The sequence below is a fragment of the Rhinolophus sinicus genome, chromosome X, assembly GCF_036562045.2.
Source record: "Rhinolophus sinicus isolate RSC01 chromosome X, ASM3656204v1, whole genome shotgun sequence".
Lineage (NCBI taxonomy): Eukaryota > Metazoa > Chordata > Mammalia > Chiroptera > Rhinolophidae > Rhinolophus > Rhinolophus sinicus.
Genome location: NC_133768.1, coordinates 44,432,255 through 44,560,799, shown reverse-complemented (window position 1 = coordinate 44,560,799; position 128,545 = coordinate 44,432,255). Strand labels below are relative to the sequence as shown.

General features: G+C 39.1%; 1 protein-coding gene and 2 long non-coding RNA genes across 4 annotated transcripts; 1 reads left to right on the top strand and 2 right to left on the bottom strand.

Annotated features, from left to right (window-relative positions):
* Nucleotides 1-45,997: 45,997 nt before the first annotated feature.
* On the top strand, nucleotides 45,998-49,905 carry LOC109437967 (uncharacterized). Its single transcript, XR_002136320.2, has 3 exons — nucleotides 45,998-46,135; nucleotides 47,198-47,284; nucleotides 48,950-49,905. It is a non-coding gene; the product is annotated as an uncharacterized LOC109437967 (long non-coding RNA).
* A 1,985-nt stretch (nucleotides 49,906-51,890) lies between these two features.
* VSIG4 (V-set and immunoglobulin domain containing 4) lies at nucleotides 51,891-83,517 on the bottom strand. Of its 2 annotated transcripts, XM_019717507.2 has the most exons (8): nucleotides 83,365-83,517; nucleotides 77,269-77,625; nucleotides 76,232-76,513; nucleotides 59,545-59,607; nucleotides 57,786-57,851; nucleotides 55,239-55,343; nucleotides 53,001-53,022; nucleotides 51,891-52,652 (listed from the first exon to the last, which is right to left on the bottom strand). In XM_019717507.2, exons 1-8 carry the CDS (start codon nucleotides 83,417-83,419, stop codon nucleotides 52,544-52,546), a joined length of 1,059 nt encoding a protein of 352 aa, XP_019573066.2. In that variant the 5' UTR covers nucleotides 83,420-83,517; the 3' UTR covers nucleotides 51,891-52,543. The 2 variants fall into 2 exon arrangements, with proteins under 2 accessions (XP_019573066.2, XP_074179844.1); XM_074323743.1 differs by lacking the exons at nucleotides 51,891-52,652; nucleotides 76,232-76,513 and having other exon boundaries at nucleotides 52,997-53,022.
* Nucleotides 83,518-84,933: 1,416 nt separating this feature from the next.
* On the bottom strand, nucleotides 84,934-107,868 carry LOC141569727 (uncharacterized). The gene is made up of 6 exons (XR_012493485.1): nucleotides 107,684-107,868; nucleotides 104,272-104,350; nucleotides 102,716-102,874; nucleotides 92,568-92,667; nucleotides 86,207-86,551; nucleotides 84,934-85,106 (listed from the first exon to the last, which is right to left on the bottom strand). It is a non-coding gene; the product is annotated as an uncharacterized LOC141569727 (long non-coding RNA).
* Between the last annotated feature and the right edge of the window lie 20,677 nt (nucleotides 107,869-128,545).

Genomic DNA, 128,545 nt, shown 5'->3' with positions numbered 1-128,545 from the left:
TTTGAATATATTCTCTGTTCCCTTCTCTTTCTTCTCCTTCTGGTATGCCCATTATTCTTATATTGCTCTTTCTGATGGAGTCAGAAAGTTCTTGTAGAGTTCTTTCATTTCTTTTAAGTCTCAAGTCTCTTTCTTCTTCCATCTGTGTCATTTCCAGGTTTCTATCTTCGATGTCACTGATTCTTTCCTCCATCTGGTCAACTCTACTACCTAAGCTGGTTATTTCATTCTTAATTTCTTCTACTGAGTTCTTAATCTCCAGAAATTCTATTTGGTTCTTTTTTAAAATTTCAATCTCTTTCGTAAAATGCTCATGCTGTTGTTTGATTATGTTTCTGAGTTCATTTAACTGCCTTTTTGTGTTTTCTTGTATCTCGTTGAGTTTTCTCAGAACTGCAATCTTGAATTCTCTGTCATTTAAGTCACATATTTCTGTATCTTTAAGTGCCTTTTCTGGAGAGTTTTCACTTTCTTTCTGAGCTATCTTGTTGCCTTGGTTATTCCTAGCAATTACTGATTTCTTGTTTCTCTTCCTAGACATCTACAGGAGTGGTTTCTGCAACAGGTTGATAGGAAGCGGTCTTTAGTTTTCCAGTACTTGTTGGTAGAATGTTTTATTTTTTCTCCAACTGCAGCTTATTTTTCTTCTCCCAGACAGTATTGCTATGTTTTCTCTGCACTATTCCAGCTTCTCACACAATGGGGTATTCCCTGGGAGATGGGCTTCTCCTCTGTTAATAGTTTGTCTAGGTCACAGGGTGCAGTGTCCGTGAGGGTATGTGGAGAGCTTTTAATGTTCCAAAGCTCTTCCTGCACCAGATTCAGATCCCGTATATTTCAGCTGTTCTCTTTTTTCCTGCAGATATCAGCCCAGACAGGTGGGGCCAGGGGCACGGTTAGTTGCGAGATGTGGCCCAGAGCAATGGCGGCGACCACTACCACAGCCGATCCTGCTTCCACAGCTCTCTCCCCTTTGCCGGACTAGTTGGGCTGCGAATCTGTGTCTGTGGTCCACAATTCTCAGAACAGCAAGTATTCTGCCCTTTTGATCTTACACTGCTACTGTTCCACTTCTAGCACTGGGCAGGTGGGGGCGGGGCAAGCTCTTGGACGTCGGGAGGGGGCGGCTAGTCTCAGTGCCTAAGGCTTTTTTCTCTGCTGGGCAGTGAGGGCTCAAACCACCGTTTCCAGCCTTCTTCCCTCAGTCTTTTCTCCGAGGTCTCTGCTGTGAGCCTTGGGTTCAGTAGTGTTATATGCTGCCCCCTCAGCCCTATGGGCCATAAGCGGAGCCCTAGTAGTCCAAGTTTTCCCCTCTCCCGCAGCTGTGGTAGTTCCGGGATGCAGCGAGCTCGGAGCACTGAGCTAGGTCTGCGACCTTCTCCCGTGCGGCTCCGTCTCCGCACTTCCGCCTTCCCTCCTCCCCCGCTCGCTAGATTCGCCCACCTTTAGGTGAATTCAGTAGTGGGCCTCTTCTTCTTGCCTGTCTGCTGTGCAGGGAGTCCTTTGTGGAGTTACTGTTGTTCGATTAGTTGTAAATTCCAGGAGAGCTTTACAGAGGCTCACCTCACATTGCCATTTTTATCCATGTACTGTTTGAATTTATACTTTTAAAATTAGTCAATCCTCTCAAACCCTGCTGATGCTTTATGAACAGTTCATGTATTATTTTAAATCCTTTGCTTTCTTTTCAATACTCTTTACAGCATCTTTACCAGGAGTAGAGTTCATCTCAAGAAACTACTTTCTTTGCACATCCATGAGAAGTTAACTCCTCAGCAGTAAAGTTTTATAGTGAGATTAAAGCAATTCAGTCACATCTTCAGGCTACTTTTCTAACTGTCGTTCTTTTGCTATTTCCACATCTGCAGTTACTTTCTCCACTGAAGCGTTGGACCCCTCAAAGTCATCCATGATGGTTGGAATCAACTTATTGCAAACTTATGTTAATGTTGATGTCTGTGCCTTTTCCCATGAATCATTAATATTCTCAATGGCATCTATAATGGTGAATCCTTTCCAGAAGGTTTTTAATTTACTGTGCTCAGACCCATCAGAGGAATCACTATGGAAGCTATAGCCTTATGACATATATTTCTTAAATAAAAAGACTTGAAAGTTAAAATTACTGCTTGATTCATGGGCTGCAGAATGGACGTTGTGTTAGCAGGCATGAAAACAACATTAATCTCATGCATCACCATTAGAGCTCTTTGGTGACCAGGTACATTTTTCAATGAGCAGTAATATTTTGGCCCCTGAGGCGTAGGTCTCAACAGTGGGCTTAAAATGTTCAGTAAACCATGTTGTAAACAGATGTGCTGTCATCCAGTTGTTGTTCCATTTATAGAGCACAGGCAGAGTAGGTTTAGCATAATTCTTAAAGGTCCTATAATTTGCGGAATGGTAAATGTGCATTGGCTTTGACTTAATGTCACCAGCTGCATTAGCCCTTAACTAGAGTCAGCCTGTCCTTTGAAACTTTGAAGCCAGGCATTATCTTCTCTCTCTAGATGACATCTTTTTACAACATAAGGCTATTTTGTCTACATTGAAAATCTTTTTTTAAAAATTTAGTCACCTTCATTAATTATCTTGGCTAGATATTCTGGATAACATGCTGCAGATTCTACATTAGCACTTGTTGCTTCATTTTGCATTTTTATTTTATGGAGATGGCTTCTTTCCTTAAACTTCATGAACCAACCTCTGTTAGCTTCAAACTTTTCTTCTGCGGCTTCCTCACCTCTCTCAGCCTTCATAGAAATGAAGAGAGTTAAGGTCTTGCTCTGAATTAGTCTTTGGCTTAAGGGGATATTGTGGCTGGTTTGATCTATCCAGACCACTAAAACTTTCTTTAAATTAGCAGCATGTTTGTTTTGCTTCCTTCTCACTTGTGTGTTTACTGGAATAGCACTATTAATTTTGTTCAAGAATTTTTCATTTGCAACTTGACTAACTGGTACAAGAGGCCTAGCTTTTGGCCTATCTGAGCTATTGACATACCTTCCTCACTAAGCTTAATTATTTCTAACTTTTGATTTAAAGCCAGACATGCACTACCCTTCCTTTCACTTGAACACTCAAGAGGCCATTGTAGGGTTATTAATTGGCTTAGTTTTTATATTGTTGCTTCTCAGGGATTGGAGAGGCCTGAGGAGAAGAAGAGAGATGGAGGAATGGCTGGTCAGTGGAATAGTCCAAACACATGAAACCTTTACTAATTAAGTTCACCATCTTATATGAGTACACTTCATGGCACTCCAAAACAATTACAATAGTAACATCAAATATTGCTGATCACCATAACAAATATAATAATAATAATAATAATAATAATAATAAAAAGTTTGAAATATTATGAGTTTACCAAAATGTTATTCAGAGACATGAAATGAGCAAATAATGATGGAAAACTTGTGCTGACAGACTTGCTCAATGCAGGGTTGCCACAAAACTTCAATTTATAAAAAACGCAGTATCTGCAAAGTGCAATAAAATGAAGTGCTATAAAATGAGGGATGGCTGTAAAGGAAACTAGAAAGGAAATAAGTATGTAAAGTACAAAGATATAAAAGCAGATAAATGAGAAGAGTAGAGAACGTTGGTCTAAAGAATCAAATCCTAGTCACAGGTTAACTCAGTTGGTCCAACCTCTGGCTGTGGAGACCCTGCCCAGGTGGTGGAAATGGCCTAAATAACTTCTGATTCAGAGAAAACCAAGCATATATGACTGGGGACATGCTAGGCAATTTTACATACATTAAATAAAGTTCATCTGGTTTTTGGACTTCAGATTTGATTGTTCCTCCTGCACTCTTTGCCCCAACCTGGATGTCGGAACAAAAGCACTAGACCAAGAATCAGGAGGCCTTTGATCTATTCCTAGTTATTGCTCTTATCTACTGTGTGACTTTTGGCAATTCTTTTCCCTTCTCTGGACCCCAATTTTCCCATTAATACAAAGAAGAGTTTGAATCATCTCTAGTAATACTTCCTACTCTGTCGTGCAATTTATTGAATAACTAATATAGATTCTGTGCTACATAGATTCTGTGCTACACAGATTCTGAGCAGAGGGAATCTTATGGGCTAGAATGGTCAAGGAGGACTTCTTGGAGGAGGTGAAATATAAGCAGAATCTGGTAAAACCAGGTATGTCTTTCATATTTTCCCCTTTCCCTATTGTACTGAGAAGAGCTGAAGTGTAGGAACACTTATACTTAAATATATATTTATAGTAGAAAAAATATAGGTTTTGAAGTTGGCTGGGCCTGGAGAGCAATCCTAGCTCTGGCACTGTTGTATGAACTTTCAGATTCCTTGTCTGTAAAAGCAAGATAGTAATAACATCCTCTTCAGAAAATTAATGGGATAATAAATTTATAGAGGATAATGCTTAGAATAGATGTCTTATATGTGACTTTTCTCTCCCTTGTCCCTTTCCTGTGCCTCTGCTGTATGGTTTAGACTGACCCACGCCTGGACATTCAGTGAGCACTCCATCAATACTGGCTTATTCATAATTCAATTTGAAGGCTGAGGCTGCAGTCATGCCTGTGGAGGAACCCAAACTGTATTGAAATGGTAAGTAAGTATTTGTAGTTCAGAGTGTAAATATTCTCCCAGTACCATTACATTAATTCATCAAATTAATAATTTCATTGTATAAACAAGGCCCCTGCTGCTGCTCATGGCCTGGCAGAGACTGGGAATTCTTGTTGGCAGGGGGAGGGAGATTATCATAACAATAACTAATTGGAATTAATTGAATCTGGAACTTAAAATCATGACATTTTGTGATATTTTCTAAATAATAGTAACAATTTCACATAATCAGCACCACATTGAGAAAGAGGTCTTACTTCATGGCAATGTTTAGCTCCCTGAGCTGCCACATTCACAAGGAGGTTGTGCTGAAAACACAAATAACAACAGACAATAGTTCAACTCTTTGAATATAAATAGCTGGCAGGCTGGGGAACCATTGGCATTGTGGGGTGCTGTGGATGGTGAGAAGGAGTCCCATGTAACAGAAATGCCCATACTCACATATATGCGTAATCCCTCTATCTACATGTATGCATGTACATATATGTATTGCTCCATGTCCAAAAGAGCTAATGTGCACACAGATGTGGATGACAAGAGCAAGGATTTTTCACTACATGAAAGAAGAAAACTGATGGACTTAAATATCCCCATGATACCATTGATCTGTACCAACATGTCACTTCTTAAATCATATAAATCATATAAATGTCTAACCACTATGCTGTACACCTGAAATTAACATTAAGTAATACTGTAATGTCTAAATAAATAAAATGTAAAAAAATTAAATAAAATAATCTTGCATACCACAGATCTTGTACTTGTACTTTTTGAGAAATACTTGTGTGGTTATATATTGCAGCTGGGGATTGTGTTCTTCTTGTTCTGGCCCTATCACCAATTCTTTATGTGTCCCTGGCCAAGTTCATTGCCCTCTCTGGGCACCAGATGTACAATGACAGATTTGGAGTGAACCATTTAAGGGCGCTTTCAGGTCTGCCCTGTGTTCTTGGTCAGAGATAGCAATGAATATGGAAATCTGGAAGAAAAGGGAGGGAAACAGAACAAACAAGCTAAAGTAAGGTATCTCCAGACCCACAAGTGTCTCTCTCTACCCAGGAGGTTTAGGACTAAGGCAAGAATGTTGAACAGCATTTGGTGTTATGAAAGGACACTCAGCTTGGAATCAGAACCTGATTTTTAGTATCTTCTCTGCAACACAATAATGAGAGCTTGTGTACAGCTTGTCACTACTCTGACCCCCAGCTTCCTGCCTATAAAATGAAGCAGGACAACTGATTTCCAAGGTCCCTTATAAATGGACCTCGTGTGATTTTAGAAATATCATATCTATTATATAAGGAAGACCCTGCATATGAATTTTGCTCACCTTTTATTCACTTTTAGAGACCATAGAGAGCTTTCATTACCTTGGCTGGAATAATCCAGCGTCTGTGCTTGTGTCAAACTGTGGTGAGAATTCGTTTTGGGTTTGTTTATAAAACAAAACTGTATCTTCAGTTTTAGGACCTTGTATTGCACCTGGTGACTCCAATCCTGTTCTTCCAAACGTTCCATTTCTACTCCAACCTGATGACTAAACATCCAGGCCTGGGAGATCCTGGTGCCTAGTGGCTCTCCCTCTGCCCAGCTTAGCCTCAATACCCTCTGCTCCCACAACTCATGCAAGATAGCTTTTCAACTTCCACAAAGAAAACCACTGCCTGGAAATTATTACATATATTTTCTTTTCTTTTTCTCTTTGGCGGTACTAGGGAAGAAGAAGAGCCAAGCAGAGGGAGTGAGAAATTTTTTTCTCTGGGTAGTTACAAATTGTTTAGAGGTCTTAGAGAAGCTCAATGGTTATTATGCCTGTTGCTAGGGCAAAAGTTCCAGGCTATGAGAAGACTTTTGCAAAAGCATACATGCTCAAGATTAAGACTAAATGACAAATGATGTCAATTGGGAGCCTGTTTATTTTCTAAAGTGAAGGGTAATCACTTGTTAACTGATGCAAGACATGATACCTTGGTCACAAGGAATGTATTCAGTTCCACTCAACAAATATCTTATGAGTTCTGGCCCCAGATCTGGCTCAGATCTGTGATCTTGAGTCAGTCATTTCTCTTAGCGTCTCAATCACCTCATGTATACAATGGTATCTGAATCTCCCTTAGTGTTGCATCTGAAACAAACGTGCTGGAGATATATGTCAGATATTTACTGCTGGGGGTCTCAGCCACAATAAAGACTTGAAATTTTGAAATATGAGAAGCAGAGGAGTTAAAAGAGCACTGAATTTTGACTTCCTAGTCTTAACTTCTACACTAACAAACTGGATGACTCTGACCAAATCACTTCACTTCTTTTTTTTTTTTTAATTTTTTTTAAAATTTAATTTTATTGAATTTATTGGGGTGACAATTGTTAGTAAAATTACATAGATTTCAGGTGTACAATTCTGTATTACATCATCTATAAATCCCATTGTGTGTTCTACCCAAAAAATCTGAAAACATTTAGAGATAAAGACACGTGTGCTCCAATGTTCATTGCAGCTTTGTTTACGGTGGCCAAGACATGGAAACAACCAAAATGTCCTTCGATAGATGAATGGATGAAGAAGTTGTGGTATATATACACAATGGAATACTATTCGGCGGTAAGAAAAGATGATATAGGAACATTTGTGACAACATGGATGGATCTTGAGAGTGTAATGCTGAGCGAAATAAATCAGACAGAAAAAGCAGAGAACCATGTGATTTCACTGATATGTGGTATATAAACCAAAAGCAACAAAAGAACAAGACAAACAAATGAGAAACAGAAACTCATAGTCACTTCACTTCTTAGAGTTTCCTTTTCCTCATTTGTAGAACAAGGGATAGCTAATCCTTAACGTCCCTTCCAACTATGGAATTCTACAAATGCATAAATTTCCAATAACAAACACTTTATTTCAGGTGCTACAGGGCATAATTGGGTAAGGCACAATTCTTGTTCTCAAACAATTTCACATCTAGTAGGCAAAATGAATGTTTACTGTAACTCCTTTTCACCTCATCTGGAATCCTTGGCCTAATTCACAAATCTTCAGCCCTCTCTCCAATTTAAAAATTCCTTCAAGTGACCAATTTTATATTGGATTGAGTGATTCAACAAACACATGTTGACATGCTAAATATTTGAAGAACATTTATCCAAAGAAACAGTGTCTTCACATCCTTATTCTTTTTATCTGGCATTTCAGTCTGGCTGTAATCTAGTTTTCTCAATCCTTTTGTGTATCTATGCACCTCTATTATCACACAACATACACAACTTATATGGTATAATATATCTGTCATTTTCCATGTGGATACTTAGTTCCTGGAGGGCCATGGCAACAGGTTGGCCATTTCTGAGCTCTTTACATGGCACCTGGCACAGAATAAATGCCCGATTAATACATGGTAAGCAAAAGAATAATTGAATAAGAGAATGAATGAAGCAAATCTAATCTAAATGAGAAGTATATATAAACCACAGAGTAGTCTCTAGCTTCTAGTACTTGTGGCTAGTAGAATTAGGGAAGGTTCTATGAGAAAAAGTGTTATGTAACAGTGTCATTAAAGATTATTAGAGCTTCATCTTGAGGGAGATTCCAAAGGAGGGAGCCAAGTCAAACCAATAGAACTATGTGGGGAGAGGGTATGTTCAGAGACTAAGGAATAGTCCAGCTTGGCCATTCCCTGGGGGTTGATGAAAAGGTGAGGAAGGAGACAGGAAAAATTATTTGGGGGCAGATTATAATAAACCTAGAGCACCAGGCTAAGCTTTTAACTTTTTTTCTATAGGCAATGAAAAGCTACGGGTGGTTTCTCAGCAGGTAAGTGCTATAAAAGAAGGTGTGCTTGATGGAAGGATTATGGGAGTGGGGCTGAGGAGGGACCGAGTATTTGGGCAGTGATGTGAGACAGCCTCAGAGACAGAAGGACAAACCGTGGACCCTGCTGTGAGATTGCAGAACGGTGACATTCTAGCATGCTTGTGAGAACTCAAACACATCGTAATTTAGTGATAGGCACCAACAATCTCATAAAGGGTGGCCTTATTTCTAACAAATAAATAATGAATCATTCTTTCCAGCTGTGAACACTTGGCAGTTGTGACCCATATATGTAGTGTCAATCACCTGGGATATGACATACCAAACTTAACAGGGGACTTAAGTTCTGACTGAGCCTCCCGCAGTACTGGCTCCTATGTGACTTGGCCCATCCAGCTGTGGGCTGTTTCCTATGCCACTGGGGAAAATTTCCCTGCTGTAATGCTGCCCTCTAGTGGTCTTTGTTCTTCCTACAACCGGGGGTACACTTAAGACCTTAAATTGATCACCTTCCTCACAAATTTCAGTTTTGTTTTATGTCTCTCTTTGTTTTCTCTTTCATCTCTACCGTCTCTTTTCTCTCCCTTCCTTATGCTATGGTGGAGTAAGTGAGTGAAACAGACAAAATTAGAGACAATTAGCTCCATATTACAGATAAGGAAACTGAGGCTTAGAAATGTGAAGTAATTTGTTCTACATCAGTCAGTTACAAAGTGGGTATATTGGAATTGAAACCTTATCATTTGACTTGGAATTCTGGGTTCTTTCCAGGTGACTTTCCTTCCTCCTGCCCTTTCCAACCTCTCTCTTTCCCCCTTCTTTCCTTCTACAAATGCCAAGTGACTACTCTGTGCCAAAGACCAGTGTTAAGACCGGGAGATGAATAGATACTGTCTTAGAGGGTCCTCCCAGTCTCTCTCTCGGTACAGAAAAATATGTGATAATTATAACCCAGTGTGATTAGAGCACTGATAGAGTCAGGTTAAAGGTGCTGGATCACCAAGGATATAGGGTGATTTACCTGTCAAGAAAAGGGCAGAAAGGGAGATGGTTTCAAGCTAAGGGATCAGGAAGTATTAAGACACAGATTTGGGGAAAGGATATGGAGTTTTCAGAGAAATGGTAAGGTGGTGGAGGACAGAGTGGGACCTAAATCCAGATTGTGACAGCCTTTGTGTGCCAGGCAAAGTACTTTGGACTTTAACCTGTCTATCTATTTATACAATTCCTGAAGTTTATAAGCAAATACATTTTCTAGGCTATCATCACACCCCTCATCCTCCACATTAACTAAGTTGTTTAGTTTATTTGTCAGGCAGGGCAAAAAATATCAAAATACATTATTTTTAAGCTTGCCCAGAGGTGCAATGTGAACCCAGGCTAAACGGTGCCCAAACTTTGGTCTCCCGCCTTCTAGGTCTCCTGATGTTGATCAAATTGGAGGGGAGGAGGCTGATGTGGAGAAAGTAACTTAAAAATAATGACACATATTCCAGACATCTGGACCAGCCTTAGGTGTATCAATATGCAGACTATGTCCTCTTTGCTCTGGCTTTTACTTTACCTTCAGACCTAGAGGTTGGGTGGGAAAAAAATGTTTGTTCACCTAAGCATATTTATCCACTGACCTCCAGAATATTTTCAGGGATGGTTGCAATTCTGTTGAAAACATGCAGGCCACAACACATTAGCCTCAAACCACACAATAATTCTCATGTTTATTCCAGATAATACTTTCTCTGATCCCATGTTTTATCTGGGTGAATGTATTGACAATTATCAGCCTCCCAACTCTACTTCCTCACATGTATGGGGCTTCCCATGAAAAAAAGTCCTCTCACAACTATTGGGACCTTCAACAACTCAAGGAGGGAAGTTAAGGGGTGAACTCAGTTCCTTGTTTTGCAGAAGAGGAAACAAAGGTTCAGAGATGGACACCCCCACACACACACACACAGCTAAGGAAAGTAGGCAAAGCAGGTTTCCAACTTCAGTAGTGTTGCTACCCATCCAGTTCCTGTGAGGAAATGTAATCAAAGGAACACTAAAGCCTCCAGCTCATTGAAGACTCATTAACAACACTTCCATTAAAAATATCTCACAGATAATTTTAATTTTGGGGACATTTTCTCTAGACTTAGGGTTCTGAAACCCAGAAGAGCCACACTGAGGCATTGCTCAGACCAGTGTGACATTTACATTCTGAGCCAAAATGTCAACAAAGGTCATTCTTATTCAGCAATATAGGGCTCCTCAGGGGAAGAGAGGCCACTCAGAAGTACATGGTCATTTGAGCAGCATTTATGCCGAGGGCTTCAGGAACTGGAATTGTACCACAGAATTGATTTATTTCCCCCCACCAGATAAAATAGCCCTTCCAAGCCAGAGTTGTTCAGTGATAATAAGGCATTCTTCTGCCTTTATCTGCTTCTCTTTGATAACTGACTTTCTTTTTTTACCTCCTCACCTCAGTGGATGGGCCTCAAGGATCTGCCACTGTTCTCTAAATGCTCTTTCTCTGTGTGTCTTGCATTTCTATCACTCTATGTGTATATTTCTGTCTCTAAGAGATTTGTTCTGTGCTGAGACTCACATGTCCTTATGTGCTACCTAGAGCTATCTATCTATCTATCTATCTATCTATCTGTCTGTCTGTCTGTCTGTCTGTCTGTCTGTCTGTCTGTCTGTCTATCTAATCTATCTATCTATCTATCTATCTATCTATCTATCATCTATATGTATATATATATATATATATATATATATATATATATATGTATAGACACACGACGTCTGACAATTAAATTGCAAACTTGTTGCAATGATGTTGCTAACCTTTTTTTGATATCAGAGGGATTATTCATTATGAATATGTACCAACTGGACAAGTTTACTATTTGGAAGTGCTGAAAAGGCTGCATAAAAAAGTTAGACGACCTGAACTTTTTGCCTAACTATGATGCATTGTTTTGCATCCCGACAATGCACCAGCTCACAGGGCACTGTCTGTGAGGTAGTTTTTAGCCAGTAAACAAATAGCTGTATTGAAACACCCTCCCTACTCACCCTATCTGGCTCTCAAGGACTACTTTCTTTACCCGAAGATAAAGGAAATATTGAAAAGAAGACATTATGATGACATTCAGGACATTAAGGGTAATATGACAACAGCTCTGATGGCCATTCCAGAAAAAGAGTTCCAAAATTGCTTTGAAGGGTGGACTAGGTGCTGGCATCGGTGCATAGCTTCCCAAGGGGAGTACTTCAGAGGTGACCATAGTGATATTCAGCAATGAGGTATGTAGCACTTTTTCTAGGATGAGTTCGCAAACTTAATTGTCCAACCAGGATGTAAATAGTCACGGGATGTAAAGTACAGCATAGGGAATATAGTCAATAGTATTGTAACATCTATATACAACGTCAAAGGTGTAGTTAACAATACAACAGTATTGTAATAGCTATATACAACGTCAGTATGGAGGTATCTCAAAAAACTGGAAATGGAACTCAAAAAACTTGGGGGGTTATTAATTTGTGAGGGGTATAAATGTCTAATCATTATGTTATTTTGTACACCTGAAACTAATATAATAAAAAAAAGAATGTCAACAGCAGATTGAGGTAAGGTATTGAGTGGCTACTACATGCCAAGCACTGTGTAATATCACATACCTTTTTCATAAAACTCTCACAGCAGCCCTGAGAATGACTTCCCACCTACAGAATGAGCTAATCCTTATGACTTGCACGCAAAAGCATTGTTATTTGTCAGGCCACTTCCCATGGAGGAGTGTCTCACCAAGATTAAACCTTTTTTTTTTTTTTTTTACTTTCAGGTGTACAAAACAATGTAATAGTTAGACATTTACACCCCTCACAAAGTGACAACCCCCTACCCCAATCTCCCTCTGACATCGCACGTAGCCACCATAGTTCCACTAACCCCATTCCTTGTGCAGCACTCCACATCCCATGACTATACACACACACACACACACACACACACACACACACACACACATATCCACAGTCGACAGCTTTAGGTGCACACTGCAGCAGTCAGGCACCTATACCATCCATGAAGTGGTCTCCCCAATAAGACAAGTATCTATCAGATACCTTACAAAATATTACAGCATTACTGATTATACTCCCCAAATGAAACTGTAAAACTCCTAGAAGAAAATATAGGAAGAAAATTTGCAGACATTAACTTTAGTAATATTTTTACTGATATATCCCCTCAGGCAAGGGAAGTAAGAGAAAAAATAAACATATGGGATTACGTCAAACTAAATAGTTTTTCCATAGCAAAGGAAACCATCAATAAAACAAAAAGGCATCCTACTGACTGGGAGAAGATATTTGTCAGTGATGTATTTGATATGGGGTTAATATCCAAAATTTATAGAAAAACTCATTCAACTCAACACCAAAAAAACAACAACAAAAAACAAACAACCGAATTATAAAATGGGCAGAGGACATGAAGAGACATTTTTCTAAAGAGGACATGCAGATGGCAAACAGACATGTGAAAAAATGCTCAACCTCACTAATCATTAGAGAAATGCAAATAAAAAACACAATGAAATACCACCTCACCCCAGTCAGAATGGCTATTATCAATAAATCAACAAACAAGTGATGGCGAGGATGTGGAGAAAAGGGATACCTCATGCACTGCTGGTGGGATTGTAGATTTGTGAAGCCACTATGGAAATCAGTATGGAGGTATCTCAAAAAACTGGAAATGGAACTACCTTATGAGCCAGCAATTCCACTCTTAGGTATCTATCCAGAGAAATCAAAAACACAAATTCAAAAAATTTTATGCACTCCTATGTTTATTGCAGCGCTATTCACAATCACCAAGATCAATCTTTGATGCGAGCTCTCCAAATCAGGGCAGAATTGAATTCTCTCACTGTAGAACTGAAAGAGTTTTGACCCCATTTCTTCCTAAAAGGCTACAGAATAAGATGGTGCCTTATTATAAATTAGAACAAAGGCAGAACAGGGGCCTTAAGGAAATCCCTTTAATGGGAAACTAGCAAAAGGGCTTGAATTTTCAAAACAAGTTTTTGTCGTTGTTGTTGTTGTTGTTGTTTTAATAGCCTCCTAGCTAGCTAGCTAGCTATAAGGATATATATATACACCTGGATGAATAAGGATCCTTAAATAAGTTCATACCCTTTGACTCAATATTTCCACTTCTAGAAAGTTATCCTAAGGAAACAATCAGAGATTCTGACAAAGATACATATATGCAAGGATATTCATTGCCGCAGAGGTTATATTTTTGCCAATTTAGCAGGCTGGAAACTGGAAATAAAAATTGAGTTATAAAAACTAAAGTTATTTTTTCTGTACATACATATTTGTGGATTTACTGACATTTATATCTGATGTAAACAGATAGATAGATAAATAGAAATAGACAGATGGATATGGATATAAATAGGTATATAGATAGATATATGTAGATATAGATATTAATAATGGACCACATTAAATGTTCCAGGGAGTGGTTAAATAAATGTGGTATAACTATAAGAGATATCATGAAGTCATTAAAAGTTCTAATTTCAAGGAATATTTAGCAACATGGTGAAACATGCCAATTTTATGGTGCTATATGAATAAAGAAGGGCACAACACAACATCAAGAGTATGGTCCCAATTAAGAAAAACAAACAGAAACACACACACACACACACACACACACACACACACACACACACACACACACAATCAGAAAAGATACTGGAAAGAAATGCACCAAAAATGTTAACTGTGCTTGCCTCTTAGTTGTAGGATTATGGATTTTTTCCTTTACATGTATTTTGTTCCAGGTACTGTTAAAGTTTCTATTCTGAGCATGTTTTAATACAAAGGGAAAAAAGCATTTTACAAAAAGGAAGGTTTGTGTGTGTAGGTTTACTTGGGAGTGGGGGTAGAAGAACACAGATGGGAGATAAGGAAAATAAAATAGAGATAAGGAAAATAAAAGGAATGCAGCCAAGGTTAGAGTAGCAATTGAAAGAGGTAAGTAGTTATTTAGAAGAATTGGGGCATTTTGTTTGTTTGTTTGTTTTGCTTTTCAGAAGGAATTTAGAACCTAAAATGGGTATATTGGGAGTGAATTTTGTTTGTATATTCTGCAATGGTGGGGACTGGAGGAGATGGGGTGGTTTTTTGGGCAAGCTGGTAGCAGTGGGAAGTACAGTGACACGTACAGCAAAGGAGCCTCAAAATCAAGTTCAATCTTAGGGCAGGAATTTGGTTTTAGTTCTTCCACTCTCACCCCCACTCCCATGCCTTCAACAGGGAGTGACACAAAATAAAGTGCTCAGTGTTTTCAGTGTTTGTTGACTGGAGCTTTGAACGGCAAAAGACAGAGGACCTTCTACTTAAAGATTTTCATCTAGGTTTTTCCTCTGCTTCACTGAATTTTTTTAAATGGAGGCTATTTATGCTCAGTGGCTATTATACTTTATTTTTTGCTTGGTTGTGATTATATAAATATTATTATATTTATTATTGAAAAATGGAAAAATACAGGTAAGCAAATACAAAACAATAAAACTACCTAAAATTTCACCAACACCACCTAAAGATAACCCTGTAAATATATGGCGTACAACCCTCCAAACATTTTTCTGTGTGTATATTTATATTTGAAATGTGATTATATTGTTTTGTAACATATTTCTTTTCTCTTAGCAATTTAATATAAACATCTTTCTGGTTATTAAATGCTTTTTATTTTGGGATTTTTAAAAAGTTATTTTAGATACTCAAATAAAATTTTAATATATCCCTCTTGTAAAAATTGAAATACATAAAATGTACAGATAAGATTCATGTCTTCTTTAACCACCAGTCCCACCTCTACCCTAACCCACTCCCCTTCCCCATACTTAGAAATAACCACTATTATCATCTGGTGTGTAATCTTACAGGTGGAGGTAGTTCTATAAAGATTTTAATATATGAGTATATACATTTTTATAGAATATATTTTGGATGTTATGCATGATGTTTATTTTCTATACAAATGGTATACTGCAGATATTAGTCTACCACTTGCTTTTCTCACTCAAAAACGTGACTTGGGTATCTAAACATATCTCATTCTATTTAACGGATGCATGGTATTGTGTAGTACTGATGAACCATTGTTTATTCAACTATGTCATTATTGATGTAGATTTGTTTCCAAATTTCACCATTACAAACACCACCAAAAGTATGCTTGGCATGCTTCTTTGTGCATATGTTCCTTTAGGATAAATACCAGCAGAGAATTTAGTAGGTCATGGGATGCATAACACTTACCTTCAATAATTATCAACACATGTCCAACCTTGTTTTATCTATACTCCAATCTCCCCTATACACATTGGATTATTTTAAAGCAAATCATATCATTCGGATGCATATTTTAAAATTTAGTATATGCTGAAAAATTGCCTCCAATATGGCTGCACCAATTTATAGTCCCACCAGCAGTGTTTGAAATTACCTATACTTGGAATTATCAAACTCTAAAATGTTGCTAATCAGAAATAGTATTTTATTGTTCTTTTAATTTGCATTTCCCTGATTGGTAGTGAAATTGAGCATCTTTTCATATGTTTAACTACCATTTGTCTTTCTCCTTCTTGAAATGCCTGTTCAGACCCTTTGCCAATTTTTAAATTTTGTCTTTTTTGAATCACATTAGATGTTTATAAATGAAATGTCATGAAATAAATATGCACAACGTTAGCTTGTATTAGTGCTTTGAATTTTAAGAGGCAAGCGGACTTCTCTTAGCATCCATTGATTTTTTTTGTTCCTCTGTTTGTTGAACATCTGCTATCTTTCAGAATCCAGAATATATAATATTGAGCAAAAGAGAGATAATCCCTACCCTCATGAAAATTATCATCTAAGTGGGGGAGACCAACATTAATTAATGACCACACATATAAATATACAGTTGCAAATAATTATGTGTGATAAAGTATCTTGACTAAAAGGCTTGGGTAGGCTGAAATAGAAAAAGGGTGAGTAGTAGTTGCTCCCATTCAAAGGACAAGAACTATACATGCACAAATCTTCCTTTTTGTAAAATACTTTTTCCCCTTTGTATTAAGAACTAATAGAAAAGGATCTATCATCTCTTGAAGATACTTGCCTCCTAAGGCTACCTCTAATTAGCTTTAGGGTTACAATCTGCTTGAAAGGTATTCCTTTATGAAGTGAAGTTAGCTATAAGAGCACTGGCTGAATGGGTAATCTAGCATTTCAATATTAATCTTTAACCAACTATGAAACAGAGACTATCTTCTGTAACTCCCTCCCCCAACCCCCTCCCCATACAAGATCACTGCCAGAATCCTTCTAGGAAAGCCAGCAGAAACATGTGAAACATGTGAGGGGTAGATCAAGTGTCTTTTGAAGAAAACTGCAACTTCGGGAATTCCAGTAGGACTTTGCACTCCTTTATAGCAGTATCACCACCAGCAAGAGCAATCATATTAGCAACATCAAACTCAGAGCAATAACAAGGGTACCAATATTCATAAGAACAAGAGCAACAACATCCACAAGAGCAAGCATCACATCAACAGGCAATATAAAGAGAGCGATGACAAGGGCACGTCAGACTTTTTTGTGCCTACTCTTTTAAGAAGACAGTAACACCATGCTCAAGGATACTTGCCACCTCTGTCATTCTCTACAGTGAGAATCCACTTCTGGCCTAAAGACATGGAATGAAGAGTAAAGTGTGGTCCCCGGGTGTGATGCATCAAACCTCAATTCTCCACTGGAGGGACACCATCCACCATGGGGAAAACCACAATACTGAGCAAGAACTGCTCCAGTTATATGAGGACAAGTCCAAAGAATTTTGGGAAGTGGTCCATTTCGTCTATTGTATACATCTCCATTCTTTCCATGCTTGAATAAGAGAAACACACCTATGCTTGGGATTTAAGAAAGTCTTCTGAAGGCAGAAGACAGTTTGGGCTGTGGTGGGTAGAAGTGACCTAAATGGTTGCTATTTATGATGCTTTATAACAAAATAGAATGGTCTTCATTTGTATTGATTCATGATTTTAAAACCGTAAAGCTTGAGAGGCAGAAGAATATAAAATAACAAGTTTTCCAGGACTCATAGTTCTCTGGTTGATGAGAACTTCCCTGTATGGCTTGAGGCTAGGTTAGGGGCAGGGCTGGACTGCGGTGAACTTGGAGGCTAGGGCTGCTCTAGGGGGAGCTTTAAACCCACAGCCATTGTTAGGGAAATGTGGGGTTTGAGGCTGTCCCAGTTTATCAATATTCCTCTCAGAGTGTGATGCCCATAAGGGAAAACATTCTGTGGTCTGACCAGTGCTAAGTAGAGCAAGACTGTCACCTTCCTCATTCTAGACACTGCATTTTTGTCAACACAGCCAAAGACGGTTTTAGCTTTTGGCCACCACATCTCACAACTAACACATACTGAGCTTACTGTCCACCAATATCCTTAAGCTGTATTACACATGCTGCTTCTAAACCACATGTCTTCCATCGTGTGTGTGTGTGTGTGTGTGTGTGTGTGTGTGTGTGTGTGTTAAGCAAGTTTGGGGAGAAAAAGGGCAGAATTCAGAACCGGGTAAGAGCTTCTGATTCAAGAAGTCCCCATCAATTAATCAAGTGCTGCTTCCAAGAGAGACTGCTGACAGAGAGTGGGCCTCAGAGATGGGTCACCACGGGTTTAGCATGTGAATTTAGCTTGGAGAGGTTACAAACCTCATCCAGAGTTGATCAAGCACAGGGAAACTAATTTCCATTCTCCATAAAGAAAGCTGAATTACCCAGACCTGCTATTTATCCAAGTCGCTCTGATGTAGAGTGAGTCCAATTATGAGAGCAGACTTGAATACACAAGGGGATTTGAAGAACAAAGGATTAGGGCAAAAAGGCTTGGACAGCCTTCTGGTGCACATGCCTGGAGCCAGGGTAGTTAAATGAATTGGTCTCTCAAGATTTGGGGATATTTCTGTTTTTGTGGTATAGTTTGAGCCATAGACTCAGTGGCCTTTCTCCTTGGATAGTGTTGGTGCCACATCGACACATTCTTTTGTTTTTGTCTCCTTTTTCTTTAGCCTCCATGGAGACCATCGCACCCACCTTCTCTGTTATGACAACGCAACAGTAACTTCAGCCAAGTTAAAATGCAATTGAGTAGGTTACTGTTTTCTGTACACTAAATTCCATTCCTGCTATGTCTGCCTAAGGATTGAAATTGGGATACAACCTCGTCCCTTGATGGAAACTTGGGACACATCTGATTCCCGTCATATCAATAGTATGTGTCCAAATTCTTTTCTCAGGCACAACTCTTTCTGCAAAGTGCTGAGTTCATGTTTCTTGTTGATTCTGTTTGGGTCAGTTTCCAAACAGAATCAAGTTTGATCTAACTTGGCCTCTTCATGAGCCAGTAGAGGAGCTGGGGTTGGATGGAGAGTGTGCCCCTTGTGGGAGTTGGCACACGTTCATAATACCTGTCCAAGGTTTAACTCCTCCAAAATTTATAGTACAGTTTTACATATCATTTTATTTCGTCATTATAAGAGACCAGTCAGATACACATAGTCACCTGTTCATTGATGCAAAAGCCAAGGTTTAGAGAGACTAATAGCTTTGTTTAAGAGTTACACAACCGGTTACGAGTAGAGATGAACACAGGAGGTCTCTTGATTCCAAATCCAGGGTTCTTCTGCCTTTCCATTGGCTTTACCTAAAAGTTAGTGGGATCTCCCACCTACTGTACACCTGCCAGAGTTATACTGTCTTTGACCATTTCTGGGGACCTCAAAGAAGGGACAAAATATGCCAGTGACAAAATTACTTGGCACCTTGTCCAGACCTAAAGTAGAAGACGCAGGAAGCTGACCTCATTGCTTAGGCTCTGCTGACCATGAGGTGACCTGGTCATAGTGATTATAGGAAGAGAGATATCTTACCAGATTACTAAGAAGGCCTCCTTTTGCAAGGAACTCATGATATCTTGTGAGAGTGATCCATGGACAGTGGACTAAAAACATGGTGTCAGCCTATATTAGTTTTTTTAGGTCTGCCATAACAAAATACCACAGACTAGGTGGCTTAAAAAACATAAATTTATTTTCTTACAATTTTGGAGACTAGAACTCCAAGATTAAGGTGACAGCAAGCTTGGTCTCCTGGCTCCACTCCTGGCTTGTAGATGGGCATCTTCTCATTGTGTCCTCACATGGCCTTTCCTCTGTATCCCTGGTGTCTTTCAGCGTACAAATTGCCTCTTCTTATAAAGACACCAGTCAGATTAGATTAGGGCCCACCCTAATGGACACATTTTAATGTAATCACCTCTTTAAAAGCCCTATCGCCAAATACAATCACATTTTTAGCTATTGGGGTCTTCAATATATGAATTTGTGGGGGGGGGCACAGTTAAGTCCATAACACTGCTCTCTGTTCCTCGGGGCTTTGGCTGAAACTACTCCACATTTTAGGCTTAAATAAATATAAAACAGATGCATAAAGAGACATATAAATAAGACATTTGTTAGGTGAAGAATGTGGGGTGGTAGTGGTCAAGATAATAGTTGCAATCTAGTATCTGTACCTCTTCCCTCAAAGTTCCAGTTCCTTCACCCCAAGAAGATCTAGAATTTCAGGGTTGCTTGGCAACCTTGCTAGCAGAATCTTGTTTTTTTTTGCTGAACTGTCTCTTTTTCTCTTTCTGGTCAATATTTGATCCTTTGATAAAAGTTTGGACTCTTGACTTTCTAGAAACACATATACAAAATAAGAATTTGGTCTATATTTATATCTCCTTGATTCAGAAATGTACAATTGTATCTTTAGGCAGTGGCAATCCTAAATATGGTGGACATAGATTTCAGATTTTCCAACATAGCTTCAGTTTCAAAAATTTGGTCCTGTTGCTACCATAACTACACACTGTAAGACTGGTTGTTTGAATCTGGGTTTATTTTGAAAATATACTTTGTATATAAAGTATATCTGAGGATATATTTTGGGGAGGTGCTAAATGGACTTTAGTGTTCCCTTCAATAACTTTTCATTGTTTTGGGGACAAATTCTAAATTCAGCATGACATTCAAGGTCCTCAGAGATGTGGACATGTGCATCTATCCAGTTTCATCTCCTGCCATGCCTCAACACAAATCTTGCACTCAAACCATACAAAATTTTAGTCACCCAAATTTACCTATATGTTTCATATACCCATATATTTTCACATACCGTTTTGGGATACTTTTCTAGAATGACTATGATGCCCTTTATCCCACCCATACCTGTAAACTGCCTGCTTTTTTCTTATTTATCCTTCAAGTCTCGGTTCCAGTATTCTATGTGAAACTTTTCTTGCCCTCCCCAGAAAGTTGACCACTCCTGTTTTGCCCAGGTAGCTTATACATACTATATTATGTATTATACTTGAACACATCATAGTGATGAGCACATTGGGCTATTTGGAACACTCTGTTTATTTGGCTATATTCCCTAGACAGGGACCTGGCTTAGAATAAGCACTCATGTGTTTCTTAAACAAAAGAAATAATGGGAAAAGAACATTGCCAAGGACAAGTGTCTTTCTCTTCCCACCCTAGAACATGATCAACATTATTTCTGTGATTAAGATGATGAGATAAGAATGACGTAGAACTAGGTACAGCTCAGCCTAGGCTTCTAGCCTGTTTACCAGTTATGGGATCTGATCTGATCTAAGCTGAATTTGCAGTGCTGGGCCCTAAGAAGACCAATCTAAGTTGTCAAATTAACCTAAACCCTCAAAGGTATAAGTAGTTGAGATGAAGGCAGGATAGCCTGATAGACACCTTCCCAGAGAGACCAAGTGTCATGTTGAGGCGTCCAGAGAAGCTGGTTCTTCCCATTCCCATCACCAGTGCAGGGTCCCTGAGACTGGGAGACCAAAATATTGCCACAGTGGTGGTGAAATACTAGCCTGGAAATTGCCACACATAGGCTTTGGGGAGGCAGTATGTGGGGTGGGATGGGGTCAGAATGGTACAGAGGCACTGATGCAAAAGCTAACTGTCGTTCTTGTGCAACTGAGGAGGTATGGGCTACAAGTCCAGACTGTTGCTGCTGGGACTTCCCTTTCACAATGATTCTGCAGTCCAGAGGCTGGGGAGGCGGTTACAGAGACCATCTCAGGCTAAGGGTGGTGGCAGATAAGCCACCCACTCATGGGTTCCCTCCCCATCCTACTTTCGTCCTTCATATCTATTATTAAATAAGACCTGGCAATAGTCCTGTAATGTACGCAGGGCAAAGATTATGACCTCTGTTTTACATTTGAAGATATCAAGGCCCAGACAAGTAGGCCATAAAGCAGCTTTTTTGCATAATCAACGGTTCAACTTACCTCACCTAATGGTCTTTCCATGCCCAGAACCTGAGCTCTGCTCTTACTGGAGCCTCATGTCAAGCCAACCTAACAGCTCTTTGGTCTTTCCATACATTCAACTTCTCCATTTCAACCTAATCATACATAACATTGACCCCAGTCATGTCAACTCCTTTCACCCTGACTTATGTTGTGTCAGGAACACCAGTCCTTTACTCACTAAATATTATTTAATATCTCTTACCATGCGCCAGGTACCATGCTAAGCACTAGCTAATACATCAATGAATAAAACACAGTTTCTGTTTATTTCACAAAGCTCTCAATTACAAAATGCAGTGTCCAGAACCAGGAAGGTGAGCAGCAATAAACATGTAAATTGACCAAAAATAAATTATTCCAAATGATAGAAAGTACTATGGAGGATATCAATAGGATTCTGAGTGTGTGAGGGAAAGGGAATAAGGAGAGCTATGTTAGCTAGGATTCCAACCATAGAGAAGTCATTCCATGAAGAGGATATTTTAAGCTAAAAACTGAAGCATAAGAAGGGGTCAGCCATGGGTTGAAAGGAAATTCAAAGACTCTGAGGTAAGAAAGAGCCAGAGGTGTACAAAGATGAGCTAACTAAGATTGATTGCCATCTGGAGGAAGTGTAGTGTATAGGAATGACACTGGATGCAACCTTAGAAATCCCTTTGTTTTTAGCCCGTCTTCCTGAGAGTTCGTTAAATGGAGCAGAAAGGAACCGGCATTTACTGAGTATATGCTATGTGCCAGGAGCAAGCTTGTCCCTTTTCCACATGGGTTTTTTTTTCCCCCTTCAGTCTCAGTATTTTTATCTTTATAACAAAGAGGTGAGAATATTTGTTCTCTATGGGCCCTTATAGCTTAAAGAGATTAACTAGTTCAATTTACCACCCCGTCTTTCAGTTAGGAAGCTGAAGTCCTGGAAGATGAAGTGATTTTTTTCTCAGGTCGTCCAATGGATAGGTACATCCCTCTTCAACTCTTGGCCTAATTAATTAGGGTAGGGTTGAGACAGTTTCATCTAAAAACTAAATGGACACACCAGACTTTTAGCACTGCCCAGGAAGAAGATATGGATGAACGACTGCATCTTGGGTGCAGAGGGAGGAAGTCATCTTGTGAGCCTTTGACAGTATGGCTGTGCTTTGGATGCCAGCAAAACTTTTCTTAGCAGCAGATATTTCCAGGAAGAACAGAAACTGCACCACAGTGTTTTGGGTGGATAAGGCTTATCCTGGTTGGGGCAGAGGCCTTGGAAGGAGGTTAGATATAAAGTCCTAAAATTATGTGCTTTCCTTGAGGGGACCTGGGGTTTCAGATCCATTTCAATTTGCTTCCAATAGCCTTCTTTTTGCCTTGTTCTTGTTCTTCTTGTTCTTCTACTTCTCCCCTCCCACCTCCCCATTTTGTATTCTTCTGCTTCTCCTCTTCCTCCTTCTCCTTCTCCTTCTTCTTCTTCTTTCCTCTGCAAGTAAAGTGCTCATTGCAGCTACACACAGTTATAATCCCACACTCAGGTTTATTCCAACACGTATCCTAATGTCTATTCTACCTTGAAATAGAGAGTAAGACAAGGTAAAGGAGAGGGAGGGGGAAGAAAAACGACAGAGTAAAGGAGGAAGAGGATATGGGAGAGGAATGAGTAGAAGAAAAGCAGGTGGAAGAAAGGAGAGTAAGGGAAAGAACAAAAAGACAACCTCCTCTCTTAGATTAGCAGGCTCACCAATCCTGCCTCACCAAAGAAGCAACTTCTCTGTGGCCTAAGTCTTTTCCCATGAAATAGTATTTAACCTTGATAAGAAGCCAGCAGTTGGCCATCTGTACGTCCTCTTTGGAGAAATGTCTATTCAGGTTCTCCGCCCATTTGTTAACTGGATTGTTTTTTTGTGTGTGTTGAGTTGTATGATTTTTTTAATATAAATTTTGGATATTAACCTTTTATCAGATGTATCATTGGCAACTATCTTCTCCCATTCAGTAGGATGTCTTTTTGTTTTGTTGATGGTTTCCTTTGCTGTGAAAAAAAAATTTAGTTTGATATACTCCCATTTGTTTATTTTTTTCTTTTGTTTCCCGTGCCTGGGGAGATATATCAGTAAAAACATTACTAAGGGTAATGTCTGAGAGTTTACTTCCTATATTTTCTTCTATGAGTTTTATGGTTTCAGGTTTTACATTTGAGTTTTTAATCCATTTTGAGTTAATTCTGGTATATGGAGTAAGAATTTTCAATAGACAATTGGATAAAAAAATTGTGGTACATATATACAATGGAGTATTACTCTGCCATAAAAAGAATGAAATCTTACCATTTGCAGCAACGTGGATGGACCTAGAGGGTATTATGCTAAGTGAAATAAGTCAGACAAAGAGAAACAAATACCATAGGGTCTCACTTATATGTGGAATAAAAATAACAGAATAAACAAATAAAACAGAAATAGACATAGATACAGAGAACAAACTGATAGTTGCTAGATGGGGGGTGGTTGGGAGAATGGGTGAGAAAGGTGAAGGGATTAGGAAGTACAAATTGATAGTTACAAATAGTCATGGGGATGTGAAATACAGTGTTGGGAATATAGTCATAATATTGTAAAAATTATGTACAGTGTCAGATGGGTAATATAATAGATTAATTGGGGGGATCACTTCATAAATTACATAAATGTCTAACCACTATGCTGTACACCTGAAACTAATATAAAATAATATTGAATATCAACTATAATTTAAAAATATATAGTCATGGGATGTAAAGTACAGCACAAGGAATATAGTCAATGGTGTTGTAATAGCTATGTACAGTGTCAGATGGGTAGTAGACTTGTTGGGGTTATCACTTTGTAAGGGGTGTAAATGTCTAATCACCATGTTGTTTTGTACACCTCAAACTAGTAAAAATAATTTAAAAATAATCTATATAAATTTAATTGAAAAACGAAAAAAAGAGAAGCCAGCACTTTAGTCACCAGGTTCCTCAAATCAATAACTTTAACAGAAATAAAGTCTATCTTTATTTGAAATATAGTCAAATCCCCTGAATCTTCCAAAGTCCCTCAAGACCACTCCTATTTCTACCAGGGGAGAGAGAAGAGCTCTTAGCACTTAGTAGTTGGGGCAAAGTGAGACCCTCCTATTCCCTTCCCTCCACCCAAAGCAAAAGGTTCCTCTGAGTTTTCACCCAGTAAAATCAGCATATAATAGATTAGCCATCTGAAAATGTCCTTAAGGGAACTGGAACTCACACTAATAAACTAGGGAAAAACAGGGCCTCACAGAAATCAGAAATATAATTAAGGTGGCATCTTAAGAGGTCTGACTGAATGTTAAAGATGTTACAGAAACCTCATTAACAGGAGTAACTTATTTGCAGAAATGACTGCAGAAAGGCAGGTGTGGGTTCTGCCTTAACAGTAGAAGAAAAAGAGCACTAAGAGCTGAAAATGGCCATTGTTCATGGTAGTGTCTAAGAGACAGATAAAATAAATAGGTGACCCTGACCCTCCTTTTAACCCCATCTTAGTTGAGGAGGTTTGGGGAAGGGAAGAATTCATTAAGCTCATCTAATCTTTTTTGTCCTGTCTGTGTTCTCATCAAGCAACTTTCTGATTAATTTGCCTTCCAGAATAGATTTTTCCAAGTAAGAGAGAAATAGTTCAGCCAACATTAGAATTCCCAGGTGTTTGGGGGTTATATTTGCTCTGGAATGAAAACAAGCGAAACAAAACAAAACAAACCTTCTTTATTACATCTGCTTCCTATGAATTTGACTTGCATGAGTCAGTTCAATGCAATATGATCAGGTCAACTTCAGGTGTCTTCCCAAAAATGGAATGCATCCTAAGCTGGGAGATCTCTGCTTAAAGAGTAAGCCTGTATCCTTTTAAGGCATTTCTGTCTCACTCTGTAATGTCAAAGAGCCAGTCTCATTATTTTGCAGATGGGAACACTGAAGCCCAGAAACAAGAAGAAACATGCCCAGAGACAGGAAGAAACTTGTGGGTCAGTGGCAAAGCCAGGATCTAGGCCTAGGTCATAACCTTGTCCTACCCAGATTTTCGTCCTATACCATTTTCTGTCTGCATTCTGCAATCTGTCTCTTAGCTCCCAGTAATTCAGGATAAAGAGTTCTGCAAACCCTCAGAAACAGCCGTTAAATCATTTGAACCTAGTTACCGCCCAAGGGAATGAGGTCTATTCGCAGCTTTGCCTTTTGACTTAGGATGACAGATTTCCTCCCTCCAGTTCCTACCACTCAACATTTTCTCATTCTCTTTGATTTTCATTGCCTCCTCTTCCTTACCTAAAGTGACAGGAAGGTAGCCCTTACTGAAACTGTGTTTGTTTCTTTTCAAATTGCATCCTCGTATGTCCATGGGAAGAAAGTAAAGGTTTGGAAGATAATCCACTTGCTGTGTGTCGTGCGGGATGTCAGGTGGGGTCTCAGCTCCCGCTCCCCACATAAGAACGCAGGATATGGTGAGGCCAAAAAGGAACACCCATGGAGCCATAGACTGGGGAGCCATACCACTATACTCTCGCTGGCGGCCAGGTTGGAAATACAGGAAACAGGAGCCACACAATCCACAACCCGCCATCCACTTGTCTCTGCCAACCAACCTCACTTGCTAGCTGCAATCCTCCGTGCTAACTGCAATCTGCTCTTGCTATCTCAGCCACCATTTTCTTGCTAGCCCCCATTTTTTGCTAGCGCAGCCAGAGCAGTTATGTTAGTGGCCAATGGCTCACTGGTTACAACTCACGGCCAACTAGCCACAGCTGATGGGCATCCAATCACAATTGATGGCCATTTACTACCGGAGTGAGAACCTTTCCACATGAGGCCGAGAGCCTGGAAACTGCACTCCTGGCTCTGTCCCCACACTGTGCTATTCTATCTTCATTTCCAGTCGGATCCTGATTCTAGGTCTTTCACTGAGGGCCTACTATGTGCTAGGTATGAAGCCTAAAAAAAGAGATCCCTGTCATGAGAAGAGATTTGGACTGGAGTAGGATTGGAGTTAAGGGCTTAACATGTATGGAAAGGATTTTTCAATATGCATTTTAATTAGATTCAACAATAATTTATGGAAAGACTGCTTCATGCTCGAACTTACCCAAGGCTCTGGGAATCCAAAAACAAGTGATGTTGCCTTACAGCTGCCAAACCGTTTGTTCCCCCACGTTCTTCCCAGGATTTCACAAGGGAGTGCCTCAGCAAACTGAGGCCTGATGGAGAGATATCGGAAAAGCTCCTTTGAGGGGAAGTCTCAGCAAACTGAGACCCAATGGAATTATATCGGTCCCTCCCCTCCAATGGATTCCTTGGAGATGTGTGTGTGTGGGAAGGCAAAGTTCAGCTGGAACACAATGGGAACTTTCGGAAAGACAGCCAGCAGGCTACTAACACAAAGATCTTGAGATTAACAATCACTACCTCTTTAGAAGTTTACCAATAAAAACTACACGTTGGCCCAATTCAGGGTTCAGTCCCTGAGACTGTTCCCCTTGGCTCCTGCTTGCACTCTATTACTGGCTACTGTCTTTTCTTAACCCTGCGCTGCCCTTCTCCCTCCCCACAAACCATGTTATGCTGGACGCAACAAAGTGAGTCAAGGCAAGGCCCCTTCCTGGTAGAGCTCACCTTTTAGCCATGTAAACAGATAACCTAAATGCAATGTGATCAGGTCATAACTGAGGCACACACAAGTGCAGGACACTTCATCTAGGGAAGCCAGTAGAGGTTTTCCAGAGGAGATGATAACTGAGCTGAGCTTGAAGAACAAACACAAGGTCTTGTAGCAGGATAGATACAAGGGAGCCAAGAAACTTTCAAGGTCCACAGAGCGGCATGTGAAAAGATAAAAAATGAACTAGAGTATGGGCATATTATAGTTGGAATGTAGGATGGGTGGAGAAGGATGAAGATGTAGGTTGTGGATAGGTTGTAAAAGGTCTTGACCTCTTCGCTGAGGAATTCTGAACATTTAACTTCAGGCAATGGGGAGCCACTGATCCTTTGTAAGAAATGGAGTAACACCATCAGATGTGTGTTGTTAAAAGATCATCCTGGGAATAAATACCAAATTTTAAGGAAAAGACACTATTGACTGAAAATTGAACATCATGTTCATTTTTTTTTTAAATTTCATCTTACTGATTAGAAATAAGATTATCCTTTCCCTCAATACAGGCATTCTGGGAGCTGACCTTGTTACCCTTCATTTCCTAAACAATAAGTTACACTGTGTCAAAAACTGGGGATAAAGAAATTAATTTAGACAGAGACTCTTGTCCTTGAGGCAATTCCACGCTATAACAAGGAAAAGGCAGGGACATAAAATATCATGTTACAAAGTAGTAAGTGTTGTAATCAAAGGATTAATAAACATATATAATGGTGATCAAAGTCAACTGATCTTTCAACCTTGGATTGCCTACATAGAGTTATGGATTCCCTCTAGGATAATGAGCAGATTTGTGTGATGTACAGCGTTGGGGACATGAGGACTTAGAAATTCAGAAGGATATGTTCAATATTCAATTGATTTACTGATCTGAAGGTGGGGGACATAGAGACTGAGCAAGCATGCAGACACACACATACACAGAAAGAAAAATAGAGAGCTCTGGGAAACACTAACATGTAATAAGAAGCAGAAAACGAAAGAGGAGCCCATGAAGAAAACCAAGTAGAGTCATCTGTGGCAGACATTGAGGGAAATGAGGGCTAGTAGAGAGACTTTTGGCATTGTTGATTAGGAGTTCATGGTAATTTGGAGACACGAGATAGCAGGGCCAGTGCAGAAATGGAGATAGAGAGCAAATAAAAAGCTAAGCTATAGTGGATTGGGAAGTTAAATGGTGAGGCAACCTTTAGAAACTACTTTTTCAAGAAGGTCATATTGAGTTAATTGAAGAATGATGGTGTAGGCATTGGAAGTTAGTTGTGACTTGACTATGTTTGCAGGCTGAGAGATCAACAAATGAGAGACCAAATGGAATGACATCTGAGAAAGGTGCCATTGGGATGATGAGCTTTGTGAGAACAGAGCCAGTGGAGAAGTGGAAACAGGTGAGATGACAGTACCCCGATTTCAGTTTTGAAACCCCTTTGCTTGGCTCAGGGGGTCAAAGTGGGAGGTTCAAAAGAGGCACAAGAGGTTGGAGGCTGCAGATTGCAACTCAGAGGAGAATGTTTGGAGGAGAAGTAGGATAAGGGGAGAGGAAGTTGACTTAAACCCCAATAGGCATGGTTCAGATGAGATGAGAGGATCAACTTCCTGCCAGAGGAGCATAACTCATGGCAAGAGAAGTGAAAGAATCTCTATATTTGTAATCCTCTCAAAATTACAAATAATTATACCTCTGCTTTGGAATAAAAAATTGGTATGGTCCAGCCTGCAGGAAGTGGAATATACTAAAATGACTCTTCCAAGTGGCATGTGGTATAGAAGAAAGTAGGAAAGTTGGTTTGAACTTCTCAGCTCAGCTGCTTACTGAGTGACTTGAAGTAAATCATTTGAGCTTTACTCTGAATTTCATTTTTCCCATCTTTGCAAAGAGGAGCACAACTCACACCTCCTAGAATGGTTGTGAAGATTGCACGAGATGATGTGCATAGAGCACGAAGCACAGCGCCTGGGACATAGTAGCCATTAGTCAACGGCTGCTTTCCTTCCCCCAAATCTGTTCTCCTAGTCCCATCAACACAGTGTGCTGGAGTCTCCAGATTACCCCCACCCCCATTTCTTTCGTTGTTTATTCTTTTTTTTTTTAATTTATTGGGGTGACAATTGTTAGTAAAATTACATAGATTTCAGGTGTACAATTCTGTATTACAACATCTATAAATCCCATTGTGTGTTCATCACCCAGAGTCAGTTCTCCTTCCATCACCATATATTCGATCCCCCTTACCCTCTTCTCCCACCCCCCACACTCCTTACACTCTGGTAACCACTGAACTATTGTCTGTGTCTATGAGCTTTTGTTTCTCATTTGTTTGTCTCTTTTGTTGTTTATGGTTTATATACCACATATCAGTGAAATCATATGGTTCTCTGCGTATTCTCTCTGACTTATTTCACTTAGCATCACACTCTCAAGATCCATCCATGTTGTCACAAATGTTCCTATATCATGTTTTCTTACCGCCGAATAGTATTCCATTGTGTATATATACTACAACTTCTTTATCGATTCATCTATCGAAGGACATTTTGGTTGTTTCCATGACTTGGCCACCGTAAACAAAGCTGCAATGAACATTGGAGCACACATGTCTTTATGTATAAATGTTTTCAGATTTTTTAGGTAGATACCCAGGAGAGGGATTGCTGGGTCATATGGTAATTCTATTCATAATTTTTTGAGGAACCTCCACACTGCCTTCCATAACGGCTGCACCAGTCTGCATTCCCACCAACAGTGTATGAGGGTTCCTTTTTCTCCACAGCCTCTCCAACACTTGTTACTATTTGTCTTGTTGATGATAGCCATTCTGACTGGGGTGAGGTGATATCTCATTGTGGTTTTTATTTGCATTTCTCTGATGATTAGTGATGTTGAGCTAATGAGTGTCTATTTGCCATCTGTATGTCCTCTTTGGAGAAATGTCTCTTCAGGTCCTCTGCCCATTTTTCAATTGGGTTGTTTGATTTTTGGTGGTGAGTTGCATGAGTTCCTTGTATATTTTGGATATTAGCCCCTTATCGGAGGCACTGTTTGCAAAAATCTTCTCCCATTCAGTTGGTGGCCTCTTTATTTTGTCGATGGTTTCTTTTGCTGTGCAGAAGCTTTTAAGTTTCATATAGTCCCATTCGTCTATTTTAGCTTTTACTTCCATTGCCTTTGAGTCAAATTCATAAAATGCTCTTTGAACCCAAGGTCCATAAGTTTAGTACCTATGTTTTCTTCTATGCAGTTTATTGTGTCAGGTCTTATGCTTAAGTCTTTGATCCATTTTAAATTAATTGTGGTACATGGTGACAGATAGCAGTCCAGTTTCATTCTTTTGCACGAGGCTGTCCAATTCTCCCAGCACTATTTATTGAAGAGACTGCCTTTCCTCCATTGTATGTTTTTAGCTTCTTTGTCAAAACTTATCTGTCCATATTTATGTGGTTTTATTTCTGGGTTCTCAATTCTATTCCATTGGTCTATGTGTCTGATTTTCTGCCAATACCATGCTGTTTTGATTATTGTAGCCCTGTAGTACAAGCTAAAGTCAGGGAGTGTGATACCTCCAGTATTGTTCTTTTTTTTTAAAGATTGCTTTGGTTATTCGGGATCTTTTGTGGTTCTAAACAAATCTGATGATTCTGTGTTCTATTTCTTCAAAAAAAATGCCATTGGGATTTTGATGGGGATTGCATTAAATCTGTATATTGCTTTGGGTAATATGGCCATTTTAACTATGTTGATTCTTCCAATCCATGAGCATGGAATGTCTTTCCATTTCTTTGTGTCTTCTTCAATTTCTTTCAAAAATGTCTTATAGTTTTCAGCATATAGGTCCTTCACATCCTTGGTTAAGTTTATTCCTAGGTATTTTATTCTTTTGCTGCAATTGCAAAAGGAATTGTTTTTTGTATTTCTTTTTCTGAGATTTCATTGTTAGTATATAGGAATGCAATGGACTTTTGTACGTTGATTTTGTAGCCAGCAACTTTACTGTATTCGTTGATTGTTTCTAATAGCTTTTTGGTGGAGTCTTTAGGGTTTTCTATATATAGCATCATGTCATCTGCAAAGAGTGATAATTTAACTTCTTCATTCCCAATTTGGATGCCTTTTATTTCTTTCTCTTGCCTGATTGCTCTGGCAAGGACTTCCAACACTATGTTGAAAAGCAGAGGTGATAGGGGACAGCCCTGTCGTGTTCCTGAAAGTAGAGCAAAGGGCTTCAGTTTTCCACCATTAATTATGAGATTAGCCGAGGGCTTGTCATATATGGCCTTTATTATGTTAAGGTATTTTCCTTCTATACCTATTTTATTAAGTGTTTTAATCATAAATGGATGTTGTATCTTGTCAAATGCTTTTTCTGCATCAATTGATATAATCATATGATTTTTGTCCTTTATTTTGTTTATGTGATGTATCACATTGATGGATTTGCGGATGTTGAACCATCCTTGTGCCCTGGGATGAACCCCACTTGGTCGTGATGAATAATCTTTTAATGCATTGTTGTATTCGATTTGCTAGAATTTTATTTAGGATTTTTGCATCTGTATTCATCAGAGATATTGGTCTGTAGTTTTCTTTTTTGTGCTGTCCTTACCAGGTTTTGGTATCAGGGTAATGTTGGCCTCATAAAATGAGTTAGGGAGTACTGTCTCTTCTTCAATTTTTGGAAGAGTTTGAGCAGGATTGGTATTAGATCCTCTTTGAAGGTTTGGTAGAATTCACTAGTGAAGCCATCTGGTCCCGGACTTTTGCTTTTGGGAAGGTTTTGGATGACTGATTCAATTTCGTTACTGGTGATCGGTCTGTTTAGATTTTCCAGTTCTTCATGGTTCAGCCTTGGAAGGCTATATGTTTCTAAGAACTTGTCCATTTCTTCTAGGTTATTGAATTTGGTGGCATATAGTCCTTCATAGTATTCTTGGATGATCCTTTGTATTTCTGTGGTGTCCGTGATAACTTCCCCTTTTCCATTTCTGATTTTGTTAATTAGTGTCTTCTCTCTTTTTATGTTATGAGTCTAGCTGAGAGTTTGTCAATTTTGTTAATCTTTTCAAAGAACCAGCTCTTTGTCACATTAATTTTTTCTATTGTCTGTTTGTTCTCTATTTCATTTAGTTCTGCTCTGATTTTTGTTATTTCCTTTCTTCTGCTGACCTTGCGTTTCACTTGTTCTTCTTTTTCTAGTTCTTTAAGGTGTAACATGAGGTTATTTATTTGGGAGTTTTCTTGTTTCTTGAGATAGGCCTGTAATATTTAAATTTCTGTCTTAAAAATGTTTTTGCTGCATCTCAAAATTTTGGTTGGATGTATTTTCATTGTCATTTGTTTCTATATATCTTTTGATCTCTCCTCTAATTTCTTCTTTGACCCAGTCGTTCTTTAAAAGTATGTTGTTTAATCTCCATGTATTTGTGTTTTTTCCTGCTTTCTTTTTGCAGTTGATATCCAATTTCAAAGCCTTGTGATCAGAGAGAATGCTTGGTATGATTTCAATCTTCTTAAATTTGCTGAGGCTGATTTTATGTCCCAATATATGGTCTATCCTTGAGAATGTTCCATGTACACTAGAAAAGAATGTATAGTCTGAAGTTTTAGGATGAAGTGCTCTATAAATGTCAATTATGTCCATTTCATCTAATGTGTCATTTAGGGCTGCTATTTCGTTATTTATTTTCTGTTTGGATGATCTACCCATAGCTGTCAATGATGTATTTAAGTCCCCTAGTATAATTGTGTTTTGGTCAATTTCTCCCTTTAGTTCTGTTAGTAGTTGCTTGGTATATTTCGGTGCTCCCTGATTGGGGGCATAAATATTGATGACTGTTATGTCTTCTTGTTGTATAGTCCCCTTTACCATTATGAAATGTCCATCTTTGTCTCTTGTTATCTTTTTCACCCTGAAGTCTGTTTCATCTGATATCATTATGGCTACACCTGATTTTCTCTGGGTACCATTTGCTTGGAGTGTCAATTTCCACCCTTTCACTTTGAGTCTATGCTTGTCCTTGTAGCTGAGATGTGTCTCTTGGAGACAGCATATGGTTGGGTTTAGTTTTTGATCCAATCTGCTACTCTGTGTCTTTTTATTGGTGAGTTCAGTCCATTTACATTTAGGGTGATTATTGATATGTGAGGATTTCCTGTCATTCTATCTTTAGTTTTCTGGTAAGGCTGTGTCTCCATTGTTTCTTTGCCTTTTTGTTGTTGTCTATTATTTCTGTGTGGTGGTATTCTATGATGTTTTCATCTGTTTCTTTTTTTATTACAGTATATATTTCAGTTCTGGATTTATTTTTGAGTGGTTACCCTTAAGTTTATGTAAAAGAAAGTTTGATATTTAGAGTATTCCATTTTCTTCAGCACGCTTACTTTCTCCATTCCCATATTCCGGTTCAGGCCTTTACTCTCCCCCTTTTTATGTTTTGGTTGCCACAAATTGTCCCTGTTGATGGTCGTCGAATAGCCTCCTTTAGTATTTCTTGTAGTGCAGGTCGTGTATTAGAAAATTCCCTCAGCTTCTGTATCTCTGGAAAGGTCTTTATTCCTCCTTCACATCTAAAGGATATCCTTGCTGGATATATTATTCTTGGCTCATAATTTCTCTCTTTCAATAGTTTGAATATTTGGTTCCACTCCCTCCTGGCTTGTAGAGTTTCTGCTGAAAAAGCTGATGATAATCTAATGGGCTTTCCTTTGTAGGTTACCGTCTTCTTTTCCCTGGCTGCCTTGAGGATTCTTTCTTTGTCGTTGATTTTAGACAGCTTCAATACAATGTGCCTTGGAGAAGGCCTGTTGGGATTGAGGTAATTAGGTGTTCTATTCGCTTCTTGGATTCGAGGATCCAGTTCTGTCCACAAGTTTGGGAAGTTCTTATCAACAATTTGTTTGAATATACTCTCTGTTCCCTTCTCTCTTTCTTCTCCTTCTGGTATGCCCATTATTGTTATATTGCTCTTTCTGATGGAGTCAGAAAGTTCTTGTAGAGTTCTTTCATTTCTTTTAAGTCTCAAGTCTCTTTCTTCTTCCATCTGTGTCATTTCCAGGTTTCTATCTTCGATGTCACTGATTCTTTCCTCCATCTGGTCAACTCTACTACCTAAGCTGGTTATTTCATTCTTAATTTCTTCTATTGAGTTCTTAATCTCCAGAAATTCTATTTGGTTCTTTTTAAAATTTCAATCTCTTTTGTAAAATGCTCATGTTGTTCTTTGATTGTGTTTCTGAGTTCATTAAACTGCCTTTCTGTGTTTTCTTGCATCTCGTTGAGTTTTTTCAGAACTGCAATCTTGAATTCTCTGTCATTTAAGTCACATATTTCCATATCTTTAAGTTCCTTTTCTGGAGACTTTTCACTTTCTTTCTGAGCTGTCTTGTTGCCTTGGTTATTCATGGCAATTACTGATTTATTATTTCTCTTCCTAGACATCTACAGGAGTGGCTTCTGCAACAGGTTGATAGGAAGAGGTCTTTCTTTTGTTTTCCAGTACTTGTTGGTAGAATGTTTTATTTTCTCTCCGACTGCAGCCTTTTTTTCTCTCTCACATGGTAGTGCTATGTTTTCTCTGCACTATTCCAGCTTCTTACACAATGGGGGGATTCCCTGGGAGACGGGCTCCTCCTCTGTTACTAGTTCGCCTGGGTCACAGGGCACAGTGTCCTGGTGGGGATACGGAGAGCTTTTGAAGTTCCTATGCTCTTCCTGCACCAGATTCAGAGCCGGTATGTTTCAGCAATTCTGTTTACTCCTGCAGGGATCCGCCCAGATAGTTGGGGCCAGGGTCGGTGTGAATTGTGAGAGGTGGCCCAGAGCAGTGGTGGCATCCACCACCACAGCTGGTCCTGCTTTCACAGCTCTCTCCCCTTGCTGGAACTAGTTGGGCTGCGAATCTTTGTCTGCGGTGCACAGTTCTCAGAACAGCAAATGTTCTGTTCTTTTTATCTGACACTGCTACTGTTCTGCTTCTAGCACCAGGCAGGTGGGGGCCGGGCAATCTATGGGAGGGTAGGGAGGGGGTGGCTAGTCTCAGTGCCTAAGTCTTCCATTCTCTGTTCTGCACTGAGGGCTTAAACCACTGTTTTCAGCCTTCGTCCCTCAGTGTTTTCTCCAAGGTCTCTGCCGTGAGCGTTGTGTTCAGCCGTGTTATATGCTGCCCCCTAAGCCCTGTGGGCCTTAAGCGGAGCCCTAGCCGTCTGAGTTCTTCCTTCTTTTGCAGCTGCGGTAGTTCTGGCATGCAGCGAGCTCGGAGCACTGAGCTAGTTTTGCGTCCCGTGCCTGCGTGTCTCCGTCTCCGTACTTCTCCCTTCCCTCCTAACCCACTGGTGCGATTCACCCACCTTTAGTGAATTCAGTAGTGGGCTTCTTCTTCTTGCCTGTCTGCTGTGCAGGGAGTCCTTTGTGGAGTTATTGTTGTTCGATTAGTTGTAAATTCCAGGGGAGCTTTACAGAGGCTCACCTCATGCCGCTATTTTGATGAGCTTCTTTTCCCTGTTTATTCTTAATAGATAATATGAATATGGGAAAACCTGTGAATACTGGGAATCCATGCCACAGTGTCCAAGAGCTGATTATCTCCTGGATAAAGTAAAGCTGGCCAGAGAGGCCTGTAAAGTGCCCCTCCTATTACCTCCATTGCCAAGCATTGGGATAAGCCAGGGAGCTTCGTGGACATGTGATAGTATTAATGGGTCAGAGAAGTGGGCCTAATATGTAGTTAGAGACACTCTCAAGCTTTGAAGCATATCATTGCTTGCTCAAGACAGACAGAATCTGCTTCACACTGCTGAAAGCAGCAGATTCCCCTACAAGCCCCACAGAGACTCAGGTCTGGCCTCAAAGAATCCTGGAGAGAGGGCCATCCATGGTGTTCCAAAGTAGGTCCAGAAAAATGCCCGCCCACATGAAAAGAGTCATCCTTCACATTGGTATTACCATTTTACAGTTTAGAAAGCTTTTTTTCATACATTAGGTGAGGATTTTTATGTATTTATATATGTGTGTATGTCTGTTTAACATAAATAATGTTTATGATGAAGTTATAAATTATATATGACAAATATTATTTATTATTATAGTAAAATAAATAATAGATAATATAAATACACGTGATATAATATTAATCTAGAATATATATATATATATATATATACATATACATATGTGTCTGTGTATATATATGTATATATTATACATATATATATATATACACACACATATATGCAGAGGATGCCAAAAACATACACATTTTAAGGAAGGAAAACACTGTATTAAAATTTTAATACTCATATGGTTTTCGGTTTTACATCCCACATATCAGTGAAATCATATGGTTCTCGACTTTTTCTGTCTAACTTATTTCGCTTAGCATAACAATCTCAAGATCCAACCATATTATTTCACTGATATGTGGTATATAAAACTGAAAACAACAAAGGAACAAGATAAACAAATGAAGAAACAATAACTCATAGACACAGACAATAGTTTAGTGGTTACCAGAGGGTAAAGGGGGAGGGAAGTGATAGATTAGGGTAAAAGGGATCAAATAAATGGTGATGGAAGGAGAACTGACTCTGGGTGGTAAACACACAGTATAATATATAGATGATGTATTGCAGAATTGTACACTTGAAACTTATGTAACTTTACTAGCAATTGTCACCTCAATAAACTTTAATTTAATAAAAGTTGTAATACTCAATATGTACCAATAACAAAAGATGAATACAAGTCGCATTTGGCTTCTACATTTTTTTCCTTTCTTAAAATGTGTATGCATATTTTTGGCACCCCCAAAATACACACACACACACACACACACACACACACACACGGGGGTGCCAAAAAATGTATAATGTATACAAGTGGACACTTTGGTCAACATTGCTCAAGTTGTAGTTTGCCATAATCGGAAGTGTCTGGATGCTGATGGTAACCACTCTGAGCACCTCTTGTAATTGCAGAAGTCAAATGTGACTTGTATTCATCTTTTGTTATTGGTATATATTGAGTATTACAATTTTAATACAGTTTTCCTTTCTTAAAATATGTATACATTTTTGGCACCATATATATGTATATTCTATATTAACATTAACTATATCACATATATAGTTATATATAGTTAATATTATTATATAATTCTATATATATAATTCTATATATATTATAGAATTATATATATATACTATTCTATAATATTTATTATTCTATAATTATTATAGAATAATATATATATGAATCTCAGACCCAGAGAATTTTACTCAGTCTGGATTATCCTTCAGGTCTCAGTTTTAGACAGTTTTGATGAGAGACTTCTCTAAACTCTTATACCAGGTAAGATTTACTACTATTTTCTCTCATAACACCGTATATATTTATCCAACATAAAACTTATATTTTTACTGTGAGATTATTTGGTGAGTGCTTCTTTCTCTCATTAGAACATAAGTTCCAGGAGGGCAGGGTCCTGGTCAGTTGTATCTTTGGTGTCTCTATCACCCAGACCATTTGGCAAATTCGTGAATGGCAGGAGTGGACTCCTAAAGACCATCTAATTCAGCACATTTATAAAGAAGAGTGTTCTGCGGGATGTCATGCGGGTCTCTGGTCCCACTCCCCACATAGGAACGCAGGATATGGTGAGGCCAAAAAGGAACACCCACGGAGCCATAGATAGGGGAGTCATACCACTATATTCTCGCTGGCGGCCAGGCAAGACACACGCAGTAGTAGCCACACGATCTGCAGTCCTCCATTCACTTCTCTGCCACTGATGGCCAACCAATCACAGTTGATGGTCATTCACTACCAGAGCCAGCACCTCCCCACGGGAGGCCGAGAGCCTGGAAACTGCTCTCTGGGACTCTGTCCCCACAAAGAGTGAAGAAAGACATTTCCCAAGCTCATACTACAAGCCATGGTATAGGTGGGTCTGGCATTCATGTCTCCTGACACTTTGTCTAGGGCTTTTTACAAGGAATCTTCGATCTTGATTACTTCCATGTTCCAAGTCATCAGGAACCAGGGTAAAGGGAAGGCCAAGTCATTCAGTATTTAGATGTCACCTCATCTTTGGGCCTGCACAGCAGAAACGATTATTTTTCATCAACAAACATCTATTGAACACCCATTATAAGCAAGGCACGATTTTAGGCACTAGAGATATAGTTGTGAATAATAAAGATAAAATCACCATACTCATGGAGCTTGGTAGAGGACACAGACAATAAATAAAAATATAAAACACTAGAAGAAAAGGCTCCATCCAGAGTGAGTTCTCCTTCCATCACCATATATTTGACCCCATTTACCCTCTCTTGTGAAGCCTGGCAGAGTACTCAATAAACCTGCTGATTGATTAAAAAAAAGACAAGTGATAAACTAGTGGAAATATTTGCAATTCTTATTACATACAAAGGAAAAATCTCTCAAATATATAAAGAACTCCCAAAATCAATTTAAAAATTTATCAACTTAATAGAAAACTGGGTATAACTGACATGGCTCTTACCCTCATGGAACTTGTAATCTAGTGGAAGATCCTCTTTTTTCCCCCCAAGTCTAGGGGTAGTGGTTGGGCTGCAGGGCTATAGGGGATCAAAGGAGGTGGCAAATCTTGAGTGACCCCCTGACACCTTATTAAATGTACAGCTAATAATGGTCTGAATCTCAGCTCTACCACTTGCTAAATATATGACTTTGAGGGAAATTTCTGACTTTCTTTGAGCTTCAGTGTCCTCATTTGTGGAATGGGAATAATTCTCTTTCTACAAGGTTGCTGAGAGGAATAAGTGATATAATAGATGTGAGAGTATGTGGTACATGATAAGCACTCAACAAAACTATTTTTTCTTCTATTTTCCACTTCTCATCCTGCCTAAAACTTAGAATAGAGGAGCAGTGCCCCTTCCTGTGCCAAAATGTAACTTTTTTTGGTTTTTACTTTGTATTATCTGACCTTGCCAGGTGCTCTCGGGTATACCACTTTCCTGAAATCCCACGAAGTACCTTCTAACACTTCTAAAACCAGTTTGACAGTATTAGCTTGATTTTGAGATGGGGAAATTGATAGTAATAAATATTAGTAATTTACCCCAGGCCCCACAGCTGTAAAGTGACAAACTAGAATTCAAATCCAGGTCTTTGAACTTCAAGCTAATGCTCTTGTCACTATAGCACAGGCCTCACATGACAACATGCAATGCCTGTCACCAGTCAGGAGCCCACTTTGAGCATCTCTGATGTCTTTATTTCCCACTTATTCTAGTTGTTACACTCTTTACCTGTAAGAAACATTTGGCCATCCACATCATAGCATCTGTTTTGGTGTTAGAAAAGTTCAGGTTATACATTGGAAGTTCTGGATTATCTATTACTGCGCAAATTGTGATGGCTGACACTCTTCAGATGGGCCTGTGGAAACTGACATATGCATATATAAGGCAGGAATGTGGAGACGTATCCTGGTAACCAAACCTGGAGAGAAGTATGTAGGAATTGATTGCCACCTAAATCAGTGCTAAACCAAGTTCTAGAATCCTAGTTGTGGAAAATGTTTAGCTGTGGTATAAGCTCAAGTGTTCAGCTTAAATTCTCTGTTGTCCCCCAAAATGTACCATCCTTGCACTTCCTTTAGCCAGAGGAAACACTAGGAAGATGAAAATGGTTTGTGTGCACCAAACCAATGACACCAGGGGCATCCACTGCAGTCTGAATGAGAGAATATATATTTTAAAGAAATTCAGTTTTCTTCCTTCCAAATATATGCAATGAGCTATCATAAGTTGGTTCCCCCTTCCTCCCTCCTTTCCTTTTTTCCTTCCTTCCTTCCTTCCTTCCTTCCTTCCTTCCTTCCTTCCTTCCTTCCTTCCTTCCTTCCTTCCTTTCTTCCCCATGCATTCAAAACTGTTGCCTAGAGGGTTTTACGGTTAGGTGGACCATTGTAGGATACAGATAAGAATGGTTGATTAAGCTCATTTCAGTTATTTCTGTCATAGATGAAAGCTTCTGAAGGACTCTGACTGGGAATAAGGTATAGGGAGTGAAGAATGAAACCAGTTTGCTTTTCTTAGTTTTTAAACAACTCTCTAGAACTCCTATTTTATTTACATTGTTTATTTTTTTCATTCTAAGAAGATAGGCAAAGGTCAGCTTCAGTTCAGCCAGTCTAATGATAATTAATTGGAAATAACTTTTTCTGGATAAAACTAGTCTTGTAGACTGATTGAAATGATAACTGACTTGAATTTGATATTTCTTAGCCAGAGCCATTTTATATATTTTTGTAGATTGCTCCCAAATTTCTACCATTCATAAATTATTCCATGTTATTTGAATGCTGCCTCCGCCATTTATTGGCTGTTTAACTTTAGACAAGTGACACGACCTCCTTGAACCTCAGCTCATCTGTCAAATGGGGCTAATTATAATATCTCCCTCATAAGGTTATCGTGAGGATATTACATAAACTAATACATGTAAAGGGCTTGAGACAGTGCCTGGTACTTAGTAAGTTCACAATATTTGTTTATTATTACCATTTTTATGGTACGAAATGAATTTCTTGGTAGGTCCAAGGTCTTTGGTTTCTCTTGGAACATATTTAGTGTGCTGGAATACCTATAGATATTCAAAGATGTTCCTGGGCTTATATTTACCCTGTTGCATCAGTGGTCCCTCCATTCACACAATCTCACCATTTTTTACCCTACCTCTGTATTTTTACTCATGTTGTTCTTCCCTCTGCCTGGAATGCCTTTCTCTGATCTTATTATCCTTCAAAGGTCTTTTAAAATGCTACCTGCCCTGTGAAGTTTCTAGTTTAACCAGCTGGAATTAACTTTTCTTTCCATGGCCTAGACTCCAAAATTCTTTGGCTTAGAGATGGAAAGGCACTGCATTATCTGTACCTTCTCTGGTTTCTCATCTCTCATTGTATGTTTCAAACCTCAACCTAGTATACAAGGCCTTCCTCAGTTTGGCTCCCCTGTTTACCTCTCCTACCTTGCTTTGAGCTATTTTTACTTTGCTCACTCTATTACAGGCCACATTAGCCTCTTTATCTTCATAGAGTAGGTCGCATTCTTTTCCATCTCGGAGGCTTTACACATGCTGTTTCTTCTGTTTGGAATGCCTTTTTACCAATTATTCACTTGGTTCATTCTTCTCTTTCTTCAGTCTCACTTCAAATGTTATTTCCTCTGAGATGTTTCCTTGGCCATATCCAAGTCTGGTCGATTAGGTTCCCTTGCTATGTGTTCTTCCAGGTCTCTGTGCTTCCCCCCTTTCTTGTCATATTTACCTGGAATTATTTGTTTAAAACCTATTTTCCAGCACACTGCAAGTGTCAAGAAGGCAGGCATCTTATGTGCCTTGTTATGTGCTGGAGTGCCTTTCACCATGCCTAATGCTTGGAAAATACTTAGCACGTATTTGTTGACTGAATAAATCTAGTCCAGCCTCAATGTAGAGATGGAAATGGGGAGGCCCATTGAGGGAGAGGGATTTACTCAAAGTCACACAGAGAATCAGTGGTACAGAAAAGACTGTAACCTAGGTCTCCTGACTTTTGATGCAGTGTTCTTTTCCATACATGCACTTCCACGACAGTACTTGTTTCTTGTACATGCTTATGTATCAGTCTGGCTTCTGGACTAGGCTGTAAATCCCTTGAGGGCAGGGACATCTTATACTTGTGTTGTCCAATGTAGTAGCTACTAGCTACATGTGGCAATTGAACATTGGAAATATGGCTAGTTCATGTTTTGATGTACTGTAAGTGTAAAATACACACAATTCAAAACATGTAAAATATTAACAATTTTTAAGATTGCTAATAAGTTAACATAACATTTTGGATGCATTGGGTTAAATAAAATATATTATCAAAATTACTTTCTTTCACCTATTTATTTTTCAAAATTTTAATGTGGCTATTAGAAAATTTGTGGCTCACATTATAGTTCTATTAGATCTATATTACTGCTTTGTTGTATATTTGTTTTCCCCCTTGGTACCAAGCACAAAGTTTTGCAGCCAGTAAGTACTCCACACACTCTTGTTGAATGAAGTTGAGCTGTAGTTGGTAGGTTACTTGTCTTGCTGCCAACTATCTTGTCAATATCACAGGGTTTGTTGGGAACCTCACAGTGAACCTTCTGGTCCCAGGCCCAGATGTACATGAAGTTCTTCAGTCCTTGTCTGGGGGTGCCCTCTATGTTGCATCAGCCTTTGGGTTTCCTTTCAGAGGAAGCCCCAGTGCAATCATATGCGCAGCAATAACCAGGGTTGTGGTGGAGTATGTGGACACTGGCCTCTTGCACAGGAAGTGGCTTCCGCTTTGCAATTGTCCCTGGGGCCTTTTCTTTACAGGCTTCCGATGGAAGGTGGGGGTAGGTGAGCAGGGAGATGAACTATGAACTCAAAGTTGAGGGGGGCCTTCTCATTGCCTTCAGGGAGGTGAGGTAAGCTAAGGAATATGGGAAACTTGGACTAAGAGGTCTCCTTCATTTGGTTATGCACTGACATATTCATTTATTCAACTCAGAGTCTGGGGCAACTATTTCATTCCTGGCCCTGTAAAGAAAGGAAGTGATCAGACACAACCCTTACTTTGGGAAGATATTGGTCTCCTGTGAGAGACCAACACATAAGTCTTCAGAGTGGACAGGTTTTTAAGACTAGAAGTGGGCAAAGCAGGGAGCAACTAATTTAACTGGGAGAGGCATGGTCAGAGAATGCTTTCCAGAGACAGTGAGCATTGTGATTTTCTCTCTCCATCCTTTAAGATCTAGCTAAAATCCTACTTTTCTAAGAACCTTTTAAAACACCACCATCTCTTCACCTCCTGCCCTGGGAGAATCACTTCTTTCTTACCCATATTTCTGATAACATTCTGTACCTTTGTCAAATCACTTGTCTCACATTATAGAAAGACAGTTCCTTGGGTGCATGCCTGTGTCCCTCTCCCCTCTAGCCCAAGAATCCCTCAATATGATGTGATGGCTGAGGTTCAGATAGGCTGTCCATAATTTTTCAAGGGCATATGGTTAATGAGTCACAGAGCTGAGTGTAAAAGCCAGGGGCTATAACCTAGGGTCTAAGACACAGGGAATCTGACTCAAAATTCAGTGTTCTTTTCATTCCAGCACTGAGTTAATAGATGAATATGTTTACAGTGTGGGACCTCAGCACTGCTTGCCTGAGACCACATCCAACTCTCTTCTCCTTCATCCCTCTTTATAAGTATAGCCAACTCAAAGAGCATTCAAAATGTTAGACTCTGTGTCTTTTGGCTAGACAACAGACCTAAAGAAAAAGTCTCCTTTGTGCTATTGCTGCAAACTTGGCCCTTCCCAGCATGCTTTGTGTTTATGAAGTAAAGAGGAACTCCAAGGAGCCCAGTGCCCTTTGCTCTAATTCAGGCTTTTGGCATACACGGCATGATTTGAAGGTGCTCCTGGCTCCTAATGCTCTTTCATGGATCAACTGTGAGGCCTAAAGTAGCCACCATTACTTACTACATTAAGTGAAGACACTGTCTCCAGAAGGTCCCAGTTAAAAAGCCTTAACTGATAGATGAAAAAATAAAAAGCAGGTAGGTGAACTTAATGACTATGGTGTGAGTAGGGAGAAGGGGATCCTTCCGTAGGAAAGTGCCCACAGGACAAACCTGCCTCCAACTCAAGCTTTAGTCAGAAACCAGAAAGTAAAAGGAACTCAGTCTTTCTAGCAGCCACATCTAGGGAAACTTGTCTCGAGGACTAAGCCAATACATTATTCTGGTAGAAGGAAGTTTTCTGCAGAGTACTGTGAGTGCAAGTGAATCCGTATCCTAGACTGTCTCTAGAGACTTTAGGCCCTACAACCACAGGAAAGCCCACAGTGAGGTGGGGGTGGGCAGGGATGGAGGGGGTTATAAAGGAACTAGGGAATGTTTGAGTTAGAAAAGCCACGAAGATCATACAGTCCAACCTCTGTTGGTTAAATGGAAAACCAAGGCTAAGGGAGGGAACAGAGTTGGCAGATCTGGAACAAGGACCCAAAACTCCTGGCTCCCAGGATATGTTTTTTTCTCTTGAACCTAAATGTATAAGACTGTATGTAGCTTGGATAGATTATTCACTGGGATTTGAGTACTTCCCAGGATTCTACTTCTGCTATGTAGACCAAGGACTGGACTTGGGCACTGCAATTGTTGAAGGTGATCCCAAAAGTATACCCTGAAAGCATTGCAGCAGTTGCCTCTTTCATCTGCCACATCATTAGGATTCATGAAGTAGAGCACTGCATAAGGGGAATCCAGCATTTTCTTAGCTGTGAGTGGGGACTGCCCAAAGATTGCAAAAACAAAGTGCTAAGAAGCCATTTACTTTCTTCTCATAACTTTCATGTCCCTCATGAAGCCTGAAGGTCACAGTTAAGGGTCTGGCACCATTTTTTCCTTCTCAAGATCAACTGCTTTTCTCCCCCTCCCTGTAGTCAATGTGGGAGAGTAGAAAAAGCCTAACATGTGGAGCCAGAAAGACCTAAGTGCAGATATTCCCTTCTACATTATTTCCTAGGTTTTTTTTGTCCTTAGGCAAGGCCCTTTACTTCCATGTGCCTCAGTTTCCTCACGTATAAATAAGGATAATGAAAATACCATATCACAGGGTTGTTGATTATATGAGATAACAAATGTGAAGCACATACTAAGTTCTTTAATAAATGTGAATTTCCATCTTTTTTTCCTTTTGTAAGGCCCCTGGATGCCTGAATGTGACCTGTGGTCAGAGCTGTGCCAGCAGGGCCAGTTTCATAGACATGTGACCTGTAAAGTTTCATAGGGCCCCGTGCTTACAAAGATCCCACACTTGGCTTAATGTTCTGCTGTTGCCATCTTGAAATTCATATTTTTTTTTTACAAGGAGATCCTCATTTTCATTTTGGACTGGGCCTTGCAAATTATGTAGCTATGCCAGGGGAGGTAAAAAAGGATACTTCAGGACTAGGAGGCATTCTGACAGAGTGATAGGACATACAATTTGGAGTTGGGAGAAATGATTCAAATTCCAGCTATGCCACTAATTTGCTTTTTGCTCTCAGGCAATTTCTAACATCCTTCAGTGGGTCAGTTTCTCAATTTCGATAATGGGGATTTTCATTTGATAATGTCTCCGCTCTGACATTCCAGGAGTCCCTCATAGCTCAGGGGAAACCTCCCTGGCCCATACCCAGAGCCAGAGCACTCAGGGGCTTTTTGCTCTGACTCTGAATTTTGGGGAGCCAGTATCTGTTGGAGGTTGGCTGGGAGTGAGCGGGGGCATGGCAGCGGGAACTGTTGCTGCAGTAGCGGACCCTTTCACAACAGCACTGTTTTGTCATTTTGCACCCAGATTTCCGTTGGCTAACCTCAGCCTTATCTTCCTCATTTCTGTTTCCTCTTGAAGACACCAAGGGCCCTTCAAAACACACGACGTTCCTGCTCACAGCATAAAGCCCAGTTCCCTCTGGACTCTGAAGTTTAGCCCATCACCAGGGAACCTGTGCCTCCTCTGCGACCAAGGCATCACTTCAGTAATAGGTATAGTATCCATTTGCCCTCTCTGCTTGGATTCCCAACATGGGGCCGGTCCGTCTCATTTTCCTTTAACCTTCCTCAGGGATCCTGGGTCAAGGTGGGGGAAAAGAAGGTTCCCAATTGTCTTCTATCCTGGAACTTCTAATAGTGAGAAAGGAAGATGATATTTTCTCCCCAAATATGCTTTTTAGGAGATATACACATGGAAGTGGAACATTCTCTGGAACCAGGAGTCAGAAAATTTGAGTAGCAGTGCTGGTTTTGCCATTTACCTACTGTGTTTCTTTGAGGAAGTCTTTTCTCCATTCTATGACTTACTTTTTTGGTCTCTGCTGTGAAGAAGAGGAGGGGAAGGACTAGATGGATAGTGTCTGGAGACTCTTAGTTTTTATATCCCTTTTTGATGGTTGTCAGCCCTCTGTTGAGAAAGGGTGTGAAAGTGATGCTGAGTAAATATCTCTGGATGGGGCTGAAAAGGAGGCTGAACAATGCCTGATAAAACATCGAGACCGCCCCTAGTATGAGAAGGTCCAACTGACAAGTTGCAGGACAAGTCCAGGGTGAAGCAGAGGGCAAATGATGATATTTTATATAGTATGACAGACCAAGAGAAGACCTTTCAGAGTCTCTCACTATCACTTCATGTAGATATTCACTTCTTCTTCCTATGAATATGGCCAGCCTTTCTCAACCAAACTTGATTTTCTTATATACACTCTGTTGGAGAGGTATAAACTAGAATATCAAGAGTGGAAATGAAACAGTTTTAGCTCTGCCACTGACTCCTTCCATTAATACTGGGCTGGTATGGTTTATAAGGCTCCTCAACTTCTAGTGTACTAAGAAGGAATCTTTAGTCCCCTAAAAATATCTCTTCCTTTTTAATTAAGTCAGAAAGGGTGTTCAGGAGGCTGTGGACACCTCCAGTTTACCCAGGTCTTCTCACTAGGTCTGGTAGCCAATGAAGGTGATGATAGTAAAAAGGCACCAGTCCAGTTCTCTCTCCCCTGCCACCCTGAACTCAAAGTCTATTAATCAACTTCCTTTGCTGGCTTTCACTTACAGCTCCAGGGACTAAGCCAAGGTGCCTGTGGGCTCCTATATGGGAGGCTCTGGAAAGCTCATTGAACACTTTCCTAACAACTCTGCCAGGTAAGTCTTCTTATTCCTGTTTCCAGAGAAGAAAACCGAGGCCCAAAGAAAAATTTTCCCAATGCCATGGTTGGTTAGTTGGTGCCCAAAGCAGCATTAGAATGCAAGATTGTATGATTCATTCCACTCATCCATATCTGTTGACAATGATCAAAGAGCCGCACTTCTGGGCTGCTGGAGATGGATTGTGTAGGTAGAGGGGAAAATGAAAGAATGGGAAAGACATTTTAGAGCCTTAGGTTTGAAGTCACTCCCAGATCTCAAATTAGAGGGGCATATCACCCCCCTACCAACATACACTCAATTAAGAGTTAAGATAATCAGATAAAATCAGATAAAAACACTGATTTTTTTTCTTTTTCTGGAAAGAGAAGTCCTATGACTTGTTTTAGCTGGGACAGGGCCTTATGGTCTCATGGGGTAGTTTTCTATTCCTGGTAACCCTGGAATGTTTGCTGCTTTTCATGCCAGTATTTAATATAGGTCAGCTACTTTCTCACAGATCAACTGCCACAACTGGGAAGGAGGTAAATTTGGCAAAGACAACCTGGAATTTTTAACAACCTGGGTGTTGCCAAGGGAGTTCTCTCAGAAGTTCTAGGACTGACCATGCTCATGGCAGCTTCCTTATTTCCCTGATGGCTGTGGGTTGAAGGATCCCAATGCCTCACTATCAAGTCCACTGCTTATCTTTTGCCTTCCTTGTTTGCTGTGTCTCCCTTTCCCCAGAGAACAAGGAGGTAAAAGGACTGATGAGGAAAGCTGGATGGCACAATATGTTGATATAGGGCAGAACCCTGAACTGTGAACAGCTTGTAATACCTTTAGCAATTCTCTTCCCCAATGTGAACCTTTATTTCCTCATTTATAACATGAGTGGGTGAGACTAGATGCTAGTCCTTTTATAGCTGCCATTCTTGAATCCTAATGGTACAAAGGGACAATGTTAGGTAAGGCTGATGCTATCAGAAATTTCTGTTTTATCTGTCCTGACCTTGTTAAATCAATTGTCACTGGCCCTTGCCTTCCTTCTGGCAGAACAACCACCATTTTTGAGCATTTGTTATGTACTTAATGCTGAACTAAGGATTTCACATACATTATCTCATGCCATTTCACTATAACTTATTAGGCAGGTAGTATATTTATACCCATTTTGTGAATGTGGAAAACTGGAGCTCAGAGAGATGAAGTGATTTATCCAAAGTTTCTCAGTTAAATAATGGCAGACCTAGGATCCGAGCCCATGTTTAACCTCAAAGCTTAAGTTCATATCCACAACTCTGTAAGAACATTGTTTTAGAGGGTTGGGAAGTGGGGCCATGGACATTGACTCTGGGACCTGGTCCTTTCCTGAGGTCAGGGAGGCAGGATGATAACCAAATTACTCTCTCTATGCTACATAGAGGATCCCACTGAAGCTTGGGACCCTGAAAAATGTCATAACTATAAGACTCAGGCCTGAGGAACCCCCAGCTGAGTACTGGGGCCTCATCTACAGTCTCAACTGGGTGTTCCCTCCCTATCTTCAGGATCCCTTTTTTGGTTAGGAACCTTATGCCAATTTTGCTCACTTCCCTATTCCTGTGCTTTGGCTAGTTCTTATAGCCTGTGCAGTTTCCTTGGGATTCAGGGTATGATTTCTTTCTCTCTCTTTTCTTCCAGGGCCACATCTCCTAGGAAGATCTCTCCTCCCCACCGAAGCCCCTGGCCCGGCCTCCTGCAGTGCCACGCTCCGTGTATTTGACAAGCTGAGTTGGACACTCCATGTGGTAGAGTGTCAGTTTGTCAAATACCCCAAGTGCGGCACATGCCTAGCAGCTTCAGGCCAGGGCAATTGGGATACGACAAAAAGACTACCAACTGGATAAAAGAACACATGCCAAACATCAACTAAGCTCTCACAAGTTATTTTCGGTGACTTCGAGGGAATGGAAGCATTGTATCTGAGGGTACCAGTGGAAAAGTGAGACAGCACTGGGAGCCACAGCCCTGGGCAATGTCTATATATACTGGGAGCCTGAGAGGGGTACAATAGTCTTGAAAAGGTATTCAGTGCCCAGGGATTAAAGTGCTACTTGATTAATTATTTTCTTCCTTCATGTTCCCTTCCAGAGTCTCCCAGGAAGGACACTAGAATTCTTACACAAGCATCATGGCAGGGTTTAGAAACCCACTTTCCAGACACTCAGCCTTGGCTCCTAAATACGCTTTGACCTTAACCTATCTCTTTTTTTCCCTCATGCCTTTTCTCCTTCTGGGAATACTGTCTCAATTTTTTTTCTGCCTATCCAATTGTTTCCCACATGTCCTGGCCCAGCCAAAGTCCAGTCTTTCCAGGGACTTTTCAAAGTCAACCTACACTGTTTTCTTCTTTATTCTCAAAGCACATCTTGCCTGGGTCCTTGTATGTACCCTTTTATCTCCTACTGCTTAATGACAGCCCTTCAATTGTTAGTGAACTTTTCCAGAGGATGTTTTTTAATTGCCCACTAGATTGTGTGCTTCTAGAGGACAAGATTGTGTTTCCTTGATTGTTACCTCTCCATTCCATCCCTACCCCAGATCCCAGCATAATACTCTGGTTACAGAAAAAAAATTAATAAATGTTTACTGATTGATTGACTCTCCACTAGTCCATTTGCTTTGGGTCTTTGGGCCAAATGCCATCCAGGAATTTTGTGAGAAAAAAAAATTAAAGTGTAGTTGCTACAATGCTATAGGGTGTGCAAGGAAATAGCCAACAAGAAGGGTTTTTCTTCCCCAGAAATAGGGTCAACAGCTGGAGGAGGAGGGCAAAAAAGTGGCCAAATACATTTTGGAATTACTTGTTAACACAAAGTTATATAGGTGTTTTATCGCAGGGGTGTTCAGAGCCTTTAATATTCTAATGTTGCTTTGGAAATCTCTAAAAGGGAGCTACAGAATGAAGCATTTCCATGACTACGTGACTGTGATTTTTTTTTTCCTCTGTAGGCCATCTCCTGGGTCTACTGTTCCATGGAACACACTTTGGAAAACTGCTCTAGAGGAATTTCATTCTTTCTCTCTTCTGGAGATCTCCTCTTTTTACTCCTCTACTTTCCCCTGACCAGTCACTTGCCTAAGTCAGGTCCTATGTTATCATCCCATTTTTGTTTAGCTTATCCTGAAGTTTTGCAGGTAGCCCAATACCTAGGACTATTTACTGGCTTGTCTTAGACGGAAAAACAATCAGTTTTGAGGCACAGATGATCTCCAGAAGTTTCCTTTTGCAATGAATATATTCTCCTAGGAGTTCACAGACCTGACATCTGGTCTCTGTTCTACAACTGACTTCATATGTTTGACTTTAGGCAAGTCACTGTTTATATCTGGGCTTCATTTCCTTATCTGTAATATGTGAGAGTTAAAATCAGCAATCTCTAAACTCTCTAAGACAAGAAACTCTGAGATATCCCTGGGAACCCATAGCTTCTATGATGGAGGTTGTCCCTAGATTTGGGAGCTCCTTTTACCAATGGACATACAACTAGGATTCTTTTCTCAACCTCAGTAATTCCTTTCTCTAAGGGTAGTAGGAATAAATAATGACTTTTTTCAAAGACTGTAGGGTCTGGACACAGAGCTGTTTCATGAAGGAAGCTGAGGTTTCCACTGGGTGGGGGCCCTATTTCAGAGGATTGTAAGCATGATGGGGAAGAAGGAATTGTTTTTTTCATGAGCTATGTGAAGCTGGCATCTGGGTATAAGGGAAACGCTGAGGTTTTGACCATGGACTTGGCAGGTTGGTGGTGGTAAAGTGGAGGACTTCTTCTCATTCACTTTTGTGTACTATTTTGACTTCCATAATCATTTCAAAGGGGAGCAGCTCCTGGTGAAAGCTTAGCTGGCCTTGGGGCTGTATTGGAAACAAATGTGGCAACATGTTAGCTTCTATGAAGAATGAAGAAGTTGATTTAACATGAACTACCGGTACATGAAGGAGAAGAGCAGTGTTGGTTTGACCCAGGACAGGCCCTCACAGAAGAGACCAATTTAAAGGTGTATGCATGCACGCACACGCACACACACACACACACACACACACACACACACACACACACACACACTTCTATTCCCCATTCCTGCTTGAGGAGAAAGAATTCCTTGCTCTTAACTCCATCCTGTGTTTAAGAAGGGACAAGGAGATAGGGATGACCTATGGAGAATACAACTATTCCAAAGATTTTTGGATTCCAGGAGGTAAAAATCCTTGAGGGTGATGCACCCATACTTTGGAAAGAAGGGGATGGGACCTCTTTATCTCTGCATCTATCATCTTCTGAGATAGAAGAAGGGCTCCATTTCTTCGGTTTCCAATTGACCTGGGAAGCATCATCCAGGTGGAACTGGCAGGATGATTGGGAAGGGAATAAGGGAAGGCAGTTGAGGACTCTTTTACCAAAGATTTATTGTGTTCCAGCTGGGTCCACCTCCGAAGTAATGTAAAGGTGGTATGTGTGGGAAGGAGAAAGACCAAAAAAAGCAAAGGTGCTATCCATACTCCCAGGGCCCCAATCATCGCAACTAGTCTCACTTTAATCACTCCTGGTATGTCCTTGAGAGAAGACCAATACAAACAAGGTTGCTATTATGATTAGATATTTATTGAGCACTAAAAGAATATCAGAGCACTAGACTCACAGTATAGGAGCACAACTGAACCCGGGCCTGTTACATAATAATCTCAATTAAAAGCTATCTGACCCTGTAGAAAGGAAAATGATTCTGGATACAACTGATCCCCTGAGCTGGCAGAGTTGAGCCTTCCTCTGGTCTTCTGGTGACAAGAGACCAAAGTTAAGTGGTGTGTGGAGACATGATGACCAAGTCCTAGTGCTACGGGCACTTCCCTCTGGTGTTTGGAGAGAAGCAGCAGAAACCCCAGGCAGGGATAATAGAAAGTCTCAGGGCCTAACCTATAAGTAGGCTTGCTCAAGTGCATATGGCAACTTCTTAAGCAAAGCCAGTCACTCATAGGGATCCCACTACAGGCAGGGAAGACACGTTGGGCTATCCAGAAAGAGAGGTAATGGGGAAGAGGGCTATGTAGAAGGCAGGGACTAAAAAAGCAATTATGTCAGTAGACCCTGACTTAGTAGGGCAGTTTTAGCACACATTCTTGTCCTTGGTAGCCAGAAGCTCATAATCCACGGGCACTGTGTGCAGCAGGCGAGTGTAGTCACTGTTTATCTGGGCGATGATCTAGTATTCCTGGCCCAGGCAGGGTTCATTAGATTAGTCGTTGCTCAGAGTCCAGGAAGCTGGCTCTTCACTGGAGCAGCCACTTGCGAAGATGTCCACCCTCATGGTTTCACCAGAGTCATTGGTCTCCCTGGCATGCACACTGTGGCCCAAGAACACACCACCCATAGGAGGGACTTGAAGCTGGGACCCTGGTTTCCCACCCTTCTGCCCCAATCCTTGTTAACTGACCCTCAGGTTCTTGTCACTCAGAGATTCTGGGGAACAGAGGGCTGGTGGATCTGAACTACCCTATGTACCCTGTGTATTTGATGGGCTAGGACAGAACCTCAGGAGGTACTTAAGAGAGGGAAGAAAGCTGTACCCTGACCCTGAAAGCCTTTGGGCTTATGATTGTGCCTGTGCCAACCCCCCTTTCTTCCATGCCAGTGATCTACAGAATTGAGGGCAGGGAAACGGTCAGAAAATGGATGAGGAGAGGCTCTCTTACCTGGCCACTTCATAGACATTCTCTAGAAAAGAAGGAGAAATCAGGTCAGAAGTCTCCATGGGGAGTGGACAAGGGCCAAGTGTGGATCCTAAGTACCAGTCAAAAGGTGAGGGAAGGGCAAACATAAAAGGGGATCTCAATATATTCAAGTTTCCAACAACTGGGAAGTATTGGGAAGGTGAGTTGAAACACAGGGATGTAGAATTCTCAGGGAAAGGAAGAGGAAGCACACTTGGTAATTGTCCTCCTTAGCATATTCTGACTCCGGACACTGGGCTGGAGCAGTTGCTTAATGTGGTGAAGGGAGGAACACTGAAAGTGGATCCACGCCCAATTCAGGAATCTTGCCAAAGATCCCCAGGAAGTCCTTGTGGGAAACTTGGCAGCCAGGCCAGAGCCTAGGCAGAAGAGGCTGAATTTGTCTGATGTCAGGGACCATGGCCTAAGCCGTTCCCAAATGCACTCATCCCCACCCTGCACCCAGGAAAGGTCCTGGAATAAGTCACCATTGCCCCCTTGTGGAGCAGTATCTACATTCCATGCAGGCTTAAAGGCTTTATAGCCTGGTACAAAGATGAATGTCTCTTGGTACTGTCCTATAGGGGCTTATAATCTTTCAGGGATGCAACTGGGAATGCATATATTACACTACAAAAAAGCAAAAATTGCATGCTGCAGCAGGCCTTCTGCCTTGTTACAGAGTCTTGTATTTCCACATCTTATCTCTTCTATTGGCCTGGTAGCTTCCATACTTCAGGGATTGTGTCTTTTTCATTTTTATATGCCTAGCACCTGGCATGTAGTAGGCACTCAGTAACTACATGTTGAACTAAATTGATGCCCCAAGACTGCCTCCCTTATAGAGAGGTAGAAAACAGGAATTCTGGGAAGGGAATGCAGGAAGGGAAAAAGCATAAAGGTGTGAGGTATACAGCCTATTTGCCTGTGTGATTTCGGTGACTAGAAATTAAACTAGATATGAGGGAGTGGTGGAGTAGAGAAGATAAGTTAAAGCCAAGTCATAGAGGGCCTTTAATGGAATGCTACATTATGACCCCTATTCCCTGGGCCACGGGGAGACCTGGGAGGTTTTTGAGAGGGAAACAATCTAATATGGTTACAGTTTATACCCAGTTCCATTGAGACTATGATAAATGTTTTATTTTTAGTAGTCCTGGGATTTGTGGGTACTTGAGATATCTCCACTTGCAAGTTTAGCCTCATGGTTCATAGCCATGCTAACTGGTCAAGACCAGAGCTGATACTTGAGACCCAGAAAAAGGAGATATTCAAGACTTCCTTCTTTTCTTTGCTTGGAGAGACACATGTGGAAATCAGGCTATTTGGGAGTAAGAGCAGCTGCAAACGGCTAGTAAAACGGCTAGTAACAGACTTTGAAGTGTACTAGATTTTACTTAGAAATCAACACGTAATTTTTTTTTTCTCTGTTGGCTCACAGTTGTTAAATGGCCCTGATAGCTGCCCTTTCATCATGTCAATCCACTGCTTTAAAAAATTTGGTGTTTTTTAATGTCTTTGCAAGGCATAGAGAAGAAAAATCCAAATTCCTTAGCCTTTCATTCAAGACCTTCTATATCAGGAATTAACTTTCCTTTTCCCCTGTATTTCCTCATTGCTCTGTTACATGAATTTTCTTCATTGATGATCCCACTAACAGTCATCTTTTAAGTATTTACACCTTTACTCATACAGTTCCTCCTTTATGGAATACTACCTCTTTCCAAATTGTTTTCATCCTCCAAGTACTGGTCATAGTCCTACCTTCTTCTGAAAGCCCTTGCTAATTACTAACTTACTCCCCTTCCCTCTGGATCCTTTTAGCATTGATTGTTTCCTCCAGACTCTGAGTCCATAGCCTTTATTCCTATGTATCATTATTGATAAACTCCATGCATCTACATTGAATCCCCTGAATAAATTGTAAGCAGCTTGAGGCCAAGGACTGTGACTTCTCCTTCTCTTGCATCCTCATTAGACAACCCATTACAGAGATGGCTGTACTGGGTAGGGTATCAGAGATCTGTAAATTAAGTTTCGTAAGTTGTATTATCATTGTTGGCTTGCATGTCTGTCATCATGCACCCCTACCTTCACTCCCAAACTAGGCTGGGAGCTCTTTGAGGTGCTTAACACAGTTTCTGATACAGAGTTTATGCTCAACTATACTGCCAAAATGAATGAAAGAGCAAGAGTCACCCTGTCATACTCATCACTCACCCTGCTGTGATGTTTTCCGGCACAGCATGATATAAGCTATGGTGAAGACCACCATACAGCACAAGGAGATGATGAGAACGATGGCAAAGATAGGCAGGCCCTTTCCTAGAAGGCAAAACAAGGTCAAGTGGTATCTTGTTGAAAATTAGTCCAGCAACATAGACCCAAATGATCAGCCCAGACCAGCCCACAGCTCTTTCTTTTCCATTTTCTACCTTCTCCTAAATTTCTTAGCTATCCAGAGAGGCAAACAAAACCCCAGGCCCATGACAAAGACTCGAGAGAAGCTAGAGACTCCATGTATAAACAAGTTCTTCCGAGCACACTGGTTGATGGCTGATTGGCCTGGGCATTTGAACTAGTCCTCCGTGCTTTTCATGGGACCAAGACAAGAGATCTTTACCTCTTAGAAGAAAGTAGTACCCTGATTTCCCAGCTTCACAAAAATGTTACCTTGTTCAGATTCTGGTCAATTACTTCTAACCACAGGGCTCTTTTCTTCACATTCTATGTCCAAGTACCCAGGTTTCTTTTTTGTCAAAACATATTTCCTCTAAGTCTCCTGCATTATCTATTCCAATCATGTCTACAAGATGAAGGAAAGCACTAGACTCAGCCTCCAGTCCTGGATATGTTATTTACTTTTTGTATTGCTGTGGTAGGCAGAATAATGATCCTCCAAAGATGCTCATATCTAAGTTCCCAGAACCTGTATATTAGTTTACATTGTAAGGAGGAATTAAGGTTGCTGACAGATTTAAGGTTGCTAATTAGCTGACATTGAGATAGGGAGATTATATTGAATTATCTGAGGGGACTCAATGTAATCACAACGGTCCTTTGAAAGTGGAAGAGGGAAACAGAAGAGGAGGTAAGAGTCAGAGAAAGATTTAGGGATGCAGCATTGCTGGTATTTAAAATGGTGGGAGGGAGGGGGCCAAGAACCAAGGAATGTGGGTAGTCTTTAGAAGCTAGGGAGGGCAAAGAAACTGATTCTCCCCCAAAGTCTCCAGAAAGAATACAGCCCTGCTAACACTTGATTTTAAGCCAGTGTGTTAGACTTCTGATCTCCATAATTGTAGGATAATACATTTGTGTTATTTTAAGGCATTAAGGTTGGGGTAATTTTTATAGCACTCATAGAAAAATAAATACAGTGACCTTAGTCAAATTCTTGACTGGGCCTTAATTTCCCCATAATATCAATGAAAAGATTGGATGACGTTTAATGTTCTGTAAGTACAATATTCTAAATCCAGGAGGCAAAATCAGGAAATAAAGAGGGAAAGGAATTCCAGTGTCCTTAAGATTTGCTGCTGCAACTGGCTTTGTTTTCACAAGACCCCAAAATATTCTGTCTTAGAAATCTGGTATTTGTGGTCTTCAGAGCTCAGATTGGAGCTGAGATAACCCAAGCTATAAACTGATGCAGATCAAGAAAAGCTTCCCCCGTGAAGGAAGTCAAGTAGTGAAAAACTTGATAGAGGATGTAGGGCACAGACCCAACATCTGAGAATTTCCATTCCTCCCAGGGTGATCTTCTCATTTTCCCAAGCCAATTCTTCAAGATTTATCTTCTAATCTCAATTCTCCTATCAGATGTTGCTCTGGGAGAGGCACAGAGTTATAGAAACCTTTAAGCCAAAGGTGGCAAAGCAAAGGTGGCCCACAAAACAAATTTGGGGTATGTACAGAGACATCCATGAAGCAACCAGGAGGGGGAGAAGTACAAGAGTATTAATAAGTCCACCATCAATGATATACAGTACAGCCAGAGGAGGAGATAAGGAGTGATAATCATCAAACTATTTAGCACCAACAAATCAAAACAGATACCTACTACAGATCTGGAATTTTAGAGGTCTCCTGCAATACTAGGCATTAACATGTTTTGCTGAAGGACCACGGGGTGATTTGGAGAGTTCTGAAGGATAAACCAGGGCAGTCCAGGTGATAATGGGGACTTGGTGGATAAGGGAAGCATCTAATTATCAACTAATATAAGAGTATTTTATTTTAACAATCAATGAAGTCATACTAGTGCATACCAGCTGACTATCAGTTCCAGGTGAAACATAAAAGAGCTTCCCTTTGGGGTTTGGATCTCTGAGACCGTGACTTAGGAATCCTTGAAACTTTGGAGGAATCAGAAGTCAGTTGCAAGCTTGTTGGTGAGCCTTGGTAAAGAGCTCGAGTAATGAGGCCCTGCCATTACTCTTACCTAGCCAAATGCCCATCTTCTTTGGAGAGCTGGCTGAAGTCATGGTCCCATTCCTATTTTTGCTTAGAATGTTTGTGAAGTATATTACTATGGCAATAGAGAACCAGCTAAGAGCAGATCTGTAACTTCCCTTAACTTCACTCTGACTTTGCTCATCCCTGGATCTGTGTCTCTCTCTGTCTCCATTCCACCCACCCCACTCATCTCCAGTGCCTTTGTACATAGCAGTTAGTAGTTGCAGAGTTGAATGCTAGAAAAGTAGATATAGTGAGAAGTTTCAGTAGCAAAGTTTAGAGCCAAAAAGGAAGTTGTGACATTACTCTTACCTGGCCCAGCACTTGTCTCCCCAAGGTAGTCATCCACTTCAGCGGTCCAGCCCCAGGATGAATTCACTGTGGATGTTATGACAGCAGGGTATGAGGATTAGAGGCCCCTCTTCCAGCAAGGAGCTGTGATGTGGAGAGCGACTACAAAGTTTGGGATCATTCTCTGGGCATCTGTGCTGAGCTTTCCAGAATTCCTGGCCATGTCATTGACAACTAGTACTATGATGTGAACTATCTTAGTTTGTTACAGTTAGGTGTTGGAAGAAGGCCCACAAAGGGAGGCAACACACCCAAAGACCCACAGCAAGTCAGATTAGGAAGAATAGATGCCACAGTTCTCTTCTCCCATGGGAGTATTCTAACTCTCACCATCTTTTGCCTCAGAAACTTTTGTGAAGGAGGAAACACAAAACCCCCCCAAACTATATATATATATATATATATATATATATATATAATTTAAACATCCACTGCATTGTTTGATCACACCATGTACATATATATGTATATATACATACATATATATGCAGATATATATGTACATACATATGTACATATATATAAAGAATATGCAATGTGTGCTCAAAAATATGGTGAAAATCTAGATTTAAAACATTTATTACAGTAAAAGACACATTACCATTAATCTCCCTCAAAATACTCCCCCTCATTTCAAACACACTTATCCCATCATTCTTGCCACTTTCTGAAACAGTTCTGGAAGTCCTCATTCGTGAGTGTCTTTAGTTGCACTGTCGCAGCTGCCTCAATATACTGAATCTATTCGAAACATTTATCTTTCATTGTTATTTTGACTTTTGGAAAGAACCAGAAGTCGCACGATGCCAGATCTGGTGAATAAGGTGGATGAGGACACACCATAATGTTTTTATTAGACAGAAATTTCCGTACCATAAGTGATGTGTGACATGGAGCATTGTCATGATGGAGATTGAAACCATTTGCCCATTTCATATTAATGTGTTGTTCGTGATCCATGATTTACAGTAAACTTTAAAACACACCTTCTCTTAACCATAACTCACACCCGACTGACTGTACCAAACAAGTTGAAACTTGTCACACAGTTACTAAGGTGTGACATGCTACTTCCCATGTTGAAGATCCTTGCCTTTCCATTGGGTGGCACTCGGCAGCAGCATTCACCTTATTATTATTTTTTTAATCACAATGGAAAGGCTCTGTGTCACACATCGCTTCTGGTATGGCAATCTTTGTCAAATAAAAACATCACAGTGTGTCTGCATCCACCTTATTCACCAGATTTGGCACCATGTGACTTCTGGTTCTTTCCCAAAGTCAAAATGACCATGAAAGGCAAACATTTTGAATTGATTCAGGACGTCAAGGGAGCCATGAGAGCACAAGTGAAGACACTCATGAAAGAGGACTTCCAGAACTGCCTCAGAAAATGGCAAGAATGATGGGATAAATGTGGTTGAAGCAAGGGGGAGTATTTTGAGGGGAATTAATGGCAATGTGTCTTATTGTAATAATTTTTTTTATTTAAACATTCACTGCATTGTTTGATAACACCATATATATGCATGGTTCCACTTATTCATAACCCTTAAATATTTGCTATTTTTCTTTTATTTCCATCACTTTATTGCCATGTTTTCCCTGGGGAGCCCAGTGACCTCTTATTACTCATCAAATGACATTAGGTCTTCTCCCTTGGCTTCCATGACACCCTTTTAGACCTCTCCTACTCCAATATAACCCTAGTGAAACTTACCTTCCATGGGGGACTGCATGGTTGTAGGTGCCTCAGTCTTGTTTTCAAGTAATTTTGAGGAGTCTGTAAGGAAAAAAAGATCACTCAAGATTTTTGGCATCTTTGAGGGAAGAGTTGAATGCTCTAGGAAAACTGGGAAGTAAGTAAAGACCAGTAAGGTCCATACTTGGATCTGTCAACATTTCTTTCATGATTGTGGAAAGTTATGTGTTACCTGTTCATCCTTCAAATCATTCTAAGGCAGGATTATTAACCCAGGGTTCATAGACACCCCCCCCCCCCAAGGAATGTGTAGCTAGAATACAGAGGGTCTTTCAACTTGGATGGGAAAAAAACATATTTTGTTTCTACTAACTTCTAACTAATTTTTAGTTTTTCATTCTCTTCAGAGATACTTAGGAAGTATTACAAAGAAGGTGGCTGTGGGTGATATCAGTTGAAATGGTAGAATAATGACCTCTGAATATTCACCTCTTCACAAAAGCAATAAAATAACTAGCAACATTTTTCATAATAAACTTTTTTTTTCTCAGAATTTGGGAAATTAGCCAAAAGTTTACATAAATCCAGGGAGCATTTATGGAAGAAAATCACCCCAGTCTTATTAAGAACTGCAAATTTTGTGGCATTTTAACTTACCCTAGCCTCATCACCTCTCCAAAGGCCAGTAGTAGCCTTGAGAATAAACACAATTCCAGGTGCTGGAGTAAGGAGAACAGATTTAATTTCCAAACAATTGTCATTATGGCTTGTGTTGTGGTTCCCTGAAAGACCTGACTCAAAAGTCTTATCTTTATTGGTCTCCCAGTGCTAAAACTCTCCCTCAGGAGGGGAAAGAATTTGTCACACAGCTACTTAAGGCAATGAATAACAGTTTACATAAACAAGAGACTTACCAAAGAAAGGTTAAAAGAAAAATTTGAGGAATGAGATGTCCATAGGGACTTTGAAAAGCTCTGACACATTCCTACACATCTAGAAGGCATCAGACATATGTAGGCCTGTGTGTATACTCAAGAAATACATGAGAAGACCATAAGTTCTTACCTCTTGCTAGCCTTGAGGGTACAAACAACTCAATTGAAAAATGGGCAGAGGACATGAAGAGATATTTTCTGAAGAGGACGTACAGATGGCAAACAGACATATGAAAAAATGCTCAACATCACTAATCATTAGAGAAATGCAAATAAAACCCACAATGAGATACGACCTCACCCCAGTCAAAATGGCTATCATCAATAAATCAACAAACAACAAGCACTGGCACGGATGTGGAGAAAAGGGGACGCTTGTTTACTGTTGGTGGGATTGCAGATTGGTGCATCCACTATTGAAAACAGTATGGAGGTATCTCAAAATTCTGAAAATGGAACTACCTTAAGACCCAGCAATTCCACTCCTAGGTATCTATCCGGAGAAATCCAAAACTCTAATTCCAAATTTATGCATCCCTATGTTTATTGCAGCACTATACACAATAGCCAAGACATGGAAACAATAGAAATGCCCATCAGTAGACCACTGGATTAAGAAACTGTGGTACAATGAAGTATTACACAGCCATAAAGAAGAATGAAATCTTACCATTTGCAACAATAAGGATGAAACTGGAGAACATTATGCTAAGCGAAATAAGTCAGACAGAGAAAGACAAATACCATATGAACTCACTTATATGTGGAATCTAAAGAAAAGAAATAAATGAGCTAATCAGAAACAGTCTCAGAGATATCGAGGAAAAACTGAGGGTTGCTAGATGGGAGGGAGGGTGGGGATAAGGTGGAAGGTGAGGGGATTAGAAACCACAGTCAGTAACCACAAGATTGCCACAAGGATACAAAAGTCAATTTGGGGAATGCAATCAGTAAGGTTGTAAAGATTTTATAGGGTATCCGATGGACACTTGCCTCATGAGGGAGACCACCTCAGGGATGATGTAGATGCCTGATCACTGCACTGTACACCTGAAGCTAAAGCTGAACAATAATGAATGTAAACTACAATTATATACATATACATACATATATGTATATATGTATGTATATGTATATGTATATGAAGCACAATACAACATTAGGAATAAAGACAGTGGAAATGTAACGGTTGTGTATGATGTCAGAGGGGTAGTGGATGGGGGTATGGGGGTTGTCACTGTGTGAGGGATATAAATGATAAATGTCTAAATATTACATTGTTTCTTGCACCTTAAACTAATAAAAAAAAGTTAAGAAAAGAAAAAAGCAGAGGTTGGCAGAATAAATAAGAAAACATAATCCAACTACATTCCATGTATATTTAGGATTTAAAAACACAAATGGTTTGCAAATAAAAGGATGACTCTGGGTGGTGAACACACAATGGGATTTATAGATGATGTAATACAGAATTGTACACCTGAAATCTATGTAATTTTACTAACAATTGTCACCTCAATAAATTTAATAAAAAAAATATATCATAAAGGATGAAGGAGGTAAAAACATTTTAAAAAATAAGACAATAGCTACTGCAATTTAGAAATGAATGCACAGCATAGAAAGGGACAACTGTGACAACAAAAAGATAGCAGGGAAGGAGAAAAGAACTGACATTGCACAGGTGAATAGAGATCAAATGCAATCAGAAGAAAAAGGACTACTGTATATACAAAACATTCTTTTGCATAAAACTAATGGTAACTGCAAAAAAAAAATCTAGAACTTAGATACATAACATAACAAAAGAGGAAAAGGAGGGGAAATCATAGAATACCACCAAACTAAAATAACAGAAGACAAAGAGGGAAAGAAACAATGGAGACACAGAGCTACCAGAAAGCAAAAAATAAAATGGCTGTAAGAAATCCTCATACATCAATTTACCCCATAAATGTAAATAGACCAACTCAACAATTAAAAGGCATAGAGTAGTGGGATAGATCAAAAAACAAAACCCAACTATATTCTGCCTTCAGGAGACACATCTCAGCTACTATGACAAACATAGATTTAAAGTGAAGGGGTGGAAAATGATACTTCAAGCAAATGGCACCCAGAGAAAGTGGGTGTAGCTGTATTTATATCAAACAAAATAGATTACAAGATAAGAAGGTAACAAGAGACAAAGATGGATATTTTACAATGATAAAGGGGACAATACATCAAGATTACATAACACATTAATATATTTGTACTCAACGTGGTAGCACAAAAATATATAAAGAAATGTTAACAGAACTGAAGGGAGAAAATGACAAAAACACAATTATAGTAGGGGACTTAAAATACACCATTGACACAAATGGATGAATCATCCAAATAAAGTCAATAAGGAAATATTAACTTTAAGTTACACATTAGACCAAATGAACATAATGAATATTTATAGAGCTTACCATCCCAGAACACTAGAATATACATTCTTCTCTAATGTACATGGAACATTCTCAAGGATAGACCATATGTTGAGGCACAAAACTAGCCTCAACAAATTTAAGAAGACTGAAATCATATCAAGTATATTCTCCAACCACAATGCTTTGAAACTGAAAATCAACAGCAAAAAAGAAAGCAGGAAAAACCACAAATATGTGGAGATTAGACAACATGCCAGTAAACAATGAGTGGGTCAAAGAAGACAAAAGAAGAAATCAAAAGATACATAGAGAAAAATGGGAATGACAACATGACATAACATTTTTTGTATATAGCAAAAGTAGTAATAAGAGGGAAGTTCATAGCATTAGAGTCTTACCTCAAAAAACAAGAAAGATCTGAAATAAACACTCAATATTTCACCTTAAATAACTACAAAAAGAACAAAGCAAAAAGTAGAAGAAAATAGTAATAATTAGAGCAGAATTAAATAAAACAAAACACAATAGAAAAAATCAATGCAAGAAAGAGATGGTTTTGAAGATACTAATAAAATCAACAAACTTTTGGCTAGTCTCACTAAGGAAATAAACAAAATCAGAAATGAAAGAGAAATTACAAGTGACGCCATCAAAATGGCGGCATGAGGTGAGCCTCTGGACATCTCCCCTAGAATTTACAACAAATTAAATGACTATAATTCCACAAAGGACTCCCTGCACAGCAGACAGGAAAGACAAAGAGGCTCACTACTGAATTCACCTAAACGTGGGCAAATTGCGCGAGCAGGGGAGGTAGGAAGGGAGAAGTGGGGAGAAGGGGCTGCACACGCGGGCGCAGGACACAGTCCTAGCTCAGTGCTCTGAGCTCGCTGCATCCTGGAACTACCCCATCTGTGGGAGAAGGAAGAACTCGGACTGCTAGGGCTCTGTTTATGGACCACAGGGCTGAGGGGACAGCATATAACACGGCTGAACCCAATGCTCATGGCAGAGACCTCTAAGCAAAGACTGAGGGAAGAAGGCTGAAAATGGTGGTTTAAGCCCTCACTGCCAAGCAGAGAATAGAAACCTTAGGCACTGAGACTAGCCGTCCCCTACCTATCCTCCCAGAGCTCGCCCTGCCCCTACCTACCCAGTGCTAGAAGCAGAACAGCAGCAGTGTCAGATCAAAAGAACAGAATATTTGCTGTTCTGAGAACTGTGGCCTACAGACACAGATTCGCAGCCCAACTAGTTCCATCAAAGGGGAGAGAGCTGGCTGTAGTGGTGGACAGCGCCATTGCTCTGGGCCACCTCTCACAACTCACCCTGCCACTGGCCCCACCTATCTGGGCAGATCCCTGCAGGAGTAAAAAGAACTGCTGAAACACACGGGCTATGAATCTGGTGCAGGAAGAGCTTTGGAACTTCAAAAGCTCTCCGCATCCCCACAGGGACACGGCACCCTATGACCCAGACGAACTGTTAACAGAGGAGAAGCCCGCCTTCCAGGGAATCCCCCCATCGTGTAAAAAGCTGGAATACTATGGAGAAAACATAACACTACAGTGTGAGAGAAATAAAAAGGCTGCAGTCGGAGAGAAAATAAAACATTCTACCGACACGTACTGGAAAACAAAAGAAAGACCTCTTCCTATAAACCTGTTGCAGAACCCACTCCTGTAAATGTCTAGGAATAGAAATAATAAATCATTAATTGCCATGAATAACCAAGGCAACAACACAGCTCAGAAAGAAAGTGAAACGTCTCCAGAAAATGAACTTAAAGATATGGAAATATGTGACTTAAATGACAGAGAATTCAAGATTGCAGTTCTGAAAAAATTCAATGAGATGCAAGAAAACACAGATAGGCAGTTTAATGAACTCAGAAACACAATCAAAGAAAAACATGAGCATTTTACCAAAGAGATTGAAATTTTAAAAAAAGAACCAAGTATAATTTCTGGAGATTAAGAACTCAATAGAAGAAATTAAGAATGAAATAACCAGCTTAGGTAGTAGAGTTGACCAGATGGAGGAAAGAATCAGTGACATCGAAGACAGAAACTTGGAAATGACACGGATGGAAGAAGAAAGAGACTTGAGACTTAAAAGAAATGAAAGAAATGTACAAGAACTTTCTGACTCCATCAGAAAGAGCAATATAAGAATAATGGGCATACCAGAAGGAAAAGAAAGAGAGAAGGGAACAGAGAATATCTTCAAACAAACAGTCGATGAGAACTTCCCAAACTTGTGGACAGAACTGGATCCTCGAATCCAAGAAGCAAATAGAACACCTAATTACCTCAATCCCAACAGGCCTTCTCCAAGGCACATTGTATTGAAGCTGTCTAAAATCAACGACAAAGAAAGAATCCTCAAGGCAGCCAGGGAAAAAAGACGGTAACTTACAAAGGAAAGCCCATTAGATTATCATCAGATTTTTCAGCAGAAACTCTACAAGCCAGGAGGGAGTGGAACCAAATATTCAAACTATTGAAAGAGAGAAATCATGAGCCAAGAATAATATATCCAGCAAAGATATCCTTTAGATATGAAGGAGGAATAAAGACCTTTCCAGACATACAGAAGCTGAGGGAATTTTCTAATACACGACCTGCACTACAAGAAATACTAAAGGAGGCTATTCGACCACCATCAACAGGGACAATTTGTGGCAACCAAAACATAAAAAGGGGGAGAGTAAAGGCCTGAACCGGAATATGGGAATGGAGAAAGTAAGCATGATGAATAAAATGGAATACTCTAAATATCAAAATTTCTTTTACATAAAGTTAAGGGTAACAACTCAAAAACAATCAAAAACTGAAACATGTACTGTAACAAAAAACAAACAGAGGGAAACATCATAGAATACCACCACACAGAAATAAAAGACAACAACAAAAAGGCAAAGAAACAATGGAGACACAGCCTTACCAGAAAACTAAAGATAGAATGACAGGAAATCCTCACATATCAATAATCACCCTAAATGTAAATGGACTGAACTCACCAATAAAAAGGCACAGAGTAGCAGATTGGATCAAAAAACTAAACCCAACCATATGCTGTCTCCAAGAGACACATCTCAGCTACAAGGACAAGCATAGACTCAAAGTGAAAGGGTGGAAATTGACACTCCAAGCAAATGGTACCCAGAGAAAATCAGGTGTAGCCATAATGATATCAGATGAAACAGACTTCAAGGTGAAAAAGATAACAAGAGACAAAGATGGACATTTCATAATGGTGAAGGGGACTATACAACAAGAAGACATAACAGTCATCAATATTTATGCCCCCAATCAGGGAGCACCAAAATATACCAAGCAACTACTAACAGAACTAAAGGGAGAAATTGACCAAAACACAATTATACTAGGGGACTTAAATACATCATTGACAGCTATGGATAGATCATCCAAACAGAAAATAAATAACGAAATAGCAGCCCTAAATGACACATTAGATGAAATGGACATAATTGACATTTATAGAGCACTTCATCCTAAAACATCAGACTATACATTCTTTTCTAGTGTACACGGAACATTCTCAAGGATAGACCATATATTGGGACATAAAATCAGTCTCAACAAATTTAAGAAGATTGAAATCATACCATGCATATTCTCTGATCACAAGGCTTTGAAATTCGATATCAACTGCAAAAAGAAAGCAGGAAAAACACAAATACATGGAGATTAAACAACATACTTTTAAAGAAGGACTGGGTCAAAGAAGAAATTAGGGAGAGATCAAAAGATACATAGAAACAAATGACAATGAAAATACATCCTACCAAAATTTTTGGGATGCAGCGAAAGCAGTTTTAAGAGGGAAATTTATCTCATTACAGGCCTATCTCAAGAAACAAGAAAACTCCCAAATAAATAACCTCATGTTACACCTTAAAGAACTAGAAAAAGAAGAACAAGTAAAACCCAAGGTCAGCAGAAGAAAGGAAATAATAAAAATTAGAGCAGAACTAAATGAAATAGAGAACAAAAAGACAATAGAAAAATTAATGTGACAAAGAGCTGGTTCTTTGAAAAGATTAACAAAATTGACAAACCCTTGGCTAGACTTACTAAGATAAAAAGAGAGAAGACACTGATTAACAAAATCAGAAATGAAAAAGGGGAAGTTATCACGGACACCACAGAAATACAAAGGATCATCCAAGAATACTATGAAGGACTATATGCCACCAAATTCAACAACCTAGAAGAAATGGACAAGTTCTTAGAAACATATAGCCTTCCAAGGCTGAACCATGAAGAACTGGAAAATCTAAACAGACCGATCACCAGTAACGAAATTGAATCAGTCATCCAAAACCTTCCCAAAAGCAAAAGTCCAGGACCAGATTGCTTCACTAGTGAATTCTACCAAACCTTCAAAGAGGATCTAATACCAATTCTGCACAAACTCTTCCAAAAATTTGAAGAAGAGACAGTACTCCCCAACTCATTTTATGAGGCCAACATTACCCTGATACCAAAACCTGGTAAGGACAGCACAAAAAAGAAAACTACAGACCAATATCTCTGATGAATACCGATGCAAAAATCCTAAATAAAATTCTAGCAAATCGAATACAACAATGCATTAAAAAGATTATTCATCACGACCAAGTGGGGTTCATCCTCGGGCACAAGGATGGTTCAACATCCAAGAATCCATCAATGTGATACATCACATAAACAAAATAAAGGACAAAAATCATATGATTATATCAATTGATGCAGAAAAGCATTTGACAAGATACAACATCCATTTATGATTAAAACACTTAATAAAATGGGTATAGAAGGAAAATACCTTAACATAATAAAGGCCATATATGACAAGCCCTCTGCTAATCTCATAATTAATGGAGAAAACTGAAGCCCTTTGCTCTACGTTCAGGAACACGACAGGGCTGTCCCCTATCACCTCTGCTTTTCAACATAGTGTTAAAGTCCTTGCCAGAGCAATCAGGCAAGAGAAAGAAATAAAAGGCATCCAAATTGGGAATGAAGAAGTTAAATTATCACTCTTTGCAGATGACATGATGCTATATATAGAAAACCCTAAAGACTCCACCAAAAAGCTATTAGAAACAATCAACGAATACAGTAAAGTTGCTGGCTACAAAATCAATGCACAAAAGTCCATGGCCTTCCTATATACTAACAATGAAATCTCAGAAAAGAAATACAAAAACAATTCCTTTTGCAATTGCAGCAAAAAGAATAAAATACCTAGGAATAAACTTAACCAAGGATGTGAAAGACCTATATGCTGAAAACTATAAGACATTTTTGAAAGAAATTGAAGAAGACACAAAGAAATGGAAAGACATTCCGTGCTCATGGATTGGGAGAATCAACATAGTTAAAATGGCCATATTACCCAAAGCAATATACAGATTCAATGCAATCCCCATCAAAATCCCAATGGCATATTTTAAAGAAATAGAAAAAAAATCATCAGATTTGTTTGGAACCACAAAAGACCCCGAATAGCCAAAGCAATCTTAAGGAAAAAGAACAATAATGGAGGTATCATACTTCCTCATTTTGGCTTGTACTACAGGGCTACAATAATCAAAACAGCATGGTATTGGCAGAAAAACAGACACATAGACCAATGGAATAGAATTGAGAACCCAGAAATAAAACCACATAAATATGGACAGATAATTTTTGACAAAGAAGCTAAAAACATACAATGGAGCAAAGACAGCCTCTTCAATAAATGGTGCTGGGAGAATTGGATAGCCACGTGCAAAAGAATGAAACTGGACTGCTATTTGTCACCATGTACCAAAGTTAATTCAAAATGGATCAAAGACTTAAGCATAAGACCTGACACAATAAACTGCATAGAAGAAAACATAGGTACTAAACTTATGGACCTTGGGTTCAAAGAGCATTTTATGAACTTGACTCCAAAGGCAATGGAAGTAAAAGCTAAAATAAACGAATGGGACTATATGAAACTTAAAAGCTTCTGCACAGCAAAAGAAACCATTGACAAAATAAAGAGGCCACCAACTGAATGGGAGAAGATTTTTGCAAACAGTGCCTCCGATAACGGGCTAGTATCCAGAATATACAAGGAACTCATGCAACTCAACAACAAAAAACAAACAACCCAATTGAAAATGGGCAGAGGACTTGAAGAGACATTTCTCCAAAGAGGACATACAAATGGCAAATAGACATATGAAGAAATGCTCAACATCACTAATCATCAGAGAAATGCAAATCAAAACCACAATGAGATATCACCTCACCCCAGTCAGAATGGCTATCATCAACAAGACAAATAGTAACAAATGTTGGAGAGGCTGTGGAGAAAAAGGAACCCTCATACACTGTTGGTGGCAATGCAGACTGGTGCAGCCGTTATGGAAGGCAGTGTGGAGGTTCCTCAAAAAATTACGAATAGAATTGCTATATGACCCGGCAATCCTCTCCTGGGTATCTACCAAAAAAATCTGAAAACGTTTATAGATAAAGACACGTGTGCTCCAATGTTCATTGCAGCTTTGTTTACGGTGGCCAAGACATGGAAACAACCAAAATGTCCTTCGATAGATGAATGGATAAAGAAGTTGTGGTATATATACACAATGGAATACTATTCAGTAAGAAAAGATGATATAGGAACATTTGTGACAACATGGATGGATCTTGAGAGAGTAATGCTGAGCGAAATAAGTCAGACAGAAAAAGCAGAGAACCATGTGATTTCACTGATATGTGGTATATAAACCAAAAACAACAAAAGAACAAGACAAACAAATGAGAAACAGAAACTCATAGACACAGACAATAGTTTAGTGGTTGCCAGAGGGTAAGGGGGGGGTGGGGTGGGAGATGAGGTAAGGGGATCGAATATATGGTGATGGAAGGAGAACTGACTCTGGGTGATGAACACACAATGGGATTTATAGATGATGTAATACAGAATTGTACACCTGAAATCTATGTAATTTTACTAACAATTGTCACCCCAATAAATTTAATAAAATAAAAAAAAAAGAAAAGAAAAAAAAATTACGAATAGAATTACCATATGACCCAGCAATCCCTCTCCTGGGGATCTACTCAAAAAATCTGAAAACATTTATCCATAAAGCCAAGTGTGCACCAATGTTCATTGCAGCTTTATTTACAGTGGCTAAGACTTGGAAACAACCAAAATGTCCTTCGATAGATGAATGGATAAAGAAGTTGTGATATATATACACAATGGAATACTATTCGGCGGTAAGAAAAGATGATATAGGGACATTTGTGACAACATGGATGGATCTTGAGAGAGTAATGCTGAGCGAAATAAGTCAGACAGAAAAAGCAGAGAACCACGTGATTTCACTGATATGTGGTATATAAACCAAAAACAACAAAAGAACAAGACAAACAAATGAGAAACAGATACTCATAGACACAGACAATAGTTTAGTGGTTGCCAGAGTGTAAGGGGTAGTGGGGGGTGGCGGGTGGGAGATGAGGGTAAGGGGGATCGAATATATGGTGATGGAAGGAGAACTGACTCTGGGTGATGAACACACAATGGGATTTATAGATGATGTAATACAGAATTGTACACCTGAAATCTATGTAATTTTACTAACAATTGTCACCCCAATAAATTTAATTAAAAAAAAAAAAAAGAGATGCAGTAAACACAAAATGTATGAAGCTGCTGCCAGCATAACACAGCATCTATTTTACAGCAAGCTTTTTTATATAAGTAGAGAGTACACTCTAAAATAATGATAAAAAGTATAGTACACTATATACGTAGACCAGTAACATAGTCATTCATTATCATTATAAAGTATAACATGTTGTACATAATTGTGTGTGTTATACTTTTATACAACTGGCAGTGCAGTAGGTTGTTTGCAGCAGCATCACCAGAAATGTAAATAATGTGCTCTGCTATGACATCACTAGGCTATAGATATTTTTCAGTTCCATTATAATCTTATAGGCCCACCATCATATAAGCATTCAAATTATTATTGACCAAAATGTCATTATGCAGTATGTGACTGTATCTTTGGTCATTAATATCTGACAAGACTACCAAGATCATTCAGTGGGATAGCACAGTTTCTTTAACTAATGATGCTGAGACAAAAGAATGAAACTGGGTACCTACTTCCTTCCATATACAAAATTTAACTCAAAATGGATTAAAGATCTAAACATAAGAGCTAAAACTATAAAACTCTTAAAATAAAACATAGTAGTAAATCTTCATTACCTTGAGTTTGGTAATATAGTCTTACATATGACACCAAAAGCACAAACATCAAAAGAAAATTGATAAGTTGGACTTCACCAAAATTAAAAACGTTTTTGCATCAAAGGACACTATGAAGAAAGTGAAAGGAAACCTGTAGAATTGGATAAAATATTTGTGAATAATATATCTGAAAAGAACCTAGTATTCAGAATACATAAAGAACTCTAACAACTCAACAATAAAATAGCAAGTAACAAAATTTACAAATAGGTCAAGTATTTGAATGAGCAGTTCTCCAAAGAAGGTATACATACGGCCAATAAGCACATGAAAAGATACTGAACATTGTTAGTCATTAGGGACATGTAAATCATTGCCACAATAAGATACCACTTCACACCCACTAAGTGTGCTATAATTTAGAAAATAACAAGTTGGTGAGAATGTAAAGAAATTGCAACACACATACATTGCTGGTGGGAATGTAAAATAGTGCAGCCACTTTGGAAAAGAGTTTGGCTGCTACTCAAAAAGTTAAACATAAGGTGACTATATGACCCAGCCATTGCACTCTTAGTCATATATCTAGGGAAATTGAAAAAAATATGAATACATAAAAACTTTACATGACTGCTCATAGCAGCATTATTCATAATAGCCAAAAATAAGAAACAACCCTAATGCCCATCAACTGGTGAATGGATAATAACATGTGTTATATCCATGCAATGGAATATTATCTAGCAATAAAAATAATGAAGTACTGCTACATGCTATAGCAAGGATGAACTTTGAAACTATTATGTTAAATGAAAGAAACCAGACACAAAAATCCACACCTATTTTATGGTTCAATTTATATGAAATACGCAGAATAACTAAATTCATAGAGACAAATTTCTAGAGGCTGGGGGAGTGGGAAATGGGTGTGACTGCCTAGTGGGTACAGCGTTTTCTTTGGGGATGATTAAAATGTTCTGGATTAAGATAATGATGATGATAGTTGCATAACCATCTGAACCACTGAATTGCATATTTTTAAGTGTTCAATTTTATAGTATGTGAAGTAAATATTAAAAAGAAGATGCCAGTGAAAGGTTGATATAATTTTATTAGGCTCAGAAGAAGGAAGAACATTGCAAGCAGAGGGAAGAGCATTTTGTGTTTCAGACCTGGAGAGAGATGTTAGAAGATAAGGCTGGAAACCATAGTGTGGGGGTAGAGTTAAGGAGTATAAGGCTTTGTTCCTTGGTAGAGGTCATGTGGTGTAACAGGTGTTTGAGGAAAGAGTAAACATTGTCCAATCTATGTTTTGGGAAACTAATTCTGACAACAGTATGGTAGGGTTTTTGAAGTTGAGAAAGTGTTATACATTGCCCAGTCTTTCACAAATATTCATTAAGTGCAACCTATGTGCCAGGTACTTTGCTGGACTATGGAGAACAAGTAATGGATTTTATATCTAGTAACATAAAATAGATACTCAATAAATGCTGAATAAGTTGATGTTTTGGTGAGAATGAATAGACATGGGGAGACCATTGAAAAGGTTATTGAAATTATTCAGAAAATAAGATAATGAAACTACAAGGGTATGAGAAAAGAAAGGAGATTGATAAGAGAAGTGATTTAGTAATTGAATTCACAGCACTTGGTGATCCTGATGATTATTTGAGAGGTGAAGAAGAGGGAAGAGTCAAAGATATTGCTGAATCTTTCAACAGGTTTGAGGAACAGGCTTAGTGAGTAAAAGGTAAGCTCAATTTTAGACAAGAAAGATTAGAAGTGAAGCTGTCCAGAGGTAACTAGACATCGGGATCTAGCATGCAGGAGATAAATTAAGTATAAGATGATTGATTTGAGAGTCACCATCATAGAGGTGATATTTGAAGCCACAGAAGTGAATATAATCCTGATAAAATGCTATAGAGATAAAAAAGAAAGGAAGGAGAACTAAGTCTTTGCGAACACTTATAAGCAAGGGACGAATGAAGGAAAGGCCAGCAAAGGTGTTTGAGAAGGATCAGTCACATAGGTCTTAGGAGAACCAAGAGAGGGTAGTGGTGTTGATACTAGTGTTTGAAAGAGCTCTGTGAAAGAAAGGATGTTCAACAGAACTGCTACAGAGATGTTGAGGAGGATGGGTGTGAATGGAGAGGTCTTGGGATTTAGTGATATGGAGGTCAGTAATGACTCCAAATTACAAAGTTATGTTGTGTTAAATTTGGAGGGACTGTGAGTGGAAACTATGTTCTTTAGAAGGTTGGTAGTGGATATAGCAGAGAGATGGAGTGGAAGATGGAGAGAAAGCTTTTTAAAAATAACAAGTATACACCTGAAATCTATGTAATTTTACTAACAATTGTCACCCCAATAAATTTAATTAAAAAAAAAAAGTGGTGTTGGGGAAAACTGGACTGATAAATGTAAAAAAATGATACTACACCATCTTTTTACACCATATACAAGAATAAACTCAAAATGGATTAAAGATTTAAATGCAGGACTCCAAACCATAAAACTCCTAGAAGAAAACATAGGCAGTAAATTCTCTGACATTACTCTTAATAATACTTTTTTTTTTTTGCCATATCTTCTTGGGCAAGGGAAAAAAAAGAAAAACTAACAATTGTCACCCCAATAAACTTTAATTTAAAAAAAAGAAAAGAAAAAATAAACAAATGGGACTACATTAAACTAAATTTTTTTTTGCACAGCAATGGAAACCATTAATAAAATGAAAAGACAACCCACCAATTGGGAGAACATATTCACCAATGACACATCTGATAAGGGGTTAATAACCAAAACTTATAAAGAACTCATACAACTCAACACCAAACAACAATCCAACTGAAAATGAGCAGAAGACATTTCTCCAAAGAGGACATACAGATGGCCAATAGACATATGAAAAGATGCTCAATGTCACTAATCATCAGAGAAATTCAATTTAAAACCACAATGAGATATCACCTCACATCAGTCAGAATGGCGATCATCAATACATTGACAAGTGTTGGTGAGGATGTGGAGAAAAGGGAATCCTCATGCACTATTGGTGGGATTGCAAATTCCCTGTTTCCCAAAAATAAGACCTTGCCAGACAATCAGCTCTAATGTGTCTTTTGGAGCAAAAATTAATATAAGGCCTGGTCTTATTTTACTCTAAGACCGGGTCTTATATAATATAGTATAGTATGAGACCAGGTCTTATATTAATTTTTGCTCCAAAAGCACATTAGAGCTGATTCTCTGGCTAGGTCCTATTTTCAGGGAAACATGGTTGTTGTAGTCACAGTGGAAAGCAGAGTGGAGGTTCCTCAAAAAATTAAAAATAGAATTACCATATGACCCAGCAATTCCACTTCTGGGTATTTATTCAATGAAATTCAAAACACTAATTCGAAAAGATATATGCACTCCTATGTTCATTGCAGCATTATTTACAATAGCCATGATATGATAACAATCTAAGTGTCCATCAATGGACAATTAGATAGAGAATAAGTGGTACATACCTATATACAATGGAATATTACTTGGCTGTAAAAAGACTGAACTCTTACCGTTTGTGACAACATGGATGGACCTGGAGGGTATTATGCTAAGTGAAATAAGTCAGACAGAAACAGACAAATACCCTATAATTTCATATATAAGTGGAATCTAAAGAACAAAATAAACTAACAAAAAAACCATCAAACTAGCATCAGTCTCCTAAGACAATTGGTGAGAACTTTTTTCCCTTATTTAGAACTATCCTTAGAGGATAGTAATTTTCAGGTGGTTCTGGGGATAATTCCCTAAAAGCAGTTAGTTCCCAAAATGTTTTGAGCAATGGCAGCCTTGTTGGAATACATGTCTTCCCTTCCAAGGAGATCTCCTGCAAGATGACGAGACTCATTTAGACATATCACTGCTGGACTGTTTACTTAAACCTTTGCCTGTAGTCTTTATGCACATAATTTGTGTTGCTCCCAAGATAATGCTGTAATAATTAGCCAGACCTTGATGAAGCAGAGTCAGTCTTCACTGACACCTCAACTAGAACTTACATTTGGCTTTAGGAAGAAGGGAGGAAAATTTAAAGGAACTATGTAGAGATCTGGGCTTTATTTCATAATGAAAAACCAAACATACACAACAAAATGACAAAAAAAAAAAAAAAAAAAGAACCTCACTGCAAGCAACAAATGAACAAGGCAAATGAACAAACAAAAAATCATAGGCACAGGCAACAGTTTAGTGGTTACCAGAGGGTAAGGGGGAAGGGCGGAAGAATAGAGTAAAGGGGGTCAAATATATGGTGATGAAAGGAGAACCGACTCTTGGTGGTGAACACACAGTGCAATATATAGATGATGTATTATAGAAATGTACACTTGAAGCCTATATAATGTTACTAACCAATGTCACCCAGTAAATTTAATAAAGATAAAAAAGAAACACCTGAAACCTATGTAACTTTACTGACATTTGTCACCCCAATAAATTATAATTAAAAGAAAAGAAATTAAAAAAAATCTTTCCAAACCCAAAGAAGCAAACAAAATGAACAAAAAAAATTCCAAAGGGTGTCCAGGAGCTAGTATAGATTCAACCATGAGAGACAATCAGACATAGTGGAAAGCACATGAAATCTGAGTGCAAATCTGACTTGAACTTACTAGTTCTGAGCCTCTTGGTAAGTAGATTTACCTTTCTGACTCTCGGTTTCCTCTTCATTAAAATGAATGTAATAATAGCTATCTCATGAAATAGTGGTGGAATTCAGTGAGATAGTGGTTTTTTTTGTTTGTTTGTTTTGTTTTTTGACTTCTTGTGCATTGTATTTGGCAAATTTAGGTACAAGGTACCTAGTAAATGTCACTTTTCCATTTACCATCTTTATCTACTTAACCTACAACATGACAGCTATTGTCTCCAGCCCTGTTGTCCCCAGTCCTGAATTTTTGTGATTGTACAACCCAGGACCGCCCCCCCCCTGCAACATATCAAGGTCTTTTTTTGGAATAAGGACACTCTACTGAGGTATCTCTAGAACAAGGTGGTCTATTGAGGTGCTCACCAGGAGAGAGGGTTGCTCACCTTTCACCACAAATTTCACAATGTTGCTGCGCTGTTCGGAGCCTACCCGGCCTTTGGCAGTACAGAAATAGTTGCCTGAGTCAGCCACTAGTGCAGGCTTGAAGAGTAAAGTACTCAAGGTTGCTATTTTGGTTGGTTCTTGGTTGTTAGTCTGTTCCTTGTACCAAACATAACTGATTGGGGGAGAACCCCGAGCCTGGCATTGAAGGCTAATCCTCATTCCCTGGGGCACTGTGAAGCCATAGCCACTGCCAGTCGTCACTGTGGGCTTGGAAACAGAGACTGCAAGGGAAAACAAGAGAGGAAACTTTGGGAGGTTACAAGGATATGGGAACACAAGGCCAAGTTATCCCTTCTGGGCATAGGGGTGATGTATATATCTGCAAAGGGAACTGAAGGGGCCCCTGACTTGGGAGAGAAGAAGGGAACAGGACAATATAAATAAAAATAGCTTCCTTTGGAAGATTATGTACTGTTTTATATTATCTAGGGTTTTGGATTATCTGGAATTAAAAATCAACTGACTTTTAAAAAACTGTACAGTTTTTTTAAGCTCAAGTAGAGTTTTTGGATTATCTGCAGTTTTTGGATTACAAAGGCCAGATATTTGTAAAATTGTCAAGACAACAAGATTTATCTTGGCTAAGTCAAGCATTCTTTTCCCCAGGGTTTCTCTGTCAGGAGCGGCCAATCCACTCTCCAATATTCTGATAAGCTATACTCATTTTTATGAGTTTTGAGACTTAAACCCGAAGGAGGGAAACAAGGTTATGGATGCTGAACTTTCTAGGACACTTGAAGGGGTAGAGATTTGAAGGCCAGGAACCCTTCCCAACACTTTTAAAATTATTCCGTGAGAGTGATGACCCTGAGGATCATCTGTCTGTCCATTTCCTCTGATTAACACATATAACTGAAGGGAGACCATGTACAGATTAACAAATGTCTATGGGTTTCTCAGGGTTTTCTAGGATTATAGTCTTCTATTCGGTCTTTGCCTATCCTATCAGTGTTTTCCTACCCTCACAGTGATTCACCTTTCTGGACACGGAGATCAATGATCTTATCTCTCACTACTTGGTTGCCATTGGGGGTCTGCCAAGTGACTTCACAAGTGTAGTGGTTCCGGTCATCCATCTCCAGTGTATTCAGTTGGAAGGACACATCTCCTAGGATCTCGTGGTTCACGCGCAGGCGACCCCGGTACTTTGCTTGCTGGATATGGTCTCCAGAGGAGTCACGTAAGAAGATGGTGACTGGATCTGAGCCACGTTGTACCAGCCACTTTACCAAGACTTGGGTGTAGCCTTTCAGAGGACCGTAGGTGCAGGGAATGTTAATATTCCCTTTCCAAATCCCTGTCACACTCTCAGGTGCTTCCAGGATGGGATGGCCTAAAGATGGGGAACAGAGGAAGAATGCAGACATGAATGGCACAACCACCTGGGAGTTAGGGTGGCAGTGGCAGGCCTCAAGAGGCTTCAGAGAAACACCCTTCAACTTTTCTTCCATCACACTTTCATATTCCCTGTGCCCTTTTGTTCTCTGCCAGCTTTTTCATCAACTAGAACCAGTCCTCAGAAGGAAAGCCCTTAACATTTTTTTAGTTCTTGTGAGTTTCAAGTTCTTTTCTGTCACTTTCTTTCTGTGAGGTAACCCTGGGTAAGTCACTTCCTGCCACAAAGGACCCATTTTGTTCATTTATAATGTAGAGAGTTTGGATCAAATAATCTCTAAGTTTTCTGCAAACTGACATTCTGTAAATCCGTGAAAAAAAACTTCTTTCATTTTCCAAAAGAAGTGTGAGAGCAAATGCTGAGCAATTGGGTCTGGGCTATTTTATTGTATATAACTGTGTACCTGAAGAAATGTGGGGACTGTGAGGTAAGAAAAAAGTGTAATCTACGCTGCTTATCCCCTATTGCTCCCTTGGAAGGGCTCAGTAATTGGGTACCTAACCTTAACCTGTTCACTGGAAGGGAGGAAGGAGGCAGGTAAAGGGCAATTCTGAGGGTTGAAACTTCTGTGAGATGCATTCCTGTTTAACAAAATCATTAGCTATTGTTAAGTTTGAAACTTGCATTTTGTAGGCCTGACTTTTCTGCCTGATTTTTCTCCTATCTTTGTTGATTTCCCTTTTGGTTTCTCTTAGTTCTCAGCAAAGGTACGTTTGAAAATCCCATCCTGAGGGGAAATGGAGAGGAAAAGTTCTGGAGAGGAAAAGGGTCTGAATAAAATCCTAGATCTGGCTGTGGTGGGAATCGTGGTGAAACGAAAGGGAGATTGCTTCTTGGTGTGCTGGGGAGGAAAACCCAGGGGGTAAAAGTTGGGGGTGTTGAAAGAGCCATCACCTCCCATCAGAAATTCCCATCCATAAACTTATATTTTGAGGATTTTGTGTTTTATTTAACTAGGGCCAGGAGTGAGGGATTGTATTTAGAAAATGTCTTTATGTCACTTGTAGGAGAGTTAGTTTCACAGTGTGAGCTATTACTGAACAACAGCCTTTTATGTAGCCCAGGATTCCCAGGCTTCAGTAAAGCAGATGGAAGATGGGTGGGTGCATGCTTTTTAGCTCCCAGAATGTATTGCCAACTACCAGGGCTTCTGTCAGTGGGGAGGCTAATGTCAAGCCTCTAGCCTGTGCCCTCATCAGGGACTCTCAGGATATCCCTAGAATATTTTGGCCAACATAAAAGCCTTGTGTAGAAAATAATACACAAATATGAGTCCATGTTGCTAGATCCACCACACACTCTGGGACATGTAAGATTAGTCAAGGAACAGAACTCACACTGATGAATGGGAGCACAATAGGGGCAGGTTTTGGTTTACTCTAAAAATAAACTTTATAATTAATCAGAGCTGTCTGTTGATGGACCTAGCTGTCTAGGGGAAGTTCTGAGCTATGTTTAGGTCTTGGACAAAATACTCTTTAAGGTCCCTTCCAATCCTAGATGATTCAATGCTAATAGACTGTAATGGAAACAAAAGTTAAATTATTACATATTCTAGTTGGTGGTGAACTTTCACCGGGTGGTGGGTTTCACTGTGCTATTCATAGTTCATGCCTCCATGTGCATACAGATACAGCTTACCATCATCACGGACATACATGCCCATACATATTTTCAGTCACTTGCAAGCACAAACCTACCACCAGGCTTAAGCCCCATAAAGACCTTTCAGTTTGATGTGTTCTTCGCCACTAATCTTCCTCTACCCCTCCCAAATCTCCCTCCCCTTGTCTGAAAAGCATTCTCACATTCCCCTCCTGAGCAACAAAGCAGCATTCTGCTGTGAGGACATATGGAACAGCTGAAAATGCCTTTGTCTATGCCTACATATGTCTTCCCCCTGACCTTGGGGGAGCTGCAAGGCCTGGCTCACATTACCCTCTCGGGGAACTTGCTGGGGATTCTCACATTGCCTATCTACACTGGTCTGTCAAGAATATGGACAGCCAGTCTCAATTTCTCAATCTTGAAAGTTACTTTTAGAAGTAGGTCAGACGTGACTTTTCCATCCCAGAATAGGGGCGTGGGACAAAGTTGGTAAGCAGACTTCCAAGAATGGCATGTTTTTTCCCTTTTTACTTTTTTCTTCTCCTCTCTCTTCCTCCACCCATTCTTTCATTTATCCTCTTCCTCCTCCTCCTTTTTCTTGTTCTTTTCTCCTCTTCCTCCCCTTTCTTCATTAGCACCATAAAGAGAGAGTGTATCGCAGGCACAGGGCATCACAAGAAAGGGGATATTATACTATTCCTCATGTACTATGATCTTCAAAGTGAAGGCAACCTCAATAGCATTGACTTATACCTTCTAACTATTTCTGTGGTTCTCAGGTAACCTAAAGAAACATTGAGTAGGAGCACCTAGAGAGATCAGGAGGGTAGTGAAGGACTTCATGATGTAGTAAGAATAATAAAACTGGTCTATGTCCAAGGTCTGCCCTACCATATATCTCTTTGTGTGACTTTAGGTAAATTACTAAACTTGTCTGAGCTTTAGGTTATTATCAATAAAACAGAGGTACTAATAAACCTTACATGGAGGGTTATTGTGAAGATAAAACGAGTCATAGGTGTGAAAGCACTTAGAATAGTGGCTGGCATTCAGTAGCTGTTGGATAAATGCCAGTCCTGTCCCATGCCTCAGAAGAAACTTCTCATATTTGTCTTGATTCTTCTTATCCTATAGAAGTCCTCAACATGTCTTCCCCGGGATGGACATATTCATTATATTTGATCATTGTCAGCTTTAATAGTGACCTGAATGAGCAGTTAGCCCATGAGTAGGTAAGGAGTTACTCTTCCCAGCCTGATGGAACCTACCAAGTTATAGGCAGGTAATAGGCCATCCCTTGGTTTTAGGGTAGCCAGAGAAGACAGTAGCCTATACTTCCAACAACAGGGCTGGCATGACAGCCAATGTGAAATGTTGGTGAAATTAAGCAATACTTTTTACTTTCCTGGAAGATGGGTAGGGAAAATCCATTTCAGGAAAACCCCACCTCCTGGGGGGATGCTCTGCCCATAATGGATCCATGATAACCACAAAATGGTTAGTTACTTGGTATAGCAATGCTTGAGGTACCCAACAGGATAGAATTTGGAGACTTCTAGAATGGCATAGCTGAGAGTGCTTTTTTGAAACCACTTAGTGGCATTATATCATGGTACATATGGGCAAGCTGAGGCCTAGAGAGAGAAAGATGCTTATCCAAAGTCACAGAGATAACAGGGACAGAGCTGGGCCTGGAGGCCAAGAATAAAGACTTTCAGGTGCTACACTGCCTTCTTACATTCTTAACTTATTAAACCACCAGCCACAACTGAAGCCGGGAAACCCTTACCTGGGTCTACTTGACATGGTTTAAAGGGATGTTATCCTAGAGCTGGATAATATCCCCCTGTATGCCTGAAAAAAGAATTCACCCATCTGCTGCTGCTTTCTAAAAAGCCTTTCCTAGAACTTCAGAGCCTTGCTCTCCTCCCTCATGGAAGGATTGAATTTCCTTCAAATATTGTCCCCGCTCAGGAGAAAGACCAGAGCTAGGCATTGACTCAAGGGGCTTCATTTTAAAAGGGTTGAATTTGAGAAAGAGAAACAGTACTGGATGCCACTCTGGTCCTGGGACCTAGACTTAGGAAAGTAAATGACTGGGGACTGTGTGATGGTCCTAAGGAAAGGGAAGACCTAGTTTTCTGGGTGTGGGCCCCTTTATAGAACCCAGTCTGGGTCCCTTTTAGAATACTGTTCTTCCCACCATTAAACAGAGGGTGAGATCTTCCCATGACTTCATACCCCTGTGTCTGACCTCTCTCTCTCTTTTGGGTTTCCTCCTAGACAGAGGATTAACCTAGATAATAGATGCTTATAAAATGTTTATAAAATTCAAATATTAGGACTTACTTTTATTATGATTATTTCAACATATGTCTTAGACTTAGCAGCTGGTTTTGGCCCCTGGAGGCTTTTTAGAAGTGAAGCCACAGTTCTAAAGAGCTGTCCACCTGGCAGGGTCCTTTGAGGCCAGCTAAACTGATCTCTTCTCTGTAAAGATGGGTTAGGGACATTGAGATCTAGGGAGAGGTGAAGCATTGTTGGCATTCAGTATGTCCTGAGCCTCAGGTCTATAGTGTAAGACCCTCAACACAAATGGAAGCCTTGCTTCCAGGTCTAGAGGATCTCCTAGGCTGGGGAGGGAACGATACACATGTGAGCGCACACATGGATGCCCACACATGATTTAAATTTAACATTTACAAAATGTTTCTGTGAGCCCCAACTCTGCCTCTATGAATCCTAGCTCAAACCAACAAATTTGGAGAAGATAGGGAGATACATTCTAATATGTGTTAGAAAATTAAAATATTGTAGTTGTAGAAATAACACTATTTTTAAAAGAGTATTAACTCTGCCACTAATGCTCTGCGGCCTGGACCAAATTATTTTCCCTCTTAGGTGACTTAATTTAGTATCTCTTCGAGCTTGAGGTTCTAGAATTTGATGGATCAGAGCCCCAGGATAGGATAACCTATACTGAGTCATCTATGGAAAGCTGGATTCTTTCTGACCATACAAGGGACACCAAGCTAACACCATCCAGCCTCTTCCCTTTAAGGGTATGGAAAAAGCAGGGTGCAGCAAGAACTCCTTTGACCTATCTTGGGTATCACTTAGCTATTAGTCAAGTTTAGTTTCTTAAAATGCTATCTCAATGTTCAGGAGTATAGATAAAATTAGAGGAAGACCCAAGGAAATAATGCTATTATGGGATAGTCAGACCTCATTTGGGATATGTGTCCAGCATTAAGCTCCTACAATTATCCCAGACAAACTGGGACATGTCCACAGGGAAGTGAGTTACCCCAGAAGGTGGTAGGAAACCAAGTCCTGTGAAGACCAGTTGAAGGAGCTGGGGTTGTTTAGCTTGGAGAAGAGATGAGTCAAGGGGATATAATGTCTGTTCTCAGAACTGTAAGTGGCTATGTGTGTCTCCAAGAAACAGAACTGGGACCTTTGGATAGAAGCCACAGAGAAGTAGATTGAGTTCAACACAAGGAAGAATTTTTAACAGTTGGAAATGTCTCCGGATAGACTCGATGGTCTGGGGCAGTAGTAAATTATCAGTCACTAGAAGTATGTGAACAGGTATTCTGAGCCGTTGTTCATAACAGTGAAGAGTGGATCTAGGTTACTTTTAAGGTCCCATCTAACTCTTCAACAGCATTCCTTCTTTGGTAGATATGTGTCTTAACAGGGATCAAAGCCTGGAAGCAGAGGGGTTAAAGTGTAATAGAATTTCAGGTGAAAATCAGAAGATGGAGGAGGGATTTGGGTGGCATTGGGCACTTTCTTAATGTCCCTGAAATAAGAAGAGTGCTATAAAATCATGTGGATATTTTCCAAAAGATGATCCTTTCCAATTTCTACCCAAACTTACCTCCTGCATTCTTCAGCAGCCTTCAACTACCTCCCTCTCTTCTGCCCAAAGATGAGTCTATAGCGTTGGCTGAGAAACTCACCTGCTCAGCAGAAATAAACTTTCCTCAGTAGGTATTCAACCTCAGCCCCCCAGCCATTTGCCTGTGTCAGTAGTAGCATCCAGGCCGTAATTTGCTGCCTTACCATAGGTGACCGCTGCTAGGTGGCCCAGGAGCAGCAGGCCCAGTAAGAACCCCATCACAGCCAGAACCACTTCTCTCCTTTCTTCCAGCCTCTTGCTGTCAAAGAGGCTTGAACTCCTGATTGCTGCCAGTGTCTGTGCCTGCTCACTTCCCTTCCTTCCCTATATCTCTCACTCGGACTCCCAGTCCCATTTCACATTTCCCTTCCTTCCCTATTTCAGTACAAGTCACATGAGCATCCTTCTCCCTCCCCTGCCTGGGGTTAGAGGTTTGAGGGTGAGTGAAGCAATTCCTCCTCTTGCTAGGACATTGACTTGACTTTCGCTGGAGCCAGTGGAGATCTATGGACTTTGATCTCCCAGATAGTGTTTATTTTGGGTTTCCTCCACAAGACTTAGAGGTTGTGGAGGGCGACATTTGGGATGAGTCTGCTCCCTCCAGTGTGGGGGTATTTTCCCCTCTATTGGGCCAGGGAGAAGTGATCAACTTTGCTGGCCTATGCAATATTCAGCAGTCATATTGTTAATCACTGCCTGCTCAGTTTATGCAAATGAACAGTGTTGGAGGTGAGTGCCTATGGGCTGCAGAGTACAAGAGATTAAATGTGTGAAAGAGCTTTCTACACATCAGTGCTTAAATAATTGACAAGCCCATGGATAAGGCTGTTATGGGGGAATATACCCCCAAATATCATACTGGAAAAGCTCTTTGAATCACTTTCTCCTATAGGTCTACCACTTTGGTAGAAAGGGTTCCCATTAGTGCTTATAAGGGATCTTTATTTATTTGTAAGGGAAAGTTAAGTCTAGCATCCAGTGTACTCGCTGAGGGACCTGATAGTGGTATGCTCTATTAGGTTGAACTTTTCAATGACTTTCAATTGGTACAAACCCCTGACCTGCAAGAGAGTGACATTAAGCCTCCTAGGAAGTTTAATTGCTTTTCTTCACAGGCACCAGAGTGACTGTAAGTCTACCAGCAGTCTACCTCTAGGTTTGGCACTGCCCACAGTCTACTAAACTTTGAAAATATAAACACTTCCAAAAGGAGAAACGCATCCAATAAATTCACACTGACGTGTAAGTAACATCTAATCTTAACTTTCTTTTTGATTAGAGGGATAAGAGAGACCTTGTTTCGGGGAGGGGTGAGCTTCACAGATAGGGGGAGTGAGACTCCGAAAAGAGACATTTTCTCCTCCATATGCTTGCCAAGAGGTGGTTACATACAGAGGATCTGAGGCTGTGCAAAGGCTAAGAGGAGACTCTAGCATTTTCGGCCTTGCTATTGTCGTGTGGAATTCTGTCAAGCCTTTCTGCCTCACGGATTCAATCCCCCTTGTCTGATTGTCCCTTGCTTTTTGGTTACTTCATTCAGTCCACCTCACTGGCACTTCTAGTCATTCTTTTACATTGGGTCATCATTCATGGAGCCCTGAACTTTGGAGAACCCTTTTTGTATTTTCCAACCAACACCCTGCCACCACTATCACCATATATCTACACATACATACACCCACACCCCCCCCCCAAACACATACCTTCCTCTATACATAATGAAGATCTGGAAGACCATGACCCATTAGACTGGTGTCAATTTCTCTCTGCTCTGGTGACTGTATTTTTTGAACTGCCTTTTGACTCTTGATAGAAAGAACCTCTCTGAAGATAAATAAATGTCCTGGAGAATGTGTACAGTATTTCTCTGGTGAAGACTTCCAGTCCTGTAATGGGCTCAGTAGCACTGTTGAACAAGAAGAGCATTGAAAGGAAAGTCAGGAAGCCCAGAGACAGACGTGGCCCTGCATTCACTTCATTCTGAGACTTTGGGCAAGTTACGTCTCTCTGAATCTCAGCTTTTCCAGTTTTAACATGAGCACTGTTAGGGTCGATGTTTATATCTTTTCAGATATTTTATTGAAGTGAAACTACACTATATATACAATAAAAACTATAGTAATGATAATTACCATTTCTTAATCTCTTCTAGGCACAGTACTAAGCACTTTGTGTAAATTATTTCACTTGAAACTTATAGACCCTCAGTTGGGTATTATTGTACTTACTCTTGTGTCTCTTCTGGCACTTTTAACTCCTTTTCACTGATTTTCTTTTTATTTGTAGAATTCACCATACTTGGCATAGTGTACATTTACCGGTTTACTTGTTTGTTGTTTTCTCCTACTCTCGAATATAAGCCCCATGAAAGCAGGACCTTTTGCATTTCATGTTCACTGCTATATGCCCTATGATTAAAACAATGCCTGGCATATAATAGACAATATTTTTTAATGGATTAATTGAATAAATCACCACTTTACAAATGAGGCTGAGGCCCAGAATAGTGAAATCACTTATCTGTATAGAAACTGCCTAGACAAGCTCCAATCCCATATCTGTGTGTCTCCAAAAATGATACTGTTAAGCACCACACTATTCTGTTTCCTTCCTATCTTTAATGACCACTTATAAAACTTTTCTAGACCTTCTCTGGATGATGTAAAGGAAAGAGAAGAAATGTTAGACATGATTCCTGGCTTGGTGATATTTTAGTATATATAGAGTCAAGATGCATATGGATACACCAATGGGAACACACACACATACACATTGATACAAGGAGGATTATTGAGCTTTAAACCTTGCAGTTCAGACAACATCTAGTGAGTAGTGTGAAAAGACTTCCCAGGGGAAGTGATATGTAAATTACCTTTATAAAAACTACTGCTGGATATATTATCCCTAGGCCTCACCTTACTTGGAAGATATTATTAACTCCCCCTTCCCCCCACTTTTTTTGGTTAAGGAAAACTGAGGTCTAAAGATTCCAAGGGACATACTCACAGTCACACAGTTAGTAAGTATCAGAAGGGAGATTTTCAATTCAAGTTGGTCTGTTTCCAGAGCCTGTGCCTTTCTTCTGCATTCCCTAGGGCTATATATGAGCTGAGCCAAGAAAAATGAGGTGGTAGAAGAGGAGAGGAGATGGAGATGAATAGTTGCTTTAATCCGGAGAGTTCACATTTTCTTTATCTTCAAACCCAGTGCTCCCTGGGATGATGGTATACATGTGGTAAGAGCACACATATTGTGGGTGAATAGCAGAGAAAACAACTCATATCTTATGAGGTCCAGTATCCAGAGGTCACTGTGACTCTGTGTGTACTTCCATTTCCATAGCGCACCTTCCTAGAAAAAGGTTGAAAGGGCATATTGGAGCAATTCAGTAGTGTGCAAACTTTAGTGAAGACCTTCTTGTATGCCTGTGCACCTTGTGTTTGACTGAGTTGGAAGACAGCAATGGTGCAAAGAGGAAATCCACACAGGTCTTATTCCAGAACACACATACACACACAAACCCACAAACACCACATATAAACATAGATGCACAGATACATATGGACACATATAAACATAAATGTAGGTATACATATGTGTATAAAATGGCCACGGGCATAAATATTAGCACATTGATGCAAAATACACAAAATATGCATGCAGAGATATACAGCACACAACACACATAAAACAGTCACACAGACACACAGATATACACAGACATGCACATGCACATAGACACACAAAAACAAACATTGAAACACAGATCCATACACCCAAGTAGAAAATAAGCAGACAATATATGCATATAAGCACATAAACACTCATTTAAACACACAGATACATACATATAAACTGTAACCCAAAGACACATAAGAGATAGGCAGATGTGTTTAAAAGCAAAATAACAATAGCAAGCCTCACATACTAAGGGGCAGGGGAATGGCAGAAGCTTATTTATACAATGGGAACACAGAGGTGGTGAAAAATCCCATGGACTGCAGTGGTCTAAGAAAGCTTCCCAGAGTGTGGGCTGGGACATGAGACTTAGTTAGCACTGGATAGACAAAGAGGATGGGAAGGGAATTCCAGGGAGGAAGGAGGGAGGGAGGGAGGAAAAGAGGGAAGGAGGGGGGAGGGAGGGAGAGAGAGAGAGAGAATAGAAGAAGGAGAAGGAGAAGGAGAAAAATGAGGAGGAGGAGGAGGAGGAGGAGGAGGAGGAGGAGGAGGAGGAGGAGGAGACAAAGAGGAGAGGAAACGCCAAAGCCCAGAGGCAGCAAGGGCGAAAAGAATCCTGGTGAAGAGGGAGAAAATCAATTAGACTTTAACTTGGTATATATATAAAAAGGTAGGGAAAAGCTTGTGCAAATTGTGGAGAGTATTAAAGACCATGCCAAGATTCCTAAATTTGACCTTATAGGCTTCCATGGGAACCATAGAAGGTTTTAAAGCGGAGCTGGGACATGCTACTGCTGAAAGTATTTTAGAGCCAAATTTGTTGGCAGCATACCAGTGGAATAGGGTGGGGAAATTGGAGGCAGGGGAATGGGAGATTAATCAGGCTATTGGCAGTATAATACAATGGAAAAAAACACTGAAATGGGCATTAGGAAACCTGGGTTCATCCCCTTTTCTGGACCTCAGTGTTCCCATCTGTACCCTAAAGATGTCACATTCACCCACAGATTTTTAATCTATGTTCTGGGGATCCTTAGGGATCCTTTAGGAGGAAATTGGGAGGGAACCATATTTGCAGATGGAATTTAGGGGGCAATGGGGAAAGGAAGGAGTAGGTGACTATTTCAACGATTGGGGTGCTGGAACCATCTTGAATCTCAAGAGCTGACTGTGCATACTTCTTTCCAAATTCACGTTTAGTAACATCATGTTGGTAGCTTGAAATTGGCAAATGCCATAAGCCAAGGCTTCTTTTTGTTGTTGTTGTTTTTCTTCAGAGATCTGGATTTTAAACATGAAACTACATACTACTGGTTTCAACAGTAACCAGAACAACTCTGATTTTATCTGCTAGATATACTGTATATAACATGTCAGGTGGTGATGAGAACCATGAAGTTAAAATGAAGCAGTGCTATGGGACAGAGGGTATAGTAGGCAGAATACTGGACCCCTCGAAATGTCCACATGCTATTTCCCAGAATGTGTGAATGTGTTAGTTTACATGGCAAAGGAGAATTATATTTTCAGAAGGAATTAAGGTTGCTAATCAATTAGCCTTAACATAGAGATTAGTTTGTATTAGATAGGTGGTGTCAATGTAATCACAAAGCTTCTTATAAGTGGAAGAGGGAGGCAGAAGAGTCAGAGTTAGAAAAAAACGTAACTATGATAAAAAGCACAGAGAGGTACAATTTTGCTGGCTTTGAAGATGGAAGAAAGGAGCCATGAGCCATGGAATTTGGGTGGCCTCTAGAAGCTGAGGAGGGCAGAAAATGGATTATCTCCCAGAGCCTCCAGAAAGGAATATAGCCTGCCGATATCTTGATTTTAGCTCAATAAGATCTGTGGCAGACTCCTGACCTCTAGCACTGCGAGATAGTAAATTTGTGTTGTTTTAAGCCACTAAATTTGTGATAATTTGTTATGGCAATTATATAAAACTAATATGAAGATTAATAAGGTGGCATGTACTCTCAGAGGAAGGCATAATTTGAACAGAGACTTGAATGAATTGAGGGAGCAGGCTTGGCAGATATCTGGCGAAAGATAATTCCAGGAACAGAGGACCACAAGTGGAAAAGTCCTGAGGAAAGAACATGCCTGGCAGAGTAAGTGAAGTGGGGAATTGGTAGAGGATATGATGGAAAAGGGGATGGTTAAAGGGTAATATATCATGTAGGGTCTTGTAGGTCATTTAAAGGATTTTTAGCTTTTACTCTGAGATAAGGAATCTGAACATGGGGATGGTATATACCAAAAAAATCTGAAAACATTTATACATAAAGACACGTGTGCTCCAATGTTCATTGCAGCTTTGTTTACGGTGGCCAAGACATGGAAACAACCAAAATGTCCTTCGATAGATGAATGGATAAAGAAGTTGTGGTATATATACACAATGGAATACTATTCGGCGGTAAGAAAAGATGATATAGGAACATTTGTGACAACATGGATGGATCTTGAGAGTGTAATGCTGAGCGAAATATGTCAGACAGAAAAAGCAGAGAACCATGTGATTTAACTGATATGTGGTATATGAACCAAAAACAACAAAAGAACAAGACAAACAAATGAGAAACAGAAATTCATAGACACAGACAATAGTTTAGTGGTTACCAGAGGGTAAGGGGGGTGGGGGGTGGGAGATGAGGGTAAGGGGGATCAAATATATGGTGATGGAAGGAGAACTGACTCTGGGTGGTGAACACACAATGGGATTTATAGATGATGTAATACAGAATTGTATACCTGAAATCTATGTAATTTTACTAACAATTGTCACCCCAATAAATTTAATTTAAAAAAAAAAGAAAGAATACACTGGCTTCTCTATGGTAGATGCTAGAGAGCCAAGAGTAGAAGCACGGAGACCAGTCTGGATGCTTTTGCAACAAATGGATAAATATAAGATGATGGCGATTAAATCAGAGTAGAAGAAGTAAATGCCAGAGACTGGGGGAAGAAGAGTGGCTAGGATTTGTCTATGTGTCAGAGTGAATCATGGCTAAATGAAGAGCACAGACACTGCTCATGTGGTAGATCTGGACAGCTTGGGCAACAATAAGGCCACAAATAGAACTCAAGAAATGTTGAAGGGGAGAGGCTGTTTTCAGCAAAAGATAATTTTGGACCAGCCACGTGGGAATAGAAATGATGGGGTTTCCGCGCTGGAATATCCTCCTAAGAGAATATGGTAGGACTGGAGCTTAGAAAAGAGCCATAGGAGCTTGTCATACCACTGAGGAGAGGAGAGAAAAAAGCAGAGAGCCCAGGGTGGAGAAGCGGAGTTTCTACAGGACACCCAACTCCCCCTTTTGCCATGAATTCCAGACCCATACTTAGAATAACAGAAAATAATAGCCTAGAGAACCTTTTGAGATTACCATGGGTCATACTTTGCTTCAGTTGTGCAAGGGGAAAAACTAGCCTTTGTTCAAGGCTGCACAGTGAAGGTCAGGGTCAGAAGCAGAACTCAGACAACTTTTAAATATGTTACTCTGCCACTCATGCTGCTACATCCTTTAATACTACATATTCTGCTCAATCACCCTCAAAAACGTATTTGGAAGAAGCCCCTTCTAGTCTAGGCAGAGTGGAGATGCTTTGTCCTACTGGGCCACGGTTTCTCTCTCTAAAATATAAAGCCAATATAATTGATCAGTCTACTGGAACAGCAAAGAACATAATTGAAAATCAAGACTGGATCCATTGGCTACATGAATATACACAGAATGGGAGACAAAACAAACAAACAACAACCACAACAAAAAACAAGTGTATGCCACCAGGTCTTGTTTTGACTGAAAAATAAAATAAAAAACAAAGTTTCTTGAGCTCTGGTTCTTAAGGTGATAGAAAAAAAGGAAGTGAGACAGTTGTGGTGACTGAGTGGGTGGATGTAATATACACATGCTGTCCAAAGTTCATGAGTTTCCTATTCCCAAACACTCTACCCACTGACTTGGAGAATTAAGCAAGAGGCACTGATATTCTAATACCTAAGAAGATCCCTGGCAGGCTGGGCCTGCCAGCCTGTTCCCTGGCCCCCTCCTGAATGGACTTTCAATTTAATTCCAATTGATTTAATGATTTAATCAAAAAGTTTTATTACTGACTTGTGTCAGGTTACTTAAAGGGACTGTCTCCTTTACTTAATCCTTATAACAAGGCTATGAGGAAGGCACTGATTTTATTCACACTTTACAGATCACAAGGGTATGGCTCAGGGAATGTAGATAACTTTCCTCAGGCTCCATAGCTAATTTAAAGCAGAGTAAGGAATTGAACCTATGCAGTCTGTACTAGAGTCCATGTTCTGGCTACCACTATCCAATACTGCTTCTTGTACTATAGAGTCTCATCTCTATAATTCTGTGCCCAGCCCAGGGTCTGGTATGTGTTTAGGTTTAACCAAATTGAATGTGGAATGTGCTATAACTAGGAGTTTAAAATACTATAAAAACTACAGGACAATAAAGGATTAAACCCGCAAAGGGTCGGGAAAGGCATTGAGGAGGAGGTGATAGCATTTGAAATGGACTTTGAAGACTTGATAAGTCTTCTATAGGAAGAATTGGGACAAATGAGGGGTTTACTTCAAGCAGAAGTTCAGGATGAAGTAAGACCACATTTGTGTGGATGAATGACTTTCTCTTACATACCTCTAGCCTTGATTAATATGCTAGAGTTCAGCCTCCAGACATAAACAGATATTTTGCCTCAGGACAGTATTTGACTTTTGGTATACCCAAAGCTATGTAATTGCACACCATGTAGTAAAATGTCTACCTTATTAAGTAAGCATAAGTTTACATTTCTTGAGCACATACCATCTGGAGGACTTCAAGAAGGTGTCTGTGCCCATATTGGTAGGTAGAAACAAATAAGCAAGCATTTGAAGTTCATTTTTAAAAAGGCAATTTTATAGTCATAAAATAGATTAGTTGTTGCTTAGGGCTAGGAGATGGGGGGAATGATGAGTGATTGCTAATAGGTACAAGGTTTCTTTTGGGGGTTATGAAAATATTTTAAAATTGATTGTGGTGATAGTTGAACTACTCTGTGAATATACTAAAAATCATTCAATTGTACACTTTAAATAGGTATACTTTATGATCTGCAAATTTTATCTCAATAAAGCTGTTAAAAATTCATTACAGTTTTGGAAGAATTTTTAATGGCCTGGGGAAAGTTTTCAATACATTGGTAAGCAATAAAGTAGAATATGAAACTGCACATAAATCATTAACCCAATTAGGTTAAGATATGATGGACTTACCTATAGTGTTTAATTTTTTCCTATATTTTCCCCAATGATACTATGTTTTCTTTCTATAATTATATATGTGGAAAATAAGCATCAAATATTAATGCTTGTTTTTAATTAGTTAAAACAATTTTAAAATAAATTTTCTTTTGTACTTGTTGGTTTCATCATTTTACAGTTTTTCTACAATCAAAATTCATTATTTTAATAATCAGCAAAACTAAAGCATTTGAAAATACCACAAAATATTCATTGTATATTATAACATCTACAAATAAATAAAAATAATTTAACCAGTTAAAAAATGAACAATAATTAGGAGACAATTTGCACAAGAAATAATACCTTTAGCTAGTAAACACATGGGAATATGTTAAACTTCACTTATAATAGATGAAAGGTGAAAACAGTACATACCGCCCATTGTTGGTAGAGATGTGGGGAAATGGGCATGCTCCCACGGGAATGGCCAGAGTGTAGACTGGTGCCACCACTTTGGAAAGCAATTTGGCAATATCTATCAAGATAAACAGATTTACTGTGCTATTAAAGTTTTAGAATATATTCTACAGAAACATTTAGACAAGTGTACAATGAAATACAAACGAGGATGTTTGTTGCATCATTGATTATAATAGAGAGAAATTAGAAGCAACTTAAATGTCCATTAATGTGGAAGTGAATATATCCATTGACATGAACTGTAATTTAGAATTGTTTAAATAAATTATAGTTCATCAAAATAATGAAGAATATTATGAAGCTATTTTTTAAAATGGGTTGAAACTGGAAGAGGCAAAGCAAGAAGATAAAAAACTATTGCACTGTCCAGCACTTGAAAAGAAAGCTGGATTTTTAATTTGTTTTTAAAATGTTTAATGTTTTAATTTCAGACAGAATTATGCAGAATTCCAAATGTAGAAAATTATCAGTAATAAAAAGGTACATTACTTCAAAAAATGAGGGTAAATATATATGTATAGATACAGAAAGATGTCTACAACATATTCTGAATTGAATAAATCACATTTTAAAAGAAAATGTATAATATGAGCCCACTTTCTAAAAACAAACTAGATTGATATATACATAGTACAATCCTGTGCAGGACAAATGACAAACTGTAATCTGTGGGGTGAATTTATGGGTTACTTTCACTTTCTACTAAGGAGGAGGATTAAATTTTAATCATAGATCTGATACTTATTAAGGCATGGGACCCTATATAAGTTATTTCATTTCTCTAAGTTCATTTTTCATATGTAACAGAGAGCTAAAATTGTACATATTTCATAGGGCTATCTTGACAATAAAATGGAAAAGGCATGTAGTGCTCAATTAATATTAGTTATTCTGCTTTGTATTGTTCTAATTTTTTATAATTTTCATACATTGTTTCTGAAGTCATAAAAATGGTAAAGCAAAAAAATAGACAATCCACATTCAGATAATGGTTTCATGACTTTGTCAGAATAGCAAACAAGGTCAGCAGAAACTGTATAAAACCTCCCTATGGGGAGCAGAATATCTGGTAACCTGCAAAGGATCTCCCTTGAACGGGGAATGCTTTAGATCTGTGTTGTTAAAGATTACTGGGGTCCGGCCCGGTGGCTCAGGCAGTTAGAGCTCCATGCTCCTAACTCCGAAGGCTGCCAGTTCGATTCCCAGTGGCCATCGGCCAGTGGGCTCTCAACCACAAGGTTGCCAGTTCAATTCCTCAAGTCCCGTAAGGAATGGTGGGCTGTGCCCCCTGCAACTAGCAACGGCAACTGGACCTGGAGCTGAGCTGCGCCTTCCACAAGTAAGATTGAAAGGACAACAACTTGAAGCTGAACGGCGCCCTCCACAACTAAGATTGAAAGGACAACAACTTGACTTGGAAAAAAGTCCTGGAAGTACACACTGTTCCCCAATAAAGTCCTGTTCCCCTTCCCCAATAAAATCTTTAAAAAAAAAAAAAGATTACTGGAAACTGAAGATTTTCACATGCATTATCCCAACTCTGTCAGTTATCATCATCACCCTATAGATGAAACAGAAGCTCTGAAGTTACTGGCTCAGGGTCATACATAATGAAACCAGGAATCTTACCCTGTTCTCTGTGACTCCAAGTTTATGCTCCTTCATGTTGCACAACACTGTCCAGATTAATTCAAGTGGAGAATGAACAAACTTTCTCTGGTGCATTCCTTTAGCTCTTTGCACAGCCATCACCTTTTACACACCTAAATTGTTTCATTACTTTAGGGACTAGAAAGCAGAAATGGAATGCCCTATGTTCTGTTCTGGGATATTTCTGGGACATAGCCAAGAGTAGCTATGTGTCCTATTAGATCATGGGCTTTCACTTACCACAGAGATTGAGAACACTTGAGCAAACCAAATTCTTCTATGGTATCTCACTGGTTTGGGGGCAAAACAGAAGTGGCAAAAGCTGACAAAGCCCAGCTGGAGGAGGGATATTGAAATGGACACAAATAATATTCCCTCATGAACATGACCAATATAAATGTCCTAAACTTAATTCTGCTCCTTTGCTTACACTCTCTTCTATCTTATCCTTAATCTGAGAGGTTCTAGGTACTCTTCCTTTCTCTTGTCTGCCCTCTTTCAGGTGCCTCATTATGCTGCTCTAACTTCTTTACCCTTGTAGTTAAATTTCTTTGTTGAGGTTCTATGTAGTTTATAGCTGGACTATTAAAAGCTTCTCCTCATGGACCCAGCTATCTCAGATTTATCTTTATATTTACACTACACACTGTGTTGACCATCTTTTCTCAGTCCTCAAAACTTCCAACTCTTCCTCCTTATCTGGCTTTATCATCCAAGTCCATAAATCTGGACTTAAATATCCCAGATATTCTAGAAGAGGGCAAGTAAGAGTGAGGAACACAAATATAACTTAGTTTTTATTTTTATTGTCTGCTAGAATGTGAGCTACATAGGTGATTTTATATATTATGTTTATTGATACGTTACAAGTGCCTAGAACAGTGCTTAGTAGCTATTGGGACCTCAGTAAACATTGGTTGAATGAATGAGGGAACATTCTAAGATCTTGTAGTTCATTCTCTCCCTTTCTAATGCTCAAAGAAGAATTAAACCTGCCCCTAATGCTTAGAGGTCATAAATTCTAAGAAGACTACAATTTTTCTCAAAAAATCTTTCTAGTTTCTAAAACTACTCACTGCTAGAATTTCTTCTTTTGTTCATGTATGCATTCATTCAGTAGCTGAGTGCCTACTATGTGCTTGACCCTGAGCTGGTGCCAGAAGTGCAAAAATGAGTACAAAATATTCCTGCTTTCAGGAAACCCAGAATCCAGAGTGGGACATAAACACAAAGCAACTAACTAGACTTCTAGGCTGCATATAATAAGCGCCATGTTTCACACACTAATTAGTCCAGAAGCAGAAAGGGGACAGATCAACTTTAATTCTGCCTTCTTTTTTTTTTTTTTTAAATGAAGTTTATTGGGGTGACAGCTGTTAGTAAAGTTACATAGGTTTCAGGTGTACAGTTCTGTAATACCTCATCTATATATCACATTGTGTGTTCACCACCCAGAGTCAGTTCTCCTTCCATCACCATATATTTGATCCCTTTTACCCTCTTACCCTCTGGTAACCCCTAAACTATTGTCTGTGTCTATGAGTTGTTTATGTTCTGTTTCACGTGTACAAAACAATGCAATAATTAGACATTTCACCCCTCACAAAGTGACAACCTCCCTCCCCCAATCTATTGCCCCGCTGACATCGTATGCATCTGTTACAATTCCATTGACTCTACTCCCTATGCTATACTCCATATCCCGTGACTATATATATTAAATTATAGTTGGCATAAAATATTATTCAACTTCAGCTTTAGGTGTACAGTGCAATGGTGAAGCATCTACACCATCCATGAAGTGGTCTCCCTTATAAGACAAGTGCCCATCTGACACCCTACAAAATCTTAACAACATTATTGATTATATTCCCCAAACCACCTTTCATATGCCCATGACAATATTGTAGTTACCAATTTATGCTGTCTAATTCCTTCCCCTTCCTCCACATCCCCAACCCCCTCCCTTCTAGCAACCATCAGTTTTTCCTCTATATCTCTGAGACTACTTCTGTTTACTTTGCTCATTTATTCAAATCTTTAGATTCCACATATAAGTGAGATCATATGGTATTTGTCTTTTCTGACTGACTTATTTCACTTAGCATAATGTTCTCTAGGTCCATCGATATCGTTGCAAATGGTAAGATTTCATTCTTCTTTATAGCCAAGTAATACTCCATTGTATAAATGTACCAGAGTTTCTTAATCCAGTTGTCTACTGATGGGCAATTCAGTTGTTTCCAAGTTTTGGTTATTGTAAATAGCGCTACAATAGACATAGGGTTGCATACACTTTTAAATTAGCATCTTGGATTTCTCTGGATTGATACCTGAGAGTGGAATTGCTGGGTCATAAGGTACCGTGTTTCCCCGGAAACAAGATCTAGCTGGACAATCAGCTCTAATGCATCTTTTGGAGCAAAAATTAATATAAGACCTGGTATTATATTATATTATATTATATTATATTATATTATATTATATTATATTATATTATATTATATTATATTATATTAAGATCCAGTCTTATAGTAAAAGAAGACCGAGTCTTATAGTAAAATAAGACTGGGTCTTATATTAACTTTTGCTCCAAAAGATGTGTTAGAGCTGATTGTCTGACTAGGTCTTATTTTCGGGGAAACACGGTAGTTCCATTTCCAGTTTTTTGAGATACCTCTATACTGATTTTCATAGTGGCTGCACCAATCTGCAATCCTACCAACAGTGCACCAGGGTTCCCTTTTCTCCACAACCTTGCCAGCACTTGTTGTTTGTTAATTTATTGATGATAGCCATTCTAACTGGAGTGAAGTGGTAGCTCATTGTGGTTTTCATTTGCATTTCTCTAATGATTAGTGAGGTTGAGCAGTTTTTCATGCCTTTTGGCCATCTGAATGTCCTCTTTAGAGAAATGTCTCTTCATGTCCTCTGCCCATTTTTTAATTGGGTTCCTTGATTTTTGGTGTTGAGCTGAATGAGTGTTTTATAAATTTTGGATATTAAGCCCTTATCAGATGTATCATTGACAATTACTTTCTCCCATTCAGTAGGCTGCCTTTTTGTTTTATTGATGGTTTCCTTTGCTGTGAAAAAACTTTTTAGTTTGATGTAATCCCACATGTTTATTTTTTCTCTTACTTCCCTGATTGTCAGGGAATCAGCTTGAGGGGATATATCAGTAAAAATCTTACTCCGGGTAATGTCTGTAAAGTTTCTTCCTATATTTTCTTCTAAGAATTTTATGGTTTCAGATCTTACATTTAAGTCTTTAATCCATTTTGAATTTGTTCTCATATATGGTGTAAGGAGGTGGTCCAGTTTCATTTTTTTGCATGTGTCAGTCCAGTATTCCCAGCATCATTTATTAAATAGACTATCTTTACCCCAATGTAAATTCTTGCTTTCATTGTCGTCTATGAGCTTTGGTTTCTTCATTTGTTTGTCTTGTTCATTTGTTGTTTTCATTTTTACATACCACATATCAGTGAAATTATATGGTTCTCGACTTTTTTGTCTGACTTATTTCACTTAGCATAATAATATCAAGATCCATCCATGTTGTCACAAATGGCACTATTTCATCTTTTCTTATGGAAGAATAGTATTCCATTGTGTATATATATATTGCATCTTCTTTATCCAATCATCTATTGAAGGACACTTTGGTTGTTTTCATGTCGTGGCCACCATAAAAAAAGCTGCAATGAACATTGGAGCACATATATCTTTACGGATAAACCAAAAACATAAAATGGAGAAAAGACAGCCTCTTCAATAAATGGTGCTGGGAGAATTGGAAAGCCACGTGCAAAAGAATGAAACTAGATTGCTATCTGTCACCGTGTACCAAAATTAACTTAAAATGGATCAAAAACCTAAATATCAGACCTGAAACAATAAACTGCATAGAAGTAAACATAGGTACTAAACTTATGGACCTTGGGTTCAAAGAAGATTTTACGAATTTGACTTCAAAGGCAAGGGAAGTAAAAGCTAAAATAAGTGATCGGGAGTATATCAAACTAGAAAGCTTCTGCACAGCAAAAGAAACCATCAACAAAGTAAAGAGGTAACCAGCCAAATGGGAGAAGATTTTTACAATTTTGTCTTCTAATATCACCTTTAGTATAACCTTTAAATCCCAATACAGGATATATTTCCTGTGACAGCCCTAAGCCCATTAAAGTATTAGCAGACAATAGTCAGGTGCTGTCTAGCTTAGCTTCCACGACTGCTAGCAAGGATGCCTCCTTCACATAATACTCCTTCTCCCAGCCTTTTGTTCTCTATAATACTATAATATATAACCCCAGTTCCATTAGCCTGCTTCACAGGTCAGGGTCTCATGACCCTGAGTACTTCCTGAGAGTCCTTATTAGGTTTTCTTCCTAATGACTATTCTAGTAAGCTGTGATACTCAACCTCATGACTGGGAAGTTGGGAAATTAAAGCACTCTCAGAGGGTGTGCCCACTGAGATGGAGAAATGCCCTTGATGACCTAATAGTGAAATTAACCCTCCACAGAGCATGGAACAACTAGGAATATGTAGCAATAGAGTGAAGTTGGGAGACACATAGCAGTTGAAAGAAACAACCAAGACAGATTTAAAAGGAGTCACCAGAACACCTAGAGCTGCAGAAGGCACTTCCTTGATAGGTTTGGTCACTGTCACCTAGATGTAGAGTGGTAATATTAAATTTATCACTACACTATTTTATAAGGCTGTTCCTGGCTGGCACTACTGAGGATGAATCATGGACAGGTATATGTAAAGTTCCACCTACCTGTAGTAAAAGTGGCTCAATGGAACTGTACTAGTGCTGCGACATGTGAGGGGATACCAACTGCCCAATAGTAGATGCTGCTTTCTTCAATATACCATACATGAACTACATAACATGAACACAGGTGTTACCCATTTCTACTTTAGAATCTATTCCAAGGAAGTCTCTCAGAGACTTGCAGTTAATGATACTTCTATCTGTTTGTTTCCATTTAATTGTTATAATCTCTCAAAGTGAGAGTTATACATTACTGAAATGAAAAAGAAAGCCATTTTCAAGAGCACTTATTTTTCCAAAGGCTTGATAAACATTTTGTATCTTTTAGGTACTAGGAAGAAACGTGTACTTCTCAAACTTATCTTGGGACACATATCTATTACGTGGCTGGTTGAGGGATCTTCAAGGATTGGTTTGATTACAATTAGTTCAGGATAAGTTCCTAACTTCATGGATCCAGGAAGTCACTATTATCAACTCTGGTGAATGGTGTCAAATTATTCAAATATATGAAGCAGTGTTTATCAGTCTTGATTATAGTTTAGAATCATCTGGAAGACTTTAAAAAGTCCCCAGGCCCAGATGTTACCTCAGACACATTAAATTGGAATCTTAAGGAATGGGTTCCAGATTTTACAAAGCTCCTCAACTGATTTCAATATGTAGCCAAGGTTGAGAACCACTGCATTAGAGTAATCACTGTGTAAATCCAAATGTCATTTGAGTTACTGTGATGACAGATATAACTAGCAAGATTTCCAGGGATTACCATTTCTTGTTTCTTCCCCCTTTTTAGTATGGGTACACATAAGAAATACTATCCTGGGACATCAACCTAAGTACTACCCTTGGTGAGTATGTCACCACAGTGTAGAGTCAGGGACTTAGCAGGCATGGGAGGGATTCTTATGATTTGGGAAAGTCCATAAATAGAACAAAGGGTAAGGGGAGATTGTGGAATTAAATAACAGGGAGAGTATGCCAAATACCCTTCCAGTTCAGTTGGCCCTAATATTACTATCACGTAATACTATCCTGTATGTAAAGGGATACAACTATATTAATCAATTCTTGGAAAGTTTCCTACTCTATTATTTCCTTCTGTAATTTGTTTCTTTATGGAAACCAATGTTATTTAAAATTTTATTTTAAGGAATTTATTTCCTAGTCAACTTTGTTGGAATATATATGTCATAACACAAGCAATAACTGTACTTATCATGCTAAGATAACAAACATTAGAATAGGAACCTTCAACAAACACATAGACCAATGGAATAGAATTGAGAACCCAGAAATAAAACCACATAAATATGGACAGATAATTTTTGACAAAGAAGCTAAAAACATACAATGGAGGAAAGACAGCCTCTTCAATAACTGGTGCTGGGAGAATTGGATAACCACATGCAAAAGAATGAAACTGGACTGCTATTTGTTACCATGTACCAAAATTAATTCAAAATGGATCAAAGACTTAAGCATAAGACCTGACACAATAAACTGCATAGAAGAAAACCTAGGTACTAAACTTATGGACCCCAACTGAGTTCAAAGAATATTTTATGAATTTGACTCCAAAGTCAATGGAAGTAAAAGCTAAAATAAACGAATGAGACTATAAACTTAAAAGCTTCTGCACAGCAAAAGAAACCATCGACTATAGATTCTACAGATTTCACACAAAGTGGTCATTAGAAATGTGAAATATTTTTTTATTTTTTTTCCTCTTTTCAGTCTAATATTGTTTTTTAATTAAAATTTATCGAGGTGACAATGGTTAGTAAAATTACATGGGTTTCAAGTGTACAATTCTGTAATATGTCATCTGTATATCACATTGTGTGTTCACCACCCAGCAAGTGTTGGATAGGCTATGGAGAAAAATGAACCCTCATACACTATTGGTGGGAATGTAGATTGGTGCAGCCACTATGGAAGGCAGTGTGGAAGTTCCTCAATAAATTAAGAACAGAATTACCATATGACCCAGCAATCCTTCTCCTGGGTATCTACCCCAAAAATCTGAAAACATTCATCCATAAAGATAAATGTGCTCCAGTGTTCATTGCAGCTTTATTTATGGTGGCCACGACATGGAAACAACTAAAATGCCCTTCGATAGATGATTGGATAAAGAAGATGTGGTATATATACACAATGGAATACAACTCTGCCATAAGAAAAGATGAAATAGTGCCATTTGTAACAACATGGATGGAAATTGAGATTATTATGCTAAGTAAAATAAGCCCCACAGAAAAAGTCGAGAATCATATAATTTCATTGATATGTGGAATATAAACCTGAAAGCAACAAAGGAACAAGACAAAGAAAGAAACCAAAACTCATAGACATAGACAATAGTTTAGTGGTTACCAGAGGGTAAGGGGGTTTGGAGGTGGTAGATAAGGGTAAAGGGGGTCCAATATATGGTGATGGAAAGAGAACTGACTCTGGGTGAAATCTGTTTTCAAAGTCACTTATTGGCTCCTCATCAAATAGTGAAAGCTGGGGACTTTCCACATATTGTACCATCTGCTTGTTTGTAGAACGACAGTGCTTTGCTATACATAATGTGGGAGAAGCAGTGGTAAAACAAAGTATAATTCATAAGGCATACTTCTAAATGCATCACAGCACAGGATTAGGGTTATTCTCTCACTTTTCTGAGTCATAGTCCTTAAACTGGCTATTGGAGGGGCATCTCACCCATGAACAACATACTTTCATATCTGTTCTTAGAAGCTAGTATCAGCCTTTCCTAATATATAAACTATTTCAATCTTCTTGATGCTTCTATAGGAGAAGAATAAAGATATTTCATGTAGTTACATCAACATTCGTTAAAGAATAGCACTAACCACTAAAATATAGATCTCTGAAGGATGTACTGCCCATGAAATCTAAGTCAGACTGTGGAGGACTAGGTTCAGTAAACATCAAAAGGGTTACTTTCTAATAAACAACTTTGGATGTCATGTGCAAAACCCAAACTTATTACAGCACATCCCTTTGGTAATTTTTTTCATGATTTGTCTTAAAGTCAGAGACATTGTAATATACTCTCTCTTAAGCATACATAGTAGTTTTCAGGGCTATTTCATATATAATATTGCATTTGATATTCACAAGAACTTATGAAGCAAGAAAAGCAGTTATTATTACACTTAGTTTGCACAAGAGTAAACTTAGATTCAGAGTCATGTAGATAATAAGTGGTGGAGCTAGGACTAGTACATAAATCTTCTGATCCCTCTTCCAGTATGCTTTTATACCCTTTTTTTCCCCATTGGCTTCAAGTGGACTTACCTCTTCTTCAATTTTCATTAAACTTAGATTCCACAAAGAAAGAGAAAGCACTGGTATCTTTGTCAACCAACTTTTAGAGATGAAGCTAGGTACTTTGGGAAAAACCTATCTCTTGATAAATTTAAAAAAAACTGAGGGAAGAATATTTCCATTTACTTTATTTTTAAAAGATTGTAGTTTCCTTTATTAACTGTCCTTTAGATAGGATGCAGAAAATCGACTGTGCAGCAAGAACCAACTGTGGGATGTAGGCCCAGTTGTCATGTAGCTTGAACTAATATTGACCAATATTTAACTGACAAGACAAAAGCAAACATAATAAATATTGGATTTGAACCTAAGTGATAAGACTCACCAAACATGCCTAAGTCTGTCCGGCAGAAAGAAAATAACACTTCTTTTAAATCATCTTAGTTAAGTATCATAGCAAGATCCAATTCATATCAGGGTTTAGTTCCATTACTTATTCATCAGTGACAGAAAAAAAAAAAAGTTCCATCTAGATCTTCTATACCTGGAGAAAACAATTATGGGAAAGTAGAGGATTTTATATTATTTTGATGTTTTTGTCTCAAAATAGCAACAACAATAATACCTTAGTAAGGTAAGAGAAAGAATCCTGTAAGTACAGTATTAAAGACTATTATCTGCCAGGAATTAAGTTTCCTTGCTATTCACAGGAAGATGAGGAAGAGCTTAATAAAGGCAATTTTAAAAAGGAGATGCCCTGCTCTTTTTGGTCCTCTTATAATTTCTATCATAATTATAGTCATTTACTACCGGCTTCCAGCAAAACGCATCATTTCTTTGGATAGCTTAAATTTGGTTACCTATCCAATATTTACACAGCAGTACATTTACTATTCAGACACTTAATCATGTCACAGTCTAAAATGCACAGATTCTTCCTTATCAAACGTGCTCCTTAAAATGTCACCCATGGTCTCAAACTTATGGTATAAAAGATGGAATGAATATCCTAGGGCATGAAGTAATGTTAAAGAAAACAAACACAAAAATGGTGAAAAAGCCATGTTAAGGATTCAAATATTTTTGAATCCCAGAATTAATATTATACTCAGTGTCAATTGTTATATATCATCCTCTTTTTTGTTGAATAACCCGCAGAAATGCAGTAAAGTTTCAAAAATGAATTGATAGGCTTACCTCACTGACACGATCAGGCTCATAAATCATTTTCTTCCTGGATAGCAAACACTTTTGCTCTATCAGATGGGTAATGTGGTAATGATAGTGATTAAAATGCATATATATATATATATATATATATATATATATATATATATATATTTCTGACTGACAAAAAACTCCATTACATACTCTTCACAGTCCCCTTGGCCACAAAAAAGCAAGTACTCAAGAAAGTTTTGTTATTCAACATGGTAACTAGAGTAAAATTCCATTGAATTACATATTTTCCAGTGTGTGATAAGATATACATAGAACAAAATTCCTCGTTGTGTAATTTATAAATGAAGTAATTGCCAGGAAAAGTAACAGTTTACTTAAGAGAAGAATTTGTCAATTATTTTTGTCAGTAGCCATTTGCAAATGTGTGAACAAAGAATTTATACTTCACTATGCTGGTTCTTGATGTATCTTGTATATACAAGTACACCAAAGTAATAAAGTATTTAAAAAATTACTAATTTAGACTCAATTTTTTTGTAATTAGTCAATGTTAATGTAGAGGAGAAAAAGCTTGAGTAAGGCAGTGGGAGGATATAGATGGCATGCCTTAAGCCATCCTGCTTCATTCACTTAACTGAAAAGTTTTCCTGCTAACAAACTATTACCAGGGCAGTCTTCATTGGGATGAATGAAATACAAGTCCTTATAGCTGGGTGGTATACAAAAAGCAATATAGAGAAGTAAATAAATGGACTTTACATGTATTTCTGCAATGACATCCATATTGAGTAGTTTCAGTTTCACTTGTTATCAAAGTACGAAGTTCAGAACTGAATGGCTGAAAAGAAAAAAAAGAATTATAAACAAGGTCCTCTAAATAGAATAACTTAAATTATAAACTTGTAGTTACTATGGATAAAAAATGTTTTACACAACTGTGAAGGATAATGTGACAAGAAGAGAAACTTTGGATACATGAAAAACTATTACTAAAACATCACAATTCTACACGATAGCTACTTTAATATAGACTACTTTTAAGTTATTAGAGCAAATAAAAACACCACACGCCAAATAATAAGAAATAAATGGTGGTATCACTATGGGGAAGGGAGGCTATAATAGATTCTTTATTTTCCAGTTCACAAAAACAAAACATAAAGACCTTATACACTAAATTGGTGGAAAAGCTAAGGTTAGAATTAAAATATTTTTGAATCCCAGGCCTAATATTATTCTCAGGGTCAGCTGTCATATACCATCTTCTTTTTTTGTTGAATAACCCACAGGAATGCAGTAATGTCTCAAAAATGAACTAATGGGCTTACCTCACTGACACGATCAGAGTCATAATTCACTTTCTTCCTAAATAGCAATGACTTTTGCTTCACCAGGTTAGCTTCAATATATTGTATATGCGTCTCATCTCTTACATGATAAATGGAGGGGTGGGGAATTAATAAGCTCTGCTGCTAAGCAGGGTGGAAAAAAATGATAATCTAACTGCCGGGAGACACACAAACCTGAGACTAATACAAGATTCAATCTTTAAGAAAAACCCCAAACATCATAAATTTCACAGATTGTGGCAGGTCCTAGACCAAGAAACCACAAACCATATGGTATTTTTCAGTTACAGATATTTCACTTCCAGACAATAAAGCCTACTATTGTTCATAAGATTTAAGTATATAATTCATTGGTTATAATTCAGCCAGAGTGACCCTCTTCCAGGTAACATGCCAGAGTTTGTAACCTGAAGAGGCCCAAAAGGGAAGGATGGAAGAAAAAACACATTAGTTCTAGATAGGATCCTAGGAATTCTGAATAAGAAGTACTTTTTAACCCAAGAAAGCTCTTAGATGAAAGGATGTATATTTGTTCATGTGGTGACAGGTGAAGACAATAAATCACTTCACTGCCTCCATTAGAACAGAGTGAGGTGCAAGGCACTGCAACAATGTAGCTGCCTACGCCAAATTACCTCTAGGGTATTCCTACCTATAAAATTCTATACATGTGCAATTTAGGCTTTAAGATGGCTGTAGTTCCTCCCAGTGAACAGCATTCAATCTGAATAAAAGTTGCATATTTTGACTTTATTCTAGGGCACAGCTATTGACTTCATTTTATGGCAACTGTGATGCGGGAGACCCTGCTCGCTGCGCCATTTGTCATACAGGGCAGCCTGCAGGGTCTCTAGTCCTGCTCCCCACATAAGAATGCAGGATATGGCTAGGCCAAAAAGGAACACCCACGAAACCATAGGTAGGGGAGTCATACCACTATATTCTCTCTGGCGGCAGTGAGAGACACACACAGTAGTAGCCACACGATCGGCAGTCCACCATTCACTTCTCTGCCTGCCAACCAACAAACCAATCAACGCAGCCCCGCAGTTACATCAGTAGCCAATTAGCTAACCGGTTACAGCTGATGGCCAACCAATCACAGCCGATGGCCATTCACTACCCCAGCCCCACATCCCCATGCGCCACCCAAGAGCCTAGAAACTGCTCTCTGGCACTCTGTCCCCACAGCAACATTCATTAGGAAAATCAGGTATTCTTAGGACCATTTGTGATATTACTGTCAACCACTACAATTTTAAAAATAAAATAAAATAAAAAAACATTACAATTTAACCTGATTTCAAGAGGCCCAGATGCCACTAGATTCTTATAACCCATAACATTCTCAAACTAGCAGAACTTGAACTCAGTTTTGGTGGCCAACTCAGGCATTTAGTGTTAAAGCAATCCAGAATAATTATCAACTGACGGAGTTGCTATGATCAGTTAAGGTTCTGAGGAGCTCCAGTGCCCTGAAGGTTGAAGATTATTTCATTGTCTAGATTAGTTCCTTTTGGTACAAGTCCAAGGGTATGGTCTACAGTGAACTTTAGGATCAGGCTGAGAAATCTCACAGAGCCCCTTTTGGGTGTGTTTCTCAGAAAACTATTTCTGTAAAAAGATCTATCAAGGCCCACATCTCACCTTTTACTCCTTGGGGTTGGGCAATAAAGGAGGATCAGTAGCCGGGAACAGAATAAATATAAAAATGATAAAGCATGTAAACAGAAAAATGTAAGTACTGCTGATGAAGGTGAAACTTAAGCAGACACCCCTCCTCCACATGCCACTCAGGGTTTTCATGGGCAGAGATTTGCTGATGATAGTGCCTTTGTGGCTCCAACTTAGTAGGATTTCTGCTGAAGCACACACAACCTCCTAGTTTCAGGAAATGAAGACATCTTTTTTCCCCCTACAGTTCTATGCCAAGCAGGAAGTTTCACACTACTTAAAGAAATAATTTTAAATATAAGATGAAGGGTGGATTCACATTACCGATGTTTGGCTCTCGTTTTCAGAAGAACACAGGGGGTGAGGGAAAAGCAAAGAGAAAATCTGTGGTATTATGGGAAACAATGATAATGTTTGGGAGTGGAGATGCAAGGTAAATGTTTCCTTAATCACAGCTCGCTACTCTCACCATAATATTACCCTTTGCGCTAACAGGTAATTTTCTAACCCTAGAAGAATACATGTCTGGCAATCAACATCCATATTTCCTCAGAAACACAAGTCATCCATTGGAGCTAAGTCCTGGTATAAGTTGTTGACCATAATTTAGTTTTTCCCTAAACAGAAAAACCTGATTGGTAAGGGTTTCAAAGTGAGTGAAGATTCAATATTCAACTGTACAAACATAAGTATAGCAGAAAATTTTGCTACTTTACAGTTAGATTTGGGAGTCACTAGTTATATACTTCGATTTTCAAGTCCCGCTCACCGTTCTAAATAATTATCTTGGACTTTCCAGAAAGGAAAGGGAAAGAGTGGGCAGAAGTAATCCTAAAAGACCAAAACTTATTGCTGATACAGATTCACCTTTTTTCATCCCTATCCAAAGTAATTTTAAGACTACAAAAAATGGAAAAAAAGAGAACAGATCAAAATGGCAGTGTGAGGTCAGCCTCTGTAAATCTCCCCTGGAATTTACAACTAATCGAACAACTCTCACTCCACAAAGGACTCCATGCACACCAGACAGGTAAGACGAAGTGGCTCACTACTGAATTCACCTAAAGGTGGCCGAATCGCGACAGTGGGGGAGAAGGGAAGGGAGAAGTGCACAGACGGGGCCACGTGGGCAGAGGACAAAGACCTACCTCAGTGCTCTGAGATCGCTGTATCCTGGAACTACCACAACTGCGGGAGAGGGAAGAACTCAGACTGCTAGGGCTCCGTTTATAGCCCACAGGGCTGAGGGGACAGCACATTACATGGCTGAACCGAACACTCACAGCAGAGACCTCCAAGCAAAGACTGAGGGAAGAAGGCTGAAAACGGTGGTTTAAGCCCTCACTGCCGAGTAGAGAACAGAAGCCTTAGGTACTGAGAATAGCCACCCCATCCCCACCCTCCCAGAGCTTGCCCTGCCCCCAGCTGCCGGGTGCTAGAAGTGGAACAGTAGCAGAGTCAGATCAAAAGAACGGAATATTTGCTGTTCTGAGAACTGTGGAACGCAGACACAGATTTGCAGCCCAACTAGTCCGGCAAAGGGGAGAGAGCTCTGGAAGCAGGACCAGCTGTGGTGGTGGTCGCTGCCATTGCTCTGGGCCACCTCTCACAACTCACCCTGCCCGTGGCCTGACATATCTATGCGGATCCCTGCAGGAGTCAAGAGAACTGCTGAAACACACGGGCTCTGAATCTTGTGCAGGAAGAGCTTTGGAACTTCAAAAACTCTCAGCATACCCACAGGGACACTGCACCCTGTGACTTAGGTCAACTATTAACAGAGGAGACGCCCATCTGCCAGGGAATTCCCCCATTGTGTGAAAAGCTGGAATAGTGCAGAGAAAACATAGCACTACAGTGCGTGAGAGAAAAAAAGGCTGCAGTGGGAGAGAAAACAAAACATTCTACCAACAAGTACTGGAAAACAAAAGAAAGACCTCTTCCTATCAACTTGTTGCAGAAGCCACTCCTGTAGATGTCTTGGAAGAGAAATAATAAATCATTAATTGCCATGAATAACCAAGGCAACAAGACAGCTAAGAAAGGAAGTGAAAAGTCTCCAGAAAATGAACTTAAAGATATGAAAATATGTGACTTAAGTGACAGAAAACTCAAGATTGCAGTTCTGAAAAAATTCAATGAGATGAAAGAAAACACAGAAAGGCAGTTAAATGAACTCAGAAACTCAATCAAAGAACAGCATGAGCATTTTACGAAAGAGATTGAAATTTTAAAAAAGAACCAAATAGAATTTCTGGAGATTAAGAACTCAATAGAAGAAATTAAGAATGAAATAACCAGCTTAGGTAGTAGAGTTGACCAGATGGAGGAAAGAATCAGTGACATCGAAGATAGAAACCTGGAAATGACATGATGGAAGAAGAGACTTGAGACTTAAAAGAAATGAAAGAACTCTACAAGAACTTCCTGACTCCATCAGAAAGAGCAATATAAGAATAATGGGCATACCAGAAGGAGAAGAAAGAGAGAAGGGAACAGAGAATATATTCAAACAAATTGTCGATGAGAACTTTCCATACTTATGGACAGAACTGGATCCTCGAATCCAAGAAGCAAATAGAACACCTAATTACCTCAAGCCCAACAGGCCTTCTCCAAGGCACATTGTATTGAAGCTGTCAAAAATCAATGACAAAAAAGAATCCTCAAGGCAGCCAGGGAAAAGAAGACGTAATCTACAAGGAAAGCCTATTAGAATATCATCAGATTTTCAGCAGAAACTCTACAAGCCAGGCAAGAGTTGCAACAAATATTCAAACTATTGAAAGAGAGAAATTATGAGCCAAGAATAATATATCCAGCAAAGATATCGTTTAGAGATGAAGGAAGAATAAAGACTTTTCCTGACATATGGTAGCTGAGGGAATTTTTTTAACACTACGAACTGCACTACAAGAAATACTGAAGGAACCTATTTGACCAACATCGATAGGGATAATTTGTGGCAACCAAAACATAAAAAAGGGGAGAGTAAATGCCTGAACTGGAATATGGAAATGGGGAAAGTAAGCATGCTGAAGAAAATGGAATACTCTAAATATCAAACTTTCTTTTACATAAACTTAATGGTAACCACTCAAAAAAATCCAGAACTGAAATATATACTAATAAAAGAAGAAACAGAGGGAAACATCATAGAATACCACCACACAGAAATAATAAGCAACAACAAAAGGCAAAGAAACAATGGGGACATAGCCTTACCAGAAAACTAAAGATAGAATGACAGGAAATCCTCACATATCAATAATCACCCTAAATGTAAATGGACTGAACTCACCAATAAAAAGGCACAGAGTAGCAGATTGGATCAAAAAACTAAACCCAACCATATGCTGTCTCCAAGAGACACATCTCAGCTACAAGGACAAGCATAGACTCAAAGTGAAAGGGTGGAAATTGACACTCCAAGCAAATGGTACCCAGAGAAAATCAGGTGTAGCCATAATGATATCAGATGAAACAGACTTCAGGGTGAAAAGATAACAAGAGACAAAGATGGACATTTCATAATGGTAAAGGGGACTATACAACAAGAAGACATAACAGTCATCAATATTTATGCCCCCAATCAGGGAGCACTGAAATATACCAAGCAACTACTAACAGAACTAAAGGGAGAAATTGACCAAAACACAATTATACTAGGGGACTTAAATACATCATTGACAGCTATGGATAGATCATCCAAACAGAAAATAAATAATGAAATAGCAGCTCTAAATGACACATTAGATGAAATGGACATAATTGACATTTATAGAGCACTTCATCCTAAAACATCAGACTATACATTCTTTTCTAGTGTACATGGAACATTCTCAAGGATAGACCATATATTGGGACATAAAATCAGCCTCAGCAAATTTAAGAAGATTGAAATCATACCAAGCATATTCTCTGATCACAAGGCTTTGAAATTGGATATCAACTGCAAAAAGAAAGCAGGGAAAAACACAAACACATGGAGATTAAACAACATACTTTTAAAGAATGACCAGGTCAAAGAAGAAATTAGAGGAGAGATCAAAAGATACATAGAAACCAATGACAATGAAAATCCATCCTACCAAAATTTTGGGGATGCAGCGAAAGCAGTTCTAAGAGGGAAATGTATATCATTACAGGCCTATCTCAAGAAACAAGAAAACTCCCAAATAAATAACCTCATGTTACACCTTAAAGAACTAGTAAAAGAAAAAATGAAACCGAAGGTCAGCAGAAGAAAGGAAATAACAAAAATCAGGGCAGAACTAAATGAAATAGAGAACAAAAAGACAATAGAAAAAATTAATGTGACAAAGAGCTGGTTCTTTGAAAAGATTAACAAAATTGACAAACTCTTGGGTAGACTCACTAAGATAAAAAGAGACAAGACACTAATTAACAACGACAGAAATGACAAAAGGGAAGTTAAAAGCTAAAATAAATGAATGGGACTATATGAAACTTAAAACCTTCTGCACAGCAAAAGAAACCATCGACAAAACAAAGAGGCAACCAACTGAATGGGAGAAGATTTTTGCAAACAGTGCCTCCGATAAGGGGCTAATATCCAAAATATACAAGAAACTCATGCAACTCAACAACAAAAAAACAAACAACCCAATTGAAAAATGGGCAGAGAGCCTGAAGAGACATTTCTCCAAAGAGGACATGCAAATGGCAAATAGACATGAAAAAATGCTCAACATTACTAATCATCAGAGAAATGCAAAATACAACCACAATGAGATATCACCTCACCCCAGTCAGAATGGCTATCATCAAAAACACAAATAGTAACAAGTGTTGGAGAGGCTGTGGAGAAAAGGAACCCTCATATACTGTTGGTGGGAATGCAGACTGGTGCAGCCGTTATGGAAGGCAGTGTGTAGGTTCCTCAAAAAATTACGAATAGAATTGCCATATGACCCAGGAATCCCTTTCCTGGGTGTCTACCAAAAAAATCTGAAAAGTTTATACATAAAGACACATGTGCTCCAATGTTCATTGCAGCTTTACTTACGGTGGCCAAGACATGGAAAGAACCAAAATGTCCTTCGATAGGTGAATGGGTAAAGAAGTTGTGGTACGTATACACAATGGAATACTATTCAGTGGTAAGAAAAGATGATATAGGAACATTAGTGACAACATGGATGCATCTTGAGAATATAATGCTAAGTGAAATAAGTCAGACAGAAAAAGCAGAGAACCGTATGATTTCACTGATATGTGGTATAGAAATCAAAAACAACATAAGAAGACAAACAAATGAGAAACAAAAACTCACAGACACAGACTATAGTTTAGTGGTTACCAGAGGGTAAGTGGGGGGTGGGTGGTGGGAGATGAGAGTAAGGGGGATCAAATATATGGTGATGGAAGGATAACTGACTCTGGGTGGTGAACACACAATGGGATTTATAGATGATGTATTACAGAATTGCACATTTGAAATCTATGTAATTTTACTAACAATTGTCAACCCAATAAATAAAAAAGGGGGGGGGAGTTATCAAGGACGCCACAGAAATACAAAGGATCATCCAAGAATACTATGAAGGACTATATGCCATCAAATTCAATAACCTAGAAGAAACGGACAAGTTCTTAAAAACATTTAGCCTCCAAGGCTGAACCATGAAGAACTGAAAAATCTAAACAGACCGATCACCAGTAACGAAATTGAATCAGTTATCCAAAACCTTCCCAAAAGCAAAACTCCGGGACCAGACGGCTTCACTAGTGAATTCTACCAAACCTTCAAAGAGGATCTAATACCAATCCTGTTCATACTCTTCCAAAAAATTGAAGAAGAGACAGTACTCCCTAACTGATTTTATGAGGCCAGCATTACCCTGATACCAAAACCTGGTAAGGACAACACACAAAAAAGAAAAATACAGACCAATATTGCTGATGAACACCGATGCAAAAATCCTAAATAAAATTCTAGAAAATTGAATACAACAATGCATTAAAAAGATTATTCATCATGACCAAATGGGGTTCATCCCCGGGGCACAAGGATGGTTCAACATCCACAAATCCATCAATATGATACATCACATAAACAAAATAAAGGACAAAAATAATATGATTATATCAATTGATGCAGAAAAAGCATTTGACAACATACAACATCCATTTATGATTAAAACACTTAATAAAATAGGTATAGAAGGAAAATAATTTAACATAATAAATGCCATATATGACAAGCTCTCTGCTAGTCTCATACTTAATGGTGAAAACTGAAGCCCTTTGCTCTACATTCAGGAACACGACAGGGCTGTCCACTATCATCTCTGCTTTTCAACAGAGATGGTGTTCAAATATATGGTGATGGAAGGAGAACTGACTCTGGGTGATGAACACACAATGGGATTTATAGATGAGGTAATACAGAATTGTACTCCTGAAATCTATGTAATTTTACTAACAATTGTTACCCCAATAAATTTAATTTAAAAAAATTAATTAAAAAAAAAAGGAAAAAAACATTTGCTGTGGCTGATTTTATGTCCCAATATATGGTCTGTCCTTGAGAATGTTCCATGTACACTAGCAAAGAATGTATAGCCTGTTGTTTTAGGATGAAGTGCTCTATAAATGTCAATTATATCCATTTCATCTAATTTGTCATTTAGGGCTGCTATTTCCTTATTTATTTTCTGTTTGGATGACCTATTCATAGCTGTCAATGATTTATTTAAGTCCCCTAGTATAATTGTGTTTTGGTCAATTTTTCCTTTTAGTTCTGTTAGTAGTTGCTTGGTATATTTCGGTGCTCCGTGATTGGGGGCACGAATATTTATGACTGTTATATCTTCTTGTTGTATAGTCCCCTTTACCATTATGATATGTCCATTTTTGTCTCTTGTTATCTTTTTCATCGTGAAGTCTGTTTCATCTGATATCATTATGGCTACACCTGAATTTTTCTGGGTACCATTTGTTTGAAGAGTCAATTTCCACCCTTTCACTTTGAGTCTATGCTTGTCCTTGTATCTGAGATGTGTCTCTTGGAGACAGCATATGGTTGGGTTTAGTTTTTTGATCCAATCTGCTACTCTATGCCTTTTTATTGGTTAGTTTCATCCATTTACACTTAGGGTGATTATTGATTTGTGAAGATTTCCTGTCATTCTAACTTTAGTTTTCTGGTAAGGCTGTGTCTCCATTGTTTCTTTGCCTTTTTGTTGTTGTCTATTATTTCTATGTGGTGGTATTCTATGATGTTTCCCTCTGTTTCTTCTTTTATTATAGTATATATTTCAGTTCTGGATATTTTTGACAGGTTACCATTAAGTTTATGTAAAAGAAAGTTTGATATTTAGAGTATTTCTTTTACTTTAGCACGCTTAGTTTCTCCATTCCCATATTCCGGTTACGGCGTTTCCTCTCCTCTTTTTTCTGTTTTGGTTGCCAAAAAGTTGTCCCTGTTGATGGTGGTCGAATAGGCTCCTTTAGTGTTTCTTGTAGTGCAGGTCGTGTATTAGAAAGTTCCCTCGGCTTCTGTATGTCTGGAAAGGTCTTTTTTCCTCCTTCATATCTAAAGGATATCTTTGCTGGATATGTTATTCTTGGCTCATAATTTCTCTCTTTCAGTATCCTGAATATTTGGTACTACTCCCTCCTGGATTATAGAGTTTCTGCTGAAAAATCTGATGAAAATCTAATGGGCTTTCCTTTGTAGGTTACCATCTTCTTTTCCCTGGCTGCCTTGAAGATTCTTTCTTTGTCGTTGATTTTAGAGAGCTTCAATACAATGTGCCTTGGGGAAGGCCTGTTCGGATTGAGGTAATTAGGTGTTGTATTTTCTTCTTGGATTCGCGGATCTAGTTCTGTCCACAAGTTTGGGAAGTTTTCATCAATAATTTGTTTGAATATATTCTCCATTCCCTTCTCTCTTTCTTCTCCTTCTGGTATGCCCATTATTCTTATATTGCTCTTTCTGATGGAGTCAGAAAGTTCTTGTAGAATTCTTTCATTTCTTTAAGTCTCAAGTCTCTTTCTTCTTCCATCTGTGTAATTTCCAGGTTTCTATCTTCGATGTCACTGATTCTTTCCTCCAGCTGGTCAACTCTACTACCTAAACTGGTTATTTCGTTCTTAATTTCTTCTGTTGAGTTCTTAATCTCTAGAAATTCTATTTGGTTCTTTTTTAAAATTTCAATCTCTTTTGTAAAATGCTCATGCTGTTCTTTGTTGTTGTTTCTGAGTTCATTAAACTGCATTTCTGTGTTTTCTTGCATCTCGTTGAGTTTTCTCAGAACTGCAATCTTGAATTCTCTGTCATTTAAGTCACATATTTCCGTGTCTTTAAGTTCCTTTTCTGGAGACTTTTCACTTTCTTTCTGAGCTGTCTTGTTGCCTTGGTTATTCATAGCAAGTACTGATTTATTATTTCTCTTCCTAGACATCTACAGGAGTGACTTTTGTAACAGGTTGATAGGAAGAGGTGTTTCTTTTGTTTTCCAGTACTTGTTGGTAGAATGTTTTATTTTCTCTCTCACTGCAGCCTGTTTTTCTCTCTCACACTCTAGTGCTATGTTTTCTCTGCACTATTCCAGCTTCTCACACAATGGGGGATTTCCCTGGGAGACGGGCTTCTCCTCTGTTAATAGTTGGCCTAGGTCACAGGGCGCAGTGTCCGTGTGGGTATGCAGAGAGCTTTTGAAGTTCCAAAGCTCTTCCTGCACCAGATTGAGAGCCCGTATGTTTCAGCAGTTCTGTTTAGTCCTCCAGGGATCCACCCAGATATGTGGGGCCAGGGGCGGGATGAGTTGTGAGAGGTAGCCCAGAGCAATAGCGGCGACCACCACCAAAACTGGTACTGCTTCCACAGCTCCCTCCCCTTTGCCGGATCTAGTTGGGCTGCGAATCTGTGTTTGCAGTCCACAGTTCTCAGAACAGCAAATATTCCGTTCTTTTGATCTGACATGCTACTGTTGCACTTCTATCACCGGGCAGGTGGGGGTGGGGTGAGCTCTGGGAGGGTAGGGATGAGGCGGCTAGTCTCTAAGGCTTCTGTTCTCTGCTCAGCAGTGAGGGCTTAAACCACTGTTTTTAGCCTTCTTCCCTCATCTTTTCTCTGAGGTCTCTGCCATGAGCGGTGGGTTCAGCCATGTTATATGCTGCCCCCTCAGCCGTGTGGGCCATAAGCGGAGCCCCAGCAGTCCGAGTTCTGCCCTCTCCCGCAGCTGCAGTAGTTCTGGGATGCAGCGAACTCAAAGCACTGAGCTAGGTCTGCGTCCTGCGCCCGCATGGCTCTATCTCTGCACTTCTCCCTTCCCTCCTCCCCCCTCGTGCGATTTGCCAGCCTTTAGGTGAATTCAGTAGTGGGCCTCTTCTTCTTGCCTGTCTGCTCTGCAGGGAGTTCTTTGTGGAGTTATTGTTGTTCGATTAGTTATAAATTCCAGGGAAGCATACAGAGGCTCTCCTCATATTGCCATTTTGATTATTTTGTGTATATTTTTGTAAGAGTTTTTCCTTGTGGTTAATATGCGGTTCATATATATATCCATCTATTTCTGTATTAGTCTGTTTTAAGCTGTTAGGCATTTAAGGTCACACACTTTCTAAAAACAGTACATTTTTACCCCTCTTCTATGCTAAATATTTTTGACTTCACGTTTTATGTCTTTTTGTTTCGTGTACTCCCTGACTATTTACTGTAGTTATAGTTAATTTTGCTTCTTTTGTCTTTTAACCTTATGAGCTCTTCAAGTGTTGATTCTCTGTGTTTACTACACATTTGCCTTTACCAGTGAGGTTTTTTTTTAAAAAAATTTTCTGTATTTTCTTATTTCTGTTTGTGGCCTTTTCATTTCTGCATAAAGAAGACCTTTAACATTTCTTGTGAAGCTGGTTTAGTGTTGGTGAACTCCTTTAGTTTTTGGTTGTCTGGGAAACTTTTTATTTCTCCTTCAATTCATAATGACAACCTCACTAGGTATAATATTCTAGGTTGTACTTTCCTTTCTGTCACCACTTTAAATGTTTCCTGCCACTCTCTTCTGGCCAGTAAAGTTGCTGCTGAAAAATCAGCTGATAGCCTCATGGGGTTTCCCTGTATGTGACTCATTTTTTCTTGTTGCCTTTGTAATTACGAGCAGGCAAAAGAAAACTGTGTGTGGGGGACCCATGCTAGAGTTGGGCTAATGAGTTACTTAGGAATATCTAATCAATTTATTTAGCAATATGCAATAGCAAAAGACAAAGGCAATTAATAGAATGTGCTAATGACAGAAAGTAAAGGTGGTTAAGACTAAACTATATACATTGATAACAATGTCTTGTCAAAGGAGTACACATACATATAAGTTTAAGAGATCCAAACACATGTTTACTGTTGATCAAAAATCACTTGGCTAAATACACAAATAATATCAGTAAGGAGTATCCAAAAGCAGTAATAAGCTTTATAGGATAGTAACTATTACAGTAGATGCCCAAAGCTCACCAAACTAGGGGGGAACAGCACTGGAAAAGTCATAAATCAAACCTTGCCAGGTCTGTAGCTGAGAGAAACTCAGGTGTCTCTCACACCACTGCTTGCTAGTTCCCAAGAATGCTGCTGCTGCTGTTGTTGTTGATGTTGTTGTTAGAAGTAAGGAAGTCTTCTGATACTGCAAGCTGCATACAAGTTCCCAAAGACGCTAGAATGATGACAATTCACCAACAAAAGAAATCTCTACTGTCCATTCAGGCAAGTTCCAATCTTTTACTCTGAAACATTCTGTCATGCGGAGAGACCTGCGGGGTCTCTGGTCCCGCTCCCCACATAAGAACGCAGGATATGGTGAGGCCAAAAAGGAACACCCACAGAGCCATAGATGGGGGAGTCATACCACTATATTCTCTCTGGCGGCACTATACTCTCACTGGAGGCTGGATCCACACTGTCCGCAAACCGCCAATCACGCTTGCCAGCCCAGCCACCATCTTCTTGCTAGCCCCCATTTTCTGCTAGCGTAGCCACAGTAGTTATATTAGTGGCCAATGGCTCACTGGTTACAGCTGACGGCCAACTTGCCACAGCTGATGGCCATCCAATCACAGTTGATGGCCATTTACTACCTGAGCCAGCACCTGTCTATGTGAGGCCGAGAGCCTGGAAACTACTTTCTGGGGCTCTGCCCCCACACATTCCAATCCTGAAAAAGCAGTTCTGAAACAACAAATCTTCTGAATAGCAATCTCTTGAAACAGCAATCAATCAATATCCAATCCACCTGAGGTCTGTCTTATATATCTCTTTTGATGCACCCCAGAGCCAAAGTTTGTATTCCTGCCTCCCCTCTCCAGTAATAGCCAATTCTGGGAGGGCCAAGCAGTCAATGATATGAATGTTGCCCATCCAGCTGAAGGGCTAGTTCATCCGGGTAAGCAACAATGCCTGGCGATGTGCCTGTTACCTCATCCTGCTACAATTTAGCTACTTTTTCACTTCATCTGCTGATGCAAGCAAAAAAAAAACAGAAAGCAACATCATCTCATATCTCCCCTGCCAGGAGTGAGACAGAAGAGGGAATTGTAACCTCATCACATGTCTCCCCTGCCCAGGAGAATGAGACCAAAGGGGGAATTTACTCAACCCCTGATCACAGCACAGAAATCACCTCATATACAGGAACAGGCAAAAGCTAATAGACAGAAGTTAACACCAGCCAATGAAGGCCAATTCTCCTCAACATCTTCCCTACAGCCTTCAAAATTATCTCTTTAAGTTTTGCCGTTTTAATTACAATCTGTCTTGGTGTGGGCCTCTTTGGGTTTGTCTTGTTTGGAACTCTCCATGCTTCCTCGACCTGGATGTCTGTTTACCTCCCCAGATTAGGAAATTTTTCAGTCATTATTTCTTCAAATATATTTTTTACCCCTTCTCTCTCTGTTCTCCTTCTGGAAACCCTATAATGTGGACATTAGAGTGTTTACTGTTGTCCCAGAGGTCCCTTATACTACCTAATTTTTAAAAAATTTCTTTTTTGTTTTGATGTTCTGATTGGGTGGTTTCCACTATCCTGTCTTCAGGTTGCTAATTCATCCATGTGTATTCAACTAATCTTCTCTATCGACACCTTCTAATGCATTTGTCATTTCAATTATTGCATTCTTCATCTCTGATTCGATCTTTTTTTATACATTCTGTTTGTTGAGGGTCTTTCTGAACTCCTCTATGCTAATCTCAAGTTTGTTTAGCACCTGGATGATTGTTTCTTTGACTTCTTTATCATGCAAATTACTCATCTCTGTTTCATTAGAATTTTTCTCCAGGTTTTTCATTTGTTTATTTGTTTGTCCTCTCATTTGGGGCATATTTTTCTGTCTCCTCATTTTGATTGACTCTGTTGTTGTTCCTATGAGTTAGATGAAATAGCTGTCTTTCTCAATCTTGACAAACTGGTTTTGTGTAGAAGTGGCCTCTGTGTAGACTGTGTGCCAGATGGTTTATGACAGGCCAATTTGAGTTGGTGCAAGCATGTGTGGTGCCTGATGTGTCATCTGGCCAGAAGGGGTGAGTTCTGGGCGTGTCAGTCCAGTGTACGTGACTGTGTGGTAGCTCCCTGTTGTTTTCTCTGTTCATAGCCAGAGTGGAATTGGGGTGGGGCAGCATGATGTGTGCATGCTTCCTTGCCCTTCTGATCTGCCTGGGGTTGCCTCTTGTGTATGCAGTGTGCCCTTTTTCTTTAATTGTTTATTGCCTGAGCTAGGTCTGAGTGGGGCTGCCCTGTGTGTGTGCACTGCAGCACCTTGCTATTTCTTCATTTTCTCTGCATGGGGCAACATGTGTGCATATGCAGCAGTTCCCTACTAGTTCCACACTTTCTCCAGATGGGGAAGCCTTGTATGTGGGCATTATAGCTTCTTGCAAGTTCTGCACTTTCTCTGGGCCAGGCCTATGTGCACATGCAGCTCAGTGGGTGTGCACAAAAGCACTCATCTTTTACCCCAGTCCTAGAAAGTTCTTCAGCTACCAGAGAGCCCTTTCAGTTCCCCAACCGTCTCTCTGTAGTCTATCTCTCTTGTTTGTTGTGCAGAAGCTGTTCGATTCACTCTCAGTTTTCTCTCAGGAGGAATTGCTCTAAATATGTGTATACATTTGCTATTTTTAGGAAGGGGCAAGCTAAGCATCCTACTATACCACAATCTTACACCTGCTTCCACTTTTTACTTTCTTTATGATATCCTTTGAAAAACACAAAATGTTTTTAGTTTGAGGAAGTCAAATTTATCGGGCTGTTTTTTTTGTCTTTTATCACCTTAGTGTCATCTACAAGAAATGATTGACTAATCTGACTATATTTTCTTCTAAGGGTTTAATAATTTGTACTGTCAGATTTAGTTCTTTGATTAATTTGGGGTTAATTTTTGTATATGATGCAAAGTAGGGGTCCAGATTCATTAGTTTGCTTTTGACTATCCAGTTGCCCCAGCACCTTTCATTGTAAATATTATTCTTTCCGCGTTGAGTCTTCTTGGCACCTAGTTGAAAATCAACTGGCCATATATATGGTTTTTATCTCTGGATTCTCAATTCTATTTCATTGATCTATATTTCTATCTTTACACCAATACCTCACAGTCTTAACTATTATAACTTTGTAATAAATTTTAAAGTGGGTAAGGGTGAGTTCATCAACTTTGTTCTCTTTAAAGAGTGTTTTGGGTTTTCTGGGACCTTTAAATTTTCATATGCATTTTAGAATCAGCTGTCAGTTACTGCAAAGAAGCCAGCTCAGATTTTGATAGGGGTTATGTTGAATCTATAGATAAAGTTGGGGGAGTATTGCCATTTTAAAATATTAAATATTGTGATCCATGAGCATGAGATGTCTTTCCACTTAATTAGGCCTTCTTAATTTTTTCAATAGAGTTTTGTTTCAGAATATGTTTGCACTTCTTCTTTTAAATTCATTATTAAGTATTTTTTATTATATTATAAATAGAATTATTTTCTAATTTTATTTTTAGCTTATTTATTGCTACCCAACCAACACTTCTCCACCTCATTCTGCCTCCATGAGGTTGTGCAGGGGTGCAGATTCAGCTCCACACTGGGCTTCCCTGATAACAGGGTTGGGAGGAAAGAAAGGGTGTTTCTTAGTCCTGATTTATACTTCTTTGTTCTTTCTTCTTTATGTTGGGAGGGTATGGAGACTCAACTCCCAAACTGTGGGGAGAGGTTCAGAGTAAAGCTGAATGGTGACCTCATTAAGTCTTATTGCTGCTGGGTAGAGGTGGAAGTTCACTTCATGACTGCATGTTCCCACTTGGTTGACTTAGTTTCTGGCTAGATCGACTGACACTACCCTGATGGAAGAATCAGAGGACTTCCTGTTTGCTTGTTTCAAACAGGGGTGAAAAATCAGTTCCTTCCTGGGCCTCACTGGCACAACCATGTGAGAGAATCCCAGCATCTCTGCCTCTGCCAGATGAGAGATGGAACATTAGCTCCCTACTTAGAGGATAGAATACTGGCTACCCACTTGGCCCTGCTGACATCACCCAGTGGAGAAAGTCCACTAGCTTCTTTGGGATAGAAGTGAAGGGAGTGAATTGGGTGTGAAGATCAGTTGGGGGATATAGCTGTGGTTTTCTTTTCATTGGTGTTTGGCTAGAGTAAGGTTGGAATTGCCAGAAAGATTTTCTGTTGGTAGTCCAGTCTTTCGCAGGTCTTTGGCTGTGGGAAGCAGAATTTTCTTGGAGTTGTGTTTCTTTTTTTTATTTATTTTTGTCTCCCTTTTGATGGTTTTATGTAGAAGTCTTCTCAAGGCCTTTTGTAGGATATATGGGGGGGGGCAATTAGCCAAGTCAGGGAATTCACCATCATGCCCTGTGATGTTCTTCAAGTCCCATGGTCCTTAAGCCTACTTTCTTTACGCCTTTCACACCCTTTCTATACTTGTTTGTTACATCCAGGATTTTTCAGTTGTCAGCTGGAGTACCTAGGAGGAGTGGTATTCCTCCATCTCAGCAGAAAAGGAAGTTATCTGAACCATTTTCTAGGAAAAAACATTCCATTACAATTTGAATATTGATAGGCATGAGGACCTAAAAGAAAAAATGTAATATATGTACATATACCTCTGGTGTTCATTGAAGCTTTCTTTATGGTGGCCAAGACATGGACACAAGCAATGTGTCATTTGATAGATGATTGGATAAAGAAGATGTGGTATATAGACACAGTGGAATACTACTCTGCCATGAGAAAATATGAAACAGTGCCATTTGCAACAACAAGGGTGGATCATAAGATTATTAGGCTAAGTTAAATAAGTTGGACAGAAAAAGTTGAGAACGATATGGCTTCACTGATATGTGAGATATAAAACTGAAAACAACAAAGGAACAAGAGAAACAAATAAAGAAACAAAAACTCATAGACACAGACAATAGTTCAGTGGTTACCAGAGTGTAAGGGGGGGAGGAGGGAGAATAGAAGAGGGTAAAAGGGGTCAAATATATGGTGCTGGAAGGAGAACTGACTCTGGGTGGTGAACACACAATGGGATATATAGATGAAGTATTACAGAATTGTACACTTGAAACCTATGTGATTTTACTACCATTGTCATCCCCCAAAATTTAATAAATAAAAAATTCAGTTTAACATGCTTCATATGATCACTGCCTCACAGAACTCTAGCACTAAAGGGTTTCTTAGATAGTATATTCTCACTCCTTCATTTTATAGTGGGGAAACTAAAGGCTCAGAAAGATGATAGGACATTCTCAATCACAAATTAAATCAGGAATCATACCAAAACTAGAAACTAGACATCAGAACTCATACATCTTTTCACTAAGCTACTTTTCCTCTTTCATCAATGTTCCTTATTATCTTTGATTGTGAAAAATAACCCTTATTTCGGTTGTATCTCTAAGGTTGTAAGTGATCAGAGGGCACTTTCATTTATACCAGGTTTGACATGACAGCAGGAAGCAGAAGGTGGATTATCATTGCTGTTTTGATGATATTTACAGAGACACCCATTCAGGGGAAAGGAACAAAAAGAGAGTAAAGGCTTATTTCCTTTTTAATATCAGTATAAGAAAGTCATTTTCTAACTATCAGTCTATTCATAAAAGTCAAAGTCATCAGGTAGAATTTCAGGATTCCAGTCTTAGATGTGGATTCAGGCTTGGAAATATGTTTAACTCAGAGTTCACTATTGGCCTCATTTCAAAACCCTATCATTCATTCTCTATGATGGTGAATCTTCCGTTTTGAGGTAAGAATTCTAGAGTCTTTCTCAGATGAGTGAACCACCAGAAATCATAAGAAACTTAGAGACATCATCAAAATGGCAGCATGAGGTGAGCCTCTGGAAATCTACCCTGGAATTTACAACAAATTGAACAACTAGAGCTCTACAAATGACTCCCTGCACAGCAGACAGGCAAGACAAAGAGGCTCACTACTGAATTCACCTAAAGTTGGGCAAATTGTGCCAGCAGGGGAGAAGGAAAGGGAGAAGTGTGGAGACCGGGCCGCGCGGACGCAAGACATAGACATAGCTCAGTGCTCCGAGCTCACTGCATCCCGGAACTACCGCAGGTATGGGAGAGGGAAGAACTCGGACTGCTAGTGCTCCACCTATGGCCAACAGGGCTGAGGGGGCAGCATATAAAACAGCTGAAGAGAACGCTCACAGCAGAGACCTCAGAGCAAAGACTGAGGGTGAAAGGCTGAAAACGGTGGTTTAAGCACTCACTGCCAAGCAGAGAACAGAAGCCTTAGGCACTGAGATTAGCTGACCCCTCGCTATCCTTCCAGAACTCGCCCCGCCTGCATTTACCCAGTGCTAGAAGTGGAACAGTAGCAGTGTCAGATCAAAAGAACAGAATATTTGCAGTTCCAAGACATGTCGTCCGCAGACAGAGATGCGCATCACAACTAATTCTGGCAAAGGGGAGGGAGCTTTGGAAGCAGGACCGGCTGTGGTGGTGGTCGCCGCCATTGCTCTGGGCCACCTTGCACAACCCACCCCACCCCTGTCCGCACCTATCTGGTCGGATCCCTGCAGGAGTAAACAGAACTGCTGAAATATACGGGCTCTAAATCTGGTGCAGGTAGAGCTTTGGAACTTCAAAAACTCTCTGGATCCCCACAAGGATGCGGCACCCTATGACCCAGGTGAACTGTTAATAGAGGAGAAGCCCACCTTCCAGGGAATCCCCCCATTGTGTGAGAAGCTGGAATACTGAAGAGAAAACATAAACTTAACACAACAGTGTGAGAGAGAAAAAAAGGCTGCAGTGGGACAGAAAATAAAATATTCTACCAACATGTAATAGAAAACAAAAGAAAGACCACTTTCTATCAACCTGTTGTAGAACCCACTCCTGTAGATGTCTAGGAAGAGAAATAATAAATCAGTACTGGCCATGAATAACTAAGGCAACAAGACAGCTCAAAAAGAAAGTGAAAAGTCTCCAGAAAATGAACTTAAAGATATGGAAATATGTGACTTAAATGACAGAGAATTCAAGATTGCAGTTCTGAAAAAACTCAACGAGATGCAAGAAAACACAGTTTAATGAACACAAACGCAATCAAAGAACAACATGAACATTTTACCAGAGATTGAAATTATAAGAGAACCAAATAGAATTTCTGCATATAAAGAACTCAATAGAAGAAATTAAGAAAGAAATAGCCAGCTTAGGGAGTAGAGTTGACCAGATGGAGGAATCAGTGACATCGAAGATAAAAACCTGGAAATGACATGGATGGAAGAAGGAAGAGACTTGAGACTTAAATTCTACAAGAACTTTCTGACTCCATCAGGAAGAGTAATATAAGAATAATGGGCATACCAGAAGGAGAAGAAAGTGAGAGGAAACAGAGAGTATATTCAAACATATAGTCGATGAGAATTACCAAACTTGTGGAAAAAAGCGGATCTTCGAATCCAAGAAGCAATATAACACATAATTACCTCAACCCCAACAGGCCTTCTCCAAGGCACATTGTATTGAAGCTGTCAAAAATCAACAACAAAGAAAGAATCCTCAAGACAGCCAGGGAAAAGAAGACGGTAACTTACAAAGGAAAGCACATTAGATTATCGACAGATTTCTCAACAGAAACTCTACAAGCCAGGAAGGAGTGGAACCAAATATTGAAACTATTGAAAGAGAGAAAATGTGAGCCAAGAATAATATACACAGAAAAAATATCCTTTAGATATGAAGGAGGAATAAAGACCTTTCCAGATATAGAGAAGCTGAGGGAATTCTCTAACACAACCTGCACTACAAGAAATACTAAAGGAGGCTATTTGACCACCATCAACAGGGACAATTTATGGCAACTAAAACATAAAAAGGGGGAGAATAAAGGCCTGAACTGGAATATCGGAATGGACAAAGTAAGCATGCTGAAGAAAATGGAATACTCTAAATATCAAATTACTTTTACATAAACTTAATGGTAACTACTCAAAAAAATTCCCAGAACTGAAATATATACTCTAATAAAAAAAAGAAACAGAAAGAAACATCATAGAATACCAAACACAGAAATAATAGGCAACAAAAAGGCATGGAAACAATGGAGACACAGTCTTAACAGAAAACTAAAGATAGAAAGACAGGAAATCCTAACATATCAATAATCACCCTAAATGTAAATGGACTGAACTCACCAATAAAAAGGCACAGAGTAGCAGATTGGATCAAAAAACTAAACCCAACCATATGCTGTCTCCAAGAGACACATCTCAGCTACAAGGACAAGCATAGACTCAAAGTGAAAGGGTGGAAATTGACACTCCAAGCAAATGGTATCCAGAGAAAATCAGGTGTAACCATACTGATATCAGATGAAACAGACTTCAGGGTGAAAAAGGTAACAAGAGACAAAGATGGACATTTCATAATGGTAAAGGGGACTATACAACAAGAAGACATAACAGTCATCAATATTTATGCCCCCAATCAGGGAGCACCAAAATATACCAAGCAACTACTAACAGAACTAAAGGGAGAAATTGACCAAAACACAATTATACTAGGGGACTTAAATACATCATTGACAGCTATGGATAGATCATCCAAACAGAAAATAAATAATGAAATAGCAGCCCTAAATGACACATTAGATGAAATGGATATAATTGACATTTATAGAGCACTTCATTCTAAAACACCAGACTATACATTTTTTTCTAGTGTACATGGAATATTCTCAAGGATAGACCATATAGTGGGACATAAAACCAACCTCAGCAAATTTAAGAAGATTGAAATCATACCAAGCATATTCTTTCATCACAAGGCTTTGAAACTGATTATCAACTACAAAAAGAAAGCAGGAAACAACACAAATACATGGAGATTAAACAACATACTTTCAAAGAATGACTGGGTCAAAGAAGAAACTAGAGGAAAGATCAAAAGATACACAGAAACAAATGAGAATGAAAATACATCCTACCAAACTTTTGGGATGCAGCGAAAGCAGTTTTAAAAGGGAAATTTATATCATTACAGGCCTATCTCAAGAAACAAAGAATGCCAAATAAATAACCTCATGTTACACCTTAAAGAACTAGGAAAACAAGAACAAATAAAACTCACGGTCAGCAGAAGAAAGGAAATAACAAAAATCAGAGGAGAACTAAATGAGACAGAGAACTAAAAGACAATAGAAAAATTAATGTGACAAAGAACTTGTTCTTTTAAAATATTAACAAAATTGACAAACCCTTGGCAAAGCTCACTAAGATAAAAAGAGAGAAGACACTAATAAACAAAATCAGAAATGAAAAAGGGGAAGTTATCACGGATGCCACAGAAATACAAAGGATCATCCAAGAATACTATGAAGGACTATATGCCACCAAATTTAATAACCTGGAAGAAATGGACAAGTTCTAGAAACATATAGCCTTCCTAGTCTGAACCACGAAGAACTGGAAAATCTAAACAGACTGATCACCAGTAATGAAATTGAATCAGTCACCCAAAACCTTCCCAAAAGCAAAAGTCTGGGACCAGATGGCTTCACTAGTGAATTCTACCAAACCTTCAAAGAGGATCTAATACCAATCCTGCTCAAACTCTTCCAAAAAATTGAAGAAGAGACAGTACTCCCTAACTCATTTTATGAGGCCAACATTACCCTGATATCAAAACCTGGTAAGGACAACACACAAAAAGAGAACTACAGACCAATATCTCTGATGAACACAGATACAAAAACCCTAAACAAAATTCTCACAAATGAAATGCAACTATGCATTAAAAAGATTTTTCATCACGACCAAGTCGGTTCATCCCAGGGGCAAAGGATAGTTCAACATATGCAAATCCATCAATCTGATACATCACATAAACAAAATAAAAGACAAAAATCATATGATTACATCAATTGACGCAGAAAAAGCATTTGACAAGATACAACATATATTTGTCATTAAAACACTTAATAAAATAGGCATAGAAGGAAAATACCTTAACATAATAAAGGTCATATATGACAAACCCTCTCATAATTAATGGTGAAAAAATGAAGCCCTTTGCTTCACGTTCAGGAACACGACAGGGCTGTCCCCTATCACCTCTGCTTTTCAACATAGTGTTGGAAGTCCTAGCCAGAGCAATCAGGCAAGACAAAGAAATAAAAGTCATCCAAATTGGGAATGAATAAGTTAAATTATCACTCTTTGTGGATGACATGATGCTATATAGAAAACCCTAAAGACTCCACCAACAAGCTACTAGAAACAATCTATGAATACAGTCAAGTTGCCAGCTACAAAATCAACGTAAAAAAGTCCATTGCATTCCTATATACTAACAATGAAATCTCAGAAACAGAAATTAAAAAATGCGGTTCCTTTTGCAATTGGAGCAAAACGAATGAAATAACTAGGAATAAACTTATCAAAGGTTGTGAAAGACCTATAAACTGAAAACTGTGACATGTTTAAAAGAAATAGAACAAAACACAAAGAACTGGAAAGATATTCCGTCCTCATGGATTGGAAGAATCAACATAGTTAAAATGGCCATATTACCCAAAGCAATATACAGATTTAATGCAATCCCCATCAAAATCCCAATGGCATTTTTTAAAAGAAATAGAACAAAAAAATCATCAGATTTGTTTGGAACCACAAAAGTCCCCGAATAGCCAAAGCAATCCTAAGAAAAAAGAACAATGCTGGAGGTATCACACTCCCTGACTTTTGCTTGTACTACATGGCAACAATAATCAAAACAGCATGGTATTGGCAGAAAACAGATCCATAGACCAATGGAATAGAATTGAGAACCCAGAAATCAAGCCACATAAATATGAACAGATAATTTTTACAGAGAAGCTAAAAACATACAATGGAGAAAAGACAGCCTCTTCAATAAATGGTGCTGGGAGAATTGGATAGCCACGTGCAAAAGAATGAAACTGGACTGCTATCTGTCACCATGTACCAAAATTAATTCAAAATGGATCAAAGACTTAAGCATAAGACCTGAAACAATAAACTGCATAGAAGAAAACATAGGTACTAAACTTATGGACCTTGGGTTCAAAGAGCATTTTATGAATTTGACTCCAAAGGCAAGGGAAGTAAAAGCTAAAATAAATGAATGGGACTATATCAAACTTAAAAGCTTCTGCACAGCAAAAGAAACCATCGACAAAATAAAGAGGCAACCAACTGAATGGGAGAAGATTTTTGCAAACAGTGCCTCCGATAAGGGGCTAATATCCAAAATATACAAGGAACTCATGCAACTCAACAACAAAAAAAACAAACAACCCAATTGAAAAATGGGCAGAGGACCTGAAGAGACATTTCTCCAAAGAGGACATACAAATGGCAAATAGACATATGAGAACATGCTCAACATCACTAATCATCAGAGAAATGCACATGAAAACCACAATGAGATATCACCTCACCCCATTTAGAATGGTTATCGTCAAGGAGACAAATAGTAACAAGTTTTGGAGAGGCTGTGGAGAAAAGGAACTCTCG

What these genes read in the sequence shown, in the direction of transcription:
- VSIG4 (XM_019717507.2), bottom strand. Translation starts at nt 83,419, where the DNA reads ATGGGGTTCTTACTGGGCCTGCTGCTCCTGGGCCACCTAGCAGCGGTC. An exon ending in TGATCTCCGTGTCCAGAAAG is followed by an intron (nt 76,514 to 77,268) that starts GTGAATCACTGT and finishes TTTCCCTTGCAG; the next exon opens with TCTCTGTTTCCAAGCCCACA. An exon ending in TGTGAAATTTGTGGTGAAAG is followed by an intron (nt 59,608 to 76,231) that starts GTGAGCAACCCT and finishes TTTTCCTTACAG; the next exon opens with ACTCCTCAAAATTACTTGAA.